The 144,179-nt window shown below is 37.3% G+C and overlaps 6 protein-coding genes across 8 annotated transcripts; 2 read left to right on the forward strand and 4 right to left on the reverse strand.

Moving 5' to 3' along the window:
- Positions 1-386: 386 nt before the first annotated feature.
- Positions 387-8,929, reverse strand: LOC117994955 (uncharacterized). 2 transcript variants are annotated; one of them, XM_034982932.2, is made up of 7 exons: positions 8,774-8,929; positions 3,609-3,745; positions 3,234-3,498; positions 2,941-3,152; positions 2,636-2,861; positions 1,642-1,961; positions 387-1,215 (listed from the first exon to the last, which is right to left on the reverse strand). In XM_034982932.2, the coding sequence occupies exons 1-7, from the start codon at positions 8,787-8,789 to the stop codon at positions 988-990; spliced, it is 1,404 nt and encodes a 467-aa protein (XP_034838823.1). In that variant the 5' UTR covers positions 8,790-8,929; the 3' UTR covers positions 387-987. The 2 variants fall into 2 exon arrangements, with proteins under 2 accessions (XP_034838823.1, XP_034838831.1); XM_034982940.2 differs by lacking the exons at positions 2,636-2,861; positions 2,941-3,152.
- Positions 8,930-23,603: 14,674 nt separating this feature from the next.
- Positions 23,604-86,389, forward strand: LOC117990242 (RNA-binding protein 24-B-like). The gene is made up of 5 exons (XM_069507706.1): positions 23,604-23,993; positions 33,822-33,948; positions 75,722-75,791; positions 79,053-79,288; positions 80,420-86,389. The coding sequence occupies exons 1-5, from the start codon at positions 23,772-23,774 to the stop codon at positions 80,548-80,550; spliced, it is 786 nt and encodes a 261-aa protein (XP_069363807.1). The 5' UTR covers positions 23,604-23,771; the 3' UTR covers positions 80,551-86,389.
- A 2,583-nt stretch (positions 86,390-88,972) lies between these two features.
- Positions 88,973-98,374, forward strand: MED30 (Mediator complex subunit 30). 2 transcript variants are annotated; one of them, XM_034980788.2, is made up of 7 exons: positions 88,973-89,384; positions 90,096-90,211; positions 90,845-90,908; positions 92,237-92,345; positions 93,073-93,280; positions 96,058-96,189; positions 97,552-98,374. In XM_034980788.2, the coding sequence occupies exons 1-7, from the start codon at positions 89,264-89,266 to the stop codon at positions 97,645-97,647; spliced, it is 846 nt and encodes a 281-aa protein (XP_034836679.1). In that variant the 5' UTR covers positions 88,973-89,263; the 3' UTR covers positions 97,648-98,374. The 2 variants fall into 2 exon arrangements, with proteins under 2 accessions (XP_034836679.1, XP_034836673.1); XM_034980782.2 differs by having other exon boundaries at positions 92,231-92,345; positions 97,552-98,372.
- Positions 98,375-99,425: 1,051 nt separating this feature from the next.
- LOC117993154 (uncharacterized) lies at positions 99,426-114,010 on the reverse strand. The gene is made up of 2 exons (XM_034980902.2): positions 113,802-114,010; positions 99,426-100,525 (listed from the first exon to the last, which is right to left on the reverse strand). The coding sequence occupies exons 1-2, from the start codon at positions 113,848-113,850 to the stop codon at positions 100,221-100,223; spliced, it is 354 nt and encodes a 117-aa protein (XP_034836793.1). The 5' UTR covers positions 113,851-114,010; the 3' UTR covers positions 99,426-100,220.
- A 9,641-nt stretch (positions 114,011-123,651) lies between these two features.
- Positions 123,652-127,366, reverse strand: LOC117990250 (loricrin-like). The gene is made up of 4 exons (XM_034977715.2): positions 127,083-127,366; positions 125,770-126,034; positions 124,711-125,071; positions 123,652-124,224 (listed from the first exon to the last, which is right to left on the reverse strand). Exons 1-4 carry the CDS (start codon positions 127,338-127,340, stop codon positions 124,206-124,208), a joined length of 903 nt encoding a protein of 300 aa, XP_034833606.2. The 5' UTR covers positions 127,341-127,366; the 3' UTR covers positions 123,652-124,205.
- Positions 127,367-131,286: 3,920 nt separating this feature from the next.
- Positions 131,287-134,049, reverse strand: LOC117993134 (uncharacterized). Its single transcript, XM_034980882.2, has 5 exons — positions 133,318-134,049; positions 133,043-133,115; positions 132,897-132,959; positions 132,037-132,129; positions 131,287-131,678 (listed from the first exon to the last, which is right to left on the reverse strand). The coding sequence occupies exons 1-5, from the start codon at positions 133,417-133,419 to the stop codon at positions 131,626-131,628; spliced, it is 384 nt and encodes a 127-aa protein (XP_034836773.1). The 5' UTR covers positions 133,420-134,049; the 3' UTR covers positions 131,287-131,625.
- Positions 134,050-144,179: the final 10,130 nt, after the last annotated feature.

Raw genomic sequence — 144,179 nt, forward strand, 5'->3', positions numbered from 1 at the left:
GGCGCTGCACAGCGCTTCACCGCGCGTTGCCGCGCGGCACGGCTGGAGAGAATATTTTGAAGCGCAGCGAAGCGACGCGCAGTGCAGTGACGCTAGTGCGACATACCCAGCGGCGCGGCGCGGCGCTTCGCGCTCGTACGCGAACGGGTATAAAAGTGACGCGCAAGTGACGCGAGGTGCCGCGTACTGAAGTTGTTGTGCGGTAGGCACCGTCGAGCGGCCTGAGGTGACGCGTTCTGCAGTCGGACTGAAGCGCCGCGCCGCGCCGCTCAGGTGCGTACGAACCTTTAAGCGTGCTTATTGGAACGGCGCTATGGTGTGGTCAAAGTGCAGACTGTATGATAGTTTGGTTGGATCTAAGCAGTACCAAGTAATTAAAACAGTAATGCGTTTAAAAATAATTTAATAAAAATATAACATAGTAGCTGTTACAGCAATATCAGAGAATATAATCACTACGTTTAATAATAATAATCAATAACAACATTACTACGAGAGCATTATGCAGTGCATTAAAGATTTTACCAGGCACAGTGTGAATTTGTTAACCATGGTAGAACGTAGATATTATACTTAAACAACTATTAATAAAGCCTTGAAAGCTCAATCACGAATTCACGACACGAGAAGCTCTGAATGCGCTTTTTGGAAGCGTAATCAGTTACACATACCTACTAAAACTGTTTCAATCCAATTTAGAATTTATACAATCTTCGAATGTTTTACATGACCGAGATTAAAAAATGGTTGCAAAACTAGAGGAACAAGTAGGAGTAGGTATATTTGTTTCCATTAATCAGAGCTACTCTCCATACATTTTCAGACCATCTCCTATTGACAATAAGTTTTTTTAAAGGCACTTTATTATATAGCTTCATTGAAGCCGAACGCATAATCAGCACTCGTCAGACTGTAAGCATGACTTTGGTGTAATATTGACTTACATAAAAACGCATTGGATTGACGCAGTATAAAATATATTGACGTTTAGGCAACAAGTACTTCATAGTCGGGGAAACCGAGCTCCTGTCCGCCGAATGAGATGTAGCAGACCCCGTGAGATTGTTGCACCTTGCCGGTGGTGAGGCTTCCCTCGTGACGCACTCTGCCGACGAACAGAGGCTCGCCGTCCTCCGTTTCGCCTCCGGGGAATGCGCCGGGAGGAATGTTTGACCCATTCGTGGGCACCCAGTTGCTGGGACCGCCGATCAACACCTGGAAATAGATTGAACATAACATTAGTTTAAAAGCAAATAGGGTAAACAAAAAGGGAGTTTTTGTCATAAACATTATGGATGCCTGGTGTTTAAGCTTAAGATTGGGATTTTCATCCACAGTCATGTTCAAGTATATTTTGCTACTATCTGTTTTGCCTTTTTTTTATCTTATTATGTAGATATATCTACACTTCTACAGGCCCTGTCTTCACTGACGACACTCTTTCATTAACAGAACTTTAGTTTTTATGGTCTAGGTCTAGGATGAATTACTTCATACGATGTCATTTTAAAATTATTATTGTTTCAAATAAACCAGGCCCCTGCATTAGATCGACGTGGACTAAATAGACTCGAAAATTGGTAAACTGGTTTATCAAATATACCCAAAAAAACTACGGAGGTGCAAAAATTAAAAACGAACCTGATACTCATTCTTGGCGTTTTCCTTTCCACCCCATGGCACATACGCGCAGCCGTGGGACGAGCACAGTTTGCCAGGAATCAAAGCGCCCTCATGCCGTGCTCTAGCCACATACATTGGCTCTCCGGAGCAGTCTTGGCCCCCGACCACAGCTCCTGGGGGCACCTGGCCAGATGTGGCGTCTGTCCACACGCCTGCGCCGCCTGATACTGGAGCGACACCTGGGTAACCACCGCCTGTACCAGGGTAGCCAGCACCTGCACCGGGATAGCCAGGTGGTGCGCTGTACAGGGCAGAAGCATGCGGGGCCGACGGCGCTACTAAAATAGAAATAGATATTTGAAACAAATGGCAAACGATCTTGCATAAATAGCAATTTAAAAAAAGTAAAATGATGTAATAAGCTTGGTTTTAAAGCACCAGTTTTATAAATAAAAAAGCATAAGTAAGCACCTACCTAAGTAGGTACGGTAGGTGCAAATTAAACAATTTTATGAATTCATAACTAAAGAAAACTTAGTATTGAAAGATGACCTAAGAAGATAGATACCTTTCATAAAATAGGAGATTAAGTGCAGTAAAAAATAAATTCAAATTATAAATATACGCCGTCCAAGTTATAAATTGTCCTAAGAATTTGTCTAAAATAAGTAAGTGCTTTTCAGAAAATTAGACTTCAATGTCCTAGGTATAAACATTCATCAGCATGCAAAATATATAAGAAATCGAAAAGTTAAATCAAATTCACGAAATGTACCCAACATACCACAATCCAATTCAAATCCAGTGCTCCCTGTTACCGAAGGTTGCCACACAATAACCATACAAATTAATAACCTATTATAATAATATGATCTTTATTATTTGTTAGTTTACAGTACTAATTTATTAACGATCTAATTTGGCAAGTTAATATAGGTAAGTATTATAAATATAATATAATACGAATGCAGGAACAGCGAATAACATTAAGCATGGTCATTGATCACTCAACGTGGTTGGGCACCGCCTTTGGTGAAATGCGAAATTCGCCAATTTCCTCGAGCCCCGTATGCAGAGCGCACGCCGAAGTGAGTAACGGGGAAAGGCGATGGGTCCATCCACTCCATCAAGACTGCGCCTGACCTTCCGTCCCGAACCGTCAATCTGCCACAGCGCCACTCGATGAGGAACTTTTTAAACTCGTTGGGGTTCATAATACCAGGTGTTGGGACAGTTACCTACGAAGTTTCAGAGTGATATAATGTTGCTCAAATTTGCGGTAGCTTTACATCGATATCGGTTCATAATATCAAGTACCTTGTCGGGTTTCTGTCTGCAGTGCCTAATGACGGACTGTGAATTTTCCCAACCACCGAGGATGATTTCGTACATCGGGTCGACTTCGCCGGGGGCTGGGGTGAGGCAGATGTGACAGTTGTGCGGGCCACGATATTCTAGTGCCAAGGAACCGGCCGCTACAGGCCCGAATTTATAGTCTAACTTGTCGGGCGTATTGAACTCCGCTCCATCTGCACCGTGAATTTAGTAGATGTAATTTAAGGGATTGTTGGGTACATTTTGTGATTGTCTGACGTTAGAATAGAACAAACCTTCGATTTTCCAAGTGCCAGTGGCACCCCAACCAGTGCAGACTCCGACGAAGTTGACCGGGAAAGGCTCCGGGTCAGCCCAGGAGATGAAGGGAATTGCCTCTCCCTCACGGCCAGCTGAAATAACGCCGCCATCCCAACGCACCCAGAAACCACGGAATTCACCAGCGTTGAGAATGTAGGGTGTTTCGATTTCAACTTTCTCGGGTTTGGTTCTATTTCTTCTGATTACACTTTTGGTGTTACCCCAACCACCGATGAAAACCTGAAATAAAAATTAATTTTGTTATGTTTGGTCTATTTTGTTTGGAGGTAATATTTCACACAAGATTTATGATAAGTAAGTATGGTATTTATGGTAAGACGGTGACGCACCTCATACATCGGGTCAGATTCCTGGGGTCCCATGGTGAGAGCGATATGGGCGTCATTAGGAGCCCTTATCTTGAACTGGACGGAGCCTCTGGATACCGGGAAGAATTGGTATTGGAGGTTATCGTCCGTAGACACATCTGTAACAAATTTACGATTTTCTTTTTTTAATACAGTAGGTACATTCAAAATTTGAATGCTAAATACCTAAACAAATTCCTTACGAAGAGTTGTTCGTGCGGATTTCGAAGAATGACAAATACCTTCCATGGACTTTATTTTATTCGTCCATGCTACCTTCTTAGCATTCAGTACGCGACAGTACCATTATACATATAAGTAATAAGCCTTTCCTACCGACTTCTTTTAAGGTTACAGTATAAAATTAATAGCCCACGAAAGCGGTAGGCCGGTAGCCTAACAGCATTTCTAAATATAGTCTAGTTCAATGTGTTGGTATGCGGAGATTGGCCTGGCCGGGCGCAGCGCACCCACAAGTTTTACAAATTACCTAAGTATTAAGTATTAAGTAGTCTTAGCAAAACCTTAGGTACCTATACTGTAGCAAAATATTTTGTTAGATTATAATGTTTTTGCCTCAGGTACACTAAGTTTGTTTATATTATGTAAATCTACAAAACATAATATAAAAGGAGAAACCAGCAACTGACTGACTAACATGACATGTACCTATTAACGTACCCTCTCTACCGAGTCTTGCCAGTCCTGCCTCTAGTGTGTTTTTAAAGCATGAAAGCCGGGGCGAGTCACATATGTAACTGTAACTGCATTCCGATCGACTCAGTATCTTTCTCCTGCGGATGGTTTTTCTTTCGTTTCGTCGGTTGGTTTTAGTCGGTTTTTAAAAATCCTGTAGAAACTCTTTGATTTTCCGGGATAAAAAGTAGTCTATGTCCTTCCCCAGAATGCAAGCTGTGAGCTGTCTCTGCAGGTACAGAATTTCAACAAATTCAGTTAAGCGTATGGATCGTGAAAAGCTAACAGACAGACAGACACTTTTGCATCTACATATATATAGTAGGTACGGATCGGGAAGGATTTTTTCAATTTTGAATCGGGTACCTATCTAGTGCATACCGTGGTCAAAAATCAAAACCAACACACCGACCCCACACGCCACGGCTGCTGGTCGATTTACAGCAAAGAGTAAAATGATCCACAGTCAAAGAGAATTAAAACGATTCAGTAAAAAAATTGTGCATGAAGTTCCTTGTTTGTGGGGATTGCGCTGATTTCTAGTTCCATAGTTGTATAATTTTAAATAGCTAGGGACTTACTCTAGGGGGGCACCCCGCACCTTGATATTTAAAAGTTGAAACCGTTGAAACCGTCACCGCATGGGCATTTAGGTGCTTTCAAAGTTTTGTGGCATAAGTACAGTTTTAGCCAGAATACCAACTACCTACAACCCGTACAATTCCGTAACAATAGGAATTGCTTGAAAAAACTAGGTAATTAAGTACCTAGCTAAATGATATGTTATTTGGAACTTAATTTACCATGTTACCAACCCACCTATGCAGCGTAGATGTAGATAGAACGACGCGGACGTCGAAAAACAATGCTATTAACATTTAAGGTCAGCTCCTTAATCGTTAGACGCCAGATTTCGTTATTTCCCAGTACAAGTTATTGATTCGACAGTCGACACTATGACATCATCGACTCAGAAAATATAGCGCCGCTCTAGTGCGATATGCGCCATACAAAATGATAGAAATGATATTTTGAAGCTCTGTGCCGCGACGTGCAGCTCGCTGAAGCGCCGCGCCGCGCCGCTCAGGTGCGTACAAACCTTAGGCGTAGGCTCGCTTGTCCCTGACGAGTCGACGCGACGTAAAGCCAGCCATAGTCCAACATCATGCAATGTATTATGCTTTAATTTTTAGAACTAGGTTTCTTTACAGATTTCTAACTTTGCAAAGTACTTAGATATTTAGCATTATAGGATATGTTAGGTCAGCTGCACATAATATGCCTACAATGTACCTACATTTTTCAAACAAAGAATAACTTGTGTTTAAATAAGATTTTTGGGGATTGAATCATCGACCTCTTGCTCCTCGCCCTTGAGCGATGGAGGCTTAGTTTGGTGACGGTAAAGTCTGTTCACTAACTTAGTGTCGCTACACCCGCAGGCGCATTTATTATTTTGCTTTTATTAATATTATTTTTCACTGTGTTTGTTAGATAAATGTTTTCTATTCTAAGAATAAAATAGAATACCTACTTTATTATTCTTATGTTTATTGTAATAAATAAAAATAAATAATAAACACTAGTTGGGTAGCGACACTAATCACTATGTTAGTGAACAGACTTTTAAGCAATATTTTAATATTTGGCCATTAACGGTACAAATTATAATTAAGGAATGAATTCATTTGATTTAATACAATAAAACTTAAAGCTAGCCTTATCTAATTACTATATAAATCATGACCGCGTGGAATGGTGCCTTTTGATTTAATTAGTTGAATTTAATGGCGCGCACGTTAGGTATAACATAAACATCATACATAAGTACATTACATGGATGTATTAGTGCTATTAGTATGCAAAACAAATAAACTTAACCGGTTTATACAAGAAACTCGACGAAGATCTAAAAATTTCAATAACAACAAAATAAGTGACAAATACGTAGGTACCTACGCTATGCGACCTTCAAGATTCGAACACTTTATTTTATTTACCTAGATAATCCTTCTATCTAGATCTACTTCTTCAGTTTATACCCATTCTTCTTAGTAATAACTAAGTAAAGAAATAAGTTCTTACCTATAATAGAGTCGCGAAACATCAGCTATTCAAAATAGAAAATGAAAGCCAAAAATCTATAAATTAACTTGTTTTATATAAATAGGTACAGGAAAATAACATAACGTACCTAGGTAGGTACAAATGTTTATCTCCCAATGATAGCGAATGACCTACGAAAGTGAGCTAATGCTGTGGAATGCCTTGTTAGTGCAATCAGTGAAATAGTTCACGTAGATACCTACTAATATAGTTTAATTTAGCTCAAAGATTGTTGCGTGGTAGGTAGATGGTAAGGTACCTAACTAAGTGCAGTCATAAAAAAATATTTATCTAGTGAATTCTGCAAATAGAAAACCTGTTTCCACAGAAAACTGGCATGTTTTGGATACGATACGTCGATGACTTAGTCCTATTGAAATGCCCAAAGTAAAAGGGGAAAAAACGCCTATCAGGCGCAATGATCTAATCAGAATCACATAACTCACAGTTTCCTCACTAAATAACATAAAGGTAACGCCCAATGTGCCAAGGACGGTAGAAAATGGAGGTCAGCTGTAATATTACCACAGCACAATAATGCGAACACGACCCATTAAAATATTATAATGACCGAAAATGACTAGGAAACTACACAGACTCTCATTCATGAAGACAGAAAATGTTTAGGAATATGCATGATGCGATCTACAGCTAATGTAAAGATAGAAAACGACTAGGAATTTGCACGACCCTCAGATAAGATTAAAAACAGAAAAAGACTAAACCTAGAGCAATACAATAATTATGATCTTCTTTTAATTATACCAATTAGATCTGCAAATATGTACATACGTGTCTATTATAAAATGAGTGTGCAGAAGGTCAAGGACTAAAGAGGTATAAGAACTATAAGAGTATGTTTAATAAATGAAAAACATGAAAAAAACAAAGTCAGTTTAGTAGTTTCTGTCCTAACCTACTTAAATTGAGTGAAACTAAACAAACTTATTGTAATGTTGATAGAAGATGGTGGGTAGATACAATAGGTAGTTACAGTCGCATGTCGTGTATCATGAGTCATTAAGTTAACGTGATCATTTATTACATCTTCGTTCACAATAGATTCATGAAGGTATTTTGTAATGACACGTATTTACTACTTACGATGGTAAACAAAATATACTACTCTACTAATAATAACTATACCTACATGATACCTACCCACCAAACTATACATAGTAAAGTCTACTGTCTAAAGACTGTAATAATAATATTGTTATAAAGTTACATTACTTACAATAAATAATACAAACCAAACACAACCAAAAAATTAAAAAAAGAAAAGAAAACGTGGCTGGGAAGGTACCTGTACCCGGTACTGGGTGGGGACCGGTTTTCCGCCACTTCGAGAAAAGTTTTCAAGTTAGAAATCTGCTATTTTTTAAGTGATAAGAATTCTAATTAAGCAGAAATGACCGAAATAAGCGGCGCATGATGCCTCTCTTATCGAGAGTTAGGTACTTTTTTTCCGTTTGCGGTTGAGACCTCTGCAAGAGTAGTGAAATCAGCCAGGCTATCCAGCGTGGAAATGGAGTCAGTATTCTCGGCACCATCCCACGCGGGATGATTTGTACAATACCTAATTAGACAAGGCTTGCTTTAAGTTTTATTGCATCATTTTCTATTCATTATGCGACTACCAATCTATGATTAGGTAGTACCTATATAAATGTGCCACACCCTGAATGTTAGCAATAACACCAATTCACAAGCTCTAATAAATTTAGGTATTGTGTGCGACGATTTATTACGGATGACCTCATCTGCGTTTCAAATCCAACAATGTCATAACACCTACTTCAATTATCTAATGAGATAATTATGAGCAATCTTCTAACTATATAATTTATCTACAACTACGATTTGGGAAAGTGGAAACTTCGGAAAAATAACAATTTTATTTATGCTTAAGAACGTAGTTTGAAGGTAGTATGTTTAGGAACTATCTACAGAATTATTAACCAGTTAGAAGTACCTACATAGATAAAGCAAGAAGCTATTATAGGTACACGGAGCTAGAAATGTTAGACGCGATTAGAGTGATCAAAATAGGTACTATTTCGGAAATGAAAAATGTTGTTATGCTATTGATCCTAACGAATTCTAGATGCTGCCACGTCACACCCGGCTTGGCCTTGCGCCAAAATAACGCCGGCTACTCCCTGCATGGCCGGCCGGCATGTCAAATAAAACATTAGAATTCTATAGAGTTCTTTTATACCACACAAAACATCATCCGATCACTAAGTGGATAAAATTTCTGTTGAAAATTTAAAACGCGCACGCAAAAATCATTTGTTTATGAGGGCCTATTTTCGTATGTAAACAATTATTTTCTCACTTACCTAGAATGTTTGCCATGGTTGAGATAAATAAATAACTTAGTCACTGTTATATTAAACCTCAGTACGTGAGCTCGGAGTGAAGCCGGCCTCTGAACTAAACAGAGGGAGGGAGCCGGGAGGTCGGCACTCGGCAGTCTGCAGAGTGCAGAGTCGGTAGCCGGTTATACAGTTTGTATTCGGTCGTGTTACATCTCATGGACACCGAGGCTCCAACGTAATTTTCTATGATGTCATCCTTTAGATACCTGACATGACTAGTGACTAGCACTAGATACATTTGAATATTGTTTTGTTCGAATGGCGCACAAAATAAAACCTGGCTTCTACTTGCCGAGATCCCACATAAAAATACAGATGCCGCATGCATAAATTCATCTTCCTGTCCCATAAAAGCAAACAGATCATCCCGTAAACAATAAATATCACAAGAAGATACTTTGACGCAGTTGACAAGAAACCAGTAAGTATTTAGGTATTCTGATGCTGGAAATAGAGCATTTGGTAGGCCATATGGCTGGTTGGCCATATTATGGCTGACCCCTCTTATGATTAAAAAATCACGGATCTGAACTTAAGGGCTGGATAAATTTGAAATTTTATAACTTCTAACTAAACTAGCTCGTCTGGTCTGGGTAAGAGGCCTTGGAAAGCAAAGCCGTAAGGCCAAGCGTTTATTCTGGTGCGATGCCAATACCGATTCTAAGGGATAAGGGTTCTATGAAAATCTGGTGTACTGCCTTTCGGATTTAAAGCTAGGTGTTACCTACTCTCAAAGTCCTAATTCATAATAGCAGCATTTCGTGTTGTTTTGTCAAGCGTATCGCCGTTTATGTAGATTAAACACGTAAGATGACCTTCATCACCTTTATAGCTTGCGTGAAGGCCAAGTTAAAATAAATATAAGTACTAGACTCCTTTTATAATAAGGTACTTAATAAATTACCAAATTCTCCAACACTTCTTTGGTTAAATACTGGAAAAGTAGTTTAGGATAGAAAATAAATTTATTCTAAGTACTTAGTAGATAAGTTATCTACCTACAATCTACATGGAAAATTTAAAAGTGGAAGGTCAAACAAACAAAACAGATGACTGGTGAGTTGGCGACGCACGTGGTCATAGCGGAAGCGCGGAAGATTGGTCTGGTTTTTTTTCTCTTGAAACCTCATGACGACGTCCTAAACGAGTGCCTGCGCTTTAGCGCACGTAGGTTGGAGGTTGTTTCCGAGATTTTGCCCTAGTTGGAGCTAAGTGAGGCATCCATGCCCTGACAGCAACGTTGACGAGAGACGTTATGTCTGTCTGAACTTAAGAATCGAACAGAGAGAAAGTGAGAGAAAAATACCTATTATTTAATTATTTTTGGAACCGCTTCAACGTTTTTTGTTCAAAACACAAGTAATCTGAAAATTATATTCACTGACGTAAAAACTGTGATTATTTTTATATCTAGACGTAGACAGAAATAGGAAACTGCTGCTCTTCTAATTTAAATCTCCTCTCGAACAGACATGACTAAAAAAAAAGATTTACACTTTCACTAATTATCACCATAATCACCTACAACATATTTATCGATAAGTATCGATTGCACCATATCACCATTATAAATAGCCGTAAAAAACAGGCAACACACGAAACGTCATTTTTTCTCCGGGATTAAAAAATAGACTAGGTTGGTACCTAAAAAAACCTACTCTTGGTATTGATTTATTAGGCCAGTAAGTACTTATTTAGGTCTAATAACAATAGGCTACTTGACAATTTTTTTAAGTTGGTCTTAAATGGTTAATATTTGTCCTATTATATCAAAAAAATTAACACCAAAAAATATTTTTCTTAGACAGGTGAAAACACTGTCGGCCATGTTTGGCCGATAGATTATCTGTGCTCTGACGTCATGCATTTGTAAACAACAGCTGTGGTTATACTGTTGTTTACAAATGCATGACGTCAGAGCACAGATAATCTATCGGCCAAACATGGCCGACAGTGTTTTCACCTGTCTAAGAAAAATATTTTTTTAAATTAAAGTTTTACGGTTTTTATGGCGCAAAAAAATATAGTGTTAATTTTTTTGATATAATAGGACAAATATTAACCATTTAAGACCAACTTAAAAAAATTGTCAAGTAGCCTATTTGATGATCGAATTTCTACGAATCACCAATTTACCAGTCCCGAATTGTTGGATAAGCGCCAGGGTTTTGAACTTCTTATGCCTACCTACCTATCTTATCCTACTTTTGTGTCTAGTAATGTTCTATAATACTGTGCAGTATTATTTTTGGAACACTTGAATTTTTAAATAATTGATAATAAGTACAGTCTACTAAGTAGGTAGACTATGTTGTGAGTTGCGACGTCTATCTCTTCAAACGGTTGACAGTCACTCTCACTTGGTATGAGTAAATAGACTTTTTGCGATATTATAAGTCGGCTTGCGCATCCAGGGATCCGGGCTACTGTCGTTTTTTTTCGACGTTTTGCACGATAATTCAAAAACTGCATAAAAATCGGCTAAGTGCGAGTCAGGCTCGTGAAACGAGGGTTCCGTAATACAGTCATATTTTTTCGACATTTTGCACGATAATTAAAAAACTACCTATGAAGCGTAAAAACAAATAAAAATCTGTTTTAGAATTTATACGTGAAGACCTTTCACATGATACCCCACTTGATATAGTTATCTTATTTCAAAAATTGTAAATACTAATTATTAGTTCATCATGACCACAATTTAATTTTTTGTGTGTGATGTAACCCTAAATTCATGGTTTTCAGATTTTTCCCCTTATGTCTTGTATAAGACCTACCTACTTGCCCATGGTTCTAAGTCAACGGGAAGTAAGTACCTATCCTGTAGGTTTCGTTACAGACCTATAGACAGACAACAATGTGATCCTATAAGTGTTCCGATTTTCCTTTTGAGCTATAAGCACAGAAGATAATATAAAAGCTAGTAGAAAATAAGTTTTAATGCCTACCAGTAGTACCACGGGTACCTTCATCACGGTTATCATCATCATCATCATCGTCATCATCATCAGCCTGTGGATGTCCACTGTTGGACATAGGCCTTCCCTAAAGAGCGCCACCACACCCGGTCCTCAGCCTTCCTCATCCAGCCACTTCCCGCCAGCCTCTTTATATCGTCGGTCCATCGTGCTGGAGGGCGTCCCACACGGTTATGTCATCACTAAATTTGTAAATACATTGGTAAGTAGATTATCTACAAACAAATTAACTCTGGACTGGTTTGTTGTTCAACGAATGCTGATAACAACTTGCAATAATTAGCTTCACCACGTCGCGCAATGTCCTTGAAAATTAACAACTTTAACATAAGTCGAATAATGTATTACTTATGTATAAACTACAAGTATGTGAAGTACGTGGCAGAAAATAATGTACATCGATCTTTAGAAAGAGATAGCGGTTTTATAGAGCATTGTCTCTGTCGTTGAGACCGACAAAATTTGATATAGGTATGACTGAGTGACAGAGACAACGCTTTACGAAGTCGAAATGTCATTCTAAAGGCCGATGTAGGTACATTACTTTCGGCTCCGTACTGTACACTATTTATGTGTCTGTGGGTGTACCTACTTATTTCGGTGTACCTACTGAATAATCTGCAGTTTAAACATTAGGTAATTGATTGTACTATTTTTGCGAATACTAAATGATAAGCACAAGGATAAAGTTCTGCTTTTTTAAGGTTCCGTAGTGAAACAAGAAGAATAAGGCCACAGTCCATCACGCTGACCCAGTGCGGATTGACAGACTTCATAACTACATCTCCTTGTTTTCCTTCACCCAAATCCATTGAAGGTTTTCTACAAAAAAATATTTTCATATCACTCAGTGAAGCAGCAATGTAGAACCAACCAATGTCAAATGAGCTCCGTGGCTATCATTCAGTGTTAGACACTGAGTTAGAGAATCACCTCTCTGGAATATCTTGTAAACTTGTTATTTTAACCCTGGAGGTATGAATACTTAGTTGCATGTTTATTAATTAATCATGTTGTTATGATTAAAGATGACGAAATAGTCCTCGATCTCAATCAGTGACGTTCTAGCCTCTAGAGTAAGTACGCGACAGTTCGAGATAGCAATCAGGGTGAGAACGACCCGCACACCCGCACAGCCCCCGCGCTAATCCGGTGCGGGCAAGCGCGGATGACGTATGGGTCTACAGGGCGTTCCCTCGCTTCATACCCCGATTGCCATCTCAACCTGTCGCGCACTATAGAATGATTCATTTTTCATTTGACAAAAGGTCATAACTAATAGCGGATTCATGTCTAAACTATTGAATCATGCGCCCGCGTCTGAATACGAATGTTACCTTATTCTATTTTGCATGTTTCTCGTCTCAGACAAACTTACCCAGTGATCTAATGATTTTAAGCTTATTTCGTGGATAAACGACATATTTTAATGTAGATATCGGGTACATACCACGATTAAAATCCCGTGGGAACTCTTTGATTTTCCGGGATAAAAAGTAGCCTATGACCTTCCCCGGGATACAAGCTATCTCTGTACTTTTATATGAGCCGTGAAAAGCTAGCAGGCAGACGGACAGACGGACAGACAGACAGACACACTTTCGCATTTATACCTAATATTAGTATAAGTATGGAAATATGGATTTTTATATCCTTTGCGTGCGATTGAAGGACAAATTAACAAATCAATAAACCAACAAACAAACAAACACACTTTCGCATAATTTTATTTATGGGTACCTAGTGGTGGTTGTATGTAAACAATTATTATTTTTAGCAATTACATAGTCGAGAATAAATAGGCGTTCAATACATAAAAATATCCGGATTATTCCTAAAGTACCTACTAATTAACGTGTTTGTTTGTTGGTTTATCCTTCAGTCGCAACGGAGCAACGAAATAACGTGAACTAAGTAGGTATTCATCATCATCATGATCAACGCATCGCCGGCTCACTACAGAGCACGGGTCTCCTCTCAGAGTGAGAAGGGTTTTGGCCATAGTCTACCACGCTGGCCAAGTGCGGATTGGCAGACTTCACACACCTTTGAGAACATTATGGAGAACTCTCAGGCATGCAGGTTTCCTTACGATGTTTTCCTTCACCGTTAAAGCAAGTGATATTTTAATTACTTACAAATGCACATAACTCCGAAAAGTTAGAGGTGCGTGCCCGGGATCGAACCCCCGACCTCCGATTGAAAGGCGGACGTCCTAACCACTAGGCTACCACAGCTTTTTTAAGTAGGTAATTGCATGGATATAATCAAGACTTGAAGAGTGACATACTGATTTTATCCGGGAAAATTAAAGATGTTCCCACAGATTAGGTACCTAATAGGTATACAACTTAGACACACTTTGTGACGTAACGGCTTACCTATTTATGATGTCATGGACAACCAGGTATTGATGACAGCTTAAGTTCACTCTGACTGCGGCCTCCATCATTTGAATGATGACGCGGCCATTGCATCGTCACCATTTAAAATAGACTATAGGTAGGTCATCGGCGTTTATGCAAACAGATGACTAGGTACCTAGGTAGGTACATATTTTGTGAAGACGATGTACCTACCAGTCCATGCACAGAATTGCTGCTGCATAGTGCATACCTATCATTTTTACGGTTCCTTCCAGAATAAAATAAGAAAAGCTTATCTTTCTTTTCTTTTAAAGAAAACTCTTTCTTAGATATAATATCGTATCATCTTAACTTTTTTATATATCGTCCAGTCCGCCTGTTGAATAAAAAAAAATCGGCCAAGTGCGATTCAGACTCGCGCACCGAGGGTTCCGTACTCGGTTATTTTTTCCACATTGTGCACGATAAGTCAAAAACTATTATGCATAAAAGAAATAAAAATCTGTTTTAGAATATACACGCAAAGCCCTTTCATATTATGATACCCTACTTTGTATAGAAAATAGTAATCTTACTTTGAAAATTGAAAATAATACTAATTACATATATTTGTTATTTTTAGGGTTCCACAAAAGGAAAAACGGAACCCTTATAGGATCACTTTGTTGTCTGTCTGTCTGTTTGTCTGTATGTCTGTCTGTCTGTCGGTCTGTCAAGAAACCGTCAGATTTTTTCCCCGAATGTCAGCCATAAGTGGCCCTATCGCGGTTGTTTGACAGCTACAATGTCACGATCGCAATCATCTCTGATTGGTTAATGCTCGCTCACTATTGGCCACAATTCATTGTTGCAAGAAGAATCGCACAAATTCAGCCAATCAGAACAATTGAGATTGTAATAATGATTGATGCAGGTTTTAGACAATCGCCCGATAAATTAACCTACCTGCCAAATTTCATAATTCTAGGTCAACGAGAAGTAGGTACCCTTAACCCTATAAGTTTTCTTGACGGACAGACGGACAGACAGACAGATAGACAGACAGACAACGAAGTAGTCCTATAAGGGTTCCTTTTTATTTTTGAGGTACGGAACCCTTACAAATTAAAATATTATGTTAAAATCAATACCTACCGTTGAGTTATTATCATTATACCTACCTCCCGTTTCATTCAGCAAATTCACTAGGACCAGAGTGAACTAGGTACCTAAACTATTGCACATTCGCGGTTTTGAAATTTTGAAAAAAAAAAAAAAGTTGTTTGGCTTGGCATTCATATTTCATAGTCATAGAGTGGTTATAATATTATAGCCTACCCGCGTCGTTCGGGAGTTCGGGAGACGGGCCTATACACGGAACAGAAAAAACAGTTTTTTCTGTTCCGTGGGCCTATATAATAAATAATTTTATAGGGTGTGCTGCCATCTACTTGAATTGCTCAAAATAAATTTCATATAAATACCGCCCTCTATACTTTACGTACTAAACTACGTGATGGAGTTATTCTACGTGCTGTGATAGCGTGAACGTGAAGCTGCACCTAGCATTTAAACGATAACAATAAGTAAATAAAGATGGCGTTAATATAAAAGTTGCGAACAAAAACTTTTATGTACGTATAGTTATTAAAAATAATAATAATATTATTAGAGTTCTGTAGTCTGTACCCGATGGGTGCCAACGAGGTGCCAACGTAACCCTATTACTAAGTGTCCGCTGTCCGTCCAGATGTCCATCCGTCTGTCTGTCTGTCAGCGAGCTGTACTTAGGTATCTCATGAACCGTAATAGAGCTGATCAGAGAATGTACCTATATTTCCGTTACCGTTTTTTTCGATCCTGTGACCTGTAGCATATTATACAGGATGGCCGGAGATGTGACCTCTAAAAGAAAAATTGAATACCTTATATTAAGGAGTATCCAAATCACCCCCATGTATGTTCAGCGACTTTCAATAGTTTAGGAGATATGAATTTTTAAATGATTTTTTTATAATTTTCATGCGTCAGTGGTTTGGATACCCCTTAATATAAGGTATTCAATTTTTTCTTTTAGACGTCACATCTCCGGCCAACCTGTATATTCTGTGCCTGTAGGCACACCGCACAATGTTAAATGTAGGTAGGTATAGATAGTTATGACCTATAGATATAGAAACGATTCGTACCTACCTACTGACTGTAGTTGTACCTACCTAGTTACTGTATGCTGTAATTTACATACGTAAACTTAGGTACCTACAATCTTTATGCTAGTAAATGGAAAAGATAACGCAGGCGAAGCCGCGAGGATCAGCTAGTAAAAAGTAAGTCACATCAAGAACATGTCAAGCGTGACGCGAAATTTCAGATTAGATCAATAAAAAAGTTCCATATCCTACCATCTGCTACCCCAATAGAGGGGTAGTACCGCAGCTGGCGTCGCACGCGCACTTAACAATGGACGATCAATGAACCCAACCCCCACCCCTAGGGCAACTAGGTTCCATATCAAACTTATAATATTTTTAGGACCATCATTATCTAGGGCTGCCGTGTACACGACATATAAATGAAATGAATTGAATGAAAAAATAAGCATAGAATACAAAGAAAACATAGCTTGGTTTGATGTCCTCGCACAAAGGGTAAGTGTGGACATAATATACTGCCGTCCTATATCTAAGAAAAATCGGTTAAATGCGATTCGAACTAGCAAACTAAGGGTTTCGTAGGTACCATCGTACAAAAATAACACTTTTTAATTTTTTTAATTTTTATAGTGGTTATTTTGAAATTGTTTAGTATTTATTATTATAGCGGCGCAATAGAAATACACATTCTGTGACAATTTATACGTCTTACTCTCTACATGGCATCGTACCGTAACTTTAAATCGCTTGGCGGAACCTCTTTGTCAGTAGGATAGTAAGTACCTTACTAGCTACAGTCATAGCCTCCAAATAGACAGACAGAGACAAATTGCCAAATTGTCCCTGCAGGGAATCGAGCCCCGGACCTCCCGTTTCTGCAGATCTCTGCATGACATGCATGCAGAAATTTAGCATGCAGTTTCTGCATGCTAAATTTCAGCCCGATCCGTCCACTAGTTTGAGCTGTGCGTTGATAGATCAGTCAGTTAGTCAGTCAGTCAGGCACCTTTTCCTTTTTAATATTTAGACAGATTCATCTGACGCTGTATTCAGCATTGAAAGAATAATTGCAGACAGCCACTTATAGCCAGCGAAACTTAAAAAAATCGAATCAATCCTGAAAATAACGTACACATGGTATCCTTAGTTACGTAGCCAGCGTGCTTTTCTCACCGAAAAGGTTCATTGAATCCTTAAAAGGGAAGGTTGTACACAATAAGAGATACTGGAACAGCTGATCCATTCAAAATCTAACAGAAAAAGTAAAGCATTTTTTCAATTTGTTTTTATATGCAACTGCGAAACAATGCAATTTTAGAATTAAGCTTGACTTCTGAAAGAGATTGCCTGTATTTGAGAGAGAACTTTCAGAAGCTCTACGAAATAAGGAGAGGATTGAAATCTGAAAGTTGTCATGGTATACATCGATGTGTTGAGGAGGTCAAGCTAGCACGGAAGTTGTGGGGTGCCAGCCAGATACTTAACCTCCCAGTATGCCTGGGTGCTGCTGGTCCTTTTAGATGCGTCCGAGGGGAAGAGCAGTATTCGAGACGGTACACCCCGGTATAACATGGCTAATAATAATCTTTCTTCGAGCATATTGTTGGCTATGGGTAATGACCTGGCAGGGGAGGAGGTTACTCCGCGTGCCCCTCTGACTAGCAGAGGGCGCAGTGGACGAGACGAAGGATGAGACGCGGGCGACGTGCGCAGAATCGCGTTGTCGCCCGTTGGGTCCCCCGGCGGGAGGAGGTCCACATCGTTGGTGCGCCTCGGACGTGTGGTGGGGGACCTCGTGAGTGGGTCCCGGACCCCGGTGGAGGGTCCGCCTCGGCGGACATCGCTGGCTGGGTCACGGCTGATTGCTTCGGTTTTCCCGCCAGTCGCCAGGCGACACGCAGGAGCGCTGCTGGGTTTTAGTGGGTGGAATACCCACTAAACTAAAACCTAGCAGCGCTCCTGCGCGTCGCCTCTCGGCCGGCGAGTCCCACATACCCTCCCTGGCTGGCTGGCTGGCTGGCTTAAAATATTAACAACGCTCACGTAAACCCTCGTCCATCGATGTTCTTAACTGGGCTAAGACCCCCGCCGTTGCTCTGTACAAGTACATTCGTTGCAGAACTGGGATATCGTAAAGCTGTGGTACTACAGTGTAACTAGATATTATAACAAAGTAGCAGCATCCGTTCGCTTTACGACACATTTGCCTCAATCGAAATGTATGCAACTTGTGGGAGGTGTAGACGGTGATAGATGGGCCGTGGCTTGAAGGTTCCTCGGTGCTAATAGTTAGCTACGTGTACGTCGGAAATATACATATGTAAGTATATATAATATACAGTCAGTTCCACCACAGATCCACGTTTTTGACGACCTAATAGCCACTTTGGGTTGCACACATCGCTCGGGGTTCTTTAACCTTTACCAATAGGAAGTATACACTGACTCGTGCTACCGACTTTACCTACTGTTTGGTGGGCAACTATAACGATGACTATCTATGGTGCAACTGGCCCTTATATTCAGTAAGTATCTAGATGAAATAGTAGGTATTATCGACCTTCTATAAAAATATATAAGTACCTATATAAAGAAAAGCTGGCTGAATGACTGATCTATCAACGCACGGATCAAACTACGACGGATCGGGCTGAAATTTGGTATGCAGATAGCTATTATGATGATTAGCATCCGCTAAGCAAGGATTTTTGAAAATTCAAGCCCTAAGGGGGTAAAATAGGGGTTTGTATTTTGTGTAGGTCCACGCGGATGAAGTCCAATTGAAAAGCTACATAGTAGGTATTTAAATATTTTTAAAACGAACCAAATTACAACTTATAGGTACCTAGTAGCACAGAATAATTTAATAGTACTAACGTAGTAGTAGGTAGGTAGGTAGGTACTGTTGCATAATGGCGTCAGGTAAAAAGAGATCAGTGGAGTGATCACGGAGGGGATGTGTAGGTAATGTAAGAAAAGAAAGTACCTACCGTGAAACCTGCTTACTTTGCCACTTTTTAGTGGTTCAAAAAGTTTGGTATGGCAAAGCAACTGACTGGTGGCAAAGTCAGCAGGTTTCACGGTACCTACCTATAATATTTACTTTCCTAATCGGTGATCAATTTGCACGGCACAAACACCTCCTCTCTGACGCACCTCTCTTCGTTCCGTGCCACCAAATAGATCGACAAATCATCCACTGCGCAGGTTCAAAGTCAAAGTTCTTATCCTGACGCCAGTCTCTCCAGTTCTCAATCAGGGCCTAAACACATTACTGCGTTGAAGTGTGTCGTGACGAGTCGTATGTGATACGACCGAAGGCGGTCGAATTCATCGGAGTCACACATTTTACGGAGACACTGGAACTAGACCACTTGGTATATGTATAAACTTTAAATCCAAAAATAACACTGATTGTGCAAGAAAACCTTACGTAAGCTAGGTTCTTGTCCAGTTTTTTATACCATCCTATACGCGAATCACGATGTCATTTTTTGTTTGACCAAAACTAAAAAAATTAAGTTATTACTTAATACTAGATACTGCATAAAGTAAGACTTTGCTAAGAAGAGATAAAAACTAGATATCCAAGACCGTAAATAATTAGCTATCTAATTAGTAAATTTAAATATACATACCTACATATCAAAAATTCCGGACCGGCAGGATTCGAACCCGCGTCTACTGAGATCGCACCCGACGCTCTGACTAATACAAGTACCTACAGTCAGAGATAATACAGTCGTATATCTTCTTCTTCTTCTAAATATATAAAAGGAAAAGGTGACTGACTGACTGACTGACTGACTGACTGATCTATCATCGCACAGCTCAAACTACTGGACGGATTGGGCTGAAATTTGGCATGCAGATAGCTATTATGACGTAGGCATCCGCTAAGAAAGCATTTTTGAAAATTCAACCCCTAAATTTGTCATTTGTCTGCTAAAAGACCTACCTGTCAAATTGCATGATTCTAGGTCAACGGGAAGTAGGTTTCTTACCAGATACGATAGGCAGGCAGACAACGAAGTGATCTTATAAGGGTTGCTTTTTTCCTTTTGAGGTACGGAACCCTAAAAACACACTGTATACTCAATAGCCACATGAGTAGATATCCCCTATACTGCGTGCGTACTATCTAGATAGATGAACATTATGCCTATACGACAACCTTCTAATCATAGATAGATAATAACTATGATAAAGCTTTGACGTTATCTATCTACGTCTAATGCACAATTCCTTATAAAAACTGGAGATAAGAGAGCATTCCTATAGGTGTAGACTTGTTAGAGGTGATGCCGGATGTTTATCTGGCGTCAGTAAATATTGGTTGCAGAGCTAAGATGTTTATGTCTTGGGACATTTGCGTACATTGTATTAAAATTACATATACCTAATATGGATTTAATCATATTGGGCAATTGATTTCATTCAAACGGTTCAAACCAAATCGCGTTAAAGTATCAAACGACTAGTACGTTACTGATAAATGAAATTCTTTGAATAACATAATCGAATTAAGCGAAAAGGCCTACAATTTGAGAAGTTTATTAAAGGTACATCGTAATATTTTCTTGAGGAGTCTAAACTATATAGGTATCTATACCTTGGGTAAAAACTTATACTCTCAAAATAAAAAATGTACGCACATAACGACTATGTTATATTTGGAATCTTTCAAGCTCATTATCTCAGTTTACCAAAATGGCGCAATCCTAATCCTAATACAATATTATAAACTAGCTGATCCCCGCGGCTTCGCCCGCGTAGATTTAGGTTTTTAAAGATCCCGTATAGCCTATGTCACTCAGGAATAATGTAGCTTTCTGCTGGTGAAAGAATTTTTAAAATCGGTTCAGTAGTTCTAAAGATTACCCCCTACAAACAAACTTAACGACATTACCTCTTTATATAATAAAATAATACAACGGGCCGTGCAGCAGAAATCGTAATATTTTAATTTCGCCATAACTTCAAAACCAAACGTCCAATTTTAATCATTCAAAGACCAAATATTATCTCCATAAACTGTTCTTAGTGATGAAATCATTTATTTTGATAAGGATTAATAGCATGAGTAAAATAAACGCGTTTAAATGTAGTCCAAAAAAAATTCAAGATTTTTAAATAAAAAAATGGTTGCTGTGCCTCACTCGACATAGATGGGTATAGTGTGTCGCGGACTTTTTTGTAGATATTTATAAGATCTACAATTAATTAGAACATTTTATGGTTCTATCTTTTATAGTTTAGGCAGCGTACGCAAAATAAGTAACTTTTCTGGTTGATTTTTTACACCTTGTGTCCGAAAAACCCAAATATCTTACGGAACCCTATTTTTTTTCCAAAATAAAATATAGCCTATGTTACTCGTGGATAATGTAGCTTTCGAATGGTGAAAGAATTTTTAAAATCGGTCCAGTAGTTTTTGAGCCTATTCAGTACAAACAAACAAACAAACAAACAAACAAACAAACAAACAAACAAAGTTTTCCTCTTTATAATATTAGTGTAGAGTGTAGATAAATGTGAAAGTTAGTGTGTATGTTTGGATGTTTGTTACACAATCACGCAAAAAACGGCTGAACGTATTTGGATGAAATTTGGAATGGAGATAGATTATACCCAAGATTAACACATAGGCTACTTTTTATCCCGGAAAATCACAGGGTTCCCGCGGAATTTTGAAAAATGTAAATTTGTATTTTGTATTTATTTATTTATTAAAGAAGAATATTTGCAGGTTACAACAAGTTTGGTGCATTCATAAACTTTAAATAAGTTTTTCCGTACACCAGTGCCGTCGACAGTCGATAGGTACCTACACGTAACATTAATTTATTGTTATACTTAATACTTAACAGCTAACTAACAATTACTTAATATAAACTAACAACATTAAGCTAAATGTGGGTTATTTTAAACTTACTATACATTAAATAATTATTTTAAACTTAATATACATAATAGGTAAAAAACACAATCATTTATATAATGTAGGTAGGTAAGAAAACGTTCATTATTAAATATCACAGCGGAGTAGTAACATACCACGAGCGTAAGACGCTCACTCACACTACTTCGTGTATTATATTTTAACTTCTGGTACAGGGTGATTACTTTATTAATTTAAGTTCAATGTATCTTATAATTATTTTTCTGATGTGTGATTGATTTTGGTGAATGTTATTGGCCAGTTATAGGGTTAGTGTAGCTTATTTCAAGTGAAATGTGTAGATGTAGTTAATGTACACTAACTACGTAGGTGTAGTAAATCCACGCGAACGAAGTCGCGGGCATCAGCTAGTATTCCATAACGCAGTCCAATAATGTATCTGAATTCTGACTGTTCTCAACAAGTTACCTACAATCACTTTGACTAACTCTCCAGACCATATGAGTACTATATGTCCCACGTGGCCAGACCCCAGTCCGTGCTGGCGCAGTGGTGAGCGTAGTACTCGGTAGCGGAAGGATCTCGGTTCGATTTTTAACATGGTCATTTTGGGAATCCATAATTTCTAAATTGATTCATTCAAGTCTGGTATGGTTTCTGATGAAATCTTGCTGGTTAAAAGCAATCGCTTTTAACCAGAAGGTTTACGGCACGTTCCGGTACGATGCGTACTGTAGGACTAGGAGGGCTAGGCGTACCTATGTGTCTACTAATACTATACCTACTAAATACTAACCTCTAACTAGAGGCTCGAGCAGACTGAAAGCCGAAAGGTCGCCGGTTCAAACCCCACCCGTTGCACTATTCTTGTACTTACTCGTAGCACAAGCTTTAACGCTTAGTTGAAGGGGAAAGTAAATTACTGTAGTACGCGACAAGTCGAGATGGCAATCGGGAACGGAACGCCCCGCACACCCGCACAACCCCCGCGCTAACCCGGATATGGGCGAGCGCGGGTGACGCGCGGGTGTTCCAGGCGTCCCCCGCCTCTTACCCCGATTGCCATCTTGACCTGTTGCGGACTATAGTTTTATTAGCATGGCTAATAAATATATAATACTTCTTCCAAGTTCCCCCGCTACACCAGATTGAGATAGATATAGGTAGGTACTCAGTGGGCCTTACAGAAATTGCTTTCAACTCGGTAGGATTTCTTATAGGTAAGTAGGTAGTTAGGTACCTAGTGAGAGTGGTGATAACGAGGCATATCATTGCGCCGCATGTGCACTGTGCTGGAGGGTAGCAGAGCCTGGTAGGTAGGGCAACGCATGTGGCCCAGCGGGGACGGTGCCTCCGCATCTGGTACCGGCGGGGGGAGCGCGGCGGGGGTTAAAATTAGTACCGGAGAGCCACGTGCGCGTCGCCGACCGGCGAGCATCAGTTCGCGCCCGACTACCGCACACATCGCTCATACCGTCCCACCCCAGTGTTTACCAAACCCACGCTCGTGCGTTAGATCCGCTGCAGCGGAAAGTGATCGCGAAGTGCAAGGTGGCCGGCGCGACGGAGGCGGTGCAAGGAATGTTGATGGCGGGCGGTCTGGCGGCCGAGTCCGAGGGCCTGCTGGCCCTGGGCGCGCTACCCGGCCAGAAGGACACGACGTGGACGAAGCTCTTCGTCGGCGGCCTCCCTTACCACACCACGGACAAAAGCTTGAGGGAACATTTCGCAGTGTACGGAGATATCGAGGAGGCCGTCGTCATCACAGATAGACAGACTAGCAAAAGCAGAGGATACGGATTTGTAAGCTTATATTCAGTTTTATTATTTCACCTAGGTATTTAACGTTAAAATACTTCATGTTTACGATATTAGAGAGAATTTATACCTAATTTCAAGTCGTGCGCATGATCATTTGTGTGGTACTGAAATAACATAAAGAAAATTTATTCAGCTGAAATGTATGACACGTAAACGCTGCTCGCTAGTAAGGTGCCCATGCGCATTCGTGTCGCGTCAACTCTGAAACACCGTATCGCTCGCATGTTTGCCTTATCGTTACTTACCTGCTATGCTACCTAGTACACTATACATTACTACTGGATACTGTACAGTTGTACACAATTACACACACATGGCACATATCGTGAAACAACATCAAACACGGAACTTGCCCTTGCTCTATGGTGATACTTATTCCATCCCAGCACCACGTAAAACAGACATAACTCACGCGTTTTCATTTCCGAACATTAAATTTATTACCGGTGCATATTATACCTATCTGTTTGTGCAAATACAATTCCTAAATGGATCTTATATTATAGTCTATTATTCCGACCAATCGATTGAAATATTAATATATCTATTTTGGATACTACATAATATTTGAACGCTGCGAATAAATTGATAATAATGTATAGCTAAGTATATAATATGTACATACGTACATATTATTAAGTTAAAACACAGCAATAGGTACCTCGGCGTCAATCAACGCGTTAATAATGCATTAGCATCGCCGCAAAGTTTATTATCCAGCAAAGTTGATTAAAACGAACTAAAATTTCAATATGCACCTATGAATTCGATCGTCTAAAATTTTTCTCCTCAAATATTTTAGCGTAAGCTTAGTGCGGTGCGCTTGGGGCTCGTGGGAAATGAATCACAACCCCATTCTCAATTCAACTAGGGTTGGGACCCTGACGGAGGGAACATGTCTCGATGCACCCTCGCCTCGCTGTGACATCTAAATAGCTGTAATAATCGCAATGCGTCGATGGCAACACTTTGTGAATTCATTTTTTTGATATGGAAATATGAAACACCAGGTACCTACCTACTTTATATTTTATGCGTTTAGAGCTTTTTAGATAATATGCTTTGTCTACTTGGCAAGTAATACTGAAACAATACTGAAAAGTTTTTCACTCATTTAAATAAATAAGCAAAATAATAGATACGCATAGGTGCAAAGGACGGCGCGATCCGTTTGAGCTATTTGAAATAGATAGACAAAATAACAACTATCAAAAGCTCTTTTTGTAAAAATGACAAAAATGGATGATGAATAATGGAATGGATGGATTCACCATCTCAGGAATGCAATTGATAACATTACAATATCTTTGGGTGAATATCAAGAGGAAGTGATTTTGAAAAAGTCAACTCAGCTATGAATATTACTGGTTATACCTACCTATATTATTTGGGTTGTTAAACATGAATGAATTTTTCGGCAAATCATATTAATTGCCTTCCGGTAACCATGAGACCGTGAACTAGCGTAAAAAGGTTTATTTAATTAAAATAAAAGTAAATTTCGGACTTCCTATATCAATATTTGTATTAGGTTTATTACTATTTTCCGGTACCGGCAACACCACTATTTTAATTAGGTTGGATTAAAACAGATTGTAGAGATTTGTTAAAGATAAAAAAGAATTAGCTAATAAATGGCACATCACAGATTCCAAACACTGGACGACATTAACGTTAAAATTAAATTTTAGATCTTTAACTACATTTTTATAAGCATTGGCTGTGTAGGAAATATAGGAATATGTTTGTAAATAATACATTTGACTGCCAAGTTCTAACTCCATACAAATTCCCTTTTCTACTGGCCTTAGGGGCCGAAATCGATCTCCAAATGTCAAATGAACAGTTTGGTGGTAATGTTTAACCACCAACGTACTGCTGATACCTAATAACTAAAGCTCCGTTATATAATATCCTCAGCTCGGTATATACCTAATATTAGGTATTAATGCAGCAATTACTAGGAGTCTTGTGCTTTCAGTAAGCTGTCCTTTACCCTATAGGTACTATGGCTAATAATATGGTCTACTTTTTCGGGTTCTCGTCTATGTGTAGTGTCCAAAACATCTTAAGTTCTGAATTAGGACTTAATATAATTTTCAAATATCTTTTTCAACCAAACGAAGCTGTATGAATCTTGTTTTATTAGAACAATTTAGTTTTGTGGATTCTGCATAAACCTAGCCTAGATACATTACGGGGTAAGGTTTTCAATATCAAAATTAAAGTGAACCTTGTGCCTATAGTAATACGGGTCAAAGATGATCTTTGTGTTGAACAATTGGTTAGCTCAGCGAGCACCGAGGCGGTATGACGGGACGTGCATAAGTACGTGTTAAAGACAAAAGACCGACATCTGATACTGTGCGGGCTAAGAACGGGTCTTGTATAGTGTAGTTACTGCAAAAAATTGACATTAGAGGAAATTGAAAAGGTGTGGAAACTCAAGCAATATCTATAAGACAACTAGATAGGTACGTAATAAGAAAATAGATATTGAGATTAGCAAGGTTATCTGTAAGGACATGCCCGAGCACGGAGACCCAGCCTCGAGGCCCGTACTATCCAACTGACTGTAGTCAATTGGTGAAAATTGAACGACAACAATGCTCTGAACAGCTACTTTAAGCTTATGTGGACGATTAGGTAGGACAGATAACATCAAACAAGTCCCAGAGAGCCCCTGAAGAGAAGGAGAAGAAACACAAGCGGTTATAGACTTGGCAGAATGTGATCATCCCTATAACAAGAGACCGATGTCCAGGAATTTATTACGTCCATCAGTCTAATTGATGACTGCCGACTGCGACGACGACTAGTAAATCTATGACGGAATAACATCTTAAGAATTGAAGGAATATTGGAATCGTAATCATAAAAGGGGGAGGTACATTTGAAAGCAATAAAGCTAAAAGCACTCCGACTTAAAAGGCTGTTTTTAAACTAGGAATATTTTAATTCGTTCATCATTGCTCAGAGGTTCTAGTGTAACTTATCAAAGACTAGTCTTTGACTTGTCAAAGTCTAGTCCGGGAAGAACAGCATAGGCTGTTTTTCCCGGACGTTTATAAAGCATTCAAAGTTGTCAGAAAGACTAACTTAACACCGATTTTACGTTCAAGTGCTGATGAGACATGGATCACATGGAAGCTTTGGACAGTATTTAAAAAGATTCAAGTGCAAGGATAATTCGGCCTGCGACTGCGACCCAGCAAACGATGAATCAGTGTTACACTTACTCCTACACTGCCCCAAATATGGGAAGGAACGTCTTGAACTGACAAAAATAACGGACATGCAAATAAGCAAGTAAACCCTGAAAGTACTGCTTGTAGACCAAAAGAGCCAAATTTTGATAGGTCTAAATTTAGCGCTATCCTTTCTCGTAGAGTGTATTATGAAAAGGATAGCATTACATTACGACCTGTAGAGCTTGTGTATAACACAAACCACAATAACTCACAGGAAAATTTCACATCATTGGCAGATACTTGTTCACTTGAAAAATTCCTCAGAGCTCTGGTGGAAGAGAATAGAGATTGATAACAGTAAAACGCTTCTATATTTTATGGGTTTTACATGTTATATCCCTACATGTCTAAGCACATCTTCGGTGAAAAGGCAGCCTATAGGTATCAGGTAGTATAAATTAAAATTTAATTCAAGTGTGAAGTCACAAGACAGTGAAGACAGGCCAAAATTTGCATAAGTGATACCGATAATGTAGTTTTGGACGCGCACATTACCAATTCCGAATTCCAAATAATGAAGTTTTACTTTTAATCGACTCATTGATATGCGTTAATTAATAGCTGAGGCGTGACTGGTACACTGACTGCAGATAATAGGTATATCTTCGATTGTATTCTTTATGTGTATTGTAATAAAGACCCCAAGGATTGGGATCTTGATATGGAACTGTGCAATTGGAATGCTGGGCGTCGCTGTGCGCGGCACGCCTCCCGCTACGGGTACTACGACGTAGTATTTTCACTTATCTAAAAATTAATAAAATATAATTTACTTTACAAAATATATAAAATATATACTAGCATACATTCATAGTTTACACTTCACACATTGTCCTTAATTCCATTTTTGTATTATTAATTTATGTAAAATACGTACTTTATTTGCGCAACTGCTTTAAAAATGTTCATTAAACCTACTTACGAGTAGTTATTTAACATTTTATTTGACACTGGGGCTAATTCCTTTATACACAATCTCTAAACTAAACTAAAATGGCACGTCTAAATCTATTGCTATCCCTTTCATAATGTTGCTTGCGGAAAAGGATAGCACTAAATTTAGACCTGTTAATTTAGTTTAGTTTAGAGATTGTGTACAAGAGAATCGGCCCCACTGTACTACTAGTAGTATGATTGAAAGCATACGAGTGTTCACAATTCACATAAAAATAAAATATTAGGTTGAAATTAATATGCTAAAGATTTTATACTCATTTTGTAATCATCCATACTCTTGAATAAATGAAGAAACAGAAAGAATGAAACAGTCAAAATAAAATGTTATAGGTTTTTGAAACAAACGAAATAATGGTTATCAAACAATTAAACATTTTAATTTTTGGAGATGTCCCTTACAAAAGTACAAAAGTGACTTAGACCCGTTTTATCTGAACGTCGCGCAACCCGTAAGCACCAAAACAGATAAAAGCCTAAAAAGTTGTTTACTGTAATTGCCGTTTGTTGTTGGATTGTCGTTTTTGTGTTTGACTTCAGGTCAAGGTTGTTTCTACTTATAGTTTAATTATTGTAGGTACTAGCAATTGCCTGCGACCTTGTACGCGAATCTTTTGATACACTATTATGGGTTCACTAATGATTGACAAAAAACGTATAACACATTATCAGTTCACCAAAAACTTTTGAAAAACTAATCAAATCACAAACGTCGTATACCGCAAACATATCATTTTAATATTCTATTTACAAATGTTTTACTTTGCAAATTTGCTGAATGTTAAAATATCATTTAAAAATTTATTATTTCACCAAATAATTTGTTTTTCAAATTCGCGATTTTACAAAATAATAGATGATAAATTTATTATTTGATTTTTGCATACATATGCAAACCCCTATGCAACCCCCTATATTTATATATATATATATTTATATATATATATATCTATATATATATATATATATATATATATATATATATATATATATATATATATATATATATATATATAATTTTCAGTGTACCTATTTATGGGGCTAAACCTTTTTAAAGGTTTATATTTAGGTAAATTTATTAATTAAGGTTTTTAATTTTTAAAATCTCTTATTATGGTGGGGCGTAAGGTAAGCTAAGCAGTATCTATGAAGCGACCGCCACTGGGTAGATCTGTACCTAATATCTACCTACTACCGCATATTTACGACAGTAATGATCTTGAGTTATAATCCTTTGTAAAATCGATGATGAATGAATCTCGATGAGGTTAAATCGCGGAAGCAATAATTATGATTTGCTTCTTTTGAGAATTTTGTGGCAATGGGTCGGTACTCGGTAGGTGGGTATTTCACTTTTAGTTTTTACACCTAATTTAGGCCTTGACTTTTATTTACATACCTACCTACATATTTTATCAGCGCACTGTGCAAGTTAAAAATTATGCACGTAGTTATCAGTTATCAGCCAGGAAAGGAGCTTACTGTGTTACTTGCTAATTGCAGGGCACACAGGTAACTTTCTCTTTTTAAACGTAAATAGGTAGGTATATTTTTATTTGAGGGAATTATTTCTTTGTAAAATTTGCTTTAACGACGGAGTTTTTACAGAATAGAGAAATTAGTAAGTAAGCAGATAGATAGATTTATTCAATGTATGTACATAGGTACTACACAAGATAATATTTAAATAAATAAATAAATAAAACGTTTATTTTTCAATCATCTAGTTACACATATACATGGGTTTGATCTTGAACAATTTGTGTGTTTGTTGGAATAAGCATATACAATATTAAGAATGTTACAAGATCAAGAACTGGCTATCCTGGCCAGTTTGACACTAGTATTGGGACTCCACTTCGCTCCGTCAAGCCGCGCCGCCCGTCCTATATCTGAAAAAAAATAGTTTAAAGATTTAAGTACTGCCAAAAATATGAGAATTCCATAGTAATAATATATAAGTCAATTAGCTGATGCCCGTGTAGCCTATATAGCTATATAGCTATAGTATATAGGTATGTAATGGACAGGGCACATAGTTCAAAAAACCGATAGATGATGGGGTCCCCCCACGTGGACCTAGGTGGACATATGACATCAATCAAGTCGCAGGAAGGCGCTAGATCCAGGTGGCGCAAGACCGTGGCGCGTGGAAGTTCCTAAAGCCTACAAGCTACAAGAGACCTATGTCCAGCAGTGGACGTCTATAGGTTGATGAGAATGATGATGATGATTCACACAGTCAGAAAAACTTTATGGTTCCTCAAAATATATAGGTAGTCCACTCAAATATTAATGGGAAAGATCGAAAAGAGGTCCGCGTACCTATGTATTTCACAAAACCAATAAAACAAATAGAACCTGCGACTTGCGAGCTGGTCGATAAGATTCCTTATCGGTGCCATACCTAACTCCAATTTGAACGCTTTGCTAAACATTTTGTACCTACACAGTCTGTTAAAAAAATTGAACTTTGTCGTTTTGAGGATAAGGACGATTTTGCTTGCGACTCTCAAAAACCTTTTTCGCCTACCGTATTGATACCGATTGCAGTAACCATTGCTTTAAAGTTTTAATTATAACATGGTTTCCCTTTGAATTAACATACAATGACTATAAAATTGAAATGAAACAGCGTTTGCAGTAGATATCACCAGCGATAAGCTCATTTATTTTTAAGTATTAGACCAACGTAAACTCTCTTTTAATAAACACGTATACCTACTATTTTTTTAGTACAAATGACTGTAAGTTATCTTATACAATATGAAGTCAGTTAAAAGAAAACGACCATGAACCAGTGGACTGACATATAAAAATTCAAAATCCACCCAAACCTTTGAACCTAGATAGGTCTCGACTTTTATAATGTAGACTAGGAATAAGACCGGATTTTTTGAAATTCCTGCAGGGACAGGGTTTATATTTTAAAGGGGATTTATATTTTCGTCGAGCGAAGCCGGGGGCGATCGCTATGTAGTCAATGTCTTCCTTGGCCATTGCCTATGTTTCACTAGTCATTCTTCAAGGTCTGGCAAGAGGATTTATAGTAGGTACTAGGTAGTTTACCTAAAAATTACTATTACCTATAACTTTTCCTGAATCAGTGGCATCAGGAAAACCCGCGCTGAAATTACAAACGTGAAATGTGAAAAACATGGACGGTGAATATCCATACTAATATAATAAATGCAAAAGTCTGTCTGTCTGCTAGCTTTTCACGGCCCAACAGTTTAACCGATTTCGATGAAATTTGGTACAGAGTTAGCTTACATCCGGGGGAAGGACATAGGCTACATTTTATCTCGGAAAATTAAAGAGTTCCCACGGGATTTTTAAAAAACCTTGATCCACGCGGACGAAGTCGCGTGCATCATCTAGTAATTAATAAAACATGCACCTATTTATACCTACCTACTTAGTGAAACCCAAATACCTGAGTAAGAATTTCCACAAAAACAGCCTTGGCAATCTCAAAACTTTTTTGGAAATTTTTGGCTCATTTTTAGGGTTCCGTACCTCAAAAGGAAAAACGGAACCCTTATAGGATCACTTTGTTGTCTGTCTGTCTGTCTGTGAAACCTACAGGGTACTTCCCGTTGACCTAGAATCATGAAATTTGGCAGGTAGGTAGATCTTATATCTGACATTTGGGGAAAAATCTGAAAACCGTGAATTTAGGGTTAGATCACACAAAAAAAATTAAATTGTGGTCATGAACTAATAATTAGTATTTTCAACTTTCGAAGTGAGTGACTATATCAAGTGGGGTATCATATGAAAGGTCTTCACCTGTGCATTCTAAAACAGATTTTTATTTATTTTTGTGCATCATAGTTTTTGAATTATCGTGCAAAATGTCGAAAAAATACGACTGTAGTACGGAACCCTCATTGCGCGAGCCTGACTCGCACTTGGCCGGTTTTATGTACATAGGATGTAATACCCATAGTTTATATAGTGTTAAAACTTGTGCTTACATAATGGTAATCTCCACAAATGGTAATCTCGCAACAAAAATGAAATTTTACTGGACTCAAAGGACACAAAAGCAGAGAGTATAAAATCTATGATATATACATATTTCTGCCTAGGGAGGTATCCAGTTACAAAGTTTTCCGAAAAGCATAAAAAATATTCTACTTTCAAGTTCCATTACAAAGGCAGTAGAGTAGACAAATGACACATATTTACATAATAATGGTAATATAGCGTTGCATTGTCACTAAAAATATGTAAATTATCCAACGAAGTATGAAAATGTAAAGTATTTTTTTTAATTACGAATATATCAGACCTTCGATATCCGAAGGTCATCAGATGTTTCCTTAATTTGTGTATGTATGTATACGATCGGATCCAATGTTACATATTCTGACCAGGTATCGATGACCTGTGGTGCTTAGTATCAAGTCGTTATTGTTGTTTGTGTTGATGGTTGTACGTGAGATCTACTATAGCTGGTCCGAGGTAGTGAGGTGGCGACCTGTGGGGGCACACATGCATTACAATTGGTAATGGGACGACGTCACTCTAGAATTATTTACAAAATTTGTTTCACGGAATATCGACAATGAAACAAGATCGACTGATATATTTTTGATGAGTATCACCTATATTCAAATTGATAAAAAGTAGCTAGGTAGGTATGTTTTGTTGTCATAATTACCGCATAATAAGTAAGATATATCGATAAATATAACTTGTAATCATAAAATAATAAATGATAACAGATAAGCTTGCAGCTATAAGCTATTAAAAATACCATGTTTTGTTAAAATTTGGAATCCGAAATACGCAACTCGATATGAGGTGATATATAGCATAGGCATACCCATATCCAATGATAAATATCAATCTTGATAGTTTAGTTATGTTCCCTCTACTACTCTGTAAATATCATAACAATCTGTTCCAATATTACATAACTGATTTAAAAAATCCCCCTTATGCAGGTTTTTATTATTTGAAAGTTTCAAATAATAACAACTAAAATTTAGAGTTAGAATTAGTTTCGATGAAACTAAAAGGACTTTTATAATAATCTTCGAGCCCCCATTTCACCTGTATTTCAGCGCTGTATTTTTCGAAAACGTTTTCTTAGCTTATGCCTATTGCCTGCGACCTAGAAGGACCCTACCTTCCTTTCATGTTTGTAGGCTTTATAGTTCTTGAGATTACGTGATTATAAGATTTTAAAGTCAGCGAGTGGCATTACGCTTGTAGGATTAACTACAAAGGAGAAAGAGTTATCAAAAAGTAGGTACACCACTTAATAAAGGCGCAAAAGGCCTCACTTACCTAGTCGCTCAGCCAGAATACCTAAATGCCGATTTTCATATCTCTAACTTAGTAACTAAAACTTTTACTGGATTCAAAGGACACGAAAGCAGAGAGTATAAAATCTATGATATACATACATCTTCACATAACCTAACCGTTAATAAAAATGGCGAGCAAACGAGCAGGCGGCTCACCTGATGTTAAGTGATTACCACCGCCCATGAACATTTGCAGTACCAGAGGAACCACTAATGCGTTGCCGGCCTTTCAGGATTGCGCCGCTTGCCGTTAGCAGAGATGATTAATTGAGTAATTCTTGCAGGTAATAATGGGGGACAGAGCGGCAGCGGAGCGAGCGTGTAAGGACCCAAACCCCATCATCGACGGCAGGAAAGCAAACGTCAACCTGGCCATCTTAGGAGCTAAACCCAGAGGGAACCTTGCGCCTGGTAAGTACCCTAAAAATAGCTACGGCCTACATAGTACTGTATCTAAAAATCGCCTAAAAATGACCAAAAATATATGATAGCATGGCATATTATGTACTGGCGACCCGCCCCGAGTTCGCACGGGTAGCTTATTACAATAATGGTAGCGATCTCTATTTTTAGGGTTCCGTACCTCAAAAGGAAAAACGGAACCCTTATAGGATCACTTTGTTGTCTGTCTGTCAAGAAACCTACAGGGTACTTCCCGTTGACCTACAATCATAAAATTCGGCAGATAGGTAGATCTTATAACTGACATTTGGGGAAAAATCTGAAAACCATGAATTTGTGATTACATCACACAAAAAAAATTTAATTGTGCTCATGAACTAATAATTAGTATTTTCAATTATCTAAGTAAGATAACTATATCAAGTGGGGTATCATATGAAAGGGCTTTACCTGTGCATTCTAAAACAGATTTTTATTTTTGTTTATATGCATCATAGTTTTTGAATTATTATATATTAATTAATTTATTACACTATAACAGATTTGTACCTTGTAGCCCTTTTAGAGCTAAAACTCTCTAAAAAGGAATAAAATTAGGTTTATTTTTTATTTTTATTCCGATACAAGTTAGCCCTTGACTGCAATCTCACCTGGTGGTAAATGATGATGCAGAGGGAAGCGGGCTAACCTGGAAGGAGTATGGCAGTTTTTACTAAACCCATACATCTTTGGTTTCTATACCTACGGCATCGTACCTTAACGCTAATTGCTTGGCGGCCTGGCTTGGCCGGTAGGGTGGTAACTAGCTACGGCCGAAGCCTCCCACCAGACCAGAAATTTAGAAACTTTTATTATTTTAAATCCCTGCCGGGAATCGAACTCGGGACCTCCCACTCATAAGACCACTGCGCCGGGGAGGTTGAAAAGTATCGAATCGAAGTATAATAATAATAGATACCTACTTACTATCTCATCAACACTGCTCAGCTGTTTCTAAAACATGTAAAGGCGCACTTTTTTGGTTAAGTATCGTTCACATGAGACCTTTTTTTTCAATATTGGATTTCGTTCAACAGTCCTGTAGTCGTGTACCGACAAAAAACTCCGCTTTGCGTGTGACAATACGCGCTGAGGGGGTCATTGTTACATAGCATGTGATAATAAGGATTTAAGTGTTTGAGTAGATTTGAACCGCTTTTTATAATACGTGCACTTCAATCAAGCATAGTTTCAATTCAATTCAATTCAATTCAATTTTTTTTTATTGCGAATATGGTCAAAAATATTTCTTGTTAAAAAATTGAAAAAAAAATTTGTCCTTTACGCATTGTGACGTCATTATTCGTTTTCCGTTGCGGCGCGGCGGTGACGTTAATAATAATAGGTATGTTAAAAAATAAATAAATATATGATTTTTTTAAATTATTCTCTTAAATAGTGAACTCTCACCTCATAAACTATCACTATACAAAAAATCGCATCATTTTATGACTACAGTATAAGACCCTATTGTAGTAGCAAACTGTCCACTTTTGGTCGTCACACACGGTCGTTACACTTCCTCATCCAGCCGCTAAAGTTTTGAGCTACATTTCACAAACGTTGAAGTCTAAATCACGCTATTAAACGGCATTTTATGGTATGGTAAGTACTTAATAGTGTCGCATTTATGACCATCGTAATTATCATAAAACCTTTGACCTTTTCTATTGAGCGTCACTACACTAGATTCTCAGCCTTCTTCATGTAGCCACTTTCTTTGTATTAACAATATGGGATGATTAACCTTGAAAACTTCAAAAGGATATTTACTTAGTAGTATAAGCGTCACTCAGAAAAGCAACTATTATTTAAATATCTTTAACGAATTATTTGAATGTTTAACGAATTGTTTGAATGTCCTCCCATAAATAACCTACGCGAAGGATACAAGATCACAACGCGTAAAGGTTATCCGAGAATTATAATGTAAAAGAACGAATGGCAAAATAAATTATTCAATTACGGCGCGATTGCTATCGCAACATCTAATTCTCCAGTTCCACGATCTAAACACCGATCGCCCCAAATCTCAGATACAAATTCACTCCAAATACCCTCCTCGTATCCTCCTCGTAAATAGATCGTATGACATCGAATGAGTGAAATATCGATTTTACTAAATTACCTTCAGTAAATAAATGAATAAATTAAATCGTTTCTGACAATTCAAATCAATTTTTATAAATAACCTACCTAATATCAACGTCACTAGACAACGTTTGCGTCCCGATTACTGCCGAGTATCTCCGACATATATTTATTAAATAAAATTAAAACAAGCCTGTTCAAACAATATTAGGAATCAATCCGGTTACCTATACTGAAAGATAGAACCTGCTAACCTAAATATGAGCTGGGGTTGTGGCAAACTCTTACAGTTCAATTATTTGCCTGTTTCTTTAGAATTGATTCATATACATAATATGTATATCTGTAAAAAATATTATCGATTTTGGCCATCAAAATATTTATTTATAGTTTAGCTAAAGTCCTTTGGCAGTGAAGTTCATTTATCACGGCCAATTGATAGGGCGACCTAATACGACTGTAATATTCAATGCTTCTTCACTTCCCGCGATATTAATGCCAATTTGGCAACAATCCAGACAAACCTTGTCTAGACTCGTATAGCAAAACATTTATATAGTTTTATGATTATACATCGAATATATTCTTGTTGGTCCATATTTTCTTACGCTAGGCCCACGTCACTAACCTACTCGTATTTCTACTTTAAGGGATGATTTATGCCAGCACGTGGCGGGCGCGGGTCGTGCCAAGTACGAGGCGCGGACGAGGCACGGATTTAAATCTTCACGAACATTTTATATGAAGCAGTTCATGCTTCACCGTGTGGCATCCTTGCACGGACACAGCACGGCGAAGCATAAACTGTTTCATATAAAATGCTCGTGATGTTTTAAGTCCGTACCTCGTCCGCGCCTAGTAGGTCGCCTCGTGTTGGCATGAATCATCCCTAACACTCATAGGATCTTCAGACCAATCTTCACAACATCAACGCCAATCAATAATATTGATAAATGATCTTAGATCCGGAGACTATTTAGCTCCGAGATCAACATAAACATCCAAGATAAGTGTCAAATATAAAAGAGAATTTTCTTAGATGAAATTGACGGGAATCTCTGACACACTTGTTAGTGTGACAGATAAGTCAATAGTGGAATAAAATAAAAGTCATCTTTTCTGCGGTTAAGATCTGCCTTTTGAAAACACATCCATGATCTAACATAATATTTTGGTGTTTTCCAACGGAATAATTTTTATTTTTTTTGTTAGCCCGAACTGTCCCAATGCTGGGCAAAGGCCTCCCTTTCTTCCTTCCATCTGTATCTGTTACTATTTGTATTATTTGGGACTAGGCCGACATAATACAGGCATCCAGTTCGTCACGCCAGCGACGCGACGCCTCGGCCTCGAATAATATTTATGATTTAATTAATAATAGAGAAAAACGTTTAGGCGCAATGGTCATTGATTAATTCGACGATTGATTATATTTTTTTGGGTACATATATCAAGATAATAAGATAATAGAGCTATCGGGTGGTGATACTATTTTATTTAAGCGTTTATCTTTCGAGTGCCAAGGTATCCACTCATTTTAGTGAAATTATTGATGAGGGTCGTGAAGTTTCATTGACAATTTGAGTTATTTATAACTTTAACCTAAGTTGTAGCTGTAAGTGTAAAACTAGCCCAGTTCTAACTTGTAATGGAAGCAATGAAGTAAATATATAAAAGGAAAAGGTGACTGACTGACTGACTGATCTATCAACGCACAGCTCAAACTATAGGACGCATCGGGCTGAAATTTGGCATGCAGATAGCTATTATGCTTCAGCTAAGAAAGGATATTTGAAAATTTAACCCCTAAGGGGGTGAAATAGAGGTTTGAAATTCGTGTAGTCCACGCGGATGAAGTCGCGAGCATAAGCTAGTTTAATATATTTGCTTATCAATCGATAGACGTCCACAGTTGTGGACTTCCGCACGCCACAGTCTTGCGCCACCAGAGTCCAGCGGCTCTCTGCGACTCGTTCGATGTTGTCTGCCTATCTGTTGGGGGTCTTCCATCGCTGCGCTTTCCGGTGCGAGGTTTCCATTCAACCACCTCGGGACCCCAACGTCTATCGATTTTTGAACTTTGCGCCCGCCCTGCACATTCCCAACCCACTCGGCTAAGTCGGTTACTCTGGCAATCCTAAGGATCTCTTCATTTCTGATTTGATCTCGTAAAGGCATAACAAAACATAGCTCTCTTCATCACCTGCGCATTTGCTTAAAATGTTTAAGATTTTTTTAAATATTATTTACTAGATGATGCCCGCGACTTCGTCCGCGTGGATTTCGGTTTTTGAAAATCCCGTGGGAACTCTTTGATTTTCCGGGATAAAAAGTAGCTCATGTCCTTCCCCGGGATGAAAGCTATCTATCACTGTAGCATATTTCGTCAAAATCGATTGAACGGATGGGCCGTGAAAAGCTAGCAGACAGACAGACAGACAGGCGGACAAACAGACACACTTTCGCATTTATAATATTAGTATGGATTCAGATACAAGTTAGCCCTTGACTGCAATCTCACCAGGTGGTAAGTGATGATGCAGTCTAAGATTAGCGGATGGATGGTAGCGTTTGATTAGTTAAATCAGTAATGTAGTAGGTATTAACAACATACAAACCAACAGTTGGCTCGTAAATTGAAGTGTTACCAACATTTCACCGCAAACGCAACACAAGGGTTGCGTGCATAGTCCAATCAATTAGCGAGCCTCCTACTAGGTTCCGGTTCCGAGCGTTTAGAGACTTCCGGAGGGGATTGTTCCGCTAATCATGGCAACACGTCACCCGGAGACAGGCTTACACGATACACGAGTACGACACGCTTAAAATCGTTACAACTGAAAAGTTGCACAACTCTTTTTGTAATTGAAAAAAGCCTCAGGTGACGAAACCAAAAAATCAGATTAGAGATATATGTAGAACCTACTCTCTGCTGATTTAGGATTTATAACAAAGGAAGATGGATTTCTCAAAAACTCTTTTTATTTTAAACACTATTGAAACCTAAATTAAAATCGCAAGAATCGATTTTTCAACTATGTTATGATACAATTTAGGTGGAATTAATGTAGCGCTGCCAATCCGCACTTGGCCAGCGTGGTAGACTATGGCCAAAACCCTTCTCACTCTGAGAGGAGACCCGTGTTCTGTAGTGAGCCGGCGATGGGCTAATCATGAATGTAACGCAAACGTAATGAAATTACAAAGAATTATAATATTAGTGTTGGGGAAGACTTTTTAAATCAATATTTGTAAAGAAAAATTCTGTAAGGAGAAAAATTCAGACATTAATTATTATATCTAAAACAGAAAGGTTAGTGTTGCCTTCTCAGACTGACTTGTTTTGTCGTCACAAGTAACATGCAGCCATATAAAATCAGGTGCAAAAAGCAAATACAAGACAATCTTGTTACACCCACTACAAATAGAATTGTACCTAATGTTTATTATATGTACTAAGTACAATATACAAATCTAGGTTTACTTTACATCGAGTCATTCATCAGCAGGTGCAATGTAAGGATGCACGGCTATTAAATTTTCTGGAATCGGTAGATTTTGGTTCATCAACTGTTCTTTCAATTTCAATTTCAATTTTCATTTTAAGTATGTACAAAGTATTATGGATACCCAGTTTGGGTGTCGCAATTTGGTCCTTGCAAACTTAGACCTTAGTTAGGGAGACCGATATTATTATTTATTTTTATGTTCGTCGTTTAGGAAACGTCTTTCTTTTTCCTTTGAACTGTTCTAATCGTGATATAGTAACTTCTATCTAACTAACCAATTTTCCGAAGATTATTCGAAATCCCACTCAGCGAGAGATGAGGAGAGCTATGCCGGATTTTCTTCACGTGTAACCAGGAATGAGGAGATCCGTAGAGTAACCAGAGTTCCAGAGACTAGAGAGCCACTGCATACAAGCGGAAAAGATAGTGGAGTATTGAAACTCCTTCATGCCGTAAACTGAATTTTTTCTGGTTCAATTTTCAAGATATCTTTGGCTAACAGTGTGTCCCTCCGTTGAGACGAAAAAGTTCTGAACCTTTTAAAAACAAAATTGAAAATTTGCTCGGTACTCATCAGTCGTTGTACGCTATCATTGATTACATGAGCCATTACGTCAAAACGAACTACGATTATGGCAACAAACATAAACCTTTGTCCTTTTCATATTAGTGTGATGGCGGCTGAATGTACGGAATGGAACAATAGCCGTAACCTTTGCAGGTATGACATGCACAATATACTTCCTGTTGTTATTGAATCGTACCTGCACTTGATAACAGCAATCGACCTATCTGAACGACTTGGTCTATAAAACTGGTAGAAAATTACCTAAGAGCTAGCTTATGAATTATATACTTTGAGAATATCGCTTCCTCTTTACTATTTTAATTTAAGAGCTGTGCACTAACTATTCGGTGTAGCTTTTTCCATCCTTGTCTATCTCGGGCTTTCTCTTTCATCAGTCTATTTGATCCAACTCTTAACATTCTTCAGGACCTGATTAATAAAATTTATCCTTAAACTTTCCCAAGAAAATTAAATTGATGTAATAATAATTGCGATGTTTAAAAATTAAACAGCTAGCTGTGTGATAAGGAAACCTGTTTGTTTGATCGTTCATGTGTTTGTAACCTTATCTTTCCGAAAACATTATCGGATTCAATGTGTTACCGATAGATTATACCGAGATAATAATGCGTTTCAGTAGCCATTATGATTTTATTATTTTCAGCCGGAGATAAATTAGAGAAGTTTTAAATTCCTTGCTTAATTTTAATCAGAAGCATGGTAGTCTTTGTTTTGGATCGTAACATCTTACATTATGTACCTACTTAATGTAAAATGGAAAATTGTATTAAGTACTATTATTATATTGCGAAAAGCGCTAAATAAAAACTGAAATTGACCTCCAATTTGAAAAGTAATGAGATGTTATACTGTTTTCACGGTTTTCAGTATTATCAGGAAACAAGACCGCATGAAATCTATTGAGATTTGAGTGTTATATAGAAATGAAAATATGTTTTACTAGCTTCTGCTCGCGGCTTCACCAGCGTGGCCTACAGGAAACAAATGGCATTTTTTTCTTAGCTGACACTTCAAGAAAAAACCTAGGTACTTTCCAAATTTCAAGTTAATAATATCAATAATTAAAACTGTCCCATACAAACTTTCATCCCCTATTTTACCACCCTTATGGGCGAATTTTCCAAAAATCCTGAAACACGTATTTCTTCATTTGTGACCGAAAACCCAAATACCAATTTTCATGCAAATAACTTGAAAAATGACCGACTTTCATACAAACTTCCATCTCCCATTTAACCCACTTAGGGGTGGAATTTCAAAAAATCCTTTCTTAGTGGATACCTACTCTTTACAAAGAATAGACCCTCCAAATTTCATGCCTTTAGGACCAGCGGCTTAGGCTGTGCGTTGATATATATGTCAGTCAGTCAGTCAGTCAGGACTTTGAATTATTATTATACTATATATAGCTCAATTACCACTCACTCACTGATTGACATAATTGTTCTCCTAGAAAGAGATAGAAAATGATATAATAATGTATGGGAGATATGTTCAGAAGTGGGATTCGAGTAGGGAAAAATTATGACATTTCAGAAAAACAAGATGGCGGCCGACCTGACTTTTGTAACTTTTTTGTTTTCCAACCGATTTTGTTTAAACTTGCAGTTATTTTAGATGTTAGCAAACGATTTTTAGAAAAAGTGTAAAAAATTGGAAAAACAAGATGGCGGCCGAGATTTTCAAAAAATTTCCTCCTGTAAAGTTTTGTATGAAACTTTTTTTTTTCACTTATGGATTCATACAGAAGACAAAGATTCCTTTAGGGCAACACATGGAGGGAGCTGATGATTGATGATTTCGGAGACGGGTGAAGGGCACGCTCGAGGTATTGAAGATAGGTGGGAGGTGCTCGACCAAATGTCATTCGAAACCTCATCCAATTGCCAAAAATTTGAAAAAAAATTCAAAATTGTGAAAAAAAGATGGCCGCCATACAAATTTCATCGGCGTCCATCTCGGAGGGTATGAAAGATGGAAGAGTGGTTTCTTGGCAAAAGATGATCAGGATCCAAAGGTCTATTCGATGACTTGAAAAAAAATTCAAAATGGCGGAATTTATTTTTTCATACAAAATTTTTTATTATTCAAAATGGCGATTATAGACCTCGAGAGCTGCTTTAGCAGCTCGAGCAGCGAGCAAAATACTAGTTATTATACTATATATAGCTCAATTACCACTCACTCACTGATTGACATAATTGTTCTCCTAGAAAGAGATAGAAAATGATATAATAATGTATGGGAGATATGTTCAGAAGTGGGATTCGACTAGGGAAAAATTATGACATTTCAGAAAAACAAGATGGCGGCCGACCTGACTTTTGTAACTTTTTTGTTTTCCAACCGATTTTGTTACAACTTGCAACAATTGAAGATATTAGTAAACGATTTTTAGAAAAAGTGTAAAAAATTGGAAAAACAAGATGGCGGCCGAGATTTTCAAAAAATTTCCTCCTGTAAAATTTTGTATGAAACTTTTTTTTTTCACTAACACTTTCGTACAGAAGACAAAGATTCCTTTAGGGCAACATATGGAGGGAGCTGATGATTGAGGATTTCGGAGACGGGTGAAGGGCACGCTCAAGGTATTGAAGATAGGTGGGAGGTGCTCGAGCAAATGTCATTCGAAACCTCATCCAATTGCCAAAAATTGGAAAAAAAATTTAAAATTCCGAAAAAAAGATGGCCGCCATACAAATTTCATCGGCGTCCATCTCGGAGGGTATGACAGATGGAAGAGTGGTTTCTTGGCAAGAGATGATCAGGATCCGAAGGTCTACTCGATGGATTGAAAAAAAATTCAAAATGGCGGATTTTTTTTTTTTCATACAAAATTTTTTATTATTCAAAATGACGATTATAGACCTCGAGAGCTGCTTTAGCAGCTCGAGCAGCGAGCAAAATACTAGTTATTATACTATATATAGCTCAATTACCACTCACTCACTGATTGACATAATTGTTCTCCTAGAAAGAGACAGAAAATGATATAATAATGTATGGGAGATATGTTCAGAAGTGGGATTCGACTAGGGAAAAATTATGACATTTCAGAAAAACAAGATGGCGGCCGACGTGACTTTTGTAACTTTTTTGTTTTCCAACCGATTTTGTTACAACTTGCAGCTCTTGTAGATGTTAGTAAACGATTTTTAGAAAATGTAAAAAAAATTGGAAAAACAAGATGGCGGCCGAGATTTTCAAAAAATTTCCTCCTGTAAAATTTTGTATGAAACTTTTTTTTTTCACTAATATTTTCGTATAGAAGGCAAAGATTCCTTTAGGGCAACATATGGAGGGAGCTGATGATTGAGGATTTCGGAGACGGGTGAAGGGTACGCTCGAGGTATTGAAGATAGGTGGGAGGTGCTCGAGCAAATGTCATTCGAAACCTCATCCAATTGCCAAAAATTTGAATTTTTTTTTTAAATTCCGAAAAAAAAGATGGCCGCCATACAAATTTCATCGGCGTCCATCTCGGAGGGTACGAAAGATGGAAGAGTGGTTTCTTGGCAAGAGATGATCAGGATCCCAAGGTCTACTCGATGGGTGGAAAAAAAATTCAAAATGGCGGAATTTATTTTTTCATACAAAATTTAAAACTTTTTTTAAATTGTTCAAAATGGCGATTATAGACCTCGAGAGCTGCTTTAGCAGCTCGAGCAGCGAGCAAAATACTAGTTATACTATATATAGCTCAATTACCACTCACTCACTCACTGATTGACATAATTGTTCTCCTAGAAAGAGATAGAAAATGATATAACAATGTATGGGAGATATGTTCAGAAGTGGGATTCGAGTAGGGAAAAATTATGACATTTCAGAAAAACAAGATGGCGGCCGACCTGACTTTTGTAACTTTTTTGTTTTCCAACCGATTTTGTTTAAACTTGCAGTTATTTTAGATATTAGCAAACGATTTTTAGAAAATGTAAAAAAAATTGGAAAAACAAGATGGCGGCCGAGATTTTCAAAAAATTTCCTCCTGTAAAATTTTGTACGAAACTTTTTTTTTTCACTAATACTTTCGTACAGAAGACAAAGATTCCTTTTAGGCAACATATGGAGGGAGCTGATGATTGAGGATTTCGGAGACGGGTGAAGGGCACGCTCAAGGTATTGAAGATAGGTGGGAGGTGCTCGACCAAATGTCATTCGAAACCTCATCCAATTGCCAAAAATTTGGAAAAAAATTCAAAATTCCGAAAAAAAGATGGCCGCCATACAAATTTCGTCGGCGTCCATCTCGGAGGGTATGAAAGATGGAAGAGTGGTTTCTTGGCAAGAGATGATCAGGATCCGAAGATCTACTCGATGGATGGAAAAAAAATTCAAAATGGCGGAATTTTTTTTTTCATACAAAATTTTTTATTATTCAAAATGGCGATTATAGACCTCGAGAGCTGCTTTAGCAGCTCGAGCAGCGAGCAAAATACTAGTTATACTATATATAGCTCAATTACCACTCACTCACTCACTCACTGACTGACTCATTGACATAATTGTTCTCCTAGAAAGAGACAGAAAATGATATAATAATGTATGGGAGATATGTTCAGAAGTGGGATTCGACTAGGGAAAAATTATGACATTTCAGAAAAACAAGATGGCGGCCGACCTGACTTTTGTAACTTTTTTGTTTTCCAACCGATTTTGTTTAAACTTGCAGTTATTTTAGATGTTAGCAAACGATTTTTAGAAAAAGTGTAAAAAATTGGAAAAACAAGATGGCGGCCGAGATTTTCAAAAAATTTCCTCCTGTAAAGTTTTGTATGAAACTTTTTTTTTTCACTTATGGATTCATACAGAAGACAAAGATTCCTTTAGGGCAACACATGGAGGGAGCTGATGATTGATGATTTCGGAGACGGGTGAAGGGCACGCTCGAGGTATTGAAGATAGGTGGGAGGTGCTCGACCAAATGTCATTCGAAACCTCATCCAATTGCCAAAAATTTGAAAAAAAATTCAAAATTGTGAAAAAAAGATGGCCGCCATACAAATTTCATCGGCGTCCATCTCGGAGGGTATGAAAGATGGAAGAGTGGTTTCTTGGCAAAAGATGATCAGGATCCAAAGGTCTATTCGATGACTTGAAAAAAAATTCAAAATGGCGGAATTTATTTTTTCATACAAAATTTTTTATTATTCAAAATGGCGATTATAGACCTCGAGAGCTGCTTTAGCAGCTCGAGCAGCGAGCAAAATACTAGTTATTATACTATATATAGCTCAATTACCACTCACTCACTGATTGACATAATTGTTCTCCTAGAAAGAGACAGAAAATGATATAATAATGTATGGGAGATATGTTCAGAAGTGGGATTCGACTAGGGAAAAATTATGACATTTCAGAAAAACAAGATGGCGGCCGACGTGACTTTTGTAACTTTTTTGTTTTCCAACCGATTTTGTTACAACTTGCAGCTCTTGTAGATGTTAGTAAACGATTTTTAGAAAATGTAAAAAAAATTGGAAAAACAAGATGGCGGCCGAGATTTTCAAAAAATTTCCTCCTGTAAAATTTTGTATGAAACTTTTTTTTTTCACTAATATTTTCGTATAGAAGGCAAAGATTCCTTTAGGGCAACATATGGAGGGAGCTGATGATTGAGGATTTCGGAGACGGGTGAAGGGTACGCTCGAGGTATTGAAGATAGGTGGGAGGTGCTCGAGCAAATGTCATTCGAAACCTCATCCAATTGCCAAAAATTTGAATTTTTTTTTTAAATTCCGAAAAAAAGATGGCCGCCATACAAATTTCATCGGCGTCCATCTCGGAGGGTACGAAAGATGGAAGAGTGGTTTCTTGGCAAGAGATGATCAGGATCCCAAGGTCTACTCGATGGGTGGAAAAAAAATTCAAAATGGCGGAATTTATTTTTTCATACAAAATTTAAAACTTTTTTTAAATTGTTCAAAATGGCGATTATAGACCTCGAGAGCTGCTTTAGCAGCTCGAGCAGCGAGCAAAATACTAGTTATACTATATATAGCTCAATTACCACTCACTCACTCACTGATTGACATAATTGTTCTCCTAGAAAGAGATAGAAAATGATATAACAATGTATGGGAGATATGTTCAGAAGTGGGATTCGAGTAGGGAAAAATTATGACATTTCAGAAAAACAAGATGGCGGCCGACCTGACTTTTGTAACTTTTTTGTTTTCCAACCGATTTTGTTTAAACTTGCAGTTATTTTAGATATTAGCAAACGATTTTTAGAAAATGTAAAAAAAATTGGAAAAACAAGATGGCGGCCGAGATTTTCAAAAAATTTCCTCCTGTAAAATTTTGTATGAAACTTTTTTTTTTCACTAATACTTTCGTACAGAAGACAAAGATTCCTTTTGGGCAACATATGGAGGGAGCTGATGATTGAGGATTTCGGAGACGGGTGAAGGGCACGCTCAAGGTATTGAAGATAGGTGGGAGGTGCTCGACCAAATGTCATTCGAAACCTCATCCAATTGCCAAAAATTTGGAAAAAAATTCAAAATTCCGAAAAAAAGATGGCCGCCATACAAATTTCGTCGGCGTCCATCTCGGAGGGTATGAAAGATGGAAGAGTGGTTTCTTGGCAAGAGATGATCAGGATCCGAAGATCTACTCGATGGATGGAAAAAAAATTCAAAATGGCGGAATTTTTTTTTTCATACAAAATTTTTTATTATTCAAAATGGCGATTATAGACCTCGAGAGCTGCTTTAGCAGCTCGAGCAGCGAGCAAAATACTAGTTATACTATATATAGCTCAATTACCACTCACTCACTCACTCACTGACTGACTCATTGACATAATTGTTCTCCTAGAAAGAGACAGAAAATGATATAATAATGTATGGGAGATATGTTCAGAAGTGGGATTCGACTAGGGAAAAATTATGACATTTCAGAAAAACAAGATGGCGGCCGACCTGACTTTTGTAACTTTTTTGTTTTCCAACCGATTTTGTTTAAACTTGCAGTTATTTTAGATGTTAGCAAACGATTTTTAGAAAAAGTGTAAAAAATTGGAAAAACAAGATGGCGGCCGAGATTTTCAAAAAATTTCCTCCTGTAAAGTTTTGTATGAAACTTTTTTTTTTCACTTATGGATTCATACAGAAGACAAAGATTCCTTTAGGGCAACACATGGAGGGAGCTGATGATTGATGATTTCGGAGACGGGTGAAGGGCACGCTCGAGGTATTGAAGATAGGTGGGAGGTGCTCGACCAAATGTCATTCGAAACCTCATCCAATTGCCAAAAATTTGAAAAAAAATTCAAAATTGTGAAAAAAAGATGGCCGCCATACAAATTTCATCGGCGTCCATCTCGGAGGGTATGAAAGATGGAAGAGTGGTTTCTTGGCAAAAGATGATCAGGATCCAAAGGTCTATTCGATGACTTGAAAAAAAATTCAAAATGGCGGAATTTATTTTTTCATACAAAATTTTTTATTATTCAAAATGGCGATTATAGACCTCGAGAGCTGCTTTAGCAGCTCGAGCAGCGAGCAAAATACTAGTTATACTATATATAGCTCAATTACCACTCACTCACTCACTCACTGACTCATTGACATAATTGTTCTCCTAGAAAGAGACAGAAAATGATATAATAATGTATGGGAGATATGTTCAGAAGTGGGATTCGAGTAGGGAAAAATTATGACATTTCAGAAAAACAAGATGGCGGCCGACCTGACTTTTGTATCTTTTTTGTTTTCCAACCGATTTTGTTTAAACTTGCAGTTATTTTAGATATTAGTAAACAATTTTTAGAAAAAGTGAAAAAAATTGGAAAAACAAGATGGCGGCCGAGATTTTCAAAAAATTTGCTCCTGTAAAATTTTGTATGAAACTTTTTTTTTTCACTAACACTTTCGTACAGAAGACAAAGATTCCTTTAGGGCAACATATGGCAGGAGCTGATGATTGAGGATTTCGGAGACGGGTGAAGGGCACGCTCAAGGTATTGAAGATAGGTGGGAGGTGCTCGAGCAAATGTCATTCGAAACCTCATCCAATTGCCAAAAATTGGAAAAAAAATTTAAAATTCCGAAAAAAAGATGGCCGCCATACAAATTTCATCGGCGTCCATCTCGGAGGGTATGACAGATGGAAGAGTGGTTTCTTGGCAAGAGATGATCAGGATCCGAAGGTCTACTCGATGGATGGAAAAAAAATTCAAAATGGCGGAATTTATTTTTTCATACAAAATTTTTTATTATTCAAAATGGCGATTATAGACCTCGAGAGCTGCTTTAGCAGCTCGAGCAGCGAGCAAAATACTAGTTATACTATATATAGCTCAATTACCACTCACTCACTGATTGACATAATTGTTCTCCTAGAAAGAGATAGAAAATGATATAATAATGTATGGGAGATATGTTCAGAAGTGGGATTCGAGTAGGGAAAAATTATGACATTTCAGAAAAACAAGATGGCGGCCGACCTGACTTTTGTAACTTTTTTGTTTTCCAACCGATTTTGTTTAAACTTGCAGCACTTGTAGATGTTAGTAAACGATTTTTAGAAAATGTAAAAAAAAAATGGAAAAACAAGATGGCGGCTGAGATTTTCAAAAAATTCCCTCCTGTAAAATTTTGTATGAAACTTTTTTTTTCACTTATGGTTTCATATAGAAGACCAAGATTTCTTTAGGGCAACATATGGAGGGAGCTGATGATTGAGGATTTCGGAGACGGGTGAAGGGCACGCTCGAGGTATTGAAGATAGGTGGGAGGTGCTCGACCAAATGTCATTCGAAACCTCATCCAATTGCCAAAAATTTGGAAAAAAATTCAAAATTCCGAAAAAAAGATGGCCGCCATACAAATTTCGTCGGCGTCCATCTCGGAGGGTATGAAAGATGGAAGAGTGGTTTCTTGGCAAGAGATGATCAGGATCCGAAGGTCTACTCGATGGATGGAAAAAAAATTCAAAATGGCGGATTTTTTTTTTCATACAAAATTTAAAACTTTTTTTATTTATTCAAAATGGCGATTATAGACCTCGAGAGCTGCTTTAGCAGCTCGAGCAGCGAGCAAAATACTAGTTATACTATATATAGCTCAATTACCACTCACTCACTCACTCACTGACTGACTCATTGACATAATTGTTCTCCTAGAAAGAGACAGAAAATGATATAATAATGTATGGGAGATATGTTCAGAAGTGGGATTCGACTAGGGAAAAATTATGACATTTCAGAAAAACAAGATGGCGGCCGACCTGACTTTTGTAACTTTTTTGTTTTCCAACCGATTTTGTTTAAACTTGCAGTAATTTTAGATGTTATCAAACGATTTTTAGAAAAAGTGAAAAAAATACGAAAAACAAGATGGCGGCCGAGATATTAAAAAAATTTGCTCCTGTAAAATTTTGTATGAAACTTTTTTTTTTCACTAATACTTTCGTATAGAAGGCAAAGATTCCTTTAGGGCAACATATGGAGGGAGCTGATGATTGAGGATTTTGGAGACGGGTGAAGGGCACGCTTAAGGTATCGAAGATAGGTGGGAGGTGCTCGAGCAAATGTCATTCGAAACCTCATCCAATTGCCAAAAATTTAAAAAAAAATTCAAAATTCCGAAAAAAAGATGGCCGCCATACAAATTTCATCCGAGTCCATCTCGGAGGGTATGAAAGATGGAAGAGTGGTTTCTTGGCAAAAGATGATCAAGATCTAAAGGTCTATTTGATGACTTGAAAAAAAATTCAAAATGGCGGAATTTATTTTTTCCGCCGACTCACTCATTGACATAATTGTTCTCCTAGAAAGAGACAGAAAATGATATAATAATGTATGGGTGATATGTTCAGAAGTGGGATTCGAGTAGGGAAAAATTATGACATTTCAGAAAAACAAGATGGCGGCCGACGTGACTTTTGTAACTTTTTTGTTTTTCAACCGACTTTGTTACAACTTGCAGTTATTTTAGACATTAGCAAACGATGTTTAGAAAAAGTGAAAAAAATTGGAAAAACAAGATGGCGGCCGAGATTTTCAAAAAATTTCCTCCTGTAAAATTTTGTATGAAACTTTTTTTTTTCACCAATACTTTCGTACAGAAGACAAAGATTCCTTTAGGGCAACATATGGAGGGAGCTGATGATTGAGGATTTCGGAGACGGGTGAAGGGCACGCTCGAGGTATTGAAGATAGGTGGGAGGTGCTCGACCAAATGTCATTCGAAACCTCATCCAATTGCCAAAAATTTGAAAAAAAATTCAAAATTGTGAAAAAAAGATGGCCGCCATACAAATTTCATCGGCGTCCATCTCGGAGGGTATGACAGATGGAAGAGTGGTTTCTTGGCAAGAGATGATCAGGATCCGAAGGTCTACTCGATGACTTGAAAAAAAAATTCAAAATGGCGGAATTTATTTTTTCATACAAAATTTAAAACTTTTTTTATTTATTCAAAATGGCGATTATAGACCTCGAGAGCTGCTTTAGCAGCTCGAGCAGCGAGCAAAATACTAGTTATTATACTATATATAGCTCAATTACCACTGACTGACTGACTCATTGACATAATTGTTCTCCTAGAAAGAGATAGAAAATGATATAATAATGTATGGGAGATATGTTCAGAAGTGGGATTCGAGTAGGGAAAAATTATGACATTTCAGAAAAACAAGATGGCGGCCGACCTGACTTTTGTAACTTTTTTGTTTTCCAACCGATTTTGTTCAAACTTGCAGCTCTTGCAGATATTAGTAAACGATTTTTAGAAAATGTAAAAAAAATTGGAAAAACAAGATGGCGGCCGAGATTTTCAAAAAATTTCCTCCTGTAAAATTTTGTATGAAACTTTTTTTTTTCACTAATACTTTCGTACAGAAGACAAAGATTCCTTTAGGGCAACACATGGAGGGAGCTGATGATTGAGGATTTCGGAGACGGGTGAAGGGCACGCTTAGGGTATTGAAGATAGGTGGGAGGTGCTCGACCAAATGTCATTCGAAACCTCGTCCAATTGCCAAAAATTTGAATTTTTTTTTAAAATTCCGAAAAAAAGATGGCCGCCATACAAATTTCATCGGCGTCCATCTCGGAGGGTATGAAAGATGGAAGAGTGGTTTCTTGGCAAGAGATGATCAGGATCCGAAGGTCTATTCGATGGGTGGAAAAAAAATTCAAAATGGCGGAATTTATTTTTGTATGACTTTTTTTTAAATTGTTCAAAATGGCCATTATAGACCTCGAGAGCTGCTTTAGCAGCTCGAGCAGCGAGCAAAATACTAGTTATACTATATATAGCTCAATTACCACTCACTCACTCACTGATTGACATAATTGTTCTCCTAGAAAGAGATAGAAAATGATATAATAATGTATGGGAGATATGTTCAGAAGTGGGATTCGAGTAGGGAAAAATTATGACATTTCAGAAAAACAAGATGGCGGCCGACCTGACTTTTGTAACTTTTTTGTTTTCCAACCGATTTAGTTACAACTTGCAACAATTGAAGATATTAGCAAACGATTTTTAGAAAAAGTGAAAAAAATTGGAAAAACAAGATGGCGGCCGAGATTTTCAAAAAATTTCCTCCTGTAAAATTTTGTATGAAACTTTTTTTTTTCACTAATACTTTCGTATAGAAGACAAAGATTCCTTTAGGGCAACACATGGAGGGAGCTGATGATTGAGGATTTCGGAGACGGGTGAAGGGCACGCTGAGGGTATTGAAGATAGGTGGGAGGTGCTCAAGCAAATGTCATTCGAAACGTCATCCAATTGCCAAAAATTTGAAAAAAAATTCAAAATTCCGAAAAAAAGATGGCCGCCATACAAATTTCATCGGCGTCCATCTCGGAGGGTATGACAGATGGAAGAGTGGTTTCTTGGCAAGAGATGATCAGGATCCGAAGGTCTACTCGATGACTTGAAAAAAAATTCAAAATGGCGGAATTTATTTTTTCATACAAAATTTAAAACTTTTTTTATTTATTCAAAATGGCGATTATAGACCTCGAGAGCTGCTTTAGCAGCTCGAGCAGCGAGCAAAATACTAGTTTAATATATATAGATAGATGGGTTGATACATGTTACTGAGAATAATTTTCAGTTGCCGCATTTTGGGAGAAAGTTATACAATCCTGACATACAAAAATTACTACGGCAAACGTCATTGCACATTTTTCCTTAAGCATTGCCCACAAAGTAGGGATTATCGATCTGATGATCGCGAAAATTGCCAATGGGTTCATAGAATCTGAATAGATTTGCATCACATATTATTATCAGAGCTGCTGTTTGCGGACGTCATTGTTTCATTGTATAAACCAGCTTCTTGGGAATAATGCAAAAGCATTTGCTAGAATCATTCACAACTGATTCGACCTCATCTCAAAGACTGGTGTCAGGTGTGAAAACTAACTGATTCCCGTTAAACATTGTCATTTGTGAATAATTTAAGAATGGGTGTTTGTTGTGAGCGAATTTAACGTAGCTTAACAAAGGTTCTTTGTATGAATGCTTGTCATTCAGTGTCTCCAGAACCAAAACAGAGACAGAGGCGTCTCTAGCCCTTGTGGCGCCCGTGTGCAACCAGTACCCTGGCGCCCTCTAGTCTAGTATGAGCAGGGTCAAAATGGAATACTAACAGTTATATTTTCAAACGGAAATTCGGATGCAAATGGTGCAATTTTAAATGATGATTTTAAGTGATGACGTCTGCCATAACACGAGCGCAGGGTCTTTGAGAGCGCCGGCATCGACGTATCTTTGGAGATGTCGCATTAGAGGGCGCTCGGCGCCCCCTTAGACCCGGCGCCCGTGTGCGCCGCACACCCTGCACCACCTGGTCTTTGAAAGTAAAGATTGTCTCTTATAATTTGTACCTCCTTATTTTGGTACAATTTTGCTTTAGGGAATGTGTTCTTGAGTTACAATACAACGTGTTCTTAAGTGTTTTAGATGTACTGTACTTACTTAAAAAAAGGTCTCTGAAATATTATTCCACTCCTACCACTCTGATCACCTGTGTGACCTGGCTCGTATCACTCATAGTTATCTAAGTGAAATACAACTACGGAATGTAGAATAATATGTACAGTACCCGGCCGAAAGTAATGTACATCGACATTTAGAAGGAGAAAGCAGATTTGTAGAGCGTTGTTCCTGCCATTGAGACCGACAAAACGTCACATAGGTATGATATGAGTGACAGAGGCAACGCTCTACAAAGCCGAAATGTCATTCTAAAGGATGTACATTACTTTCGGCGGCGCGGCGTACTGTTGGGTTTTAGTTTTTGAACTTGATCTTGTTGACAAACGTCGTTACATCTATTTCGCGAAGGCTGCAGTAGGCGATTGTTTGCCCGTCGCACTCGCATGGTGCGAGGGGAGAGCGGGCGCGTGGTACAATGGGTGCGGGCGCGCATGACGGCCACCTGGCCGTGGCGTACCGGTCCCGCCATATGCCCTTCCCCTGTAGTGCACCGTGCTGTACTTAGGGTTGCCAGATATTACGAGCTATGATTTTATGACTCATGCTTTTCAGACAATAATTATTGTTTTGGTAATTTCAATTTTAATAATTTGAAATTGAAATCTATACGTATAATATCAGATGCTCGGAATCTGATTGGTCATCTGATCAGAAAAAAAAGGAAATTGAGCAAAATACATACTTAGTAGTATTCAGGAGAGGTTGTAGAAAAAGGGGAAGACCATTCTGAAGATGGGAACAGCAGGAGTATTATGGATGAGAAATACGGCCTTCATCTAGTAATGTAGGAATAAAAGGTTATTAAACCACTAGTTCAGAAACTTAAAGTCTTGAATGCAGATTTTATTTAATTAGAATTTAGACCTCCGCTTCTTAGCGATTTTCATTTTCTCACCTGACCTCAATTTGTGAGCCAAGATTTTTGGCGTATTTTGAGTCGGGATGTTTCTTGTAGTGGGCATTTTCATACATCTAAGGTGATCATACGATCAACTATAAGGTATTTAAAAGACTACTCCCTACTTTCTGCATTTTTACGATAAGCACGATAAGCATTAGCCGGATAATGCCGCATTCTTTCTTCTTCCCCTACTGTATATTATAGTGGAAAGGGTACATATCGGACGTTGGTACTTTAATGTGGCTAACTGGCTACTGCCCGATATAACAAAAAGCGGCGGTTAAATCTATACAAATGCAAATCGCGACAGACAATAGACGCAAAATCGATTTATTTCACAGAGACAATTTTTCTTGCAAAGTTTTCGTTAGTCGTCAATGTCTGTGGTCGTCAACGTTAAAAACCGGTTTTTAAGGTCTCGGTGTGACAGTAGATAAGTAGATTTGCATAGTAATTATGGTTTGAAATTCAGCTATTTGTGTAATGCGCTTAAATTGCTGTATTAACTGCATTATTCATTGAAGTGTGGGTTAATTTATTCAAGAATTTTTGCAGAATTTAGAATTTATTTATTTATTGTGCAATACACAGCATTGCAGCGATAATTGTGTACTTACTAAAAAGATTGTTCTAGTAGCTACTGTATAACATATCAACTTTCTGTTGTAATCGAAAAAAATAGAGAGAACATCAGTTATTTTAGAAAATAACAGATTAGTAAACAATATAGCCTAATGATCTATCAAAAACCTTTTAGAATCCGATAGATCGTTCAAAGATAATGGTACCATAAAAAACCTTTTCGAAGACATAATTTGGCCTTTGTAAGAGATGGATATCGAAATGATTGTTAAATAAACGCATTAGTTAACTATCGTGCCACCGAAAAGCCGTGTTTAGTCTATAGCTAGTCCTGTGTGTCTTGAGAGATTAAGGTTTACGAGGCAGTATGTATAATGTGTGTTTATCCTTCATAAATATATCGAGCGGAATAAACTCTGTTTAACGTTCCCAAAGAACGTTAAACATTTGTTCCCACCCTGTTAGGGCTACTCAGTACTCCAGTACTTAACTAGGCACAAAAGATTCTTTCAAAAGAGATGTATGTCCGTTATTAGGCCGGTTTTTTAGAAAAGGTGTTGTCATGATATGCAACTGGTTGTAACTTGGAAGTTGGAACCGTTAGCGTTCAAAGTAGCATCCGGCTTTGACAAATGCGTTTTAGATTTTTTTATACTTACCTGTGTGATTTGCAATTATAACGAGGTGCTGCTGTATTTCTTTAACAACTAGCGATCGTATAATGGGAAAGATACTCTGAATTATAAACAAGGGCACAGATGTTTGTTTAGTTACCTGAGCTTAGTTATTGATGCCCTTGATGTCGCTATGGTAATATGGTTACAGTTTACAGTTTAGAATAGTGAAAATAGATTGTGAAGGTTGCCGACGTAGCCGAGTTCAACTCAAACGCTTCTGTGCCATAACGTTATGTCTCTTCCATGCACGATTGGTTGTGGTTAGTGATAAAGAGTACCCTGGCTTCAAAAACCAGAGGGGAAGATCAAAAGACGACACCTTGTACCTAATTTTCTTAACCTTAAGAATATAAACTTTAGTTTGATTTGAACGTTTTTCTAAATCTATGGTTGTATTTTCAGCCGAGCTTATCTTGGTATTATGGGCATAGAAGAATACTAAGCTATCGCAGTGAACTGCGAGAAAAATATTCAACTATGAGAACTCAGATTTCAGAATATTCTACGTCTACAAAATCGTGAGTAAAATCTAATCAACGCACAGCTCAAACTACTGGATGGGACGACGCTACTATAACGTAGGCATCCGCTAAGAAAGTATTCTTGAAAATTCAACCCTTAAGGGGTCGAAATAGGGGTTTGAAATTTGTGTAGTCCACGCGGGACGAAGTCGCGAGTATAAGCTAGTCTAAATGGTGACCGATCAATTGACAAAAAACAAATGACAAAGTTTCATTTCCCAAACAAATTTTGCCAAAATTATGAATCGTTTTATGATCGTTATAAAACTTATGTTTCTACAAATAATTCACTTGATAAAACAAATTACCAGACAAATTTTTATTTCATAAAATATCATTTGACAAACAATTGATTTCTTTAATCGTGTTAATTAGTAAAACAATATATCGCACTTTTTTTTAAGAGAGACCGCTTACTATAATGGGGGGTCTCTTTCCACCCAGAAAAAAGGAGCCCCGCCCCCCGGTCGACGAGAAGAGACCACCACTATGGTGGGGGGTCTCTTTCCTCCCTCCCGCTCCCACCATCAAGAGCGAGCGAAGCGAGCTCGGGACTTGGGGCACTCCGACTCGGAACGGTTAGGTTAGAAGGGAATGGCGGGGTCTGTAAGACCCCGCCATCCCCTTCGTGGGTTATTTCTTTTTTTACCACCCAGAAAAAAGGAGCCCCGCGAAGCGGGGCTCCGTCGACGGGCCCCGGTCGACGAGAAGAGACCACCACTATGGTGGGGGGTCTCTTTCCTCCCTCCCGCTCCCACCATCAAGAGCGAGCGAAGCGAGCTCGGGACTTGGGGCACTCCGACTCGGAACGGTTAGGTTAGAAGAGGATGGCGGGGTCTGAGACCCCGCCATCTCCTTCGTGGGTTATTTTTTTTTCACATCCAGAAAAAAGGAGCCCCATGATATTATTGCTGCGTTGCATAGGGGTTTGCATATGTATGCAAAACAGACTTTTTGTGTATTTTTTGTTAATTAGTTATTTTATCAAATAATAAATTTATCATCTATTATTTTGTAAAATCGCGAATTTGAAATAATAAATTTTTAAATGATATTTTAACATTCAGCAAATTTGCAAAGTAAAACATTTGTGAATAAAATATTTGTCAAATGATCTTTTGTAAAATGATATGTTTGCGGTATACGACGTTTGTGATTTGATTAGTTCTTCAAAAGTTTTTGGTGAACTGATAATTTGTCATACGTTTTTTGTCATTCATTAGTGAACCAGTCTAAATATATAAAAGGAAAAGCTGACTGACTGACTGATCTATCAACGCACAACTCCAACTACCGGACGGATCGGGCTGAAATTTGGTATGCAAACAGATATTATGACGTAGACGTTCGCTAAGAAAAGATTTTTGAAAATTCAACCCCTAAGAGGGTAAAAATAAAGGTTTAAAATTTGTTTAGGCCGCGCGGACGAAGTCGCGGAGATAAGCTAGTTTTCATATACTTATCGGATTTGATTTCTTTTTATTACAACTCAAGCATCAGACAAATAGGTTAATGTACTTATTGTATGTTATTAAATGTAATATAAACGCATTTTCATAATAGTATAATTTTTCATGGAAATCTATTCGCTGACATTGATCGAAGCGTAAACCCGTATCTGTCTTCGGGGCTTGCGCATCTGCTCGAGCGCCAAAACAAATACGCACTAATCGCGATCGTCTTCGTTTGCTTACGTTTTCATCAATAGGTACTGAGCAGTAGTTAGGTAGGTACATATTTCCGTTCAAATCTTTGGATTTATTTGTTACTAGCTTATTCCAGCGACTTCGTCCGCGTGTACCACACAAATTTAGGGGTTGAATTTTCAAAAATCCTTTCTTAGCGGATGCCTACGTCATAATAGCTATCTGCATGCTAAATTTCAGCCCGATCCGTCCAGTAGTTTGAGCTGCGCGTTGATAGATCAGTCAGTCAGTCAGTCAGTCACCTTTTCCTTTTATATATATAGAGACTAGCTTATTCCAGCGACTTCGTCCGCGTGTACCACACAAATTTCAAACCCCTGTTTTACCCCTTTAGGGATTGAATTTTCAAAAAGCCTTTGCGAATGTCTATGTCACAATAGTTGCATGCTAAATTTCAGCCCGATCCATCCAGTAGTTTGAGCTGTACGTTGATAGATCAGTCAGTCAGTCAGTCAGTCACCTTTTCGTTTTACAAATTTAGACTAGATGATGCCCGCGACTTCGTCCGCGAGGATCCAGATTTTTTAAAAATCCCATGGCAACTTTTTGATTTTCAGGTATAAAAGTACCCTAGTAACACAGTTTTAAAACTGTGCTAGTAAGTTCGATTTAATTCTGATAGGTATATTATACCTACGTGCCTAGGTTCTTTGTTACGTGGTTAAGTATATTTGTATTATATTTTGTATTGGTAATTATTTTGAAAACACTTGTGAATTCATTTGTAGGTAAGTACCTATTTCATATTTGCTTAACTGTTTCATATTTTGTGTGGAATAAGAGAATATCGATTAATTCAATGTCGCTCAAAATTTCGCTAACACTTTTATGATTATCGTGAAACTAAATGTACCTAACCTAGTTTCTCAAATACATTGTATCTACAACCATGGGTGATTTTAGGCGAGCTGACGTCGGATATGAAAACATTGTTAAAGTTTTATTATATGGGAGTGTTGATGAGGGCCGAGCAGGCACTTGTCCAAACAGGCCAGGCGACACGTTGAATTATTAAGTGCAGTCGGCCTCCGAAATAATCGATTAACACCTGTCACAGAAATTATGAAGAAGCATTGAAGAAGTAAGAACTTTAGGCCCAAACCTAACTAAGTTAACTAAGTTAAGTTGGGAATTTAAGCAGCCCTCGTTCGCGAATGCTGTCTTGTTTAAAAACTTTAAGTAATTAATCGAGAATAGAGCCTCAATAGCTCAACCGGTAAAGGAGTGGACTGAAAACCGAAAGGTTGACGGTTCAAACCCCGCCCGTTGCACTATTATTGTCGTACCTACTCCCAGCACAAGCTTGACGCTTAGTTGGAGAGGTAAAGGGAATATTAGTCACTTAACATGGCTAATATTCTTTTAAGAAAAAAAAACCGGCCAAGTGCGAGTCAGGCTCGCGCAATTAGGGTTCCGTACTACAGTCGTATTTTTCGACATTTTGCACGATAATTCAAAACTATGATGCATAAAAATAAATAAAAATCTGTTTTAGAATGTACAGGTGAAGACCTTTCATATGATACCCCACTTGATATAGTCACTCACTTCGAAATACTAATTATTAGTTCATGACCACAATTTAATTTTTTTGTGTGATCTAACCTTAAATTCGCGGTTTTCAGATTTTTCCCCAAATGTCAGCTATAAGATCTACCTACCTGCCAAATTTCATGATTCTAGGTCAACGGGAAGTACCCTGTAGGTTTCTTGACAGACAGACAGACAGACAACAAAGTGATCCTATAAGGGTTCCGTTTTTCCTTTTGAGGTACGGAACCCTAAAAAAATAACAGTATAACATATTTGGTTCAATTTAATACTATAGGAAACTTAATACTTATGCATATAAATTATACTAATTATAAACACCTAATTAGAATATTGAGGCAAAAATACAAAAGAATGATAAAAAAAGATAATAATTAATATAAAGTAAAGAGTGAATAGGCATCTTCTAGGCAGCCAAGCGGTAGTCTATAAATTAAATTATCAATATACAAAATTAACAAAGTAGGTACTTACTTTTTAATTTATAAACATAGTTGGTACTTACTTTTTAATTTATAGGTATCATCATTATCATAAAGGTCATGTAAACGAAATGCATATAAATTAAAAAGAACTATAAATTAAAAAAAAAACTGGTCAAGTTTTTGAGTTTGACTCTCCCCCAAAGGGTCCTTATCATCGTACATGAAATAACTTTTTATTTTTTTTAATTTTCATGGCGGTTATTTTAATTTTTTTATTATATTTTGTTGTTATAGCAGCAACAGAAATACACATTCGTTGAAAATTTCAACTCTCTACCTATTACGGTTCACGAGATACATCCCGCTGACAGACAGACGGACGGAAGAATGCACGGACAGCGGAGGCTTATTAATAGGGTTCTGTGAGCACCCTTCGGGTACGGAACCCTAAAAAGTGCTTTGTGTACCAATTCTAGTTTAAATCATAAAAGTTATATATCAATAACAAAGCCTCAATAACCCCACCCCTTGCACTATTGTCGTACCTATTCCTAGCACAAGCTTTACGCTTAGTTGGAGGGATTGAGGGAGGATAAACCATGATTAACATGGCTATTTTTTTAAAGTGTTCAAATCAAATCAAATAATTTATTCAAAATAGGCAATAAATTACACTTTTTGATTGTCAGTTGTTGGATTGGTAAGACTATATCTTACTATGATAATTTTTGCTAGCTGTGACAGCCTAGTGGTTAGGACGTCCGCCTTCTACTCGGAGGTCGGGGGTTCGATCCCGGGCACGCACCTCAAACTTTTCGTAAGTGCGTTTTAACTAATTAAATATCACTTGCTTTAACGGTGAAGGAAAACATCGTGAGGAAACCTGCATACCTGAGAGTTCTTCATGTTCTCAAAGGTGTGTGAAGTCTACCAATCCGCATATGGCCAGCGTGGTAGACTATGACCAAAACCCTTCTCACTCTGAGAGGAGACCCGTGCTCATGATGATGATGATGATGAGTGCTGATAACTTTTACGCAAACTCAAAACTAAAGCTACGAGGGTTCCAAACGCGCCCAGGTCAGAGAAGAACCCACAACAGAGTCAAGTTGAAAATTGAAATAAGCGGCCTAATTAATTCCATTTTTGTGAAACTTGAATTCTTTTACGAGCAATTTCCGGCGTGTAACACCAAACGTGCACAAAACGAACCGCAATACTAATGTGCGAAATTGAAACGCCGAAGCTAAGTCATCAGTGATTAATGAAGAGTTCAGTTTGTTAGTTCGCGAAGGGGTCCACCCTACAGCGTCGGCATCGCGTGCGCCGCTCGCCCTTCGCCTGTGCATTACTTATGTATGTCTCCCCACTGTCCTGCCCTGCCACTATTTTTATTTTGGCTTTCAATAGTGTTGAGTATGACACGATTTCGCAATGAGCTAAGCTCTGGCTCTTATATTTGATCCAGACGCTCTAGTGTGACTTGCTGTGCGGTACCCGACCGCGACGAACGACAGCGACACGCATTCGGCTATTGTACTCGACAGAAAACAATGTATCTCTTTAGAAGGAGATAGCGGTTTCGTTGAGCGTTGTTTCTGTCGTTAAGACCGATAAAACGTCACACAAGTATGAGACAACGCTCTACTAAGCCGAAATCTCATAAAGTTCGATGTACAATATTTCTTGCCGGCTACTGTTTGTTAAGTTTTGAGCTTGAGTGTTGCGGTCGCTAATAATGTGTGGCATGAGTTTCGAGTTGACTTTTTTTTAGAGCTAGATGATTTTTTAAATGTAGGTAGTAGTCAGCTACGGGTCACAATAATGTTGAGAGTACCGTTTCGAAATAAGTTCGTTAGAGTTGGCTCTTTTTTTGAGCCAGATGACCTACTTCAAATGAGGTGTGCTGTCGTTTGTATGTGCACCCGGTCCAATTTAGGTGCGTAACGCGATATGATACGTTGTAATCAAATTGGATTCAAAGAGGTCTCTGCTTCATATGTATAGTTCGATCTGCGTCATAAGTAGTAGGCAGAAGGGTGTATGTCGCGCGTAGGTTTTATAAATTTAGAAGTTAAAACATCTCCACAATTCAACAACAACCACATTATTTTCAAAGTGTACAATTTTTTGAGTCTTATTTTGATGATAAAGGTGCAGAAAATAATTATTACACTTAGGGTTGTTTTAATTTAGGGTCACACATCACTATGGGAACAAAAGCGTTGAATGCACCGATGAGTCCGCACGCGCCGCGCCGTTTACCGTGATCGATATTGATTCAAACAAAATGTGCCTCATTTTGTGCGGTACAACGAACTTTGAGTTTTTTTGGTTGTTACGACCGTATTTTGGGCTGAGCAGTGAATCATAAGAGCCGAATTAGCTTTCAAAGCAAAATGTGTTAGTCCAACGAAATGAAAGGCTGATCGATAGCATTGCGCGTATGTATGAGGCGAAGCCATAATGTTTGGCTTAGTCGGGTACCACGCGACCACGTAATCGTATCTGCCTGAGGTATCTGCCTTCGCAGTAATCATGACTTATTTTATTGTAGTAAGCGGAAACTCGCAATTATAGCAATTACAACGCCGTGTGTCTAGTCACAGTTTAAATGTGATTTGGGCTGTAAACAATTTAATAGCCACATAGACTTAATAATGTTTATTGTGACATTAAAAGTATTATCAATTTTAGTAAACATCATCATTATCATCATCATCATCAACCAATCGATGGTTGACTACTGAGAACGGATCTCCTTTCAATATGAGAAGGGATTAGCTATAGTCTATCAGCCAAGTGCGGATTGGCAGACTTCACACACCTTTGAGAACATTGTGAAGAATTCTCAGGCACGCAGGTTTCCTTACAATGTTTACCTTGTGACTCTTACTTAATTTCTTAAAACGCTCATAAATCCGACAAATTAGAGATACGTGTCCGAGATCGAATCTCAGACTAGGAGGCCGACGACTTGACCTAGGCTATCACCGCTTATTAATACTTTTGAACAAATATGACTAGCCCACAATATCGGACGTAGGTAGGTACAGAAAGAGGTGCGTGCCCGAGATCGAACCTCGGAGCCCCCGACTAGGAAGCAGACATCTTGACCACTAGGCTATCACCGCTACAAATATGACTTGCCCACAATATCGCACGTACCAAGGTACATAATTTCTTTCCGTTCAGTAAAAACTAGTTACACCCTTGACTATCGTGTTCTCAAAAATGTAAGCGATTTGTGAACCGAATTTCATTATCGAATCTACATAATTAAATTATGAAGGAAGACATTCATAAACTAGCAGATGCCTATAACTTCGTTAACGTAACAGAAGGTTAAGTTTTACAATCGGCAGTAGACGTAGAAAGGTAGGTCGGCATTTTATTGAGCACAACAAATAAAAGTTAAACGTTAAAATCTTTGATCTCCTGATCACTTCGGTCGTTAAAAGTTAAAACGGTGATTGAATTAGGTACCTGTAGCAAATGTTAATGTATTAAAAGCGTACAAAACATACAAAAAAGCTTCGCTAATACTAATAACAATTTTGAACGTGTTCCAAGTAAATAATTGGTAGAGCTTCACTATAATGCGGACATGGTATTTGTCTCTTTAATTTCACTAAGTAAAATGGCGACGCCGATAGGTGCTTCGTTAATAATGTGCATCCCTAAGTCTATTGTTTGGGGACTGCCAATGGCATTTTCCCAAAGAATGCAAGGGCAAAATAGTGATCAATACTTCTAGGTTTTACTCAACTGTATAAATAACTAAAAATACTAGATAGGACCTAAGCAGAGATTTTTACCAACTAAACTTTGGTGGTTAAAAAAATAGAAAACAACAGGTCAATTTCCCAAGTCACACCAGTCAGTCTATTGTTTGGGGACTGCTAATAACATTTTCTTAAAGAATTAGTACCTCAGTACCCTTATTATAAATGCGAAAGTGGGTTTGTTTGTTGGCTTGTTGGTTTATTGGTTTTTGGCTTGTCCTTCAATCACGTCGCAACGGATTGACGTGATTTTTTGCATAGATAGATAAGTACCTGGAGAGTGACATATGCTACTTTTTATCCCGGAAAATCAAAGAGTTCCCACGGGATTTTTAAAATCCTCATTCAAGCGGACGAAGTCACGGGCATCAGCTAGTACAAGGATAAAACAATGATCAGTAAGTACTTTTAGGTTTTACTAAACTGTATCAGCTAAAAATGTTACTAAGACGTAAGCCTCCTCCGGGTTCGGGGATTCAATGATCAATCCCGGGCACGCACTAATTTTTGAAGTTACTTGTGCTGAAATAATCACTTTCTTTAGCGGTGAAGGAAAACATCGTTAAGTTTCTGCACGTCTGAGAACTCTACAAAATATTCTCAAAGGTGTGTGAAGACTGAAGTCTGCCGATTCGCGCAAGGTCAGCGCGGTGGATTATGGCCAAACCCTTGTTATGTTGATCATGATGAAGATGATCGGCTAAAAATAATAGATGGTAGATACATGTATAAGCAAGATATCTTTTTCCAACTTAACTTAGGTGCAGATCAGATACCTAGGAAAACTATGTAAAAGTCCAGTCTGTAAATAGGATATTCAGTCAATGTAGGCGAGTGTACAAACAACAGAGGTAACTAAATGAATGAATGACACGTGTGTATTTTTCTGCTAGAACTGATAAACAAAATGATTTTTGCGTAAACTATTTTTTCTTTCAATATTGATTTTATATTGCAGCTAAACAATATAACGGTCTAGAAATTGATCACTACGGATTCATCATCGAGGAAATGAGAATAGGGATACCTATTCTTCGATGATAATCGGAGAATTGAAAAATCGGCCAAGTGCGAGTCGGACTTGCACACGAAGGGTTCCGTACCATCGGACAAGAAATAACACTTTTAATTTTTTATTATTTGTTGTTATAGCGGCAATACACATTCTACAGCGGAGGCTAATAGGGGTCGGCACCCTTCTGGTACGAAACCCTAAAAATGACGGGTTATTGAAAAACATTAACCCAGTAAAGTTCTTTTGTGACGAACAAAATGACGTAGGTATGTATATTCACTGATATTCACATGTAAATGTATCAATAGAGAAAGTGTGACGAGCACAAATAAAACGGGTGTCCATCGAGGTTTGAAAACGGAAAGGGAAGTTCGTGTGGGTATTGTTCTAGTGTTGGCATAGGCTCGACTCGAGGAGTTCCGCCCCCGCGCCAACTGTAACGCGATCCCTAGTGGCGACATCCGCACGAAGCCCCGTAATCCGCCGATCAAACCTTACTAACATGGGGCATTGATTATAAACCGTTTACGGGCAATTTCAGCTACAATTTATGTATTAGTATACCAATCGTCGACTCTACCGGTATAGCAATCTGATGTCCTAAACCTATAGTACGCAACAGGCCGAGATGGCAATCGGGAAGGTGCGGGCGAGCGTGGGTGACGTGCGAGTGTGCGGGGCGTCCCATAACCCGATTGCCATCTCAACCTGTCGCGGATTATACCTTATCTGTCTAGCTGTCTGCGCAGAGACTCAAAGTTCTTTTACGTTCGTCTTCTGATGTTAAGCTTTGCCATGGCCATCTAAAATAAATTAGGACATTTTAGAAGAATGTCTCTTTTTTAGGTACAATATGTTTGAAGGATGTTTTGAGACGGTCTCCAGGGAAAAGAAATTCTAAGAAGAAAGAAAGGTCTACAAGTTTTATCACATTACATATTAGTTAGATCTTCAAGTTAATAATATAGGTACATCCTTTTAAAATACCTCCAGTTATGACCTCAGTTGACCGCAGTACTTTAGAACAGATTTTTTAACAAAACAAAAATGTTCCTAGGGGAGTGACATGTCACATGAGGTATGCAATGTTGAAGGTAGAGAATTTTAGTAAGTACTTCATTTATTCTTGCAGTATTATCAACATCCAGCTGTAGATGTCTATCGGTTGATGATGATAATAAACATTAAACAGTGGTACGAGAATTTTAGTACAATCTCTGGAAAGCTCGTAATGAACTGAGGCAAAATACGACTATCATGTAAAAGGAGGCTGACGAATCTGCAATAATTATAAGTTTGTAGAAAGTCATGATTGTAATGAACATATCAATCTGGAACTTGTACAGTAGGAAATGGTCTAACACGTCATGTCTAACCGCTAATGCAGTTAAAAGTCGCAGGTCTACCGATGTGTCTACCATTAATTACAATCATAAATCTCCTGGTGACGAAAGTGCTGGCTCGCATTTACTCGTAGAACACAACGCGGATATAACAAGCATTCTTGGTTCCATTCCAGGAAGATACTATATTTTCTTATTGGAAAATTAAATCGTTTTTATTGATGACATCTTCAAATTAAACCAGAAGGTAGATAGTCTAACAAATAGTGATTAGGAAAAATAGGAATTTTACCAGAAACTGCTTTTTAGGGTTCCGTACCTCAAAAGGAAAAACGGAACCCTTATAGGATCACTTTGTTGTCTGTCTGTATGTCCGTCTGTCTGTCAAGAAACCTACAGGGTACTTCCTGTTGACCTAGAATCATGAAATTTGGTAGGTAGGTGGGTCTTATAGCTAGTATTAGGGGAAAAATCTGAAAACCGTGAATTTGTGGTTCACACAAAAAATTTAAATTGTGGTCATGAACTAATAATTAGTATTTTCATATTTCGAAGTAAGATAACTATATCAAGTGGGGTATCATATGAAAGGGCTTCACCTGTGCATTCTAAAACAATTTTTTTTATTTTTATCCATCATAGTTTTTAAATTATCGTGCAAAATGTCGAAAAAATACGACTAGTACGGAACCCTCATTGCGCGAGCCTGACTCGCACTTGACCGGTTTTTTGTTATAGATGTCTTCTTAGATGAGCAAGTATTTGTTGTGGATTAAGAATTGTGCATGTGGTACACGCTGCTAATCATCGTCGTCATCGTCAACGTCTACTGCTGACATGTCTCTTGTAGGGACTTCCACTTGCCAGGTCTTGTGCTGCCTGAATCCAGCGACTCCCTGCGACTTGTTTGACGTCTTCTGTCCAGCTAGTGGGTGGGTGTGCCATCGTGATCCTGTGTGAGGTCGTCATTCCTATTAGGGAACCTAACATTTGATAGATGTTGGGGCCCCATGCCCTGCCTATTGCCCCATCAGCTTCGCAGCCAGTTGAGCTATTTCGGTTACTCTGATTCTTCTATCAATCTCGTTTCTGATTTGATCACGTAGAGAAACTCCAAGCATTGCTCTCCCCATTGCCAGTTCCGTGACGAGCTTTTTTATAAGGTCCATAGTTAGCGACCGTATCTCGGATCCGTACGTCATCACTGACAAAACACACAGTTCGAAGATGAATTTAGAATTAGTGGTGTTAGAATTATTTAAGATCTTAGCTTACTTTATTTGGATTAACATTCCTGCATATCTACAATCTTTAAGTCCTTTAGTACTTACAAAAAACACGTAGCTTTCTTCGTTGTCTTAATTATTATTTATGTTCAACAGCTGGCGAGCAGAGCTTGGTTGAGCGAGGCAGTCCGTCCGGCGAACGACGCAGCTATTTATAAAACAAGAGTTGCGTCTCGTTTTGTCTTCGGCTGGCTCTTTATTTTGTCTAAATATACGCAGTTTTGGGAACGTCGCCGCCTCTGCCGCGACACCAGCGCTGGCTGCGCGCCAGTAGCACATATTTTCTCGCCAGCTTTTCTTTTGTTCCACGAAGTTTTAGCTACATAGTAGCCTAACATTCTTTTCTTTTACACTTTCGCGAACCCTAAAATCTCATGACTTACCTACACAGAAAAACTATCAGTTAATGAACGTAAATACCTACATAATTATTTTCTCGTCTCCCTTATCTTTCTTTAGTTACAGTTTTTTTAGTGTATATCTAACTAAACAGGAGCAAAAGGGTGTTCTTAGATACATTTTTCAAAACGCTGATTTCCGTATTCTGTAACGTTGCTTCTGTTCTGACTAATAAGTATTTCAATACATTTATAAAAGCTATAATATGACACCGAGCTAAGGCGAAGGTGACTAACTTGGTAAGCACGCGCACGTGTTTTCCAAAAATAATGTCCGTCTCAGGAACGTCTTTAAGACTGTAGTCAGTAAACCTAATCATCAATCCTATACCTAATATTGTATTATCGTTGAAATGATCTTATACCAAGAGACGACCTGGCCTTAATCCCATGGAAACGCCTTGATAGTCCGGGATAAAAAGTAGCCTGTGTTAAGTCTGGGTATTACCTATCAGTATTCCAAATTTCAGGCAAATCTATCTAGTAGTTTTCACGTGAAAGAATAACAAACATACCTACACACCGCACATACATAAAAACTTCGCCTTTATTATATTGGTGTGATACCGGGAGATTTTGCCGCATTGGGCACATCGAAGCAATGCTGATGAGTGATGACGAAGTAGATGAGAATGGAGAGATTGGCGCTGATGTGACTTCTGCTCTAGCATTTTGAAAGCGCTCGCGATGCTGCTGACGCTTGCTAGATTTTTCAGTATTTCTGCGCTGCTTGCAATATTTCTTGCGATATATTATATGCGATAAATTCGTAAGAACGCATTGGCGGTTCCTCTGGTGCTGATCACTTTACATCATGACTTTGGTGGACATTTTAAATACGACATAAAAAGGTTTGAGTGACTCTCAAGAAGTTTTACTTCAAAAAACCAACTAGAGTGCAATCAATATAATTAATCCAACGTGTCTAATAAATCGTTACACGAATCGATGGTCGTATGAAGACATGTATCGTATGGTGATCTGTCACAGAAGTATTTATTACTACTTGAGACTACATAGTCGAGATCAAAAGTACTCGTAAGGCCACCGGACACGCCAACTGTCATACACGATACCCAGATTCGGTTTGGACACAAAACTGGGCCACGACTGGTCCAGGTCTATTCCTGTACCGGTAAACTTGTACGACATATTGGTGTTACAATGTATATTAACAAAGCAAGCTTGCTTCTGTACGGTGCCAGTGAGATGATAATATTTACATTCGTATTATATGGAGGAGCAGACCTATTACGTTATTGGAGATTCTTGCTATAATTTTTTATATTATTTGCAATAAATAGAGTGTTAGCAATCAAAAGTGATAACTTACAGTAAAATAACTACATGTAGTAAGTGAGATAACTAAAAGACGCAGAAAATTGTTTTGAAACTAACTAACTTTGTTAGGCTATCAGTTCAGGCGTCAAAAACTCCTACCTAATAATTACAACGATGTAAGCTTGGAACTAATAGGTAATAGATATTTTATGTAGATAGATACATTATATCTACCTACTTTAAGAAGCAAATCTTTAAAAAAGGCGCGACTGCCTATTTTGTATTTAAAATGGCTACCAAACAAAACAGCGTTTTAAAGTGCCAAGTAATGACTGCCATAGACTGCTTTTTATACTATTCAATTTTACTTCTTTAATTCAATCGCGCGTAAAAGTTACACGCACCATTTCTTTTCACTTTTGTTACATTTTTATCATCATCATATTACGGGTTGCATCATACTATGATTAAGATAGCGATATATTTATAGATAAAGTAAAGGACAGTGCCAATTTTACTGAACGTTAAAAAGCACGTCTGGTCTCTGAGCAACACCAGTAAATTACGATGATTTTGCGGGCCATTTCACGCTCTAGAAATGTAACATCTCTAGGGGACGGTAGAAAACAATTTTCCGCGTCTTTCTGTAAGATTTGGTATGGCTTCCCTGGCACGTTGGTGCAAATTCTGAAATCGTTAACGGCTTTTAACGGCGTAAACAAGGAGATCGATGTTTCAACGCCTATCAAATGCTGTCTGAAAACTGCGTTTTGCTAGGAATGAAGATTCAAAATTGCCCTTTGCTTCTTGCTGGCTCTTCTCGTAGAAATTTATTTTGGAATCGTATTAGTACAGGCAGGTGGACTTGACTTGTCACAAGCAAACCAAATCAAATCAAAAACATTTATTTTATGTAGGTCTACGAGTACTTTACAGTGCCTTATGATGAAGATAAAGAATAAGTTAAGAATTTACTATCAGATCGGTGACCCTGCTGATAACAAAATCGGCAAAAAACTCAGCAATTGCAAACCGCCTCTAAACTACACTTGCCTACTTCACAAGCATATCATGCATGAAGTAAAAATACAGTACGCGGCAGAAAATAATGTACATCAAGCCTTTAGAATGACATTTCGGCCTTGTAGAGCGTTGTCTCTGTCACTCATACCTATATGACGTTTTGTCGGTCTCAACGACAGCGACAATGTACTACAAATCCGCTATCACCTTCTAAAGGTCTATGTACATTATTTTCTGCCCCGTGCTGTACCTACCGTTGACATAGAATTATGAAATTTGGCAGGTAGGTTGTTCTTATAGCACAAGTAAAGGAAAGAATCCGAAAACCGTGAATTTGTGGTTACATCACAATAAAAAATTAAAATGTGTTCATGAACAAATATTTAGTATTTTCAATATCAAGTGCCAGTGGGGTATCATATAAAAGGGCTTTACCAGCACATTCTAAAACAGTTTTTTATTTATTTTTATGCATAAGAATTTTTTATTTATCGTGCAAAATGTCAAAAAGAAAATACCCTCACTTGGCCGGTTTTTTAATGTAAATTCTCTAATCAGTTGCGATGTATTTACTGCGCAGCTCTACATCTGCCTCAACATATAAGACGATTACATTTCTAGTCAAAATATTTATGTGGACAAAATGTAAAAAAAAATAGTCAATAGACCGCTTTACCGGTGCCGACTGAGTCTAAAATCGTATTTCCATGGAATCCTCACAAGCGTCGTTAAGCTTCGGTGTCGGCTTTGCAGTTCGTCGACCCGGACTTGGAACTCCTGAAACCCAGCAAAAACATCCAAACAAAGCGTTATTTACTTAAACGGGACGTGTGCGGTCCGATTTTCAGGAGCGGCTATGACTAACGCAAGTTAGGCCTAGGCGTCATTATTCTTGGTAATGACATCTATTCATGTATCCGTTTTACGATTAATTTAGATCCGAAAGTGTATCTGTTAGTTAATTACTTCTTGACCGATTTCAACAAAGCACAGAGCCTAAGAGTATAATAAAGGATTCCTACAAGATTAAACCCAAATCCAAGTGGTGGGCAAAAACTATTTCAATATTAGATTTCAGTCAGATTGGTAATTATATGCTTTTCCTTCATAATAAAATTTATAGCATCTCAAATTGAAGAAAGTGCAAAGTTTTACTAAAGTACCTATTAAAAATTGTCTATAGTTCAGAAAATAATTGTCCAAACAGTTTTAGATATCCATCGAATCCTATAAATTTTGAAGGAACTGTAAGAATTATTATTTACTGCACCCATGGTTTTAACTTCCGTATGCTCACACGAATTAGCATCGTAAATGTGGTTTCTCTCCAAACATTGGTTTGCTGATTGGAGTAAAACTGAATAATTAAGGTGTTTAAAAATACGCATCGTAGGTGTATTATCTTACAACCGCCTCCTTTTTTGAAGTTGAATAAAAGCTTGATTTTAATTTTTTTGAAAGTGTTTTTAGTGTGTTTAAGCATTTAAAAGGTTCTATTACGACAAAGAGTGGACTGAAATATCTGAAAAGTCTACTGTTCAAACATCAGCCGTAGTACTGTTTTCGTAAGCCTAACCTAACACAAGCTCTACGCTTAGATAAGACAGGGGTTCTTATAAAAAGATAATTACTTACTGTACCCGTAGTACAAGATTTTACGTCTCACCAAACCAAACCAAATTCGAGAGTCGAAATACTTCCGCGTTACAGTAAACTGGATCTTAAAGGTCTTGTTTTAAAGCTCAAGTTTGTCTACACTTCTACAGCCAGCGCTCCAAGCGGAAACATTGCGAAATTAAAATCAGTGGCATTGAATATTTGACTTCAATTCAAGGCTGTTTAGGTCCATTTTACTGTAACGCGGAAGTATTTCGACTCTCGAATTTGGTTTCGTTTGGTGAGACGTAAAATCTTGTACTACGGGTACAGATTCCATTTCATCACTTTCTATTTCTATATCAACACATGGGCTGATCAACGTCATTTTGTTTTATTAAAGTAAAAAATATATTGTGTAGACAATCGATTGCTGTGACTAACTAGGTCACACACGGACAAAAGCGCATCGTATTTAGGCCGTGGCACAATAGTGAAGAGGAAAAAAGAGTTTTGAATCAGATAACGTTTGTGGTGGACAGTGGTTCGACCTCGGCCGTCAAATGCCACGGCATCGATCGGTCTGCCGGCCCCATCACGCGGTCTTCCAACTACACGCCATCAGGCTAACCCTTTTTATTTTCGATTCCTGTATCGGTGTCTATGGTGTCTATGTAATTTGTTTTCGTAAAGTTGGAACTTGGAAGTTAATTTGAAATGGATAGGTTGCTTTCCTCATTCATTTACTTACTAGAAAAGTTTTAAACTGGTTTTCTATCTTTTATTGTGTAATTTTATTTCGTCCTATGCTGCTAAAGAGGCTAGGTGTTAGGACAGTGAAATGAAATGTATTTATTTAAAGTAGGACAGACTTGTGTCACTCATGATAGTTATGCCAGGACTCTACCACCGGTTCGGAAAGCAGATTGTGTTGAAAAGAGCCGGCAAGAAACTCTGCAGTCTTTTTAAAACGCAAAATGTTCCAACTTCCTATACATAGTAGTAGCCTTATTGCTGAAATTGATAATAATAATCAATCTATCCCTAATCTTCCGATAACTTACTTAGCGAAGTTGTTAATAATTGTCAAAAACGACCGTAATTTTTTTGACAAAGTTGCTAAGTAACTTATCGACAGAATTCGGATAGAATTGCACCTTGCGTTGACACATTGGCCCCGTGTCATATCAGGGAGACAGCATCAAGACCGGGAGCCGCAGCAGAAACAGCTGAAAACGGCAAGCGGCGCAAGTACAAAAATGTAACTCTCGATAATAGAGGCACTCTTATCGAGAGTTTCATTTTTGTTCCATTTGCCGTGGAGACCCTGGGGCCATGGAGCCTTAATGCTAAAAAAATTTACAAGACATTTCACCGCGATTAATAGCCTCATCTGGTGACAGAAGGGCTGGCTCATTTTTTGCGCAACGGATCAGCCTGGCTGTCCAGCGCGGAAATGCAGCCAGTATTCTTGGCACCATTCCACGCGGGCATGATTTGTATAGTAATTAGATAAGGCCTAGCTTTAAGCTTTATTGTAATATTTTCACATTTAAAAAAAGATAGATTTGATTAATTACATAAGTATACCTACTTATTTTATTATTAATTTCGGCCATAAGTGCGCCTGGCACAAATCAAGATGAGTCAATAAATATTTTTGCGAAATATGAGCATTGGACACTATTATAATGACTATTTGTATCGGTAGTCGGTATGCAGTGGCGTGCAGGTCATAGAGGCATAAATGCACTGCTTACCCCAGTTGTAATAGTTCAATGCATATTTTTCATTATGACCTGCCAATAAACAGGGTCCTAGCTAACTAATGCCTACCCTGGCTTCAAACACAGTGCACGCCACTGTCGGTATGGTACCAAACCGAAGGTCATGCATTATCACGGTAGCCGAACCGCGACTCCATCCGGGGCCGCTCCGGACGTATTCGTGTGTAATTGTGGGGGGAAATTTCACCATAACCGTCCAGCCGGACATGGGACACGCTTCTATGCCCATTAGCCATTAATCTATCGTTTGTAATCAAACGCCATATGCCATTTATTTCTATTGTCGTACTATACTTCAAATTGAACACATCCTAAAAAAACCGGCCAAGTGCGAGTCAGGCTCGCGCAACGAGGATTCCGTACTCCAGTCGTATTTTTTCGTCATTTTGCAGGATAACTCAAAAACTATGATGCATAAAAATAAATAAAAATCTGTTTTAGAATACACAGGTGAAGCCTTTTCATATGATACCCTATTTGATATAGTTATCTTACTTCGGAAATTGAAAATACTAATTATTAGTTTATGACCACAATTTAATTTTTTTTGTGTGATGTACCTAACCACAAATTCACGGTTTTCAGATTTTTCCCCTAATACCAGCTATAAGACCCACCTACCTGCCAAATTTCATGATTCTAGGCCAACGGGAAGTACCCTGTAGGTTTCTTGACAGACAGACAGACAGACAGACAACAAAGTGATCTTATAAGGGTTCCGTTTATCCTTTTGAGGTACGGAACCCTAAAAAACCGGCCAAGTGCGAGTCAGGCTCGCGCAATGAGGGTTCCGTACTACAGTCGTATTTTTTCGACATTTTGCAGGATAATTCAAAACCATGATACATAAAAATAAATAAAAATCTGTTTTAGAATGCATAGGTGAAGACCTTTCATAAAAAATAAAATAAATAAAATATGATACCCCACTTGATATAGTTATCTTACTTAGAAAATTAAAAATACTAATTATTAGTTCATGACCACAATTTCATTTTTTTTGTGTGATGTAAGCCTAAATTCACGGTTTTCAGATTTTTTCCCCAAATGTCAGCTATAAGATCTACCTACCTACCAGCAAAATTTCATGATTCTAGGTCAACGGGAAGTACCCTGTAGGTTTCTTGACAGACAGACGGACAGACAGCCAGACAGACAGACAACAAAGTGATCCTATAAGGGTTCCGTTTTTCCTTTTGAGGTATAGAACCCTAATTACCTAGGTATAGCCCGTATAAAATGACTCCTCACGCGCCATTTTAACTTTATGGGTCAAATCACATGTCAAAAGTACGGTTCAACGGTTCAACCTAAATCATACTTTTGACATGAAATTTGACACCAAAAATTGAAAATGGCGCGTGAGGAGATAAATTTTACGCGTTATAGGTACCAATATTGCTAAACTTAATAAAGGTTTTAATTCTTTTGTCATCTAAATGTTTCAAGAGTTTTTGAATTGTCGTTATAGTTAAGACTACCTAAAAAACTTTTTCATTTCTGTTGTGTTGAGCAATGATCTCTTTCTTCCCAATCTTCTTTACATCTTTTTAGCTAGTGAACTACTAAAAAACATAAATAATAATGACTAGGCAGATAAGCCTTTACAAAGATATAATATCAATCCGAGGTAGGAAAGTTAAGAAATACTCGTTGTATAGGAATTAGGAAGGAGCATTTTAAAACATTGATGAAAATGTAAAGTAAAACATAACAAAATTATTTGCGTAGTCCTCGAAAAAACCCTAAAAATTTATGCTTCAACGCGCAGACATCAAATCAGCCTTAAAAATGTATGGAACAATAATTAATGTACTTTATACGATCAAAGCGGTCAGTAGTTTATATCTTCCGAATATAACATGAAGTTAGCTGTATACACCTGGCTCTCTTTGCAAGTGAGTTGTAGTTAAGATGTTCTGTCAGGCATTCGCGATATGTGCTTTGATGCCAACGACTTATAAGCCATTTATAGCGAGCGTGTCGTCTTCTTGTCAAGAGCCATGTCCCTGGCGAAGCCCAGGCGGGCTAGCTCCCGAAATAGACGCGTCTCGAGCGGCTTAACAATGCAATAAAAAGAAATTAACATTTCTGACGTTGCCTGCGCTAAGTTGACTCTTGTGTCATTTGGAAGTCGTCCAATCCTGATCTGATATATTTTAGTTTCGAGTCCTCTCTAGCCACTTCCGTTAAGTGGGAATCGAAATAGCATCTTTTGAGAGCGCACGCGATGACTGATTATATTTTTCCTCCGAAATCGTTTCAATATCGTCCCCGTAGAGCGAAAAGTCATTAAATTAAAAATGACCAAACTGAGAGATACAAGGCTTCAAATAAATGAAAAACCGGTCAAGTGCGAGTCGAACTCGCACTAAATTGTTTTAGTGAATTTGGAAACAAATAAGACTGATAACAACGTTTTAAAATATGGAAAAAATAACTAAGTTTTTGTAGGTGTGTTCCCTAAACTTTATGTTTAACTATATGTTAACATGATGTGTTTTCGCACTAGCTAAAACAAAAATTATATTATAACTTACCAACATTTTGGTTAGACAGGAACTTGTACAATTTGGAGGGTTGATAGTATTCATTAAAAAATCGCCATTTTTGGACTTGAGTGACTTTTCGGTCTACGGAGACGGTTGTTTCCTTGTCGCATCGCATCATTTGGGATGTGTTAGTTATTTTTGGCTTTGTTTGTTGCAGGATTCGGTTTGGCTGCGGCGGCGGCGGGCGTCCGAGCCGGCTACCAAACAGTATTGCCAGCGCATTATGGGTAAGTATAGACTGCTCTAGTTGTCTTAAACGCAATGTATCGCATCAATGTTCTATGGTTCAACACTTCGATATTTGCCAGCACAAGCGGCGCCGCATGCCGCTTCAAATACATCTCACGAGACAAAAATCAGACCTGATCTCAATACATGACAGGGTCTAACAATAGGTGATAGATAACTACAGCAATATTATTATAATAATATAATTTATAAGATAGACACAGAAGAGAGTCAATTGTATTGTATATACGTAGTTCAATTTTATTTCTGTTAGATAACCATATTTGCAACTCCACTCAAAATATGCTCAAACACTAATAGCTGATAGAAGTTTTGGTGTAACGTAGGTAAGTGCCCAAGGGTAGCGTCGCTAAGCGAGTGCGCAGCTGAGCTGACTTTTGTCTCGGTAGATGAGGCGGGCGGCGTCTACGGACGGTCAGCGACGCGGCGGCCGGCGGACCACACCTAGACTAAAATATTCAAACATTTTCACATAGGTATCTATGGCAAGCGTGAGCGTGAGAGTGGATTTTTTCGTTTTGGGTGTGAATTAGTCGATTGGGTTTTAAATGTTTACGTTTTGAAGCTATACGTTGCATGGGCGGCGCCGGCGCAGGCCCCTTCCTTCCGCTAGAGCGCGGGCGCCGCCCAGGCCCTCACTATTCGCATCGTCTCGACACTCAATGTTTTTCTTTAATTTTATGTTTTATGCCGTGTTCGTGTAAGATTTTGTTGATTTGAATTGAGTTTTGTTGGTGGTGGATTTCGTTTAATACACTTACTAAGAAACAATGTAACCGAATTTCCCTTGCAGCCTGTGGCGCGCGACCCTATACTGTGATTCCTATAAACGAATACAAGTAACCACGCTGCATTGCATTGATGGATTAATTTATTTAATGTACCTGAATTTAAATAGTAAACAGAGCAGTACTTTTAAGTTTTATACCTACGTCTATTATGTTATATACGTCTAAGTTTTATGGCCAATCGTGTTTTCGTTTGTAAAACTAAATGTATATTTTTGTGTTCAATAAAATTACAATAAAATAAATAATGGGTCACGAGTTAAAGGCTCCATTCACGTTCCGTCGATCGTAACGATCTATCACAAGTTTCAAACAAAGCTATATATAATCCGCACAATTTACGACAGTTTAATTTCGACAAATTACAGCACCAACAGTTTGTAGGATGGATATTATGCGTTCGCCGAAACGTGAACAATTCTCATAAGGGATATTCTGTTATACTCATCGGTGGCCCAGAGCATTTTAATTATGAGATAGTGTATAATAAAGGAGGAATGTGCTCTCTCGTCTTCCACCGCCGCCGTGTCGTAACTTAGCGAGCAATTGCCATCATAGGTAGATAACTATTTTCTACTTGACAAATTACACGGTACCAAACTGGACCGCTGTCAGGGTGACGCAAGCCACTACATAAAGTTCCACCAATTAATAAATAGTTAACGTCAACCCTAATGTAAGTACAATCAAGTGAAAGCTTCTTTCGATTAATAGACTTTGTTTTCAAAAACCAATTTAGTAGAAACACTGTTACCTTCACAAAGTGCTTGGCGTCGATGGCCTTATGGATAAAATCAACGTGGTTATTAATATTCGTAGGTGTGCATGTAAGTAATTATTGTAATATTAAAATATAAAACGTAGGTTTCTAACAGATGAAATAGATAGAGGTGAATTTATTAAACTTAGTTTCTGGTTGTCTTTGTAACTGTAGATGTGGCAGCTTGTGTGTCGTTTCGCCAGTTTGATATAATATCTATATTGCTCTGACGCGTGTTTTTCTGTATTATAGTAATAAGTTTTTTTTAAAATAATATATATTAGAACTTAATATTTAATTTACCGGGTTTCTAGGCGAATTTTTTTTTGTTCACCGTTTAAAAGCATATTAGGTGGATACAATGCAAAATCTATCCAAACATTTTGGAGCTAGTAGGTATGGTACTTGCGAATGAGATTAGAACACCACAGGTGGGCGGTTTGGGCGGGCGGGGCCTCTCGCCGGGCGTACACCACGCATGCGCGCTAGACTTGACTCCTCGTACCAAGCTAATCAAGTCCGCTATAAACTTCGATCATCCATCAATCCGTCTCTATTGACGTGTATAATGTTGGAAGAAGACAAAAGGTCGGCAAATGGTGAACTGAGTAGCGTAGTCCCGGAAAGCGAGAACCCCTCGTAAACGCTGATGCAGCGTACTTCAAGGGCTCTCGAACAGACTTGACCGCCCGCCGTCATCGGAGAGGGAAATAAGCGCATTTGGCATTTTTGTCGTTTTCTCATTTTAAATTCGTCTCTCTTCAATACGTGATGTTTCTTTTAAAAACGTGTTCACAATTTCACCACTTCTCTATTTGCGGATTTCGAACGGATGTATTTTTCTTTGCCTCTATAATTTATAGAGAGGCATAGTCTTAATTATCTCGACTTTGAGAGATGTGAAGACATATGTCCCAGCGACGGCACGCGGTTATTTTAGTCGCGTCTCTGATACTGATACGCATTTTAACGGATTTTTTCTCAACTTTCCTGCCAATGACGCACGGCGGCGGTTCGACCACGACAACTGCGTATCGCATACTTGCATAATACATAACCGTTCGATGTCGATGTCTACTAACATAACAAGACTATATAGATGCTCGTACCTAAGGCTGCAAATGGGGCTAGGTACTTATTGCGTGTGATGACAGTTTTAAGAAGTGTTTCGTTTTGCAAAGATGACCTTTCACGGCAGCTGTAAATCCAAAGAGCCTTGCACACATTGGGACAATGCACTCGGCGTATGCACTCTAATAACATATCACTGTATACTTATAGGCTGAGATCTATAGACCGCACTTTGACTTTGCTCAGACTTAAGATTGGGTTAAAACGAGACAGATTTATGTGAGAGATATAGCCCTGTCTCGTTTTAACTCTGTCTTAAGTTTAAGCAAAGTCAGAGTGCGCTCTATAGATCTCATCCTTAGAGCTTCACAGTGAGCGCATTGCCGACATTTGTGGGGTTTGATACAAAATATTAAATGACCTTGGAGCAATTCGCTACGTTTACAGATTGACCGGCACTCGTTGAAGGCATTGGGCTATTGTGTACTGGAGCCTCCAGCTAAGCACCGTGAGTGGTCATCGCGGGGTCAGACATCAGACGGTCGAGATTTCTGCTCGAGCGTTTGACGCCTGTTGTATTAGTCTGACAGACAAGATAAATGGTCGGTATTGATCGACAGGTTGTCCCCCGGCTACGTGTACGGGACCCCTAGTTACATGCAGACCGTAGGGGGTGTAGGGGCCGGCGTGGGGACCGGCGCAGGGGGCCTAGTACAGCTTCCCCAGCTACAACACGCGGCCGCGATGGCTGCTGCAAACCACCTGTACGAATATCAAGCCGCTGCAGCACAGGGCGCTGCAGCGTATCAGCAACAGTATGCTGCAGCTGGATTCGATCCTTATGCTACTGCTGCAGGTTTGTATATACTTTTGTATGTAGATAATGCTGGCTTTATTAAATTAGTAAGAATAGGTGTAGGTTTTGACCTTGAGTCAAAGAATTACAAAAACCCAATTGAAACGTATTCTTTGTTCTGTGGATTCAAATTTCAGTTAGGTAGGTTTATGAATAGGAGTCGCGTGGTCCCATTTATTATCGCTGATAACCGTAATCCTCAGTTAATGAGTGCAAATAACGTAATTGATAATATTTTTGATAGGCATACTTTTTAATCGTTTCCATGTAAATATACAAAATAACAGCTAGATACCTACGGTAGAAACGAGCTTCTCCCAATCTAACTCGTAAGTTTTCAGTCGTGAGAATGATATTCTTCACATGCAACCATCATTGTATTATAAAGAAAGTTGTTCCACTGTATTTGAAAGAAGTATACCGCGTACTAATGGTTCGGCCCCACTATCGGCTTTCGGCAAATTATTCGTGATATCGCGAATTGTGTGGCCCACGCCAATCGTACACACAAATTTCAAACCCTTATTTTACCTCCTTAGGGGTTGAATTTTCAAACATCCATTCTTAGCGGATGTCTACATCATAAGCATAACTCATAATATCTATCTGCATGCCAAATAGCCCGATCCGTCAGTAGTTTGAGCTGTGCGTAGATCATAGATAGATCAGTTAGTCAGTGTCACATTTTCCTTTTAAATGTATACTAGGTGATGCCCGCGACTTCGTCCGCGTGGATTTAGGTTTTTAAAAATCCCGTGGGAACTCTTTAATTTTCCGGGATAAAATAGCCTATGTCCTTCCCCGGGATGTAAGCTAACTCTGTACCAAATTTCATCAAAATCGGTTAAACTGTTGGGCCGTGAAAAGCTAGCAGACAGACAGACAGACAGACAGACACACTTTCGCATTTATAATATTAAAAATATGGAATATGGATTAAAAAAGATTCGCCTAACCAAAACATTCAGCAAGCATTCGTATCCCGAGTTGCTTTGCCGTATGCCGAACTATCGTAGCCTAATAGTGGAACTGTACCTTAAGAACGTACCTATACCAATGTTATTCTATTGTCATTAATACTTTGAGAAGAATACAGTCAGTATCCTATAGAAGTGTCCTCTGTTTCAGCAGCAGCGGCCGCAGCGGCGAGCGGAGCTGGCTATATGTCTCAATACTACGCACTACCAGGCGGAGGAGTCCAAGGACCTCTATTACCGCCTCTTGCTTACCCACCGCAACTTCAGGAAGCGCGCATGCAGTAAACAATTGGACCCAAAGTGTGGCTACACGACTAAATGAATAATAATCATTCTATCTGTAAAATGAAGATAAGTTACTCAGCAACGTCGTTGTTTGTCAATAATGGTATGAATTTTTTTGACATATAACTTTGTAAAGTCACTTATCTGCAGATTATAGATAGATTAATTATTAATTCTGCTCCTTAATCGATGGCGTTACTGAGTTACGCATCGATTAACAACAATTAAGCAGTACTAGAAAAAATATTGGAACCCCAGCTCATGTCGACGGACCGATGCGGTCCACTGCTGCCCATACTGTCTTGTTGCATATAAAAGCGGCGCATAGCAGCGTACACTAAACGCAGCGTTGGTATTTACCATTGAATAGATAAATATGAATTACTAGCTTATGGTCACGCCTTCGTCCGCGTGGACTACAAAAATTTCAAACTCCTATTTCACCCCCTTAGGGGTTGAATTTGCAAAAATCCTTTCTTAGCGGATGCCTACGTCATAATAGCTATCTGCATGCCAAATTTCAGTCCGATCCGTCCAGTAGTTTGAGCTGTGTGTTGATAGATCAGTCAATCAGTCAGTCAGTCACCTTTTCCTTTTATATATTTAAATAAATAAATAAAAGTTTATTCAGCTCACAAAACAAGAAAAAAAACGAAAAAAAAAACCAAATGTTTGTGTATTTAGATTATTATGGTTAATTTATTCAGTGGTTGGTACAGTGACCGGAAATCTTGGGCAAAAATTGGTGTAGCGGAAGAAAATTGGCGCATGGCAGAAACAAAGGTCGACTAATCAAGTGCTCTCGCGCGGTAGAAATAGCACACTATATATTTCAACATTAAATATACGAATTCTGTTTTTGTACGTTGCACGTTGCACTGCCTTCATATGCACCAAGGAAACCTTTAGGATTTAGAATGGATTACCACAGTTTACGGCCTTGTGCCGCTTATGTCCAGTGGGTCCCAGTTGTCGAGTTGCATATTATCAAAAAACTGTTATGCAAAATGCAAAAATAACCATAAACATGAAGCCACATCTTATAAGGCCACGGTATTTTTGTAAGATCCCGATTATACGTGTTTGCCAGTGTCGTCGGTAAAAACCTACGATAGACAAATGCTAGTTTAACGCAAAGTCTAGTATGATTTTAGCCTAATATGTGATGAAGAAGAGTTAATTATTGTGAAAAGGAGAATGCTTGTCGTCCTCAGTGAAGCTGCGACATACTACTGTGTTGTTGTGTGTTGTAATGCAATCAGGGGCGAAGTCGACCAATCGGAGCGCACCTCAGCGTTAGCGAGCGATAGACTACAATGGTCTTTTGTCGCGTCAGAACAGTTCACAACACAGTGATGAATGTCAGTGGCTTAGTAGTAACGCGAATGGTTTCGTTACCACATTAAACCAAATACAATCTATCGTTACAATATATATCAACCAAATATATTAAATAAAATAAATGACCAAAGCTCTAAGCTTTTACGTTAGATTTAAGATATGATGAGGGTACATAAACATTATGCGGATCGGTGAAGGGATTAGGAAATTTAGTAAGAGAAATCTTACATACCTAGTTACATTTCGTATATGAGTAAGATATTATTATCTAGACGTAGCGAATAAAGAGGAAGTGGAAATTAAATTGACTGTTTATAGCAACCGAAACGTATTACAAAATTACGTGAATTTTGTGCGATTGTCGCATTCAATTTATAAACTGCGTTTGTCGCACTGTCGCGAAATTTTTCTAAGGTCTAAAAAGTAATATCTTCAATATATTTTTCTCTTTCATATCACCGTTAATATCGTTGAAAAAAAGGGGGATGGGGATAGATTAGTAATTTTTGATTCGTGTCTTTATGTACGCGCGTACCTAAGTTATAATTAAATAGCTTGCGCACATCTTAGCGGATCGCAAGCTAAATTTTGTATTATATTTACTTCATTATGTTATAGCTTTTTAATTTTACATCATTCATTCAGAATGTATTTTTTTTTTATAATTGTCTCTTCTGTTTCTAGTTATTCATTCTCATACTTATTTCTTCACCTAGAGTGGTTCTAATGTTTAACGTACATTTACCCCTCGTTGTCACAATGGCGTATCATGTACATAGTTACCTATTTATATTTTATGTCCTAAACAACTATCTTTTTCTATTTATGTCGTTCACTCTCCTTGAATTCTTCTAATGTTTCCCTAAATAATAAAACTACTAAAATAATGTTGGTGTAGCATATCTCCGCATACCACATAGTATATTTTGCGTCCTAAATAACAATCATGATAAAAATCAGGCCATCATCGTGACGGAGATAACGATACATTAATATGATACAAATTGGAACTCTGCCATAATAGCCAAATTGCAGACTCGCTATGCACGAATAACAATAAGTATATTATTGTTATTCGTAGTTGCTGCCCGAATTTTTGCAAAGCGTCACACGAGCTTGCAGTTTTTGACGATGCGACTCGTCGCGTCGCGGTTTTGGGTTTCTGCTCTAGCGAATATGTTCCACGCGGCGATGTGCGCAAGCTTTATTATAACACGTAGACACGTAACAATGATCTTGCCTCATTATTTCAACTTCCTAATATTACACCTATTTTTTTACCTAAAAGATATTTCTTAGAACTACAGCTAGGTACATTTAAAACTTATTATAATCGTAATCATACATAATTTCTTAGATTAAAAACTCGTTAACGGTTAAAGAAAAGAGCTGTCCGATGACAATAATTTAAAAAATTTATTGCTCATAGCGTAAGATTTTCCAAATCAGCGGAAAATCTCAGGCAGCTTTTACGTTTTATTTTATTATTAAAATATGAGTATTTGTTTACAAACTGGTAATAAAAAGTTCTTCATACTTACTTCCAGATACACATCTTCCTTTGTTTTTATCATATTTTTTTGTATATACGTATACCTATTACGTGATTTTAAGAAATAGGAAATGCCTATTGATTGCATCCCTATTGTCTAAGTAGGTAAAATTAAGAGGGTTCAGACACAGTCTAAATTATTTTTTTGGTCTTGGTATATGAAGCGTTTGCCATTGATATTTCTGAGCTTTTCCATTCTTATTATTTGTAGTTAATTGACATAGCCTATAATATAGAAAATATATGTTTAATTGCTGTAAAAATATCTTCAACACTTACCTACCTCTTGTTACGTTAACCGGAAACTAAAAAAACGTAAATATTCTAAAAGATAATTTAAAAAACTCACATTATCAAATTTTTTAAACCAAACTCGTTTACAAAATAGAGTTCTGCATTATATACCTACCTAACGAAACTGTGTAAAATCACATGAAAAAGAGATCGTAGGCAAATGTATGAGTAAATAGACGAAAGTTACTATGTTATAATAATATTAGCTTTTATAGGTCTGTATTATCGTGTCCATATTGCTCAATACGTCCTAAGATGGACTCGGTTTAGCTTAAGGTTAGAGGAGAGCAATAAAGGGCTTATGTATTAGTTAAGTAAATATATTTAGATATAAAATCGGATATACTTACATAGTCGTATATCGTGACATCGTGATCCTCAAAAGCCAAAAATGATTTTAACTTTTACAACGGATAAATAATGGTGAAATTATAAATATTAAAATGAAAATATTAATATATAATGAAAATATTAATACTAACATCTACATAGATAGCCAATCAGAAAGTCTATTATAATTTTAGCTGTTCAAGAACTGAAACTATCTAGAAGTCCCAGTGAAAATCATAGTTATTTGGTTGTCTTATAATATGAAATATGGTATATCTCAGTAATGTGCACTCTAATTAACAATAACTCTAATAACTATAACTATAAAAGTATACTATGATATTGTAATATCATAGTATATTTAATACATAATATGTTGCGACGTTTTTGTGTGTATCCGATTTTATATTTCAATACGTACACCAAACACGATAGCCTAAATTCTAAGTAAATATAATTATACTTACTATTCAATGTAAAACACACATATTTCTTATACCTACATATTATAATATACACCGTCGAAAAATTACTTAGTTCTCCAAAGCGGTATAGGGTACTTACTATAACTAGTTAGAATAAAGAATTACTAGTCCATGTAATGTTAATGAGTATTGCCGCTGGCCGTTCTATAAGTATATTATTAAAATTACTGGTTAAAATATACACCAATGCAAAAAAAATATTACACTACAGTTACCGTTACCGTTTCACGGCTCGTGAGGTAGGTGCAGATTGCTGGAGGGTGACAGTTGACGTAAAAATCAAGGAAGCCATGTCGCTGTCTTTATCTCACAACCCGCAACCTACCCTAGGAACCATCTCAGTCAAGCGGCACATCTATACATTAAATTTTTACTATTTAATAGATTGGCAAATAGGTGCCTTGAGTAGAAAGAAAGCTGTAGCTGATTTATTCCTAAATAATCTGTTTTTCTTCAAATGAAAATAACTTTGAACATTCCGGCTAAACTTATAACCGTACTTTTCATGACTAACAAAATAATAAAAAATCACATCATAAATCGTGAGTCGTGGGACACCTTTATTATTGTATAGTGATAATGGTACACAATTCATTGGCGATTTTGCTTAGGTTGCAGATTTATTGCTTACAGGCATCACTATTATTATGAATAGTTGGTCCTTTTACTCGTCTGCTAAAAACCTACGACTGAGTAGAATCACATATAATAATAAAAAATATGCAGGAATAAAGGCTATTTGTGATCTGTCTATTTATAGGAACATGACTAACCGCCTGTCCACGTATTCATGGACGTCTATCTGTAATCTGTCGATTAGTTACTTAGCCACGTTGTTATTTGCCAAAAACATAAATTTTTTGACAAAATGTTACAACGTTGCTAAGTAACTAAAAACAATTTTTTTTGAGAAAATGTAACGACGTTGCTATGTAACTTATCGACAGATTACATATAGGAATAGGCGGCAAAACAGTTTCGGCCGGCGTAGTAGTACAAGCTAAGGGCAGTAGAGATACTTAAGTAATTAAAGAAACGTAGCGTGTAAGTTTAATTTTAGTTATTATAATATGCTGTTATTCGTAATTTATTTTGTTGATATTTGTAAATCTACATGTTGATAACTATTTATTATGTGGAAGAGTAATAAAAATTGTTGAATATTTATTGAGCGGATCGAATCTCTTATCATGGCAGTGTCTCAGCTAAAAACCATGATTCGGTCCAATATATTGAAATATACACACCGTAATTTTAAGTAGAATATTATATAAGATATGTACCAAAAAAACATGTACCATGTAAGCCATAATACGTGGCCATCTTGCCTTAATATAGACACAATATTGTTTAAAATATATCTATATAGGTACTTAATAAAAAAACAGAGAAGGTTTGTCTATACATTGATACTAAAAAAATTAAATCTGCTGTTGTAAAATGTCTCTCTATGATGATTAAACATAATATCTAGAGCCCAAAAAATACATATAGGTACATTGAAAATTCAAACTCCTGTTAGGTATAGCGAATTCGCGAGCATATTATGCTAGTACTTAATAAATTATACATATTATACTTTAATAATATATTATGTTTGTGACACATATCATAACATCATTTGTATGGAAATTAAGACGTCATTATACAGTCCATGATAGTGCATTTCATTCACAGTAATATTTAAGCACAATTTATTTATGTACTTATTACTTATATATAAAAATGTGAATTCATAATAAATACCTAATAATTGTTATGAATAATTTAAAATTATACTATACTGTACTTAAATTTAGGATATAAACTAAAATGGAAGATAATTTTATAAGGTAAACTGGTGCGTTTTATTTTTCATCCTTTCATCCAAATCGAGTAGCTAGATAACTTACGAACCTAAGTCAACACAGAATTTGTAAGTCGATACCTATTCCGACTTGTTGACATACTGACTGAGATTTTGCATGCAAGTTTCCTCTAACGTAGATCCCCACTGAATGAGTTTTTAGAAATTCCACCAGAGTGAAGTCAGGTTGGGTCTTTTAGTTCTAGCAGGCCGTTATCAATCTATCTGTAATCTGTCGATAAGTTACTTAGCAACGTTATTCTGTCCAAGATTCTACGAGCTATTCTGACGAAATATAACAACGTTGCTGATTACTTATTGACAGACAGACCACGTCTCTGTGTTGACAGATTACAGATAGATTAAAACTGCCTGACTTACTCCTCCCCTGGTTATGTTGCTTCCATTTTAGACTGCATCATCATTACGTACCAACAGTGTGAGATCGCAGTCAAGGGCTAACTTGTATATTTTGAATAAAGTACCTAACATACCTACCTAGTTTTTAAGAGTGAAGCCGTCGTTATAAAAGTATGGGCTAGTACCTAGGTACCTGTCAGTCCAAGTCCAAAAGTACCTATCCAATTGGAAGGAAAGTAGGTACAGTATGCGGCCGAAAGTCAAAGAAAGAACATCGGCTTTTAGAATAACATTTCATCTTTGTAGAGCGTTGTCTCTGTCTCATATCCATGTGACGCTTTGTCGGTCTTAACAACCGAGACAGTGCTCTACAAATCTGCTGTCTCCTATAGATCGATATTCATTACTTTTGGCCGCGTACTGTACGTACTGTAGAAAATAATAAAGTCATTATTGCCAAGGAATGTTGTTCAGCTATTAAATATAAATTATAATAGTCTCTTCTTCTTGGTCTATTTATTTTAAAATAGTAAAGATACAAGTAAGTAGGTCGGAACGGAAGAATTTTCGTCGTCAACTTGGCTGGCTTCCAGATTAAACTGACTGCGTAAAATTGTCTTCCGAAATCAATGAGGTCATCGAAATTTTAATGGAAACTTATTAGCTTCAGTGGCTCGTTATCGAAGGGTTATTTAAATATAAGTAGGTATATATGAAAGCTCTTATGGATTAATTTATGAGCATCAGCAACATCATCACCAATTCACCATAATCAATCCACCGCCGGTCTACTCGGTCTCTCAGAATCAGAAGGGTATAAGGCCACAGTCTACCACGCTATGTCGGTCGCTTTTGTCGCTACGAATTTCCTCGTTCCGGATTTTATCCCTGAGAGTGATACCCAACATAGCTCGCTCGATAGCGCGCTTAGCGACTTTTAGTTTGTGGACGAGGCCAACTGTTAGTGTCCACGTTTCCGCTCCATATATACGTCATCACAGGTAGGACACACAGCACACTCGTGGAAGACCTTAGTCTTAAGGCTTTGCGGTATCGACAATTCGAAGACTTATCGTAGCTTTGAAAATGCTGCCCAGCCCAGCTGAATTCTTCCGTCAGCTTCCTTGTCGAAGTTGTTTCTACCGAGCTGTATGATCTGGCCGACGTAGTTATATTCTTGAACAACTTCGATGCTGTCATTTCCGACGGTGACGGGTCTTGAGATAACGTGTTCGTTAAACATGACTTTTGTTTTGTCGATGTTCCTCTCAAGACTTACGCGTCTGGAAGAACAACTAAACTCGATCAGCATAGCTCAAAGATTCAACGGGCTGAAGTGGCAATGGGCAGGTCATGTCTGTCGCAGAACCGACGGCCGATGGGGCAGACGTGTTGGATGGAGATCGCGTACCGGTAAGCGTAGTGCGGGACGACCCCCCGCCTGCTGGACCGATGACCTGAAGAAGGTGGTGGGGAGCGGATGGATGAGGAAGGCGGAGAACCGTGTTTGGTGGCGCGCTCTTGGAAAGGCCTATGTCCAGCTGTGGACGCAAACAGGCTGATGGATTGGATTAGATTGACTACCACGCTGGTCAAGTGCGGAATGGCAGACTTCACACACTTCACACACCTTAATTAATTCATTTATGAGCGCAGATTTAAAACTATAGACCTATTATACTTTACTGAGTTGTTTAAATAAATAAATATTATATTATATTATATTATAGGTACTATTCTTAATGTTTAGGTAGGTACCTAAACAATTTGTTAAAATATTCTAGTTTTAAGTGCTCAATTTAGTTACTAGTTATATAATTTGCAATTAGTATTGCTGCTTGCGTTATTGCAGAGTCTAGAACCTAATAAAGTATTGGAGCCAGGTACCCACTAAAAGTAGAATCTTTGTGTGTGATTCAAAAAGCCTTCTATCCAGAGCTGTTAATACCAGTTAAAATAAATTATATATGTCAGCAACGAATCTATGTCGAATCTATGTTGATGTCTGAGGCAGTTATTGGTCTGTGGGGTCTGGTTGGCATGTCACTGTCAAGTGTCAAATCAGCGTCACACCAAAGAGTATTACCTATAATATTATAATACTATCCACATAGGTAGGTACCTACTATCTCTATGATTATAATATACAGCGTCACACTTTGTGAAATGTCAACTTTCTTATTTGACAAACTGTCGATTCGTTCATGTTATTGGTCTGTGATTCGCAATTCGTTCGTGATTCGTCGAAAGTTGGGTTTATTGGGAATTTTTATTATTGTTTATTTATAAATTATTTGGGTTTTATTTGTGATAAAATACGATCACGAATTTTTCATATACAGCGTTATAAAAAATATTCACCAGACTGATCAGTAGAATATAAAATAAGGGAGTAATAAGTAATTTTAAGTTCCAGTGTAAATCAAGCGTTGTAAACAAACCGGCTTACTGAACATAAACTGCTAACTGTGATGTTTTTGATAAATTGAGTAATAAAGACACAAAATGGCTGGTCAAGGACATCAGTTCCCTGGAAACTTCCAGGGAAACGCAGGCCCCATGAGATCGGGGTTCGGTGGCGGACCTATGGGTGGCCAAATGCAGTCTATGCCTAACCAATTAACTGGTAAGTTCGATTAAATCTTCTAGGGGTCCTTTAGAAGATTAGACGATAGGTTTTGCTGTTACTTTTGCTACCGTCACTGCTGTGACTAACATACTGTAATATGGTATTTGCATGACAAATTATAGCTGGATAACTCTGCCCACACAAGATTAAAGAAATTGTCTGATGCATAGCCTGCTGTCTTATGGACCTCATCAAACAGGAGATGAAGTCACAGGTATCATCTAGTTGGATAAAAACCACTAGATGAGACCAGTGAATTTGTGGTCTGTGAGTTAATAATATTTGTAAGTCCCATGGAAACTCTGATTTTCTTGGATAAAATATCCTTAGACTATTTTAGCGTTTAAACTATCGTGAGTGATTTCCATTATGTAATATAATATCTGTCATTGGCTGTAATCACGTATTTAGTCGACGTTAGCCCGACTAGTTTCGAACCCATCTGGGGTCCTTTTTTAAGGGATTCAGTTCGCGCACGTGGTTGAGACTAACGTCGACTAAATACATGAGTACAGCCGGTCGCAGATATTTGTTTGTTTTGCATGCACTATAACTCACATAATATAATATATTATGTCTGTCAACACAAAAATATTAATATTGGAGTTGTTCTACAAAGGAAAGGGGAATACTAGTTGAGTTCTTAGAAAAAATTGTATTGGAGAATTTTGAAGAAGAAATTAATATTTTTATTTTTTATAATTCCAGGTGTGATGGGTGGACCAATGGGTAACCCTGGAATGGTGGGGATGGGCAACCAAATGGTACCACCTTACGGGGCAACCATGCAAGGTCAAATGGCCACTATGGGCATGGGCGGGCAGGTGAGGGAATACAGTCTTAATTAGTTCTATTTCTGTCATGGGCAATTTTTTTTTACTTAGTTGTATATGAGACCACTGGTAACCCTCTGGGAGATAACTCCAGCCAAAATCCATGCGGATTACCCAGGCAGAACATGTAGTTAACTAGCTTTATAATTGAACCAGAAACCCGCCCTGGCTTCGCATGGGTAGCATATTACAATTTTTGTAGGAATTTCTAATTAAAAAATATATAGCGTATGTCACTTGTGAATAATGTAGCTTTCTACTGGTGAGAGAATTCAAAATCAAAATCGGTGCAGTAGTTCCAGACATTATTTCCTACAAACGAACTTACAAACTTTACCTCTTTATATTAGTACTAGCTGATGCCTGCGACTTCGTTTGTGTGGATTTAGGTTTTTAAAAATCCTGTGAGAACTCTTTGATTTTCCGGGATAAAAGTAGCCTATGTTACTCTCCAGGTCTTACCTACCTACTTACTTAGGTATACCCATGTAAAAAATTACGTCAATCCGTTGCTTCGTTGCGACGTGATTGAAGGACAAACCAACAAACAAATACACTTTCACATTTATAATAAGGGTACTGATAAATTGAATGTAAATATAACAATCCTTTCATGTTATTCAGGGAATGGGTGTGGGTGTGGGTGGTGGACAGGGAGGACTTGGGCCTCAAACAGTGCAGCAACCAGGTGTGTGTTACAAATTACAATATTTATTTATGCCACAAGTGCGGCATGATGAAAATTACTGTGAAAGCGCAAATTTAAATACCCGAGCTGAAGGCGATGGTATTAAATAGCGCCGCACATGTATCATACAATGGTACTGGTTCTGATCAAAACTTAATTTTAGAGTATTTGCATAATAAGAAAAGGACAGACAAACCTAATTTAATTTAGAGCTGTCAAACCTCATAACTGTACTCGGCTGAAAGTAATCTACATCGACCTTTTGAAGGAGATAGCAGATTTGTAGAACGTTGTCCCTGTCGTTGAGACCAACAAAATGTCATATAAGTATGAGTGACAGAGACAACGCTCTACAAAGCCGAAATGTCATTCTAAAGGCCGATGTACATTACTTTCGGCCGCGTACTGTACATTAGCTACCAGTCGCGAACCTATTGTTTTAATTTGTAGCATGCACTAAAAGCAGTCATTAAATGTAAAATTCATGATCCATCCTTTTTTAGCAATATTAAAAAGAAAAAGATGCAGATACTCTAAATTAAGTTTAGAGAAACACAACAGATTGGCGCCAATGTTTTACCACACATACTTATAAAGTAAAAACAGAAAAAAAAAACCGGCCAAGTGCGAGTCAGGCTCGCGCAACGAGGGTTCTGTACTGTTGAGTCGTATTTTCTCGACATTTTGCACGATAATTCAAAAACTATGATGCATAAAAATAAATAAAAATCTGTTTTAGAATGTACAGATGAAGACCTTCCATATTATACCCCACTTGGTATAGTTATCTTACTTCGAAAATTGAAAATATTAATTATTAGTTCATGACCACAATTTAATTTTTTTGTATGATGTAACCACAAATTCACGGTTTTCAGATTTTTCTCCGAATGTCTGCTATTATGGTAGGTAGCTCTACCTGCCAAATTTCATGATTCTATTTCAACGGGAAGTACCCTGTAGGTTTCTTGACAGACCGACAGACAGACAACAAAGTAAGTATAAGCGTTCCAATTTTCCTTTTGAGGTACGTAACCCTAAAAACTTAAATCTATACATCTATGTTGCATCAGATGACCTTGGCCATTGACTTGACCATATTTAGACCAATATTGGGACCGATTCTCTAGTACACAATCTCTAAACTAAACTAAATTAACAGGTCTAAATCTAGTGCTATCCTTTTCTGTAAGCAACATTATGAAAGGGACAGCAATAGATTTAGACGTGTCATTTTTGTTTAGTTTAGAGATTGTGTACAATGGAATTAGCCACATTGTGATATGATAATTAATATACTTAATACTTGCCTATGATATCAGTTTCAGGAGTGATGCAGGCGGCGAGCTCAGTGCAGGCCGCAGCGGCGGCGCCGCCCTCCGCGCCCGTGTCGCATCCCCCCCAGAATAAGGAGTTCAATACTGCCTCATTATGCAAGTGTGTACACTTTGTATCATCACCTTTGTACCCGGGTATCTTTAAAACAAGAGTGAATAGGCATCTTCTAGGTAAACGCGTCCCATCTTAGGCCACATCATCACTTCCCATCAGGTGTGATTGTGGTCAAGCGTACACCTATAATGAATAAAAAAAAAACATCATCATGATCAACCTATCGTCGGCTCACTACAGAGCATGGGTCTCGTCTCAAAGTGAGAAAGGTTTTGGCCATAGTCTACCACGATGGCCTAGTGCAGATTAGCAGACTTCACACACCTTTGAGAACACTATGGAGAACTCTCAGCCATGCAGGTTTCCTCATGATGTTTTCTTATCTTCTACTAAACAGTACCCTTATTATAAATGCGAAAGTGTGTTTGTTTTTTCATTAGTTTGTTGGTTTTTGTCCTCCAATCCTTGTATAGATAAAGACCAATAGGGCGATTGTCTAAAACCTGAATCAATCTTTATTACAATATCAATTGTTCTGATTGGCTGAATTTGTGCGATTCTTGTTGCAACAATGCATGGTAGCCAATAGTGAGCGAGCGTTAACTAATCAGAGTTGATTGTGATCGTGACATTGTAGCTGTCATTCTCCCGCAATCGCGCAGCAGGAGAGTGACATAGGCTACTTTTTATCTCGGAAAATCAAAGAGTTCCACGCGGACGAAGTCGCGGGTATCAGCTAGTACTTCTATAAAGTATCACTATTGACTTCCAGGTTCGGCCAAGAGACAGTACAAGACATAGTGAGCAGAACACAAGATGTGTTTCAAACCCTGAAAGCCATACAGCCTCCGAACGGTACGCAGCACGGTGAAAACGCTAGCAACGACAAGAAGGCCAAAATGCAGGAACAGCTGAGAACTATAAGATTGCTGTTCAAACGACTCAGACTTATATACGAGAAATGTAATGAGACTTGTCAGGTATGTATCTTAATAAGGGGGCGTCCATAAATTACGTGAGGTATTTTTTTGAATATTCTGTTCCTCCCTCCCTCCCCTCCACCCCTGGTGAGATGTCGTGAGATTTTATTCAACCCTCCCCCATCCCCCAATCTCACGTGAGATTTTTCAAAATGTGGGTTTCTTACGTAAACGCGTGGGATTGTTATAGTAAAAAAAAAAATATTGCTTCATGCTTTTATTTACGACTAGTTAAGACTAGTAATCAATATTGCTGAGAGTTATAAGTGTAATAAAAACTTTACGATGAATACTTAAAACGTATTACGATTACACTTAAGATTAAATCTTAAGCATGTACAATCTGGATTAAATGGACCAAAATAGTATAATTTTTTTTTGTTTGTCAGAAAAAAAATTGCGTGATATTTGCCGAGACCCCCCAACGTAAGATTAGATGAGATTTGACTCGACCCCCTCCCCCCCCTTAAACATCTCACGTAAGCTATGGACGCCCCCTAATGGGTCTGGCCATTAATTTTAGTTAGACAACAAAATGATATGGGAATAGAATAGTTATATTTTTATTCAAGTTAACTTTTACAAATGCTTTTGAATTGTCAAATAATTTAATTTAACACTGGTTTGGAATGCCGTTCCTACCGAGTAGAACCAGCAAGAAACTCGGCGGTTGCTTTTTTTCAAGTGTTCATTTTCAATTATATTGTGCCATACTGTACAAGCATTTGCAGCCCTGCACATTGCTGGAGCGAGTCAAATCCAAGGTTTTTTTTATCATTTACATAATCTTTGACTGTAAAATATGCTTTTTTAGGAGCATAGTTTAAATAGATTTTTTAACTTGTGTGAATCATCATCATCATCATTGTCAACCAATAGACATCCACTGCTGGGTCTCTTGTAGGGACTTTCACACCCTACAAGAGACCCAGCCATGGTCTTTTAACGTCTGAATCCAGCGGCTCCTGGGGGGGTCTTCCAACGCTGCGTCTTCCGGTGCGAGGTCGCCATTCCAGCACCTTGGGACCCCAACGTCTATCGGTGGTACGAACTATGTGCCCTGCCCATTGCCACTTTAGCTTCGCAACCTGTTGAGCTATGTTGGTTACTCTGGTTCTCCTATGAAAATACATACCTGCCTAGGACCTAGGAATGGACATACATATTTACGTAATACATACATAACACATACATACATATATACCCACAGATCAAACACAAAACCCTCCTTTGGGCTTCGCCGCAGTCAGGTAAAAAACCCGTGGAACTTTTAGATTTTTCGGGATAAAAGGTAGCCTTCCAAAATGCAAGCTATCGCTGTATACTTTGTACCTATAAGCACTTCTTCTTCTTGACGATTGGCAGCTGTGCAGGGCTTTTCCAGACCCTGTATCACGTTGACCGTGGTCCGTGGCCGGTCTATTGTGATCACCACTATTTTACAGTTCCCGTCCAATAGAAATTGCCGCCAGGAACAGCATCAGCTATAAGCGTGTATACAATAAAGTGATACGATACTACGAAATATAAGTACTGTATTTTATATTTTGAAACTATAGAATACATACAATATTTAATATTTTTTATACAAAAGAAAAAAAAAGAAAAAAGCAATTATCGATTTTTCTCTTCCCCGCTCTAGATTCGAACGCGTGCTACAAAGTTGATAAAGTAGATTATTTTCGACACAATCTTCGACTGGGAGCGTGGCGTCTCCTGTAATCCGGCTACTCGGAGGTCGGGTTCGGAGGATGGTTTGAGGTCGGGAGTCCTGATGCTGAGTGGCTCATGTTGACTGGACGTCCACACTAAGCCCGGTATTAATATGGACCCCCCGGAGGAGTCTTGGGGGGTGCAGGTTAACTAAGGAGGGGCGAACCGGGCCAGGGGGGAAACCCAGCAGCCAAAAGTCCCCGTATCGGGCAGTAGTGGGATAGCGGCCGGGAGTGAGTGCTCAGTAACAGCCTGACCAATACAATCAGACCCGATCCTTTTGCATCTCATACAATTTTTTTTTCTTGAAATCTAATTATCTCTGCACTGCAGAGAGTTGGTGTTATTAATAAATTTATAAAAAAAATAAGTCTGCTGCTAGGCTTCATTTGGCAAAATTATAAATTCTCTATTCCCCACTAGATGATGCCCGTGTCTTCGTCCACGTGGATTTTGGTTTTTTAAAATCCCGTAGAAAGTCTCTGATTTACCGGGGAAAAAATAACCTGTCTTTCCCCGGTATACATGAGTACCAAACTCCAAATTGGTATCCGCGATATGCTATCAGACAGAAAAACAGACAGACACACTTTTGCATGAATAGTATGGATTTTAAAATCGAAATGAATCAGAACATCATTAGGTACATATCATTATAATAGGACATTAGAACATCCCTATATTGTAGTCATAATGTGTGTGTACATAATGCCAACAACAGAAGTCGCTGGAGGGAGATCGCACGAGCAGCAGTGAAGAATTCATAGCCACGACCACTCTGTCAAAAGTGAACGATTGAGAAGAAGAAGAATATTGTAGCTGTCAGGTATATAATAACTCTGACCTTGAACCGGCGCCGTGGTGACAATCGATCTATTTGGTGGTGCGTAGGAGGCGCGACAGCGTCTGGCGCACTAGGTATCCGCTACCGCGCTATTAGTTCGTCAGTCAACCAATACTTCCAATGTAATTTGTAGGAAAGAAACCATCTCGCAAACACATCCACTCCCACTATCATTGAGAGGTCTTTGTTCCTGACAGCATCTGTACTGCTTGTTTTGTAGGGAATGGAGTACACACACATGGAAAGTCTGATCCCGCTCAAAGACGAAGCGGACAACAAGGCGTTGGACGAGCGACGCAACACCGAGTCCTACAGGTTGGCGTTGGAAGAAAACCGGGAGTTGACTGAACAGGTATTTTTATTTTTTTCCACACTTGTCTCAGATAACACATAAAGTTTAACAAACGCCTATTCGTCAAAGGGTTTTTGGCCACAGTGCATCCATCAATAAAATTAATGAGATCACAGATCAAGAAACAAGCATTATTTTGGACATAGAACTCGGAGGAACTTTTCACCTTTTGTTTATTTGTTTTCTCAGTAAGAATGATTGCAATACCTACATTTCCAAGATTGAAATTACGAGCGGAGTTAGTTGAGTGTCTTTTAATTGCGCCGGAGTGTTACGCACAAACCGTTACTAGCAATATTACAGTCATTAAATAAGTTTTTTTAGTATTCATAACATTAATGGATGAATTTTGGCCAAGAATGGTCGTTTCCCTTTTTAAACTTTAAAGGCGTCTGACAGGGGATTGCCACGACACTAACATCCATATTCACAAACGACACTGTGAAGTCAAACCATCAACATGTGGGATTAAGGGGACTCAGTTCAGTGCTTTCTTCATACAAACGTAGGAGGGAAATTACAGCAATATTCGATATTGTACGCACAAAACTAAGAATTATATCGATTTATCTAGGTTTATTGATATATAAAACATTAAAAAAATATTGATTTAAAAGTTACGAGGCTCAAAAGATTCCTATTTTAACACTAAATTTATGACAACTTTGGATGTAAATAAATAAGATTAGGGATATGAAAATTCTAAAACAATTTATCATTAGACGTAGTTTATTTATTCATTACTTGAAATAACTTTACTTTTCAAACATAAATTCAGCAGTTTTTTCTCAAAAATACTTTTCCTAAACCCTTTTCGCACTCTTGATTTCAGTGAAAATCATCGTACCTCTCAACTTTCTCATACAATGTCAAGTGAAAAGCAAACATGTTACCCACGTGCGCTGCCAATTTCGGTCGAGCGTCCTGCGTCACCTTAAGAGGCATACACGTGCTGTATAATCGTATTTTTTATTTCTATCAAGTTTGGCATTGTAACATACCTGATACATGTTAATGCTGGAATTATTGTTAAAAAAATTACTGTTTGTTTGGCAATGTATCATATATGATACATGCATTTTCCAATTAAACTACAAGCATTGGATTTTTTATTTTATTTTTCCCTGCTTATTTATGTAAATTTAAAGCCAAGTATGTCAAAATTATAAATAAATCAATACTTTTTTCCTCTTGCCAAATTGGGTTAAGTTTAGTTAAAACGAGACAGAGCTATATCTCTCACATAAATCTGTCTCGTTTGAACTCAATCTTAAGTAACGATTAACGACTCTGAGTGCGGCTGTATAACTCTTACTTTGGCAGGCTTGTTTACATGGCTGAATGTTAACTTTTTATTTACAGGTGGTGCTGAAAAACAAGCAGCTGAAGGAAGTGATAACGAATCTCAGGACTATTATATGGGAGATAAACGTTATGTTAACTATGAGAAGATCGTAAAATATTGTAGATAAATGAATATTGTTGAGTGATTGTGTTTGTGCAGCAGTTATTATGAATATTAATTAAGTACTACCCGGTGTGTGCTACTTACTACGCTAAAAGAGGAATGTGCCTAATGTATTGTTTTAGTAGTCGGAAACCACCTTCGCATTATTTTCTTTCTAATGGAAGCGGTTTGAGGCACATAGGGATGCTTTCAAAGTCTATAACGAACATAGGTAGAATCATTTTTTGTGTTTTACCTTACCATCGCAACGGTGCAACAGATTGACGTGATTTATTGCATGGGTATAGATAAAGACCTGCACGCCTAACATGCGCACCACGAGAAAATTTTGTCTACGCATTTACTCGTCTTATTTGTATGAAAAAACACGAGATAATGCGTAGACAAAATTTTCTTGCGGGACGAATGTTAGGCTCTCTGGAGAGTGACATAGGCTACTTTTTATCCGGGAAAATCTGAGAGTTCCCACGGGATTTTTAAAAAGCTTAATTCAATAAGCGGTAAATCAGGCCGGTATCTAGTTTTTAGCCGACTGTATGACTGAAAGGGTTTAGGAAAAGTGTTTTTGAGAAAATAAATACTAAATGTATGTTTGCAAAGTATTTCAACTAACAAATAAATAAACTATGTCTAATGTTAAATTGTTTTAGAATTTTCACACTCCTAATCACCCTGAGTTGTCATAAATTTAGTGTTAAAATAAGAATATTTGGAGGCTCGTAACTTTAAAATCAATATTTATCAATGTTTTATGACTCAATAAACCTAGATAATGGTAAGACAAACCGATATAATAACAAATAATAAAATATTTTGAGCATACAATGTGGCTAATTCCGTTGTGCACAGTCTCTAAACTAAACTTAAATGGCACGTCTAAATATAGTGCTATCCCTTTCATAATATTGCTTGCGGAAAAGGATAGCACTAGATTTAGAACTGTTAATTTAGTTTAGTTTAGAGATTGTGTACAAGAGAATCGGCCCCAATATCAAATAATGTAGTAATAGGCTACTTGACAATTTTTTTAAGTTGGTCTTAAATGGTTAATATTTGTCCTATTATATCAAAAAAATTAACACTATATTTTTTTGCGCCCTAAAAACCGTAAAACTTTAATTTAAAAAAATATTTTTCTTAGACAGGTGAAAACACTGTCGGCCATGTTTGGCCGATAGATTATCTGTGCTCTGACGTCATGCATTTGTAAACAACAGTATAACCCTGGGTTATACTGTTGTTTACAAACAACAGTATAACCCAAACATGGCCGACAGTGTTTTCACCTGTCTAAGAAAAATATTTTTTTAAATTAAAGTTTTACGGTTTTTAGGGCGCAAAAAAATATAGTGTTAATTTTTTTGATATAATAGGACAAATATTAACCATTTAAGACCAACTTAAAAAAATTGTCAAGTAGCCTATTACCCTCCTAAGTTTGTATGAAGAAAGCACCGAACTGCGCCCTAAAAATAAGAATACTTCAAGGCTCGCGACAGGCAGCTAAAGTCACGAGGTTTGACAGCTTTAAATTAAATTTAAAACTGTCAAACTGTATCTATCCTTTTCATATTACATTAGCAAGAAGAGTATGCGAATACTCTAAAGTTTTATTGTGCCCACAATCAGTACCGTTCACGTTACTTACTAAAGGTCGATGTAAGAAAAATAATTCTTAAAATTCATTATGATTACCTTATCACTTGTTAATTAGAGTTATACTACGTCGTAAGCGGTTTTCCCACAGATAAAAATAAAACTCAGACAATAATTATTAGTATTTTATATTATAATCGCGAGTAAGTTTACAGGTCATGTATAATGCGTAGCAAAATTAAAATTATACTTAAATACAATGTTTTAAAAATAAATAACAGGAAGTAGGTATATTATGCTAATTGGCAAGCTTAGAATGAGTTTGATGATCTTTGATCTTCAGTTGCAAACTCTTAAGTTATGTCCACACTGCTTTTTCCGTGCGTATTGTCGTCGCGTCGTCGCGCTTTTAAAGCGACGATGAACGGTAAATGAACTGTTGTTTTATAGCTCAAATTCGTCCAAACATATTATGGACAGCGCGGCGCCCCAACCGGGAATCTTGCGAAATTAATATCGGTGGTACTTACTGAATTTTTTACTGTATTTCAAAGACCTTAAGGTACATTTTACTCTTGTGTGTTGTGTTTCGTAGCTTGAATTCCAACGTTGGTTAGATGTAATATCTTATACTACCACCACTGTTAGGGTGCGATTCCACTGACGCGGAGCTGGGTGGAGTGGTTCGTGAATTGGCCAATTACACGGTTTCCACTGTTGCGGCGTGGAGACTGTTATTGGCCAATGCACGGTCCGCTCCGCTCCACTCCGCCCATCTCCGCGTCAATGGAAACGCACAATTACGAAACGGTGTGGATACAGTATAACGAAGTTCGGAACGTCTATAATTTACATACGTTTTGAAGATTTGCAAATCGAAAAGCATAGCACAGACAAAACAAACAGTGTGGACATAGCAATAATAATCTCACTTGTTAATTAAAAACTAAATTAAGTACAAAGAGTCTTATCTACGTTCCACTGGCTTTACAATGTCGGAGGTGGCTTTCTTTTTGCCTAGAAATTTCTTTCCATAGGATTTATCGTTGGAGTCTGTTGGTTCGGGGATTTCGTCGGGTTGCGGTTGGTCGGCCAACTCTGGGGTGTCGGGGACCGCGTCGACCTGTTTCCCCACGCTGCGGCCTGCTGGGAAGACGTGGAAGGCCTCAGCGAGGTCGGGGTTGATTTCTTCGAGTGGTGTGTCACCGTTCTGGATGTACACTGGCACGTAGCCCGGCACTGCTGGTAGGTACTGCCATTTGGGACGCGCCTCTGAAACAGAAGATTGCGGTTATTTTCTTAGACAAGATAGGTCTGGATTTAGGTTTGGCACAGTTTTGGTTCAATTATTCGAAATATTTAAACTCGATTTAAATTTAAATTTATTCATTTCAACGGTTCAACAAGTTTGTATTACAGTTGGTAAGATAACAATAACTATATTGACTTGTTACCTAGTCACACGATGTTGTGACTAGGAAAGTCCCCCGATTGAGAACCTGTCGCCCTGACTCCCGGCCGCCTGATCTTCTCTGCCGGCTTGTAATGCTCCGCCCAATATAAATATGTTGAGATATGTTGTGGCCGTATGGTAATAATTAAATGCGGCAACGGTGAAAGATGTTTATTGAGAGCCGTCTTATGATCTACTCTCGCTTATGGACTAACAATAACAATAAATAAATCTTACATACTATTGTTTAAATCTTATTGCTTAACTACCTAACCTACATAATTTTGCATCACCTCTCTTTCAATCCGATGTGCAGGCAACCTACTTCGATATATTGAGGAGTTGCATTTTTATGTTACAGCTAATATGAACATGCTACGTTTAAACTGTCAATTCGTACATATTACAACTCCCCTGAAAATGTATGCGGTTACCCCTCCCCTTAAAAGAAAAAAAAATGTTAGACGCTACATCGAATCAGAAGAAAAGATGATGACAATCACAAAAATAAAATCTAATGCTAAATAAAATTAAATTATGTAAGGAAACATTTTTTTTAGTTACTTCCTGTGCTTAAAGTGCAATTTATCTTATCTCTTACTTCGTATGGGCATACTTTCAACCTTACTTATAAATAGAAATATCGTAATCTATTAAGTGCAGTCAAGGATTTGACTTTTACAAAAGTTTCGAAAAATCTCATCATAGGTAATAAAATAATCTCAAAATAGCATCATACTTAGGTATTAGATATGTATAAGCTGAGGTATCGATTTCACAAATCGACTTTAAAAGATTCTTTGACCTATCAAATAGTCGTCATCATAAGTATACAGCTGTCGTATAGCATCGTCGTAAGACGGTAAATATAAGGTTTCTATTCTATAACCCATAATAATACTTATTATTGAGTAAACATCTCAGGTATTTATATTTCCTGGACAGTCAAAATAAATCTCTCTTCCTTTCAAGTTACTTCTTCACATAATACAAATGAGTAAACAAATCAACAAACGCGGCGCGTACTCTCCTAATTAATATTTAACATAACATGCTTGCGAGCATTTTTCATAACACTTATAATCTTCATCAAACTTATTTCTTTCAATAAGTATTTCAATAACATTCAACTTTTCATTAAAATTCTAGGTCTTTCACTAACACCAGCGCGGTAGATAATGATCAAGAGTCTAGACAAATATATAGTTGAATGAGGAGGTACTAAATATGCGCAAAACATCGCGTCCAAATAAATAAATAACAATCATCTTCCTACGTCAGTATGTCTCAATCCCAAAATAAATATTGTATATTTTATACCTATAGCACTTCTACAGCCGAAGGGTGATCAAGCCTTTGGTTTGCAGAGTCCTAATTTGTCAAAGCCGGGTATAGTCTTACATCGTCAAAACTTGCACGAAACTAGACGAAAAACGTCTGTAGGGGAAAAAATTCTCCTTATTTCATATTCATTTCCTTGTATTTGCAAATTGCATCTCGAGCAAAACCATTGTCTCGTATAACAATACAAAATGTTCGGGTACGCGTGTGTCGTTGACCACGCGATGACACCGTTGTAATTCTCTGAATTATTATATTTCGATTTTAACACCGAATATTTACGAAAGAAGTAAGTACCTACTTATTCATTTATTAATTATCTATTATTATTTTAAACTATCCTACACACTATATAAAATCTTACAAATTAAGCACGAACGGAACTTATTAGTAGATAGTGGAGCAAGTATTATTTATTATTAAAAAACCAATATTCACCTAACCTACATACAAAATTAAATTATCTACCCAAAAAAAAAATTTCAATTGTTACACATTTTACCTATTTGCCCATTACGAGAGATAAATTGCACTTACTTTAACTGTTAGCGACGCATTTCAATAGTCAATTTCGTGACCGCCGTGTAGTCGCCGTCGTCATCAGGACTGGTTTTGGTCATCAGGTCCGGAGGTCTGGAGTCTGCGCCTCTTCTTTACTGCATCTTAGTGGGCCGGGAAAACCCTGGACTCCTCGAACTGGGCCGGGAATACCCTGGACACCTCCTAGTTGTGGCCGGGATAACCCTGGACGCACGATGATGCTGGGCCGATCAATGAAGCTTGAGATGTCTTCTGTTCATAAGCGATTCATTTTTGGGCTTATTTCTTGATGTTAGTGTTTCTTGATATTAGTTTTTCTTGATTTTTAATACAGGACGTAGAATTATTTTCTTCATTTTGTTTTAATTGAGTCTTGAATCTTGATAATATTCTTTTGAAAATTGTGTAGTCTTCATCTTGATCGGTGCCCAGCCGGTGCACGCACTTAGATTAGGCATGCACCGACTGGCAAGGGTCGCCATGAGATATGTTGTGGCCGTATGGTAATAATTAAATGCGGCAACGGTGAAAGATGTTTATTGAGAGCCGTCTTATGATCTACTCTCGCTTATGGACTAACAATAACAATAAATAAATCTTACATACTATTGTTTAAATCTTATTGCTTAACTACCTAACCTACATAATTTTGCATCACCTCTCTTTCAATCCGATGTGCAGGCAACCTACTTCGATATATTGAGGAGTTGCATTTTTATGTTACAGCTAATATGAACATGCTACGTTTAAACTGTCAATTCGTACATATTACAATGTATCTATGTATGTTATATCTCTTTTTGGTTTGTATGATAAGTATGTATTTATTTTGTACACGGGCTCGAGGTTTATAGGTACAAATTAGTAATAAAACTTCCTTTTAATCCATCGCAAATAGTTATCACAATTTCAAAATTACTTATGTTAAGGATTTTAATAATTCTTAGGCGAACACTACCTAAGGGCCAAGGCATACAGACGAAGTGGAGCCGAGCCGTTGAGAGTTAAAAGCAAATTAAACTCAGCTTTACGTACTTTGACGTACGATTGAAACTGGTAAATACTGGTAAAAACAAAATGCAGAGAAATCGCGGCGTGCTTATTATAAGAGAGCCGCGCGCCGTTGCCTAATTAAATGAAGCTTTAGTTTGAGTATTTATCAAGGAAGACACTGCGCCACGGTTCCGCTCCTCTATCCTGGTGTGCGTTGCGCCGAAAAACTAAATTAGCCTGGGTCTATAGGGATTATGCTACAAAGATAGACAAGAATGAATACCATACTTGTCATACTCAGGGACGAATTAAAGAAGTAGGTCCTATTAATAGTCCGCGACTGGTTGAGATAACGGTATGGGGCGGGAGACGCCCCGCGCTCGCCCGCACCGGGTTAGTGCGGGGCGTTCCTTCCCCGATTGCCATTTCAACCTGTCGCGTACTAAGACAAATTCTACGATAAAATCTATGGATAACAATGTGATAGACTATCCATACTAATATTATAAATGAAAGTCTGTCTGTCTGCTAGCCTTTCACGGTCTATGTATTCAACCGATTTTGACGAAATTTGGTACAGAGATAGCTTGCATCCCGAGGAAGGACATAGGCTACTTTCATCTCGGAAAATCAAAGATTTCCCACGGGATTTTAAAAACCTAAATCCACGCGGACGAAGTGGCGGGCATCATCTAGTTATAGACAGACATATTATTATAATAGATCATATAAATAATTGTGCCAGGGTCTCTACAGGGACATTAGGCGCAGTTTTTCAATGTGCTTATCATATACTTGTTATCACATATCGTGACCTATATACTTGGATGATTAAATAACTACGAGTATTGACGTCGCAATTCGATTAATCGCATTATGTTCTGTAAACATTATCTCCTTTTCACATTTAAGTCGTCCGAAATATTACATTGACCACTTGACCAGCAGGTTTGATAAGCATGACTATTTTTACAATTTTTTTTATACCAATTGTTATGGCAATGCATGATAAGATAATACTATTCTACACGGCATCGTACCAGAACGCTAGATTGAATAACCACGGCCTTCATCATCATCATGATCAACCCATCACCGGCTCACTACAGAGCACGGGTCTCCTCTCAGAGTGAGAAAGGTTTTGGCTATAGTCTACCAATCCTACATGGCCACGGCCTTAGTTACCCTCAAACCAGACCAGAGACCATTATTTTAGAAATTAAATATTATATGATGAAAATAATATTATGATGATTACTTAGTCCATACTATCATTATAAATGCGAAAGTGTGTCTGTCTGTCTATATGTCTGTCTGTCCATCTGTCTGTCTGTCTGCTAGCTTTACGGCCCATCCGTTTAACCGTTTTTGATGAAAATTGGTATAGAGATAGCTTGCATCCCGCGAAAGGACATAGACTTTTGATCCCGGAAAATTAAAGAGTTCGGAATTTTTAAAAACCTAAATCCACGCGGACGAAGTTGCGGGCATCATCTAGTCTAAATATATAAAAGGAAAAGGTGACCGGCTGACTGACTGACTGATCTATCAACGCACAGCTCAAACTACTGGACGGATCGGGCTGAAATTTGGCATGCTGATAGCTATTATGACGTAGGACACAGTAACAACAAACACACACACACACAGTAGTAACAAAGGATTTTTGAAATTCCGACCCCTAAGGGGGTGAAATAGGGGTTTGAAATTTGTGTAGTCCACGCGGACGAAGTCGCGAGCATAAGCAAGTTAGTTACATAATTACACTACATTATCTTATCTAAAGATATTTTTGGCGACTGAAAAATTAGCCCTTGAAGTTTTCAAGTTTGATACATACATAAGTAGTAAGTACTATTAATACTTACTTAGATAGATATAGGTACTGTAGGTCCTTACTCCTTATTGATTTTAATTTTTATTGAATTTAATATTGTATTTACGAGCGATGTTTAAATAACATTTAACTACATCAAACACGGATTCACGGCTGTTTATAGCCATAATGTTACATAATTATTTAACTAATTAAGCGATAAATCGTGACATGTAAGTCAGACTTAAGACAGCCGATAGATAGGCACCTATCCGTCAGGAGGTCAAACACGCACATCGAGTGCAGACACATCGTGGATCGTAAATTCGCTGATAATAATAATTAATTCAGATAAGCCAAATCGGTCATTGGTGCTCGTTTGAACCGCTTTTTATTTTGTTTTATTTTTATTAATAAGGTTCGGTAGCGATTTTTAGAAAAATGCGTTGTATGTAAAATCATTTGAAAGCAAACACTACATGCACATTTACACAATTTACATGGTACAAATTTTCTCTAATTATTTAAAAATGAATTGCTGAATGTGTTGCCGATCGCAAATCTCGAGAACAGCTGAACCGATTTCTCGCGGAATGTCCAGAATGCTGCTATAGTTTCTAAACTTGCTAGGAGTGTTTAGGTACACAGTGCAAGTGACTTGACAGAGCAGACTTCTGCAGCTTTTCTTGCTAGAGCACGCTTCGCTTCACGGCTATGACAGATACTAAACGGAGAAAGTAACCAATATTGGCTAATTTAATTAATTAGTAGGTAAATTAGTTAATCAATCAAACAGTTCCGACAGCAACTAACGACTTGCTAATCCTGAAAAATGTTAATGCGCAACATGCAATATTAATCTTCGTGCGTCGAATTTCTCTAATCAATACCTACTCAAAATACTTTCACGTTATTAATGGTGCAATGACCGATCATTGTTCCGTTTGAGATGAACATTTCAAGATTCTAACATATCGGTTACCAATCACATTTTCGACGTGTTGCGTAGGTACGGTTACCACAAATATTTGCTAGTAATTTACAAATTAAAGCAGGCATAAATCATTCTTCTGTGGATGTGATATGAGCTGGTTTCCCTTGTCAAAATTTTTCGGTAGTGTGGAGTGTTGGTGATAAAATGCTGTTAAAAGCATTGGAGCGGACGTACGCGACTTTCATCTAACGGTCTATAGCCGCGAGGCTGAGTTTTTGCTTGTCAAAACACTAACTGTACCTATAGTACCTACTCAGTACTCTTGAGAGAAGTGCAAGACTACAATAAAGTTCTGTACATCATAGATTGTAATCTCCAAATCAATATACTAAGGTTTACATTTGACTGCAGACTTCAGTCTTGAATGTAATTTTGTTCGTACACTCAACATCTTTTACCAATTGGTTATCTACTGGCCTAGATTCTAATAGGCAGTTTCTATCTAGCTAGTATCGTACCTACCGTCTCAACAGATTAGTTCCTAATAAATGTTATGAAGTCTGATCCAACTATTATCATCATCATCATCTCGGACCATGTCAACCATGTTTGCCAGCTGCGGATTGGCAGACTTCACACACCTTTGACAACTCTTTGACAAACCTTTGATTATGGAGAACTCTCAGGTATGCCGGTTTCCTCGCGATGTTTTCAATGAGTGGGTAATTGGTAATTACGTATAATTGCTTAAAACGCACCATAAGAGCTATAGTCGTGCAAACACGTGCATACCAAAGAATAACCGTGCTATACTCTCCTCTCAGATGAGAAGGGTTTAGATGTTAGTCCACCATGCTGGCCAAGTGCGGATTGTCAGACTTCACACCCCTTTTTTTCATCGTTAAAGCAAGTGCTATTTATTGCTTGATGAAACGTGTGTCGTGCTTAGTCGTGGATAAAAATATACTTTAAGCTCCCTGTTGGTCTGTGCAGAGAAAACATTATTCATACGGACATCACGTGGTAAAAGAGTTGGCTCTTTTATTTAAATAACTGGTAAAAATAAAATATGTGCTCTAAGATTGTTTAGTTAGTAACGGTAGAAGTAAACTACCTAATAGCTAGCAAGAAAGCTTGGTTTAAAAAATATGCTAATCCAGAAAATGATAATCAGATACTTACCTACGAAAGTTATTGATTCAGGTTCGGTTTATTTTGCATTCGCCTTGAATTGTGTCTCTTTTGTTTTGTCTTTAAACTACTTTCTACATTGCTAAAGTATCAAATACTCTATAGGTAAGTGAATACATTAATGGATTCATAGTGTTTTGTAAAGGGCTACGTAAGCTTTAGGTACGCTACGAACGGCTTCTGTAAAGGCTGTTTTACGCCAGAGCAACCAGATGCGACAATACGGCATGTTACAAATGGAAAATACGGCATAAAATGTTTTTTTTTGTCTAATCATGCCGTGGAATTAGAATAAAGTACGATACAGTCTGCCAACGATTCTTGCTGCATTTTAAATTATTATTGTACCATGCACATAGCCCTGTGGCATGCCGCAATGTTGCAACGTAAATGAAGAAGCAGTTTATAAATTAATATTATTACATTACCTACATCTAAGTACATAATGTTTTGATAGCATGGGAACAGGCCTGTGAGTTGTAAACTTGATGTTGCCGAGAATAACCAACAAATGACTATGCAGTTAAGATATTACGACAACTTGAAAGGACTAGATTTACTCGATGGTAGGTAGTTAGGTACCTACTTATCGATATAAAATCTATACATACTCAGTAAATTTATAGATTTTCTCACTTTAAAACAATGATATTAGAAGAAATTCTGAAATATGAAGATGAAATATATCATTGCTTTAAAACCAAAGCATGCTTAATTTTCTTCTTTGGTTGCTCGCTTGCTTGCTTTTAAATAACAATAACTCATAATAATCTTTGGAAAATCGAAATACTTCTAATCATCATCATAATTTTACATTGTTAACTTACCTATACTTATTTCAAATTACTAGCCTATTTTCAATACGAGATATAAAAAGATAACATTTAAACTTTACTTTTGTGATGTGACTAAGATATTTTCCCACGATAAAAACTTCTATGTTCACCTCCGGAATGCTAGAGCTGTCTCTCTGACTTTCATCAAGATCGGTTCAATAGAGCCTTGGTCGAGAAAAGTTATAGACGGCGTAGAAACAGATATAAACGGTTAGACACAATTTCAATTTATAGTTGTCTGGTCTGTCGCTGAACTCTTTGATTTACCGATAAAAAGTAGCCAGTAAGTAGTACCTAGTAGGTATGTCACTCTCCAAGTCTTTAACTATATCCATGCATAAAATTACGTCGATCGTACCTCCGTTGCGGTGTGATTGAAGGACAAACAAACACTCGTATTTATAATGGGTAGATATAGTACTGATAAATCACTACCGACAATAATGTCGCATTAAAAAAAGTTGTCATTGTGGTTCCACGGTATAATAAGTCATTGTCCTGTTCGTTGGTGTGTGGCCGACTCGGACTCGGAACAGGTTGATCGTGTTTGTTTTTGCGTTATTATAAAATTGCGACTCCCTCCATGACTGTCCTGCAAATATTATCATCGCGGTTCTATTGCGCTTCACATCATTTAACCTTCATCGAAAGCTTTTAGAGCATTGTATTACTAGAAGAGTTCAAAACTTTGTTTTTGCTACCTGATGAGGTTTATAAAGACAGGTGCACATTTGATTTTAAAGAGAACATTAATCCACTATTTCATGAATACTAAAATTCCTAAATCACAGCTCATGAACTTAAAAAGATGGTAGATAGCGTTTTCGCGGCGGAAATACAAGATTTAAATGCATTTTTATTTCACTTATCGATCGAATACAATTTTTGTAATTTTTTTCACTTCAGGAGACGCTTTTCAAAAAAGGGTAAAATACCCTATTGCTTTGATGGGCTGAATTGCCATGTGGTTAATGCGGTATGCCATTGCTGGGTTTTGATAGTAAGGGTTCATTCACAATGGCAGCTTATTAACCCAAGTGGCATAATATCGTTGATAGAGTGTCATCTCAAGTGAACCGCGAACCTCTAAGTTAGAGTTGCGGGACTACGCAAAAATAATAAGAGTCGGTGTTAAAAAGCTCACCTACCTCTATTGAATTTATTTAATAAATACATTATTAAATACATTCAATAGATTAATAAATTATTTGTTGTTAGTGGTAATAGAAATACACATTTTGTGAAAATTTCAACTCTCTACCTATTACGGTTCACAAGATACAGCCCGCTGACAGACAGAAGGAGGACGGATGGACGGACAGACGGACGGCAGAGGTTTAGTAATAGGGTCCCGTTGGCACCCTTCGGGTACAGAACCTTCAAAAAAGCTACTCTTGGCGTTTCTAATGTGCACTCAGCCTAAGCGAAAACAATTAGCTTTTTGCGAGGCCATTAATTTTATTCCAGACGTTGCTAAAAAGCTTTTCTGTTGTACCTTTATAAGTTTATATATTTACTTTTCTAAGAATAATGATGATATCACTATTCGTTTATAGATATTACATACAATCTCTAAAGGATGCGTATAAGCTTGGAAATGCTATAGGTAGGTAGGATATTTTTTGTTATCTAAATATATAAAAGGATTGACTGATCTATGCAACGCACAGCTCAAACTACTGGACGATCGGGCGGAAATTTGGCATGCAGATAGCTATTATAACGTAGGCATCCGCTAAGAATGGATTTTTGAAAATTCAACCCCTAAGCGGGTGAAATAGGGGTTTAAAATTTGTGTAGTCCACGAGGACGAAGTCGAAGTAAGCTAGTATCATATAATTGGTATGCGTAGCCTTGGCGTGATTCATTTTTGGCTTGTTTTTCGGATATCGAGTAATTGTATTGATTTGATGTATTAATCGCTTGATTTGGCATGAAATTTTAATACCATTTTGTAGCCTATGTTTATACGTATTCCTAATCCTAGGGTAGGTACTATTATCTACTTGTTTTATCTTCTCAGACAACTTTACGCTTTATATTCTGGGAGAATATCACATAATAAAGTCTATTTAAACTGTAAAGGTCTTATACTTAGTCGAACTATGATAATATTTAACTATTTATCTTATATCTACCTCTGTGAAATTACTTATTAATGATTATATTAACATGAAGATTTCAAGTTATAGCAAGTAAGTGATTACAAGGTACGTTGAGCTTAAATTTTTGGTAATTTTTCGAAGCATTGAAAGTTTCTGTTTGAATGACGTATCTGCCTGTTTGAAAACTTGTTTTCTGAAATTGGTTCTAATTTTCTATTAAAATGCAAATAAAAATTCTATTTTAGAAAAGTTACTTACGAAATTAATTAGATGCCAGGGCTGGGTAACATTTTTCTATTAAGTTCGGCCGATTCTTTTCGTGGACATTTTTTAGTATCCTCATTTTCAATTATTTACACGGAATGACAAATAAATAATATCTTTACATAAACAACATTCTACAAAAAATTATATTAAAAAAAATACGGTTCGTGCAAGGAGATTTTTGCCGGCCAATGTCCTTTGTTGATTTGGCACAGAAAAAAGGCATAAATCAATAAAAGTAGAAGAAGATCGTTTATGTGTCCAAAAATAATAATATTCGCTAAAATATGTACTTATGGTAAAATGTTGCACTATTGTTGAATACAACACAATAGACTTTAAAGAACGCTTAGATTTTTGCGGTAAATGATGCTGCGTGGGCGCACGACCGCGGAAAAGATAATCACGACTTATCAGCGGATTAAATCGTGACTTGAAACGTGAATAACTAAATAGGTATAGTTAAACGGTTTGATTAGCTATAGCCTTTTGCGTGTTATAAATAATTGGTCGTTATATTTTATTAAACAAAAAGTATCCTGCTTTAAGAAGATTTTTTCGATCAATCGAACGTTTTTACGTACCTAGCTATACATATTAAAAGTTATTTATGTGTCATAGTTTTGGTATGTGCATATTTTGAATTTAATGTACCCATTACATATCTTAATATAATATAGTAATATAATAGGTACCTAAGAAAAATTTTTTTGTTTGGTAAAACTGAACAAACGCTTGCAATTGGATATTTGACTACATCAAATATAAATTATTTTTCAGTGATTGTTAAATAGAGGGTCTTTCAAAGTACGTGAAATCCCTGTCTTTTGTTAGTTTTGAGTGTAATAAGCATTCTAAATTATCGATTAAACTAAAAAGTACGTCATTATTATGTGACATCGAATTCCAGTATTTAATAGAATATCGCATACTAAGTGCGCGTTTTAACGTTTGATAAAAAGTAACAGTAACTAGTTGTCAAATTTTGCGCCATGCATAAAATTTTTGCCTCAAAAATTCTTTTAAAAGTTTGATACTAAAGCTTTTACTACGAGATTGTTACAGAGATTTTAACCGGTAATTGGAGCTAATTTCCATAAAGTAACACTTGAGTCACGATGCTGTTTTTTAATGGACCTAAAAGTTAGCAAGATGTTTTCATAGAATTCATATTTTTCACTATTTGCAAACCACAATCAGTATGAACGTTTGATCGAAATGCATTTAAAATTACGATGACTGTTGATTTGTAATTTGTATAACTGTACCTACGGTGCAAGTGCAGTAATCTGTAAAGTTTCTTAAAAATCCCGTGGGACCTTTTTCAACAAGTTGGACACAACTTATCTCTGTACCCATCAAAATCGGTCATATGGATGAGCCGTAAAAAGCTAGCAAACAGACAGACTATCGCATTTATATTATTAGTAGGTATGGACGTACTTAAGTAAGCACCTAGTCGTAAAATCAAATAATACGAGTTAAAAGCTCTTTTAACTTTTAATGGCATTTGGACCGGATGCATGCAACGAGGATTTTAATGGTGATTGTAAGCGTCTACACTAAACACTCTAATAATATAGGTAATATACTATATTCATAGATAATTTATTATTAACACTAAGAAAAAAGTTGACATTGGTAGCCCTCTGGCAATGTTAACTGTTTTAAGTTAAAATTGCTCGTTAAATTAAATTACCTTAGGAACACTAGCCACTATTTCCATCAATTTTCTAGGAGTACCTAGCTAATTTTATTAAATTGACAATTTATTGCTATCCTGTTTTGCCGGGAACATTGTGAATCGGATAGCAATTTATTTATATCATTTTAGTTTAATTTAGAGATTGCGTATATTTAACAGAATTAGTACCACTACTGTCTTCATGTCTACGGTTTTGTAAAATTACAGAAAAGCTTTGATATTTTGTACCTTCTTAGTTAAAGTTTTGTGTCCAATATAACTTTAGCTAAAATCTACTTAATTGAAGTTCATGGGTGCCAAAAAGTTAGTGTACCTCTGAAGTTACCTTTTATTTCGACTTTTGAACGCATGCACGCTGTGGGTAAGTTTTGTTACTTTTTGATCCGCCTCGCCGCTTGCGAAATTATCTGAACTGGTTCTTGTCTGGTCTTAACCGTTGTTTTATAATCAAGTGAAGTGGAAGTCTATTTTGGTTCATAATAATGTAGTCTCTTATAACTTTGTAATATTTCCAGCAGAATGCTTTAGCTTCCTTTGTTTTTATTTATAGTATTAACAGCTAGATATATAATAGAAAGCTGTGGTAGCCTAGTGGTTAGGACGTCCGCCTTCCAATCGGAGGTCGGGGGTTCGATTCCGGGCACGCACCTCTAACTTTTCGGAGTTATGTGCGTTTTTAAGTAATTAAAATATCACTTGCTTTAACGGTGAAGGAAAACATCGTGAGGAAACCTGCATGCCTGAGAGTTCTCCATAATGTTCTCAAAGGTGTGTGAAGTCTGCCAATCCGCACTTGGCCAGCGTGGTAGACTATGGCCAAAACCCTTCTCACTCTGAGAGGAGACCTGTGCTCTGTAGTGAGCCGGTGATGGGTTGATCATGATGATGATATAATAGAAAGGTAAGTCCAAGATTTTTCTGCTATCTGGTACTATTTACATATTCTGCTGCTATTTTTTTCCGGCTGGTCGTAAACTGTAATACTGAAGGTAGGTATGTATATATACTGGTTTGTATGATTGTGTAGTTGTTACATCAAAACTGGTTTTGTTTTCTGAAAGCAAAGTTTTAAAGGCCAACAAGCTTTTTCAGGTAACGGAATGATTTCACTACTAAAGATTAAGGAGCTTTGAATACTTCTGAATTTTTAAAGGGTACAGGTTGAACATTAGGAATCGTTTGCGCAAAAAATTTCAATGTGCATTTTTTATTAAATAGATAGGTAGATGCATCCGACTATTCGTAAGCACTTGTAAAAGTTTATACGAATAAAAAAGATTTTTATTTCATTTTCATTTCATTTCATTTCATAAAAGGTATACCACTACTGATTTTCTTTGTAAAAAATAAAATAAAAACAATACACTCACCAATCAAAACAACGCACATAACACACAAAACGATGATCGATTTATACATTGCGAATAAAAAAAATCAATTAAAATTGATAAAAAAAATAAAGTTGTCGATGTTTCACTAACGGGTGCGGGCCACGGATGCGAGCTTGCGAGTGAGGTGCGCGCGCGATCGGAACGGGGTTAAAAAGATCCGGCTTCTGGGATGCAACTTTCCTTGTGCGAATAAGATAAAAGAAAGAAGGAAAAGTCACTATGTGTCTCTCATAAATAGGTCATCGTATTCAAAAGATTGATAAGCTTTCTCGTAATGGGTATTCGTACATTGTTTTTGTAAAATTACCTAAGCTACGTAGTCCCGAAAAGCTTTATTTTTTCCGGCAAAGGGCGGAGAAGAAATATATATATGTCGGAGAACAGGAGGATGGCCGATAATTATTATTGATCTTTAGCCGACATCAGAAGGTATTAATTAATAAGTAGGTACTTTAATCCATGTTCTTTACAAATAGTTCTCAGTAACGTATCGCACATGGAAACCATCAACGTAACACAACCAGATCACCCTAACCTAACCCTACCTATGGTCGCCTCCAACCACCCCTCACAGCGACCCCTCACCTCACTCTAAACTAGCTAGCCTGAGCTAAACACTACATCGTGTGACGAGGGCGCAATTGCCATTGCAACCTCTCAATCAAATCACGACCTATTCCGTTATCTAATCATCTCAAGGTAATCAATCACAACTTCATGAACGCTCTTAAAAGGATCATTGCATTGACTCTCTTACGATCTAAACCAGATCTTATAATTGACTTCTCATTACTAATTCAGAATATCGCAATAGCTCTACCTTCTCCACTCTGTGCACATCTGCATACAGAACACCATAGCATCGTGCGCCACACGCGCCACGACTACTATCCACCCAAATAAGCGATCACAACAGAAACCAGGTAGAATGTAAGCTATTCGATCTCATGGGCAGCTCATTGTCTAATCCATTTCAACATTACACGAGAGTCATCAATGATTCTTTACCAACCGGGTTATACGATTCTAAAGCGGGTACTATCAAAGTTAACTTCAAGTTACTATCACACTAAACTATCACTTCAAACTAATCATTATCTCAACTGCCGGTATTTCTCCAATTACACTCTAAATCACTAGCGTTTGCAGAAATAACCTTAACGGATGTCCTTATAATAATCTATCCACTGAGCCAAACGTTAACTCACGAATTACTCTAATATTCACCAATAATTAATATTCCATATTCGTCAAACAACTACGCGAACATTATTAATAGTGCTTTGCAGACAAAGTCACCGGATGGCACTAGATGTTACGATTTAACACAATGTACATTAGCATCGAACAATTACTGTTCTAACTATATCACAATCACCGAATTAAATATCACGAATAAGAAACTACCTACCTATCTCAAATAATAATAATTAGCTAAGCTATAATCTGATACTTAATTAATGTAACGCGAGAGACAATTTTGAACAACAACAAAATGAGTGCATGTCAAAGTCCAACTCTGACAACTAAAATAAAGATGGCTACCTTCCGTAGAGTAAAGCTTCCTTCATACGTTTCTTTTCACGGAGTCTACAGACAGTAAGAACTCTTTCAATATCGACCCTCCAATATATATATACTTTCAGTCAAAAACCGTTTATAACAACATCATTTATAATGTCGTATCGGTTATAATAACCAAAGTCCCGGCTATTTGGAGTATAAATCTCTTATACTTATAATCATGCAATAAATGAATAAATCTAATAAATCTAATCTAAAGACTGCCTATTACAACTAGTGGATTTTGCGATCTAATAATCGTGGTCCTTTCAATGTTGTTAAAAACAGATTTTGATTGTATTTATCATATTATTTTAATAGCTAACCCACTACGGCTTCACTCGAGTGGAATTTTTGAAATTGGTGAGGGTTTGGATTTTCCAAAAATCCTAAAACACATACTTATTTCTTCATTTTTAGTTGAATGCCCAAATACAGATTTTCATGGATATATCTTGAAAAATGACAGATTTTCATACGAACTTACATCACAGTGTATTACTTTTGCCGCTATAACAACAAATACCTACTAAAAATTTCAAAATTGCCGCCATGAAAATTAAAAAAATTAAAAAGTGTTATTTCTTCCTGTGCGAGTCCGACGCGCCGGTTTTTTTAAATTTTAATATTGGCAAAGTTTGACAAGAATTTGCGATAAAGAAAGGGTTTAAAATATCTGGCTATTTTGACGCAACTTTCCTCGCGTGAATAAGATAGGTAGTTACAAGAAATAAGGAAAAGACGCTTTTAAATCTGGCAAGCAATAAGTACGTCATGCCATTTAGAAGATTGATTACAATGTTTGTGTAAAATTTTAAGGATAATTCTTAGTAATTCATAGTCTATTAATTATTGCTCATTGGTAATTAGTTACTACTTGCTCTGATGCCACTCACTGTTTCGCTTAAGTTATACGAATTAACTACATTTTCCCGCCAAAAACTGATTGTCTCAACTCAAAGAGAATGTTAGAGCAATAATTTTAGCGATTGACCACCGTAAGTTGCTTCAGGAAAACCATTATGCGATTTTGTTCAATAGTTCACTGGTTCAACTACAATGGTGCTTTTAAAGGGTGAAACTAACTTACAATTATTAAAAAAAAAAAATTCAATTAAACTTTTACGAGTACCTATTTTTGAATCGTCAGCTGGTAGCTGGTAGCTGGTAGCAGCTGCATCTACCACTGGTTAGTGGTAGATGCAGCTTCTCAGTAGGAAAGGCATTCCGAACCCGGAATACCTTTTCTTCCGAGAAGAACCAGCAAGAAACTCGGTGGTTGCTCTTTTCAAAGATTAAATACAATATTATACCATGTAAAAAAAAGTATTTGCAGTCGTGCGCGTTGCTGAAACGAGCTGCAGGTCAAATCCACGCTCTTTTATAATTTAGATAATCTTCAATTGTGTAATATGCTTTTTTCAGGAGCATACTTTTAATAGTTTTTTTGAACTTGTGTAAAGGCAAGTCCAAAATAGTTTGCGGGATTTTGGTATGAAAGGTTATACCCTTATTTTGTTAAAAAAGTTATAATGCTTACAGTATGACTACGTTTTAATGATTTTAAGCATATTTTCTATGGATAACGGGTACATACCATACCGTCTCTATACCACTATAAATGGTTTTATTTGTCGATATTTCGAGTTTCGACCCAATTGCACGAGTCGTGGTCACGATGGGACGGCGTTTTTCTACCTATGTAGGTACACCGAAATCTCCGAGATTACAGAACGGATTTGCGTAGTTCCACAAAAAAATGGATTCGAATTCCTCAATCCTGATGCTGCACGGGAACTGACCACCTAAACTGATGGGATTTAGAAGCTATCGGTAATAAATTTATTTTGGAGGTATCTACCTAGTAAAGACTACAGTTGAACTCGAGGACCCAACTCCTCAACCCTGATGCTTTAAGGAATTGCTTTCCTAAATCGTAGTGATTACAAACTGGCCTACTCAGTTGGTTATAAAAAAGAACGACTAAGCCGACGCGATGCTGCTTGCTTCCAAAACCTACTAACATTACTACATATTTGCATTGGGCTTTGAAATCGGTATGTTACTAACAGCGCGGCGGGACAGGAGTGGAGAAGGCGGGTAGAGAATATAAGAGAAGCGCGAGGGGTGCAACGGATCGACGTGATTATTTTGCATGGATTTACCTATAGTTAAAGAGACTAGAGAGTGACATAAGCTACTTTTATCCCGGCAAATCAAAGAGTTCTCCCGGGATTTTACAAAACCTAAATTCACGCGGACGAAGTCGCGGGCATCAGCTAGTGCTAAATATCTTATTATTATATACTTAGTCCACAAATAGTCAAATTTCATTAATATTAGGCATATGGGTACCTACAGCAGTCGTAACTCAAAGCTACGAGAAAGCTCACGTCTATAAATAATTAGCTTTCTATTTTCTACTCATGTTATATAAATGCGACTTTTCATATTACATTTAAGTGCCTATAGCGTAGCGTATGTACCGAGTAAACAAGGGAAACTGGCAGAAGATGAACTTTTCTAATTAACTTGTGAACTTTTACACCAAGCTTTACTGATCACAGATTAGATATTATGTCGTAAAAGCAAAAGGAATTATTGCGCCAGGCTCATTTTAATTATTTAAATATCAATATCAAATATGTAAGCTGTGCTGTGATAGCCTAATCGGAGGTCGGGGGTTCAATCCCGGGTACGCACTTCTAACTTTTCGGAGTAATGTGCGTTTTAAGTTACTAAATATTAACGGTGAAGGAAAACATCGTGATGAAACCTACATGTCTGAGAGTTCTACATAATGATCACAAAGGTGTGTAAAGTCTGACTATCGCCAAAACCCTTCTCACTCTAAGAGAAGATCCGTGCTCTGTAGTGAGCCGGCGATGGGTTGTTAATGATAATGACGAACAATTTAAATATTATTGAACTGAAAACTTCTTTACTGAAAGAGGTTTAAATTTACTTTTGCCCTGTAAGTAATAACTTAAGTTATACGTGGTAGGGCTATATCTACTAGATATCGTCAGTAGGTTTGCTCATGTTTCATGTCAGTTAAAGTCTGCAGATGCGGTCTAATAGTGGCGCTTTTAGTTAATATTGGTCACCTTTAAGTGAAGAGTGAATAGGCATCTTCTAGGCAAACGCGCTCCATCTGTTGCATCACCATTGCCAGCAAATCTGATTGCAGTCATGCTCTGGTCTATAAATTAAAAAAAATTGGATAAAATCCATCCATTACCCAATCCATTTTGGATTAGGTAAGGATGGATAGATTTGGTAAGGTCAGCATTCAGGTGCGTCGACCCTTGGAGCGATGACCGCGATCCCTTCATAGACATCGCGAGCCAAATGATCCGTGGAACAGACCACTATAAAGTTATGTAGAGGCATTTACATTCAGTGCAATATTCAGTAGGTAGGTACCTACACAAGTAATATTATAAAATTATTAATCACATAAATTACTTTCGTTTGTATAAACATACTATAATTTTCGAGTAAGTATCTATCAAAACAGTTTTAGTGTTTTCCCAGTTACCAATACCTAGTATTTTGTATTTTGATGAGTATGTTTTGTTTTGCGGCGTTTTTGATCCGTGATAATATTAATGTTTTTGCCTTACTCAATACAAGAGGGTCGAAGTGCATCTATAAGAAGATAAAATTCAGATTTATCAACTGACTGCCTTATTGCACCTAAATACCTACCTACCTACCTAGTCATTTTTAATTAGTTTCAAAAGCTTTGTGAGGCTGGGCTATACGAGACATTTATAAATCAGGTTTTACGACCTCTCTGGTGCAGTGCTGTGGTCTTGTTAGTGAGAGGTCCCGGGTTCGATTCCCGGCAGGGGTTTGGAATTTTATAATTTCTAAATTATAATTTCCTTCTAAATTTCTGGTCTGGTCTGGTGGGAGGCTTAATCTGCCGTGGCTAGTTACCACCCTGCAAGCAAAACCGTGCCGCCAAGCGATTTAGCGTTCCGGTACGATGCCGTGTAGAAACCAAAGGGGTATGAGTTAAATACAAACTACCAGCCCCTTCCATGATAGCCCGCATCGATCTTAGATTGCATGATCACTTACCACCATGTGAGATTGCAGTCAAGGGTTAACTTGTAGATAAATAAAAAAAAGGTGAGTAGATTTACGTAAATAAAAGCAAGTATGTAAAAATTGAATTTTACTTGAGTTCATGTGTTCTGAAGGTTGTGAGTGGCAAAAGGATCGGGTCTGATTGTATTGGTCAGGCTGTTACTGAGCACTCACTCCCGGCCGCTATCCCACTACTGCCCGATACGGGGACTTTTGGCTGCTTGGGTTTCTCCCCCCTGGCCCGGTTCGCCCCTCCTTAGTTAACCTGCACCCCCCAGACTCCTCCGGGGGGTCCATATTAATACCGGGCTTAGTGTGGACGTCCAGTCAACATGAGCCACTCAGCATCAGGACTCCCGACCTCAAACCATCCTCCGAACCCGACCTCCGAGTAGCCGGATTACAGGAGACGCCACGCTCCCAGTCGAAGTTAGTCTCGAAAATAATCTACTTTATCAACGTTGTAGCACGCGTTCGAATCTAGAGCGGGGAAAAGAAAAATCGATAATTGTTTTTTTCTTTTTTTTTGTAAAAAAAAATATGTTAAATATCATACGCTATAGTTTCAAAATATACTAGTTTTAAAATGTACAAGAACAGACCAGTAATTCAATTTCATAGTATCATAGGGTATCGTTTATCTACGCTGTACGTAGATAACATACATTACTTACTAGACGTTATTACGTTATTACGTATTATAAATAATTATGACAATGATTACGCCTTTGCATATCATGCAAGCAATTCTTTAAAGCAAATCTTTTAGTATTTAATATTTGGCACCACTGTACCGAAATGGTTGCAAATAAATCTGGCTAAGTAAATATTTGTGTCCTTTCGTAGCACTAGCCAGACTTGATAGTTTCAGTTTAAGGACTGCAAAATTTCGAAAATGCCGATCGATCGATCTTTGAAATTGGAATTGCACTCGCAATCTCAATCGCCTTGAATGTGATTATCTTTCAATACCTAACTACCTAATATTAACATCATATTTTTTTAGATATCTAAACCTATAATTACGGTATAGATTGTTAGGAAATAGGAATATACGTGTTAAAGATGTTACAAGGTCGCATCGCAATGTCAGAGTTTATTTTCCAACAACAATATTGCGGTTTTTACAACCTATGTCTGTATTACTTAGTATCCGGCTCCATTCATGAGAATTATTCATTATATTTTAATTGCTAAGTTCAATTAAAATATAACGATAGTCTTAAATGGAGTAGTTAAATGTAATAAAAACCCACCTGTATAAGCGCTAAAACTGATTTGCTTTATTCCTAACAATATCTTCTCTTTTTTAGGGTTCCGTAGTAAACAAGGAACCCTTATAGTTTCACCATGTCCGTCCGTATGTCCTTCCGTCCGTCCTCGGTTAATCTCAGAGACTATTTAGTGCTACAAATCTGTAATTTGGCATGGGTATAAATATTAATCACGCCGACAAAGTGGTGAAATAAAATTTTGATAAATATTTTTTTTAGGGTAGCTCCCCTACATGTTGTAAAGAGGGGATGATTTTTTTTCTCGCCTACCCCATAGTGTGGGGTATGTGCTTGACGTGTAACCGCTTGACCGTCTCGGTATCTCTTTAGATTTTGAGATTTTTTTAAATTTGAATCATCGATTAAAAAATTACAGTAGGTAAGTATAGTCGTTACCTCAGTGCACTGTTTAGATTAAATTACTAATTCATTGTGTGTATTGAATCTGAAATTCTTTGGAGCTTTGCCCGAGATATTGATTCAATCTTTTGCAAAGGAGCCGCGTGGTGTATTACAGTACACGTACATTTAGCTTTATCCCTGCTCTGCCGCTTTGTTTGATTTTTATGTGACCTAATTCGAAATCAAACCTTCCGAGTTCGTACAATTATTAAAATCGACAAGTGATCGGAATAGATAGAGTAGGGACCTATAGCTGTTTACCTAGGTCTTCTAAAGTTTAAGTAAAGGCCTTATATGGAATTGTTAAAACCACCAAATATATTAACTTTTTTGCTGAAGCTCGCAATCCCGGAAACTGTAGTAGGTAAGTAGTAACTATTAGCATAGTTATCGGAGTAACTAAGTAGAGCAACTTTAGGTCAATGATCTTTAACCTACTAATTTGGTATCTTATATACCAAAACTTACATAAACTTTTTCCAGGATAAAAAGATGTACCTAATATTTGAGTCACCTGCTGCTGTATAATTATAAAATTCAAAGTCCTGACTGACTGACTGACTTACAGTATCCGGCCAAAAGTAATGTACATCGACCTTTAGAAGGAGATAGCAGATTTGTAGAGCGCTGTCTCAGTCGTTCAGACCGACAAAACGTCACATAGGTAAGACTGACAGAGACAACGCTCTACAAAGGTGAAATAACATTCTTAAGGCCGATGTACATTACTTTCGGCCGCGTACTGACTATACTATAATATATATCAACGCACAGTCTAAACCGCTGGTCCTAGAGACATGAAATTTAAAGGGTGTATTCTTTGTAAAGATTAGGTATCCACTAAGAAAGGATTTTTCGAAATACCTCCCCTAAGTGGGTTAAATAAGGGTTTGAAATGTTTGTAGTGCACGAGGACGAAGTCAAGAGCATAAGCTAGTTGACAATCAAATCGATCCTCAGGTCTGATCTAGTCTAATCTAAGGGTCTGACAATAGATCCTTTAAAACAAGAGAAACTTTATAACATCTCCAATTTTTTTATGCTTTTCTTCCTGACCTGTGTTTTGGAACTAGGTAGGTAGGTACTTACCTATCATGCATATTCATAATATTAGGCAAAGAAAACCAAGAGACATGGCCCCGATTCTCTAGTCTCTCTCTAAACTAAATTTAGATAGAGTATCTGCATCCTTTTTTTTTACTAATGCTAAAAATGGAACGGAACATGACTCTCACATTTAAAGACTCTAAATTTTAGTGCACAATACAAATTTAAACAGTAGGTTCGCGAGTGCGTGCTAAAATCACGGGTTTTACCATTTAAAAATTAAATTTAGAAATGTCAAACTGCTTCTGTCCTTTTCATATTACAATAGTAAGAAGAGGGTGCGAATACTCTAAAATTAGGTTGTGCTTAAAATCGGTGCCAATAAAATTACAATAACAAAATTAAATTCAAAGTAGGTAGGCACTACTTCAAAATACGGGACGTAGATACATGATAATAATTCATTTATTATGCTAAGATAATAATTGTAATCAGCCAGGGGCTTCTTCAACGAATTCATTGCACGCTCATTTCACGGAATGAATCAAAGATGATAAATTGCTGCCTGCAACTCATTATAATTTATAAGCCAACGGCTAGGTTTTCACAGTGATATCATATATATTACCTATTTTGTTCCTACTGTCTTATACATAATATACATATTTATGTATTTAGTAGGTACTCGTACCTGAAACACATCCGAGCCGCACTTTGGCGTCTTTCAGATTACTCGTTTATAATATCTCTCCATAGAATAAAAGAAGTAAACTGATTAACTTTACCGTTTAAGGTTTTTCATGTAGATTTTCTCTATTATATCATACTTATACTTAGTACGATATTTAAAAATAAACCAGTCAAGTGCGAGTCAGACTCGCGCACCGAGGGTTCCGTACTACAGGGGTATTTTTTTGAACTATTTAGCATAAAAATAAATAAAAATCTGTTTTAGAATGTATAGGTAAAGTCCTTTCATATGATACCCACTTGGTTTAATTATCTTACTTTGAAAATTGAAAAGAATTTGTTCATGAAAACATTTAATTTTTTTTGTGATGTAACCACAAATTCACGGTTTGCGGATTTTTTTCTTTTACTTGTGCTATTAGACCGACCTACCTGCTAGATTTCATGATTCTAGGTCAACGGGAAGTAGATATTCTTGACAGACACGACATACGGACAGAGGGACAAACGGATAGACAGACAACGAAGTGGTCCTATAGGGGTTTTCTTTTTTCCTTTTGAGGTACGGAACCTTAAAAATTACATTATTCTACCTAGTACCAACAGTTGTGCCGATAGACCTACTGGGTGCATCAACCATGAGTCCAGTATCCACCTATACTTAGGTACCTACTCAAAGTAAATAAATTGCTTAGTTAATTTTCTTTTAGCTTATTTCTTTTAGCTTTGTGTTTCGGAATCAAAAAAAAAACCAATATAATCAGTACATTTATTTTATTCAAAAAAATTTAATATTAATCATTTAAATTCAATATTGAGTCCTATTTGTCATAGCGTAAGTTATTGATAGGTTGCAAAAACATCACATAATAATTTAATTAATAAAATTGTCTGAAACATATCTATTGCTATGTTATTAAAATATTGCTTGCTTATGTTGCGTAGGAGTTTTAAAATGAAAATTAATATGTATAAATTACGTAAATAGAAGAAAGTAAATGGCACTTTTGCTTGAGCTATGCAAATTAATGCCGCACAAATAAAACATACAACTCCTTAGCATTCTGTCATGACGATTCGTCTGCTCGACCACCGAAGCATACACAATTATGGGCATTTAATTTGTATGCAAGTTGTTAGTAATTGATATAAATACTTAGTTTTAATCCTAATCAGAATCACAGAGAACTACGTAATATAAAGTTGAATCCTCACTTAATATTGTTGGTATAATTAACAATACTTGATAATTAGGTAATTTGGTGTTCAAATGGCGTTTGACCTTCCATAGGGCTATCTTCATGGTGGTTTATTTACGTTTTTTGTACCTGCAACAAATAAGTATGTATCCAAATAAATACCTGTGTACCTACCATATTATATCATAGTAAAAATTGTGATGGGCGAATACGGAATCCTAAATACTAGAAATAGGTTCGGGGCTCCCAATTTATAAACGGAATAAAATACCTGCTTCGCTAGCTTGAACATATTGGCATAGTATACGGCGAAGCGAGGTATGAATATATTTATTAGGAAATATTATTTCTTAGTGAATAATTAAAAATATGATCTCGCTTCTACTCTCTTAAGTTCTTTCATTAGCAAAGTTGTATTTTTATGTTGGCTCAGTAATGATAATTAAAATGTATTTTGCTCTTCAATATGGCCTTGTAAAAGCTAATGGTCCTAGATCTATTGGAATTGGTTGGTTATGGCAAATATATTGCAGCTACATAAACTTGTTGGGGTGCTAGACGATCCGATCGATCTTTGTATGAAAGATAGAAGTATGGCATTATACGGTTACTTACGAGTTAGCGTGCGCCGTCGCAGTAGCTGTAGCGGTAGCGGTGGCCGTTGCATGACCTCCGCCATTGCCACCGCATCCACCACCGCAACCTCCGCCATGTCCCGAATTTCCGCCGCCATATCCTCCATGCCCGATATTTCCGCCGCTATATCCTCCATCGTAGCCACCGCCATATCCACCACCGCCACCGCCGCCGCCGCCGCCGCCTCCACCACCACCACCACCACCGAATCCTCCGCCATAACCGCCGCCATATCCGCCGCCATAACCACCGCCATAGTTGCCTCCGCCGCCACCATAGTTGCCTCCGCCGCCGCCATAGTTGCCGCCGCCGCCACCGTAATGTTTACCATGACCGTGGCCTGAAAAAGTACGTAATTTTAATTTTTTTTAGGGTTTCGTACCAAAAGGGTAAAATGGGACCCTATTACTAAGACTCCGCTGTCCGTCCGGCTGTCTGTCCGTTTATCACTAGGCTGTATCTCATGAACCGTCGTAGTTAGACAGCTGAAATTTTGACAGATGATGTATTTCTGATGCCGCTATAACAATCTAACTAAAAACAGAATAAAATAAATATTTAAGAGGGCTCCCATACAACAGACATGATTATTTGCCGTTTTAATTGATAATGGTACGGAACCTTTCATGCGTGAGTCCGACTTGCACTTGGGCGGTTTTTTTATGATAATATTTTTACCTACACTTCAAGGAAATATCTAAAGAATTTTTAAATTTCGGCAGTTGGCAGTAAGTGAACCGTAGTGGTCAAAGGCGCTCCAGACACGATATCCAGGGGAGACGCAGGATCGAATTCTGACGATACCAGAATTTTCGAAATGTATTTAAAAACTAGATGATGCCCGCGACTTCGTCCGCGTGTATTTGGGTTTTTAAAAATCCCGCAGGAACTCTTTGATTTTCCGGGATCAAAAGTAGCCTATGTCCTTCTCCGGGATGCAAGCTATCTCTGTACGAAATTTCACCAAAGTTGGTTAAACGTATGAGCCGTAAAAAGCTAGCAGACAGAGAGACGGACATAAACAAAATAAGGTCTCACCTTGTTCTTTCACAACTATCACGTTAATCTTCGTGGGCTCTTGATAACCGCCGCCATGTCCATGTCCTCCATAACCGCCATGTCCATGTCCTCCATAACCGCCATCCCAGCCTCCGCCACCGCCATAGCCGCCGCCGCCGCCGCCGCCATATCCGAAACCGCCACCGAATGAAATGCCGCCTCCTCCATGTCCTAATCCTAATAATTTATGGAGATGACGCTTCTGTCTATTCAACTGACGGTATCTCGGTTGGTCTTCTAATTTCTGCAAGTTACATGTAAATTAATATTGCTATAAACTTTTAAGTTGATCAATGAGGAGCACCCGTGTACGGCAAGAATAATAATTATTTATCTTGGTACCTACTTATTGATTTATAGGTGCATTAAACCTGAGCATTCACTTGTAAGTTGTAACTTGCAGTGTAACTTGTAATATAAAGCATTCCCTGTTTTTAGTATTGTTTGTTTATTTTCACGAGAGCTTTTACCTGTCTTGTACCATTCGCTAAAATGCTCATTATAAGTGAATGCTCAAGTTTATCATCGTGCAAAATTATTTGTAACTAGCTTATGTTCGCGACTTCGTTCGGGTGGACTACACAAATTTCGAACCCCTATTTCATCCCCTTAGCGGTTGAATTTTCAAAAATCCTTTCTTAGCGGATGCCTACGTCATAATAGCTATCTGCACGCCAAATTTCAGGCCGATCTGTCCAGTAGTTTGAGCTGTGCGTTGATAGATCAGTCAGTCATTCAGTTAGTCACCTTTTCCTTTTATATATTTAGACTAGCTGATGCCAACGACTAGGGTTTTTTTTTAATTTGTAGACTAGCGCTTGGCTGCAATCAGACCTGGTGGCAAGTGATGATGCAGCCTAAGATGGAGCGCGCTTGCCTAGAAGATGCCTATTCACTCCCTTTCGTGTGAATATAGGTTTTTAACATCCCGTGGGAACTCTTTGATTTTGATTTTCCGGGATAAAAAGTAGCCGATGTGTTAATCCAGTGAATAATCTATCTCCATTTTAAATTTCAGCTAAATCTGTCCTGTTGTTTTTGCGTGAAAGAGTAACAAACCTTTCGCTTTTTAAAATGTGTTTTTCGTCAAGTAATTTTCATTAATTACCTACCTATTAAACTACAAAATTTACAATTCCTTAATAACTTGTTACACATAATAATAATACCACTATGAGACCGCAATCAATACCTAATGTCATCGAATAATAAAAACAAATTAAGTAAGAAGTTATTTTTAGAACAATAATTTCACTTTTTCTTAAATCTTAAAATAGCTTTAACAAAGTTACCTGCACATAAACAGGTTCTGGGTTCACACCCAGCGATTTGGCCTGCGGTTCCCTCGGGGGCGGATTCCTCTGAGCAAGGAGCACTAATATGGGGAACTGGCGCGCACGGTCAGTGACATGAGTCCTTGAGTCCCTGGGGGGCGCTAGAACCGGCGCGACCAGAACAACTCTGTCCCCGCCATCGATATTGTTATCACTTACTGAAGCGTAAGTTAAGGCCACTAGCGCCAATACGCTCACTGCACTATAAAGTCCCATCTTGTTAACTGGCGCAGGATTCGCGAGTCCAACCTATTTATACGTCAGTTTTCCATCGTACGCGATGAGACGTCATGGTATGTCTTTGTACAGGACACCCCGCGGTTTCCCACGATGACGTTATCGCGCCAATGGTGATGCCTTCATTGATGGGCTTGTGATGCGGAACTGGATATTATAATTAAGTATACCTACCTACCTATCGTTTAACCACTTATTTCTCTCGTACTGTCTTTTAAGATCGTTCAACAACCGATATGTACCTATTTTGAGTTTGTATGCAAAATTTTGTATCTATCTGTTTAAGTTGTACCCACTAAGTATAAATGAGGATTAAAAAGGGACGAAAAAGTTGGGGGCTAGTTATAGTAAGTATAGCATAGGCCCGTTTGTTTAAAAAAATCCGGAAATAAACTAAAATTCCTAGGTACCTATTACCTGTATTTGTATCTTTCAGAGTTCGTTAATATGCTACAGCCTGCGGAATATTTTATTTTTCTTAAAAAAACCGGCCAAGTGCGAGTCAAGCTCGTGCAACGAGGGTTCCTTAGTCAAGTCGTATTTTTTCGACACTTTGCACGATAATTCAAAAACTATGATGCATAAAAATAAATAAAAATCTGTTTTAGAATGCACAGGCGAAGACATTTCATATGACACCCCACTTGATATAGTTATCTTACTTCGAAAATTGAAAATACAAATTATTTGCTTATGACCACAATTTAATTTTTTTTGTGTGATATAACCACAAATTCGCGTTTTTCAGATTTTTCCCCGAATGTCAGCTCTAAGACCTACCTACCTACCTGCCAAATTTCATGATTCTAGGTCAACGGGAAGTACCCTGTAGGTTTCTAGACAGACAGACAGACAGGCAGACAACAAAGTGATCCTATAAGGGTTCCGTTTTTCCTTTTGAGGTACGGAACCCAAAAAACGGGCCAAGTGCGAGGCCGACTCGCGCACAGAGGGTTCCGTATTACAGTTACCGTACAGAAAAGTACGATTTTATAGTTATTACAATATTGCATGGTAGGTACAAAGCGACATTATACCTGCATGGTAATTTGTGAATTCTACACACGTACAATTATCAGGTTAGTCTAAAACCGGATATTCTGCTCGGCGTGTTTAGATGATACGACTTACAACTGAGAGGCGGGATTTTTCTTTTTTTTTGTGCTATTATAAAATTTCCTCTGTATGCCAAGTCGCAGGTGGTTTGTTTTTGTAACGTTGATAACCAGTTTGAAATATTTTCACTTTAGTATTTTTGATTCAAATCGAAAAGGATTCTTCATGTATACTTAACTGATTCTTATGAAACTTCGCAGATGAATTTTTTTTCATCGTCGGAAAATACTTGGAGGTACCATTAAAATTGTGTAGATTAAAATATATGTGATTAGATATTGTTCTATTTCAAGGTCTCTACCATCTTCGTTTGCAGCTCCAGACAAAGGTTATCTTACTAAAAAATATGTGAGAAGGTATATTGATGTACTCACTTTGTCGTATGCAGCTGTGATAGCCTACTAGTGGTTAGGACGTTCGCCTCCGCCTAGTCGGAGGTCGGGTGTTCGATCCTGGGCACGCAGCTCTAACTTTTCGGAAATTATGTGCGTTTTAAGTACCTACCTAATCAAATATCACTCGCTTTACCGGTGAAGAAAACATCGTGAGGAAACCTGCATGCCTGAGAGTTCTCTATAATGTTGTCAAAGGTGTGTGAAGTCTGACAATCCACACTTGGCGAGAGTGGTAAACTATGGCCAAAACCCTTCTCACTCTGAGAGGAGCCCCGTGTTCTGTAGTGAGCCGGTGATGGATTGATCATGATGATGATGATGTCGTATGTACCTATGTATAGTCCGTGACAGGTTTAGATGGCAATCGGGGTATGGAGCGGGGGGACGCGCCGCACACCGGCATGTCACCCGCGCTCGCCAGCACCGGGTTAGCGCGGGGGCTGTGCGGGTGTGTGGGGCGTTCCCTTCCTGATTGCCATCTCGACCTGTCGCTTACTATAGTTGCAGACTAGACAAAAGAGTTGCACGCAGGCGCATCGAAGCATAATTACAGTATCACGATATTCTGATTATTATTTACAAGTCACAATTAGCGGGAAAAAATCTACGGGAAAAGGTATTTTACCCACACATTGTTATGGTTTTATTTCTTGCTACTTAACTTATTAGTAGTAACTTAATGTCATTTTTTTAACATCATGACGGCAGCCACTTCGTACGCGTGGTTTAGGGTTTTATAGATCCCGTGAGAACCCTTTGATTTTCCGTAAAATTGAGCATATCTCCGTCTCCAGGACGCAAGCTGTCTTTGTACCAAATTTCGTCAAAATAAGTTTAGCAGATGGATAGTGAAAAGGTACCATACAGACAGACAGATTTGCGTTTACAATATTAGTTAACTAGCTTATGCTCGCGACTTCATCCGCGTGGACTACACAAATTTCAAACCCCTATTTCACCCCCTTAGGGGTTGAGTTTTCAAAAATACTTTCTTAGCGGATGCCTACGTCATAATAGTTATCTGCATGCCATATTTCAGCCCGACCCGTCCAGTAGTTTGAGCTGTGCGTTGATAGATCAGTCAGTCAGTCATTTACCTTTTAATTTTATATATTTAGATTTATAATGTTACTAGCAGTATACAGACAAGTTTCGTTTTCATAGAACGGACGAGGACGAGGATATCAAATTGGGTATTTGAGTATATCAAAAATAAATTATTTCTCAGTCTTCCAAAATACGTAAAATCCACGTCCTTTGTTAATTTTAAGTGTAATAACGATTTTAAATTATCGATTAAACTAAAAAAAAGCACGTCAAATGATTGTTACGTCACGTGCTGGCATTTTATAAGAATATCGCATACTAAGCGCGCGTTTTGACGTTTGATAAAAAGTTACTGATTTGACTAGTTGTCAAATACCGTATTATAACGCAAAACTTTACCTTCAAAGCAACTGAAAGAGAGAGCCAGGTACTACTAGCATCTCTGCATCTACATATTTTAAACCTCTTCATTGCATTCCACTCCACTACCCATGATAGTAGTCAAATGGTAGCCTAATTTACTTAAAAATACATTAAACATTAACTAAGTCTAAGTAGGTATGTAGTTCTAAAAAGGTATCAGTGGAACAGGAAGGTAGGTAGGTAGATATAAGCATACTTACCTATATCTACCTACTTTTTATCCCTGGCGGAAACTGCTCAGGTTTCAGAAATGCGGTTAGAGACATCGATGCAGCATACATGATGAGTTTGTTTATAAATAAGGTATCTACCTATTTTTCAAGGTGTATCTTCTATATATAAAAATGAATCGCTGAATGTGTTGCTGATCGCAAATCTCGAGAACAGCTGAACCGATTTCGCTAATTCTTTTTTTATAATACTCCTTGAAGTACGAGGATGGTTCTTATGGAGAGAAAAAATTAATTCAAAAAAGTTAATGGGTAGCAGCTAAAACTGTAGCTACAGGCTACAGCTTACTGAAAATCTTTAGTTATTTCCGACTGTAACCCATCACATCCACCCACTACATCGTTAGCAGCTTGACAAACAGTAGATTAAAAAAAAACCGGCCAAGTGCGAGTCAGGCTCGCGCAATGAGGGTTCCGTACTACAGTCGTATTTTTTCGACATTTTGCACGATAATTCAAAAACTATGATGCATAAAAATAAATAAAAATCTGTTTTAGAATGTACAGGTGAGAACTTTTCATATGATACCCCATTTGATATAGTCACTCACTTCGAAAGTTGAAAATACTAATTATTAGTTCATCACCACAATTTAATTTTTTTGTGTGATCTAACCCTAAAGTCACGGTTTTCAGATTTTTCCCCAAATGTCAGCTATAAGATCTACCTACCTGCCAAATTTCATGATTCTAGGTCAACGGGAAGTACCCTGTAAAATATCTTTTCTTTTTGTTGACTAATTAATTTCATTTCTTTTATTGTTGTTTATCATGAAAATCATCCATCGTGTGCGGTGTGCCCTCTTAGAAATGAAGTTTGGCGGTCAACGCGTGAAAAGCTTCTCAATCGAAAGGCCTATTTATAGCCTAAGTATACGAATTATAATTTCCTTAACATGATTCAGTATATTTCCATTTAATTATTGGAAAAACCTAATATTATTAAAATTGAAGCAATGACGCGATTAGTAGACTTATTTATTTATTGATAGGTAATAAAACATGTTTCCTTTCATATTTTTGTGTGTTATACATAATATTATTATGATTTATCTAACCATATCTATTGGGAATATATTTTGTTCCATAGCTGTTGTAATTGCTATCTGAAAAGAAAGATAACATATTAGTAAGTAGGTATAGGTATTTTAAAGAAAAATATAATATATACAAATTATACAAAATATATCAGACGATAGAAGCAGGAATAGTTTGCGAAAAATTTATGAAAAGTATTAATATCATCGAGGATTCATTATCATACGTGTAGGCATGGGAATAAATTAGCTTTACAAGTTCAACTTATAACTAACTTTACAGGTTCTTGAAAAGTCATTGGTGAATTGGAGATTCTAGCAAATAAAATATAAATAGGGTAGATGCATTATGCTTATTAATATAATTAAAAGCAGGTACTTTTGGTCTGTTAAATAGGTCTGTGTTTGAAAGAAATAGATGAATTACCTGGGTTGCTGCCAATGACTGTTGTTCCACTATTTGCTCCATAACGTGAAAAAGGATTTGTCGGATAGTAATTGCTAGAAGGATAATTCGTACCTAAAATAAAATTGTGATTATACTATATAATATACTCAATGTAACCTTATATGTATCTCAAATATCGTATTTTAATATCTGTACCTATCTATATAATATATAAAATTCAAAGTCCTGACTGACTGACTGACTGACATATATATCAACGCACAGCCTAAACCGCTGGTCTTAGAGACATGAAATTTTGAGGGTGTGTTCTTTGTAAAGAGTAGGTATCCACTGAGAAAGGATTTTTCGAAATTCTACCCCTAAGTGGGTTAAATAGGGGATGAAAGTTTGTAGTACGAAAGTACGTCATTTTTCAAATTATTTGCATGAAAATTGGTATTTGGGTTTTCGGTCACAAATGAAGAAATACGTGTTCCAGGATTTTTGGAAATTCAACCCCCACCTCTATTTTCTAAATTCCACCCGAGCGAAGCCGGGGCGGGTCAGCTAGTAAAAGTATAAAGGCACATTGTTATATGAAAAAAGGAATTGAATAGACACTCTGTTCATGAATATTTGCAGCAAACGAACCAGAAATGGCAGCAAATGTAAAATTACTTTTTCCGCTCCTTGATAAAAGCTTAGTGGGAAAAACGTAGAAGGAAGTTGGTTTCACATTTTGCTTATGAAAAAAAAAATACATTTTGCTCATAGAATGCAAGTAGTGGTTTTTCGTTGGAAAATTGGTAGTCTTGGATCCATTGTTTTTAGTTACTAAGCGAGAAGTTTGTGTAGCATCTATACCTACTATTTAAATTATAAACACATGTTCATCTTACCCGAATTTGGCATAACAATTATAGTTTCATCTCTTGGTCCTCCAGCAGGCACTGAAACGGTATCTGAAATATTTACAGTACCTAATGTAGAAAATTCAGAACTCAGGAAAACCTAATAAACATCAAATAAAAACTGTATTATTTACCTATACTATAAACATCCCGTTTTTTCAGCGCATGCCTTGATCTAATCATGTAGAAATAGCCTTCATCGGAATTCTGTAAAAAATAATTACGATAAAATCTTTAATCGAGTCAATTTATTATTAAGCCGAGGCAAGAACAATTACTAAACATAAAGGTTTTTATCTTTTTTAATCTGATGGATTTTTTGTATAACATTTTTGATCATATTTTGACGGTTATAAAAACTCATTCAAACAAGATAAAATTAAATGGTGGAATTTTTATAAATAATTACCTTTTCACGTCCTACTTCTTCAGAATCCAGAATAAATAAACTGTCTGTGTTATTGCACATAATAACAAAATATATTAGGGCCAGTAAAATATTGTGATACATTTTTCAGCTAGACAAAATATAAAAGCACAGGAACCGTTGACAATTTTCACATACTTACAATTTCATTTAACTAACCATAGCCTTTTTATACAATAGTTAAAAGATAAACAATCTTATACTTAATTATTTTTTGTATCTCTCATCTTTTAATTGTTTTTCGTATAATTATTATAGTTATTTATAAATAGAAACATAAAGGTAAGCGTATATTTGAGACTGAAATCTACACGATATCGACATCCCATTTTTAACCGACTTCAAAAAAAGGTTCTCAATTCGTCGGAATCTTTTTTTTTTTATGTACGTTACCGGATTACTCGAAGACGCCTGGACCGATTTTGAAATTTTTTTTTGTTTGAAAGGGTATACTTCAAAGTTGGTCCCATTTAAATTTGGTGAAGATCTGATGAACATCTTCGAAGATAGATAATGGAACTCCTCAACGGATAAAAGTAAATTGCTCGCGATCAGTGTAATAGCTTAGTAAACAGTAGATTTTTAACCAGGCATAGCATATTTTAATACCATGGGGCCACTAAAAATTGTGAAATAAATTTTTTTTACAAAAAAAATAAAAACCGACTTCGATACACAAACACTAAAAATTGAAAAATAAGTTAATATAGTTCCATAATAATATTTTTTGGGGTCGGTGCCAATGAGGTGCCATTGTGGAGCCTCATAAAAATATGAAGTTTAGACGATTCGCGCAGCTAAAGCTAATTGGCACCGGCACCAAAAAGTATTATTATGGAACTATATTAACTCTTGTATACATACATAATATATTCGGTAATAAATTATAGTACATCATCCTTTTGAAAAATAGATGTCAGCGTATGCTCGCGACTTTGTCCGCGTGGACTACACAAATTTCAAACCCCAATTTCAACCCCTATGGGTTGAATTTTCAAAAAATCTTTCTTAGCGGATACCTTCGTCATAATAGCTATCTGCATGCCAAATTTCAGCCCGATCCGTCCAGTAGTTTGAGCTGTGCGTTAATAGATCAGTCAGTCAGTCAGTCGGTCAGTCACTCAGTCACCTTTTCCTCCTATATATTTAGATGTCAGAGTTTAATAAAGTTAAAAGTTGTATAGTAGAGTTAGGGCGGATTATGTGCCCACTATGCTAAGTAATCTACAGAACGCTTAGAATATAATTTTCATAATGAATACGTAGGTATTACTTACAAGATGCTTACAAGTCTTTTATTACGAACAATTAAGTCATGGAAATACCGTTTAAGTCAGACGCATGCGGCTAATCATCATCTAATCAGATCAGGTATAAGTTCCACAAATTGCTAATGCCCGTGGCCGCCATTTTAGTGACATCAGCACTAGACTGAAGTTTCGAGCTGATGGTATATTTTTACTTAAATACTAGCTAATGCCCGCGGCTTCGCCCACGTGGATTTAGGTTTTTAAAAATCCCGTGGGAACTTTTGATGTTCCAGGACAAAAGTAGCCTATCCGTAGTAGCCCGTCCCCGAGATGCAAGGTATCTCCGTACCAAATTTCGTAAAATCATTTAAACGCATGATTCTTTAAAAATCCCGTGGCATCAGCACGATTTGAGAATGCGATTCCTAAGAGCATCAGGGATGAGGAGTTGGGTTTTCAAGTTCAACGATAGTCTTAACTTGGTAGGTACCTCCAATATCAATAATAACCTATTAACTGACATTCTAAATTCCATCAGTTTAGGTGATCAGGGGACCTGCAGCATCAGGATTTAAGGGGTTGAAATCCATTTTTTTTATAGAACAATGTTGCAAAGTTTCTCTATCGATTAAAAAAGAAACTACGGAAGAAGAATCGGTTCAGTAATCTCGGAGATTTTGATGTACATAGGTTGAAAAACACAACTCCTCCTTTTTTGAAAGTCGGTTAAAAAAGCAGCCTATGAGTTCCCGGGAGTTAAGAAGGTAAATGAAAGAGAATTCAAAACCCCTGGCATGGGTTTGGACTTTGGAGTTTTATAATTTCTAAATTTCTGGTCTGGTCTGGTGGGAGGCTTCGGCCAAAGCCGTGCCGCCAAACGGTTTAGCATTCCTGTACGATGCCGTGCAGAAACCAAAGGAGCATGGGTTTAATAAAAACTGCCATACCCCTTCCAGGTTAGCCCGCTTCCATCTTAGACTGCATCATCACTTACCACCAGGTGAGATTGCAGTCAAGGGCTAACTTGTATCTGAATAAAAAAAATATAGAGATTGTGGTCAAACGTGTACTTACTTAGTTCCATAGCTAATGATTTTTATCAAACATTAAAATAATATTGCAAATAAGGAAAAAGATAACTTACTTTTGTATAAAGGTAGAGGCGTAAAAACAAGCGTATACAAACTATAGGAAACCGGAATATCTTTTTCGTATGTTAATTTGATCTTCAAGTTTCTGCAACCGTAATAATTTATTGCAATTTTATTACAGTATGTATAATAATAGATAGTTATAATAATAATATAGTTATAGTGTCCGTTGCAGTGGCTATTTCAATTTTACAACTCGCGCGTCATCTGATGTACATTGACGATACCAGTTTTACGATAAAAATCGTAAAAACGTGATGGTACTATATGCCAGAAACTTATATGCAACTGCCACCAAATCCGCGCACGGCGGCGAGCCTATAGCTCGCAGTGCGGGTCCCACCGGAACTAACGAGCCCCAAGGGCCCTAAACAAAGATGGCAAGCCCTAGCCAGCGAAAGCGGCTAGAAGCTCATCATTGGGGTACCGAGTTACCCCGCGCCCTACGTGGCTAAAGAAGCCACACCTCAGCGCCCGTACCCCTGTGCCCAGCACAGCAAGTGCCAACAACACCTGTAAGTAACCTGTAAGTTTCAAGGTGAACCATGCGCGAACGTAAAGGTAACGAATAGGCAGACAAACAGACAGACATTAATTTATATATAATGCTAAGGTGTATATTTATTTATGTGGTTAAATCCATATCATATTTATATCGATGAAGTATGAAACAACGATAATTAAGTAACAGTAAGTAATGTGAATTAAACAAAAATAACTCAGATTTTCGCCAAATATATGTAGGTACATATCTGCCACTGATATCTACAAAATATTTCTTATTGCATATCTTAAAACCGTCATATCATATTTGTATTTTTTCAAATACATTCTTAGATGAATTTGTGTGACTTACTTCGACATAGGTTAGGACTATGGGTTGAGGCTCCACCTTGCGTTCAGGTTTGTCACTTTTTGTGTTATTATCTGAAGATATTAATCTTACAATAGGAAAATCTTTGGCTGTTTCCACTACCCTTGCTCTCGGATTTTTATTTGCTGCCAGTATTGGTGCCACAAGCACTACTTTTTCATTACTAAACCTATTTATATTAGTTTCACTTCCACTCGCAAAATTTAAAGATTGTAATAAAACAAAAATTACAATAAGTCTTCTTATTAAATACATCGCGTTGAGTGACTCTGGATATTTATTCAAAGCTTTATTTATATATTTTTGAAATATTTTATAATCACGATCCGCCGTGAACTCTTCCGAGTTTTGCATATTATTAGATATTTCTGTTTTAAATTATGATATCATGAAAGAACAAATAATTTCGATTATTTTGTGTTCAAACCTTCAAACCTTTTAAATGATTTATTTAGTATTACATACAGTGAACGTCAGGATGGCGTCACTAGTAGTTAAACGTATTTTGCTTTTAGCTTCTCTTAGTTTCTAATTCTGTGACGAATGAATTTTTCCATTTTCCTTGTCGACTCTTGTGGGATGATTCTTGTGGAACTTCACACTGTGGAATTTCTGTGATGATCCTAATCCTAATGAAAATGAAAAAATGAAAATCTTTTTTATTCGTATAAACTTTTACAAGTGCTTACGAATAGTCGGATGCATCTACCACTGGTTCGGAATGCCTTTCCTGCCTACTAATATTATAAATGTGAAAGTGTGGATGTTTGGATGTTTGGATGTTTATTACTCAATCACACAAAAACTACTAGACGGATTTGGCTGTTTGGAAAGGAGATAGATTATACCCTGGATTAACACAAAGGTAATTTTTTATCCCGGAAAAAAAGAGTTCCCGCAGGATTTTGAAAAACGTAAATCCACGTGGACGAAGTCGCGTACATCAGATAGTACAAAATAAATTGCACTCCAGATTCCTCCTCCTCAAGATTTGCGATGATGCGGGGATACTGTCTACTGCATAACAAAACGCGATAACGGAGGATCTTTCAAATGTGTATTGATCATGCGCGTACTAAGTATTTATATGTTGTAGTCTTTGCCATTGAACTTCGTGTTCCAAATCCTCAATTTTGATGTTTCAGGGGTTTACATAAATCGTGAGGACAGACTAACTGACGTCTACTAAGAATTGATATTATTAGTAAAATTTATTGTTTTATGTTAATCCGCTTGATTATGCTATTCTATTCGTAACATTTTAAATATTATCTGTTTATACTTACACAATTTATTTATTGATTCAACCTCCTGATAATTTAATGTTTTTTTTACAATATGCCTTAATTTGAATTTTATTACCATCTTTTATCACCTAACATTTTTTGTATATACCGTCGATGCCAGATATAGCTTCAATTATGTAAATCTACAAAGCTGTCTAAAGTATATTGAGTATTACTAACAGCCGCACTCAGAGTCGCCTAATCGTTACTTAAGGCATTCCTCATCCATAGTGCGGCTGTAAGTATTTGAGAGTGAGTTTTACCTTGACAACTCAGCTTCCTTAGTTTGATTTGATGTTCGAATAAACTAAAAACGGCTAGTATTAAGAAAAACAAATAGCTCATTAAATATTGACTGCTGAAGAAATAGGTAGATAAGTACAAAAAAACACAAATATAATGATTTTATTTATAAACTGATAAAGTTATGATAAAACGACTAAAATAACAAACAAAGTAAACAAGCATTCGACAGCAATTATTATAATCGAAGATAATATATCGTAGGTATATTTGCTATTAAAATTACACGTTGTCTGTCATAGATGACTGAGAACATAAAAGAGCAGTTTTATTATCTGGATGAGACTGTTTGTATACAGTTTGTACATCACTTCACAAAATTATGCGTTTTATATTTTTATATTGTCGATATCTGATTTAATCTGATTCTGTTAGGTAGGTAATTTTTTTCGGATTCCAGGCTCATTATTTGTGCCTCCACAATTATAAATAGGATTTGTTATTGCAATGTACCTACATGCTTTTTACCAAAAATTTAATCTATGCATTGGTTTCAATTTTAAACGTTGTAAGTATACTGCAGCGAAGACGTTTCTATGTTGCATTGTTTCTTTTGTAGTATTTTCACTTTTCAGTAAAAAGTTCAAATTTTATAGTGGTAGTGTGCGAATATCACCAAACTTTATTTAACTGTTTATTCTACTCTTTGTTAAGTGTTTCTTCAGTAATTGAGTCGAAAAACAGATTGGTTGTAATATAATTGGCCTATAAGAGTGATTTGTCCAGTCTTCTAGGAAGTCTTTATGTTATTCCAACGTGCAGAGTAAAGATGGATTTTTTCTATTGTATGTTATTAATATGTTTCGTATGTTCGTTGAATTCGGAATCATGGTTTCTGAAAAACAAACAACTTTTTATTACAATAACGAAGGAAAATGTGCCTATTTGTACTCTATACCTGTTTTGTAAAAAGACTCAATCAACCACCTTAGTCAATTATACTTAGTGTACCTACAGGTAGTAATATTATGTAAGTGACAAGATGAATGCACTGAATCATGAAGTCCATGAATTATTGCAATGAATACCTTGGGTGTAAGTGGATCAACTGCAGGTACATCTACGGCTTCTGAAGAAGATATCTTGACAACACTAGTTGGGGCTATAGCATCAACCATTCCGTCTTTTCCGTCCAAGTTTGCAACTATGGGTTCAGAAATAAAATTAATCACCGAAACAGAGCATATGCTTTTTAAAGCATTCTCTGAGAAAAAGGCGGAAAACGAGAAGCTTCAGCTCATAATTACATCTATGGAGAAGCAAATATTGGAGCTAAAAAATAAAATAAAATTTCTGTCGAAAGAAAATACAATGGATACTAGCCAGAATAATACCACCAAGGAAACTTCACCGCAACCAGCGGAATATCAAACGGATGAAGAAGAATTAGCCAGAGAGACAGAATGGATTAGAGCTAAAAGCAGGAAGAAAAGAAAATTGAACACCTCCCCCGAGCAGTCCACATCCACCAATCAGCATGATGATTCCTCGACCAGTCTTAGTAAGGAAAGGAAAAAGAAAATTCCACCACCCCCGCCAATAATAGTAGATGACGTAACAAATTATCATTCATTCTATGACTTATTAACAGAAGGTCCTTCTGGAGATTCTTTTCGAATTAAAATGTTAAATGGCAACAATGTTAAAATAAATGCTAACAATGAAGATACATATCGGTCAATCACTAAAACATTGACTGCAGGGAAATTCCTGTGGCATTCTTTTGAAAACAAGCAAGATAGGCCCATTAAAGTCATGGCCAAAAAGCTGCATTTTACCTGTAAGCCAGAAAGAATAATCGAAGATCTTCAGAATAAAGGGTTTAAGGTTGAAAATGCCGTCAATAAGCTAAGGTGGAAAAACAAGGAACCACTAAACATGTTCCTGCTAAGTTTTACGAATGGGGAAGACATCGACAAAATTTATGGAATCACCTCGATTCTTGGATGCAAAGTGGAAATACATCCACTGAGATCATCGAAGCTCATACCACAGTGTAAAAAATGTCAAACGTATGGGCACACCCAGAAGTATTGCTCCAGAGAGCCAAGATGTGTCAAATGCACTGGAAAACATCTAAGTGTTGAATGCAAAAAACCAGCTGAGCAGAAACCTAAATGTGTACACTGTGGGGAAGCTCATCCAGCTAACTATAGAGGCTGCATAGTAGCCAAGGAAATGCAATCCATCAGGAACAGGAAATACAAAAAACCATCTTCTCAAAACACTCAAGCAACAAGTGGTATTACAAAACAAACTCCAGTTGCTAAAAATGTGCGACTTCCCGAAATTAACAAAGAAAATCCTAGTAAAAAGGTAACATATGCACAAGTAGCCTCAAACAAAATGTCCAACAGTAATAACACGAGCGATCCTACCTTAAATAAACTAGACGAGATCTTGAAATTTATGTCATCATTCGATGATCGCCTGCGAAAACTTGAAAATGGCACTAACAAAGCCCCTTTTAAAACCAAATAATGGAAAAAGAACTAAAACTATTGGCATGGAATTCTAATGGACTATTCCAACATCAACATGAGCTACAAGTAGTCCTAGATACTGAAAATATCGACATATGTTTGATCTCCGAAACACATTTCACAAAAGAATCCTACATCAAATTTAATGGATATAAAGTATATCACGCCCTACATCCTAATAATTCAGCCAGAGGAGGTAGTGCTGTTATAATAAAAGAGAGTATTTGTCACTACGAAGAAAGTAAATACGAAGAGTCTGAAATCCAAGCAGTGGCAGTAAATATTAAAACAGAACGATACCCAATTACAATTGTAGCCATATACTGCCCACCAAGGCATTCTCTAAAAAAATATGAATACGTGCGTTTCTTGAGACAATATGGACACAGATTTATAATTGGTGGAGATTTTAACGCCAAAAATATTTTCTGGGGCTCCAGACTAACAACAACAAAAGGTAAAGAATTGCTGAGTGCGATCAAAGACTTGGGATGCGACGCGATCAGTACAGGTATGCCGACCTATTGGCCTACTGATCCTCAAAAAACCCCAGATCTGATAGACTTCTTTATAACTAAGAACATCTCACCAAGGTACCTAAATATTGAAGGAAAATATGACATGAATTCGGACCATTCACCAATATTGTTAATATTGAATAAACATAACATTGCATTCAAAGAAACCAAGATAACTCTAGTGAATAACAATACAGACTGGGAAAGCTTTAAAATAGAGTTAGACAGTACTATAAACCTAAAGGTCCCCTTAAAATGCCAAGACCAGCTCAATATGGAAGTAGCTAAATTTATAACAGACATACAAAAATCAGCCTGGAATAATACGCCATCGATAAAAAAAAGGAGTAAGGGTACCACCTATCCTAAGGAAATTATACAGCTCATTAGAACAAAGAGAAAGCAGAGAAAAAAATGGCATGCCTCGAGATCGCCACAAGACAAAAGAATACTGAACAAACTCGCGAAAACAATCAAGAAAGCAATCAAAAGTCATAATGACACTAAGTTAAATGATTACCTACGAAGCTTGACCAATGACCGAGAAACTGACTATTCTCTTTGGAAAGTAACAGGTAATCTAAAAAGACCTATCACACATATACCACCTATTAAAGAATCAAATGGAAAATGGGCTATCAATAACATTCAAAAAGCTAATAGATTCGCTCAGCATCTGGAAGATATATTCCAACCAAATGAGGGCCATACAATTGATTTCAGTGAGAATGAAGAAAGACAAGATGACCTGCAAAATATCAGACTTGTGACACCAAAGGAAGTATCTGAAGAAATAAAGTTCAATTTAAGCAAAAAAAAATCTCCAGGATATGATCTCATTACCGGAGAAATTTTAAAAAACCTACCTCGGAAAGCTTTAGTGAAACTTACCAATCTCATAAATGCATCATTTAGACTAAGACATGTACCTGAGTTATGGAAAGTTGCTGAAGTTATTATGATCGCTAAACCGGGGAAACCACCCCATGAAACAACATCATACAGACCAATCTCTTTATTACCAGTTATTTCAAAATTATTTGAAAAACTGTTACTCAAAAGAATAAAACCTATACTAGAGGAGAGAAAATTAATACCAGATCACCAATTTGGATTCCGTGAAAAACACTCAACGATAGATCAAGTCCACAGAATTACTGACATAATAGAGAAATCATTAGAAAATAAGAAAGTGTGTTCTACAGTCTTTTTAGACGTAGCGCAAGCTTTCGATAAAGTGTGGCACGAAGGGCTTATCTATAAACTCAGAAATATACTACCAAAGTCATTTGCAGATATTCTTGAATCATACATCTCAAATAGATGGTTTAGAGTTCGTCAAGAAGATGCGTATTCTGAACTCAAGGAAATTAAAGCTGGGGTACCACAAGGAAGTGTCTTAGGTCCGGTCCTGTACTTATTATACACCTGTGATATTCCAGCACTAGAAAATAACACTATTGCAACATTCGCTGATGATACTGCCATAATAGCAACTGGAGAAAGTCACGAAGAAGCAGTAGAAAAAGTTCAAGCTGCCATAAATAAAGTCAACGATTGGACTATAAAGTGGCGAATTAAGCTAAACGAGTCGAAATCTATGCATATAGATTTTACCAATAAGTTACCAAAATATCACCCAATTTATCTAAATCGGCAACTTATTCCCTACGTAAATACAGCGAAGTACTTGGGTATGACGCTTGACGCAAAGCTTCGGTGGAAAGCTCATGTTAAAAAGAAACGTGAGGAGTTAGAATTACGCTACAAAAAAATGTATTGGCTGCTTGGAAGGCATTCCACGCTCTCATTACATAATAAACTTATGCTATACAAGCAAGTTCTGATGCCTGTATGGACGTATGGTATACAACTCTGGGGGTGTACTAAACCGACCAATGTTCAAGTAATACAGAGATTCCAGAACAAAGTACTCAGGGAAATAACAAATGCACCCTGGTATGTAAGAAATCACGATCTCCACAGGGACCTTAAGATAGAGTTCGTAAACAAAATCATCCAAAAGTACGCAGAAGCTCACCAACATCGACTTCGCCATCATGTTAATTTGGAGGCTGTGAAGCTTCTAGATAACATGGATATCAAAAGGAGGCTCAAAAGAACCAAGCCGTTCGAATTAGTGTTAAAAAGTACATAAGTGCAGCGTTTGTGTAATAGTGCTTGTGCTACTTTATTTTTCTAGGTCACAAGAACATAGTGAACTGAAAGTACGTGTTAGAATAAACTAAGGACAGTTATTGGACTGTAAATTAGATTTAAAAATTAATCATAAGTAGAAGTTTAAGCTAGAATAATATTACTTATTAGCCCATAGGCTAGATGGTAGTAGTAATAAAGCTGCCATTTTATAATGGTGCTTTATGGTAGGAAAAAAAAAAAAAAAAAAAAACTTCGAAAATTGAAAATACTAATTATTAGTTCATGACCACAATTTAATTTTTTTTTGTGTGATATAATATAAGCACAAATTCATGGTTTTCAGATTTTCCCCTAATGTCGGCTATAAGACCTACCTACCCGCCAAATTTCATGATCAAGATCAGACAACAAAGTGATCCTATAAGGGTTCCGTTTTTCCTTTTGAGGTACGGAACCCTAAAAAACACAAATTTTAATATTGATTTTATTTATAAACTGATAAAGTTATGATAAAACGACTAAAATAACAAACAAAGTAGGTATTAAACAAGCATTTGACAGCAATTATTATATAATCGTAGACATATCGTAGGTATATTTGCTATTAAAATTACACGTCTGTCCAAGATGACTGAGAATATAAAAGAGTATTTTCATTATCTGAATGAGACTGTTTGTATATAGTTTGTACAAAAGTTCACAAAACTATGTGTTTCATATTTTTATATTGTTCTATATCTAATTTTATCTGATTCTGTTGGGTAGGTAATTATTTCGGATTCCAGGCTCATTATTTGTACCTCCACAATATATAAATAG

The sequence above is a fragment of the Maniola hyperantus genome, chromosome 2 (genome assembly GCF_902806685.2).
Source record: "Maniola hyperantus chromosome 2, iAphHyp1.2, whole genome shotgun sequence".
Classification (NCBI taxonomy): Eukaryota; Metazoa; Arthropoda; class Insecta; order Lepidoptera; family Nymphalidae; genus Maniola; species Maniola hyperantus.

Coding starts and splice junctions, on each gene's coding strand:
- LOC117994955 (XM_034982932.2), bottom strand. Junction 2,862..2,940: donor GCAGACAGAAACCCGACAAG/GTACTTGATATT, acceptor GAAACTTCGTAG/GTAACTGTCCCAACACCTGG. Junction 1,962..2,635: donor CAAAGGCGGTGCCCAACCAC/GTTGAGTGATCA, acceptor TTTCTATTTTAG/TAGCGCCGTCGGCCCCGCAT.
- LOC117990250 (XM_034977715.2), bottom strand. CDS start 127,340: ATGGGACTTTATAGTGCAGTGAGCGTATTGGCGCTAGTGGCCTTAACT. Junction 126,035..127,082: donor CAGAACCTGTTTATGTGCAG/GTAACTTTGTTA, acceptor TGTAACTTGCAG/AAATTAGAAGACCAACCGAG. Junction 125,072..125,769: donor GATAGTTGTGAAAGAACAAG/GTGAGACCTTAT, acceptor GTACTTTTTCAG/GCCACGGTCATGGTAAACAT.
- LOC117993134 (XM_034980882.2), bottom strand. CDS start 133,419: ATGTATCACAATATTTTACTGGCCCTAATATATTTTGTTATTATGTGC. Junction 132,960..133,042: donor ACGGGATGTTTATAGTATAG/GTAAATAATACA, acceptor TAAATATTTCAG/ATACCGTTTCAGTGCCTGCT. Junction 131,679..132,036: donor AGTCATTGGCAGCAACCCAG/GTAATTCATCTA, acceptor CTTTCTTTTCAG/ATAGCAATTACAACAGCTAT.
- MED30 (XM_034980782.2), top strand. CDS start 89,264: ATGGCTGGTCAAGGACATCAGTTCCCTGGAAACTTCCAGGGAAACGCA. Junction 90,909..92,230: donor TCAAACAGTGCAGCAACCAG/GTGTGTGTTACA, acceptor CTATGATATCAG/TTTCAGGAGTGATGCAGGCG. Junction 96,190..97,551: donor ACCGGGAGTTGACTGAACAG/GTATTTTTATTT, acceptor TTTTATTTACAG/GTGGTGCTGAAAAACAAGCA.
- LOC117990242 (XM_069507706.1), top strand. CDS start 23,772: ATGTTGATGGCGGGCGGTCTGGCGGCCGAGTCCGAGGGCCTGCTGGCC. Junction 75,792..79,052: donor GTATTGCCAGCGCATTATGG/GTAAGTATAGAC, acceptor ATTGATCGACAG/GTTGTCCCCCGGCTACGTGT. Junction 79,289..80,419: donor TCCTTATGCTACTGCTGCAG/GTTTGTATATAC, acceptor CTGTTTCAGCAG/CAGCGGCCGCAGCGGCGAGC.
- LOC117993154 (XM_034980902.2), bottom strand. CDS start 113,850: ATGTATAAATCGATCATCGTTTTGTGTGTTATGTGCGTTGTTTTGATT. Junction 100,526..113,801: donor TATGTGCGTTGTTTTGATTG/GTGAGTGTATTG, acceptor CTTCTGTTTCAG/AGGCGCGTCCCAAATGGCAG.